The sequence below is a fragment of the Rhodamnia argentea genome, chromosome 11 (genome assembly GCF_020921035.1).
Source record: "Rhodamnia argentea isolate NSW1041297 chromosome 11, ASM2092103v1, whole genome shotgun sequence".
Classification (NCBI taxonomy): Eukaryota; Viridiplantae; Streptophyta; class Magnoliopsida; order Myrtales; family Myrtaceae; genus Rhodamnia; species Rhodamnia argentea.
Window position 1 is genome coordinate 22742498 of NC_063160.1, and position 135620 is coordinate 22878117.

General features: G+C 41.1%; 19 protein-coding genes and 1 long non-coding RNA gene across 42 annotated transcripts; 13 read left to right on the forward strand and 7 right to left on the reverse strand.

The window, feature by feature from the left end:
* Positions 1-313: 313 nt before the first annotated feature.
* On the reverse strand, positions 314-1682 carry LOC115726466 (40S ribosomal protein S27-2-like). Its single transcript, XM_030656343.2, has 4 exons — positions 1529-1682; positions 1006-1107; positions 748-776; positions 314-653 (listed from the first exon to the last, which is right to left on the reverse strand). The coding sequence occupies exons 1-4, from the start codon at positions 1529-1531 to the stop codon at positions 527-529; spliced, it is 261 nt and encodes an 86-aa protein (XP_030512203.1). The 5' UTR covers positions 1532-1682; the 3' UTR covers positions 314-526.
* Positions 1683-6965: 5283 nt separating this feature from the next.
* On the forward strand, positions 6966-11409 carry LOC115726459. Its single transcript, XM_048273079.1, has 5 exons — positions 6966-7640; positions 7887-8033; positions 9871-10297; positions 10431-10551; positions 10809-11409. Exons 1-5 carry the CDS (start codon positions 7026-7028, stop codon positions 11407-11409), a joined length of 1911 nt encoding a protein of 636 aa, XP_048129036.1. The 5' UTR covers positions 6966-7025.
* Positions 11410-23319: 11910 nt separating this feature from the next.
* On the forward strand, positions 23320-25096 carry LOC115726463 (chalcone synthase 2). 2 transcript variants are annotated; one of them, XM_030656335.2, is made up of 3 exons: positions 23320-23455; positions 23488-23686; positions 24024-25096. In XM_030656335.2, the coding sequence occupies exons 2-3, from the start codon at positions 23500-23502 to the stop codon at positions 25025-25027; spliced, it is 1191 nt and encodes a 396-aa protein (XP_030512195.1). In that variant the 5' UTR covers positions 23320-23455; positions 23488-23499; the 3' UTR covers positions 25028-25096. The 2 variants fall into 2 exon arrangements, with proteins under 2 accessions (XP_030512195.1, XP_048127981.1); XM_048272024.1 differs by having other exon boundaries at positions 23390-23686.
* Positions 25097-27915: 2819 nt separating this feature from the next.
* On the forward strand, positions 27916-33061 carry LOC115726464 (UPF0496 protein At3g19330-like). Of its 5 annotated transcripts, none has more exons than XM_048272027.1 (3): positions 27922-28282; positions 28374-28983; positions 32399-33061. In XM_048272027.1, exons 1-3 carry the CDS (start codon positions 28189-28191, stop codon positions 32733-32735), a joined length of 1041 nt encoding a protein of 346 aa, XP_048127984.1. In that variant the 5' UTR covers positions 27922-28188; the 3' UTR covers positions 32736-33061. The 5 variants fall into 5 exon arrangements, with proteins under 5 accessions (XP_030512196.1, XP_048127984.1, XP_030512199.1 ...); XM_048272026.1 differs by lacking the exon at positions 28374-28983 and adding an exon at positions 31666-32275 and having other exon boundaries at positions 27925-28282; XM_030656336.2 differs by lacking the exon at positions 32399-33061 and having other exon boundaries at positions 27916-28282; positions 28374-29757.
* Positions 33062-34718: 1657 nt separating this feature from the next.
* LOC115726465 (rRNA-processing protein UTP23 homolog) lies at positions 34719-38292 on the forward strand. Of its 2 annotated transcripts, none has more exons than XM_048272028.1 (8): positions 34719-34876; positions 35165-35355; positions 35475-35555; positions 35879-35999; positions 36343-36648; positions 36977-37042; positions 37937-38096; positions 38133-38292. In XM_048272028.1, exons 2-7 carry the CDS (start codon positions 35165-35167, stop codon positions 38027-38029), a joined length of 858 nt encoding a protein of 285 aa, XP_048127985.1. In that variant the 5' UTR covers positions 34719-34876; the 3' UTR covers positions 38030-38096; positions 38133-38292. The 2 variants fall into 2 exon arrangements, with proteins under 2 accessions (XP_048127985.1, XP_030512202.1); XM_030656342.2 differs by lacking the exon at positions 34719-34876 and adding an exon at positions 35027-35108.
* On the forward strand, positions 36166-56457 carry LOC115726453 (protein COFACTOR ASSEMBLY OF COMPLEX C SUBUNIT B CCB1, chloroplastic). The gene is made up of 5 exons (XM_030656326.2): positions 36166-36183; positions 55033-55391; positions 55573-55697; positions 55973-56125; positions 56228-56457. The coding sequence occupies exons 2-5, from the start codon at positions 55053-55055 to the stop codon at positions 56412-56414; spliced, it is 804 nt and encodes a 267-aa protein (XP_030512186.1). The 5' UTR covers positions 36166-36183; positions 55033-55052; the 3' UTR covers positions 56415-56457.
* Positions 42330-46832, forward strand: LOC115726444 (LRR receptor-like serine/threonine-protein kinase RPK2). Of its 2 annotated transcripts, none has more exons than XM_048272013.1 (2): positions 42330-46178; positions 46667-46832. In XM_048272013.1, the coding sequence occupies exon 1, from the start codon at positions 42863-42865 to the stop codon at positions 46052-46054; it is 3192 nt and encodes a 1063-aa protein (XP_048127970.1). In that variant the 5' UTR covers positions 42330-42862; the 3' UTR covers positions 46055-46178; positions 46667-46832. The 2 variants fall into 2 exon arrangements, with proteins under 2 accessions (XP_048127970.1, XP_030512166.1); XM_030656306.2 differs by having other exon boundaries at positions 42331-46134.
* Positions 47671-69050, reverse strand: LOC115726450. 3 transcript variants are annotated; one of them, XM_030656320.2, is made up of 16 exons: positions 69027-69050; positions 53671-53787; positions 52984-53078; positions 52733-52846; positions 51849-51953; positions 51558-51629; positions 51195-51307; positions 50913-51047; positions 50162-50230; positions 49816-49903; positions 49624-49695; positions 49448-49548; positions 48961-49078; positions 48516-48575; positions 48294-48404; positions 47671-48105 (listed from the first exon to the last, which is right to left on the reverse strand). In XM_030656320.2, the coding sequence occupies exons 2-16, from the start codon at positions 53783-53785 to the stop codon at positions 47995-47997; spliced, it is 1479 nt and encodes a 492-aa protein (XP_030512180.2). In that variant the 5' UTR covers positions 53786-53787; positions 69027-69050; the 3' UTR covers positions 47671-47994. The 3 variants fall into 3 exon arrangements, with proteins under 3 accessions (XP_030512180.2, XP_048127980.1, XP_030512179.1); XM_048272023.1 differs by lacking the exon at positions 69027-69050 and adding an exon at positions 67759-67777; XM_030656319.2 differs by lacking the exon at positions 69027-69050 and having other exon boundaries at positions 53671-53960.
* LOC115726452 (cytochrome b-c1 complex subunit Rieske-4, mitochondrial-like) lies at positions 56617-59524 on the reverse strand. The gene is made up of 2 exons (XM_030656325.2): positions 59176-59524; positions 56617-57540 (listed from the first exon to the last, which is right to left on the reverse strand). The coding sequence occupies exons 1-2, from the start codon at positions 59366-59368 to the stop codon at positions 56897-56899; spliced, it is 837 nt and encodes a 278-aa protein (XP_030512185.1). The 5' UTR covers positions 59369-59524; the 3' UTR covers positions 56617-56896.
* LOC115726445 (probable alpha-mannosidase At5g13980) lies at positions 62248-72129 on the forward strand. Its single transcript, XM_030656307.2, has 29 exons — positions 62248-62694; positions 62798-62881; positions 63597-63685; positions 64015-64189; positions 64471-64590; positions 64770-64853; positions 64947-65018; positions 65613-65726; positions 65918-66018; positions 66100-66193; positions 66286-66453; positions 66528-66617; positions 67085-67150; positions 67233-67289; positions 67858-68077; positions 68157-68296; positions 68392-68460; positions 68554-68613; positions 68687-68758; positions 69544-69591; positions 69685-69804; positions 69984-70049; positions 70266-70378; positions 70490-70574; positions 70693-70803; positions 70893-70988; positions 71218-71265; positions 71425-71493; positions 71593-72129. Exons 1-29 carry the CDS (start codon positions 62491-62493, stop codon positions 71812-71814), a joined length of 3057 nt encoding a protein of 1018 aa, XP_030512167.1. The 5' UTR covers positions 62248-62490; the 3' UTR covers positions 71815-72129.
* A 328-nt stretch (positions 72130-72457) lies between these two features.
* On the forward strand, positions 72458-77244 carry LOC115726447 (RING finger protein 10). 3 transcript variants are annotated; one of them, XM_048272021.1, is made up of 11 exons: positions 72458-72755; positions 73331-73377; positions 73651-74528; positions 74617-74618; positions 74666-74802; positions 75454-75542; positions 75831-75933; positions 76030-76134; positions 76297-76414; positions 76576-76743; positions 76902-77244. In XM_048272021.1, the coding sequence occupies exons 1-11, from the start codon at positions 72596-72598 to the stop codon at positions 77054-77056; spliced, it is 1962 nt and encodes a 653-aa protein (XP_048127978.1). In that variant the 5' UTR covers positions 72458-72595; the 3' UTR covers positions 77057-77244. The 3 variants fall into 3 exon arrangements, with proteins under 3 accessions (XP_048127978.1, XP_030512174.1, XP_030512175.1); XM_030656314.2 differs by having other exon boundaries at positions 72459-72755; positions 73603-74528; XM_030656315.2 differs by lacking the exon at positions 74617-74618 and having other exon boundaries at positions 72461-72755; positions 73603-74524.
* Positions 77245-77655: 411 nt separating this feature from the next.
* On the forward strand, positions 77656-82262 carry LOC115726446 (putative pentatricopeptide repeat-containing protein At2g01510). Of its 8 annotated transcripts, none has more exons than XM_030656309.2 (4): positions 77656-80449; positions 81236-81295; positions 81419-81510; positions 81865-82262. In XM_030656309.2, the coding sequence occupies exon 1, from the start codon at positions 77865-77867 to the stop codon at positions 80316-80318; it is 2454 nt and encodes an 817-aa protein (XP_030512169.1). In that variant the 5' UTR covers positions 77656-77864; the 3' UTR covers positions 80319-80449; positions 81236-81295; positions 81419-81510; positions 81865-82262. The 8 variants fall into 8 exon arrangements, with proteins under 8 accessions (XP_030512169.1, XP_048127973.1, XP_048127972.1 ...); XM_048272016.1 differs by having other exon boundaries at positions 77656-81295; positions 81865-82010; positions 82188-82258; XM_048272015.1 differs by having other exon boundaries at positions 77656-81295; positions 81865-82019; positions 82188-82236.
* Positions 82263-83650: 1388 nt separating this feature from the next.
* On the forward strand, positions 83651-88118 carry LOC115726451 (sialyltransferase-like protein 1). Of its 2 annotated transcripts, none has more exons than XM_030656324.2 (11): positions 83651-83929; positions 84034-84113; positions 84726-84812; positions 84920-84997; positions 85075-85166; positions 85290-85491; positions 85808-85898; positions 86176-86231; positions 86519-86667; positions 87186-87267; positions 87349-88118. In XM_030656324.2, exons 1-11 carry the CDS (start codon positions 83809-83811, stop codon positions 87739-87741), a joined length of 1431 nt encoding a protein of 476 aa, XP_030512184.1. In that variant the 5' UTR covers positions 83651-83808; the 3' UTR covers positions 87742-88118. The 2 variants fall into 2 exon arrangements, with proteins under 2 accessions (XP_030512184.1, XP_030512183.1); XM_030656323.2 differs by having other exon boundaries at positions 83674-83929; positions 86173-86231.
* A 310-nt stretch (positions 88119-88428) lies between these two features.
* LOC115726449 (aspartokinase 2, chloroplastic) lies at positions 88429-94298 on the reverse strand. Of its 3 annotated transcripts, none has more exons than XM_048272022.1 (14): positions 93886-94298; positions 92980-93542; positions 92733-92815; positions 92607-92647; positions 92069-92223; positions 91639-91788; positions 91463-91558; positions 91150-91266; positions 90708-90827; positions 90545-90637; positions 90350-90466; positions 89933-90115; positions 89140-89202; positions 88429-88779 (listed from the first exon to the last, which is right to left on the reverse strand). In XM_048272022.1, the coding sequence occupies exons 2-14, from the start codon at positions 93385-93387 to the stop codon at positions 88642-88644; spliced, it is 1764 nt and encodes a 587-aa protein (XP_048127979.1). In that variant the 5' UTR covers positions 93388-93542; positions 93886-94298; the 3' UTR covers positions 88429-88641. The 3 variants fall into 3 exon arrangements, with proteins under 3 accessions (XP_048127979.1, XP_030512176.1, XP_030512177.1); XM_030656316.2 differs by having other exon boundaries at positions 89933-90049; positions 90344-90466; positions 93886-94293; XM_030656317.2 differs by having other exon boundaries at positions 89933-90049; positions 93886-94290.
* Positions 94299-101512: 7214 nt separating this feature from the next.
* Positions 101513-104533, forward strand: LOC115726467 (pentatricopeptide repeat-containing protein At3g26782, mitochondrial). The gene is made up of 2 exons (XM_030656344.1): positions 101513-102470; positions 102620-104533. The coding sequence occupies exons 1-2, from the start codon at positions 101535-101537 to the stop codon at positions 103661-103663; spliced, it is 1980 nt and encodes a 659-aa protein (XP_030512204.1). The 5' UTR covers positions 101513-101534; the 3' UTR covers positions 103664-104533.
* Positions 104534-105682: 1149 nt separating this feature from the next.
* Positions 105683-109175, forward strand: LOC115726455 (mitochondrial phosphate carrier protein 3, mitochondrial-like). The gene is made up of 6 exons (XM_030656331.2): positions 105683-105990; positions 106783-107144; positions 107246-107289; positions 108262-108476; positions 108561-108685; positions 108779-109175. Exons 1-6 carry the CDS (start codon positions 105703-105705, stop codon positions 108834-108836), a joined length of 1092 nt encoding a protein of 363 aa, XP_030512191.1. The 5' UTR covers positions 105683-105702; the 3' UTR covers positions 108837-109175.
* Positions 107760-134335, reverse strand: LOC115726458. The gene is made up of 3 exons (XR_004013540.1): positions 134325-134335; positions 126166-126169; positions 107760-107892 (listed from the first exon to the last, which is right to left on the reverse strand). It is a non-coding gene; the product is annotated as an uncharacterized LOC115726458 (long non-coding RNA).
* LOC115726454 (GEM-like protein 5) lies at positions 114905-117047 on the forward strand. 2 transcript variants are annotated; one of them, XM_048272226.1, is made up of 4 exons: positions 114905-115189; positions 115232-115795; positions 116190-116464; positions 116587-117047. In XM_048272226.1, exons 1-4 carry the CDS (start codon positions 115081-115083, stop codon positions 116821-116823), a joined length of 1185 nt encoding a protein of 394 aa, XP_048128183.1. In that variant the 5' UTR covers positions 114905-115080; the 3' UTR covers positions 116824-117047. The 2 variants fall into 2 exon arrangements, with proteins under 2 accessions (XP_048128183.1, XP_030512188.1); XM_030656328.2 differs by having other exon boundaries at positions 114906-115795.
* On the reverse strand, positions 119586-122296 carry LOC115726456 (translocon-associated protein subunit beta-like). Its single transcript, XM_030656332.2, has 6 exons — positions 121965-122296; positions 120639-120737; positions 120392-120500; positions 120224-120295; positions 120081-120086; positions 119586-119937 (listed from the first exon to the last, which is right to left on the reverse strand). The coding sequence occupies exons 1-6, from the start codon at positions 122147-122149 to the stop codon at positions 119818-119820; spliced, it is 591 nt and encodes a 196-aa protein (XP_030512192.1). The 5' UTR covers positions 122150-122296; the 3' UTR covers positions 119586-119817.
* Positions 127601-129252, reverse strand: LOC115726457 (CASP-like protein 1F2). Its single transcript, XM_030656333.2, has 3 exons — positions 128917-129252; positions 128689-128812; positions 127601-127959 (listed from the first exon to the last, which is right to left on the reverse strand). Exons 1-3 carry the CDS (start codon positions 129135-129137, stop codon positions 127735-127737), a joined length of 570 nt encoding a protein of 189 aa, XP_030512193.1. The 5' UTR covers positions 129138-129252; the 3' UTR covers positions 127601-127734.
* Positions 134336-135620: the final 1285 nt, after the last annotated feature.

Genomic DNA, 135620 nt, shown 5'->3' on the forward strand with positions numbered 1-135620 from the left:
AAGGAAGCCCGAGACGTCAAAATGCAAGCCAAACACCACCATCATCTTAGCTCTTGAGTGCATGAAATGCAAGGTAAAATTGTGCTGTGGATGAAGATTTCAAGCCATGAAAACAAAGCCAAGAATTAAAGGGGTCACTAATGACGCATCCAGAAAGAAACTAAAAACTTGGGAGCCAGCATACCATAGCCAAACAGCTGCTTACAAAAAGTAAATGCAACCCTGCAATACCAAAAGATCGTCTTTGCATGGCGGTATAAGATCTGGGCTAAGACAACTCACAACTTAAAATCATGCACAAGAAAACTGCGAATTCACTGCATGAAAAACAGTATAAGAAAGATCCATCATCCACATATATGAAGGAACAAAATATGCAGCACAGGGCAATGTTACTGAGGATTGGCAGATCCCCCCAAAAATGAAACTTAAACAGAAGATATGAAACTTAAAATTTTCCCCTAAAACTAAACTTCGCAGCTCTTCAACACACAGTAGGCCATCGAAAATTGGATCTGATCATTTCTCAATCACCCTTCCTCCTAAAAGAGCAACCCTCAGTGAGTCTAGCGCGCCCTCCAGTCGGTTGGCACAGAACTGTCTGGCAGTTACCGCAAACCACCACGGTTTGTGAATGGCTAAAGACAGTCGTTCTGCATTTCAACACATCGGAGACACAAAATTAACACTCACTCGCCACAAAAGAAACAAACTTCAAATATCAGAATTACAATTGAGAATACTCACATGTTGAAGCATCCTTGGCACTTCACATCCTATAACCCAGGAATAAATCGATTAATTAGACAAACTAGCCACGATTCCAAATATATCGCAAGGTAATACAGAGGGGGACTACAGATAATCAGATTAGAGTATTAAGAACTTCCATATAGCCAGCACAATCATTCTCTGAAATGTCAAATAACAAATCACCACAATCATGGTTAAACTAGTAACTACAAAAAAGTAGTGCGTGTGAAATTCACAACACCAGGGGCATACCATGAAGAAAGAATTAGGCGACTGCACGAGACGCTTGAGCTTATGCTTCCTCTTCTCAAGCTCCGCTGGCGGATTCAGCAAATCAAAATCGTTCTGGAGAACCTATTTCACATGGCCGAAACGAAAGGAACTAAAAGTCAGCGCGAACTCCAACATGAAGATCCAGCTCAACACACGCAAATCAAGCTCCAGCTCCGTCTCAAGGCCACAGCCGAATACCGTAACCACCAAAAGCGATGAAGACAACAGCGCTCAATTTCCATTCACGTCCGCTCATCTCAATCAAACGAACGGAAAACAAAACACAAACACCCTACTTGCTTCAACCCACGACCTAAAGCAAATCCAAAACAAGTACCACGAGCTTTTTTTCGCAGCTTAATGCCTAACATATGCGGTGCAGCTATTACCAAAACACAAGAAGACATCGAAGGCACGAGGGAAAAACAACGAAGGTGAAGAACGCATTCATGAACGAAATGGGGAAACAAACTCAAATAGAAGTGAAGAGTCGGAGCTTTACCATCTTGAAGGATGTTCGTGGGCGGTAGCGGCCGAGGAAGCAACAGAAACGATAGGAAAACCCTAGCAGCGCTGTCGCGGCGGAGCAAAGAGAGAAGACGATCTGGCAAGAGGCGCGTTTATATAGAAAGAGGGGCGTGCGATCTGGGCCGTCAGATTGGCAAAGCGTGTGATCGGGACCCCAATAAGATCTTTCGCGAAACTCCCCTTTCAACTCGCCCGAGTCACTGGAAGGCACTATGGGCCGGATTTTGGACCCGGCCTCACTTAAAATGGGCCTACCTTCAATAGCCCGAAAGGTGAGGCTCGTGGGCCCAATTTTCGCACAAAGCCTCGGGAACTTTCTTGGCCCACAGGATCCGCCAAGGCTTCGCGATATATGCATTACCCGAAATTTTCTCACTTATTCTTTCAATCCTCGATGCTCAAATGTTGTTATTGCGTGTGCGAAGTTAGTGATTAGTATAAGTAAATTAGAAAATTCAACTCGCTCACCACAGTTTTTAATTTCTAATTGCAAGATCATATAGCAACTACTAATTTGAACGTTCATAAAATACATATAATTATACGGACACAACGTGTGATTTGTCATGTATAATGATATATGAACATCTCACAATGTTGTTATTATTTGTGCTGTTGTTTTAGAATATTCCTAATTTTTTTTTCTTTTGATGAAAGAATAAATATGTTTTTGGGTTCTAACTCGAGTTAAAAATAAAAATTTATAAATTCCTCTCTCTCTCTTTTTACTTATATTTTTCAAAGTTTTACGAAAGTGCATTAAACTTTCAGCCCACCATCCGTTCATATGTTGCTAAATGTTTTAATTTGGACAGTGCTTTTATATCTAATTTTCCCTTGACAGAAGAAAATGTTTTTTTCTCAATTTAGGATCTCTGTTTTCAGTTTCTCCGCAAAGCAATGAGGTTGCGCCACTTATAGTAAATAGTTTTCATTTCCTATATGTGCGTGGAAAAGTCAATTACTACTTTTCCATTAAGAGAATCAAACAAAAATGCAATGACATGAGAATTTCTTTAGTCTAATCTATTTCAAGAACCATCATGAAATTCATAACCGTGTTAAGTGTTTCACAAGTTATATTTCTACTTTCGAAGTAAATTTTACGAAAATAATATGAATCGATGCATAAAGATCAATCAAATGCGCGCGTGACGCAAATTAGATTCTAATGTTCCTTTTTTATCCAAAAAATAAAAGGTCAAAGAAACAAAAAAATTTGATAAATCTCTATTTTTCGTGTCATTACTTTATTAGGGGAAAATCGGAACTCTTCGAAATTTGATATGCGCAACACAACAATCTTAAGCATTAAGAACTAGGGATGGGCACAAACGAAAGATTTCTACACTTTATAATTCTTACAAAACAGCACCAAAAGTTTTAAACTATGTCCATTATAATATATTTATCTTTCGTTAGGATTTCGTTAAAGATCATCGTTAAAATTTTTGGCTATGTGGCGCCGCATCACAAAAATGAAAAACTAAAACTAAAGTCCAAGTTATTGTTCATTGCAAGTTACTGTTCATCATCTTCCAAGTTATTGCATATTGTCAACCTCTTACTCGACCAAAGCTGCACTGGTGCTCACCCGTTGCTATCTACCATCGTCTAGCTAAGCAATCGAGAGGTTGAAGATGATGAACAGGAAATTCAAGGACGATGAACAATAACTCGCAATGAACAGTAACTTGAATTTTACCTTTTTTAAATTACTGTCACCCTAACGAAGGAGGGTAAACGTGTTACTTTGATTCAAGTGTGGGGTTTTTAGTGCCACAAAAAATATGAAAAAAAACGTTCTGAAATACTTTCATTTTCTCAAATAATGACAGGAAGTTGATATTGTTTTAAATAAAGACTTGAGGTGTTATTATTTTCTCAAATAAGGGTTTGAATTGGTCATCTCAGTCTAAAAAAAAAAAAAAAAGCATAACCTCACTAACAGGTGAAGAGCGTTTACGTCATTTATTTTGATTTTTTTTTTAATTTTAATTTTTCCTTTTTTTTTCTAAAAGGCTAAAACTTTAAAAGAAAAAAATCACTTAGGCCCATGCTCATGGTTGCCACTCAACGTCGGTGGGGCGACAGCCCTCTCCTGGCTCTTGTGAGGCCAGCAACCCTCGTCTTTGGTCGGCAAGTGTCATTGCCAAGGCGCCGACGGCCCATGTGGTCATCGTCGCCGTTGCCCCATCGGCAATGTGGCAACGACCACAGGCGAGAGGGTTAAGCCTGCGTCACGTCCCGATTCCCGAGCCCGCAACAACCCTACCAAAACGCCTCGGATAAAAAAGAACGACGTCCCCGGCACGTCATTGACCTATTATTTTTATATTATTATTAAAAGCTTGCGGAACGTGTAATTCCCAAATAATTATAAAATATACATGGATAAAAAAGCAAGATGTCAAACAAACAATCACATCAATCAACAATAGCAACGATCATTTGTATTTATTTACCGTTAACCCCGTGAAGTACGTACATACAAGTCCTACCTCGGGGCCACTTTCTCTGATCCCCCACAATATCGGTTCGGGGTTGTGGGTTAACACTATTCCATGCTACAAAAAAAGAAACCACGTCCACTTCTAGTTTTCCACAGCTAAAGGCCCGAAAAATAGTTAACAATAATGGGTGAGATATAAAATATCCGTGAGTCAACGCATAAGTCCGGATAGGACATTAACTCGCTCAAGGCATCCTATACATGAAAAACAACGTCGATGGAAGATCTATAGCGTGCAACTTGCATCACATTATAATTACCACATGATCAAGCATGATATCGCATCTGACGACAAATCACATGCAATTTTACCGCACCTTGGCCCATACTTGAACAGTTTATATATACATGCAATCATTTGCATCAGTCAAGGCAAATAACTATAATATTCATCACAATTCGCATACGCAATGCACCACACGTGTTCCAGTTATTAATGGCCGTTCTCGGTCTAGCAAAACCACGTTCTTCCGGCAAAATCGGGCTTTGTCCCATTCTTTCGACAAGTCATGTAGTTTCAAGTATCATTGGCATAGACTAACAATCGGGCATTCATGTAAGGAACATCGACCCGTCACAAGCTGCGATCGACATTTAATAAATCGTGTGGTTCCAAGTACCCTCGACACAAACTTGCCAGGTTCAAACTCTCATACCCGAGGGTCGGCTTCGTCCTCACGTACCCGAGAAGACAGTATCTATTATGTGATTGCACAAGCACGACGGTCAATCGACCAATTTATATCTTTACATTTAATTCAATAAATCCACAAATAGTCATGCTCAAAACTTGGCTCAAAGCCATTTTTAAGTTCAAAACTCTGATTCACATGCGATCACATATACACGTATATTATCCACTAAACTTTGCATTTATATACGGGATAATAAATCATCAAATGTACATTAGTCATGATTTTTCACAGTCATCAGATAATCACCCAATAAAAATGCAGTAATTACCTAATAACAATTATCTAGTAAATAAGTTAATAATTAATTTATCTATCCAGGCCATATTTAATTAATTCGATTCGATTAATTAATCTAGATTCTAGTTAATATTACTAAAATATTTAGTAAGCTCGATTTCAGACAAATAATTTGATCGCAGATAATTAAATTATCCGACTCAGCTAAATATTCTAATTAACAAGTAACGATAATAAAACTAATCTTTACACGCAGTTAACGCTCTATTCATAATTTAGGGGTTAACTCACAACTCCCGCGTTCAATGTCGGGTTGGGTTCTCGAGTTAACGTGACGTCATGGTTTCAAGCATCGGTTTGAGTCGGTTCAAGTTCGCGGCGACCAATGATAACTGCGGAGGTTACAAATGACGTGTCCGAGTTGGCTTGGCGTTGGGTCGGCTAATGCAGGCGGCGAAATGTGGGGGCAAGGGTCGCGGGTCCGCCAAAGCTCGGGACTAAAGGCTTGCGGCTGGATAACGGCTTCGGACAATGAAATAGCGACGAGTCGACGTCGGGGTAGCAAAACAAGGGCCTCGGGGCTCGGGTAAGTACTGTTCACGGCATGGGGGCGTCCGGGTGTGTGGTGTCGCGGACGGGGGCTTTGGCCCTTGGCCCAAGGTTTCCCGACGATTCTGAGGTGGTGCGACGGGGTTGGGGTGGAAGCTGGCGTGTGGTTGAGCGGCCGAACAAGTGGCTGGGTGGTGATGGGAGGCGGAGGCGAGCTGTGGCCGATGAGGGTGGTGCGTCGTCGGGTGGAGGGGAGCTGTTCGCGCGAGGGAAAACAAAAAAGAAGAGGAAGCAGAAGCGAAAAAGGAAGGGGAAGAAGACGAAGAAAGAGAGGGGAGGAAAGAAAGAGGTGGGGTCGCGTCTGGGGTCTGCAGAAAGAGAAAATGAGATGGGAAAAAGGTAAGGGAAACTTGGGGGCAATGTTTTCTAAAGGCTGATGTCATACTTACACGACATCATGGAGTGTGGGAACCAACCGAAGAAAAGTGGGGATGAAGGGAGAGGATTCGGCAGATTTGGGGGGGAGGGAATAATTTGGTTGAAATAAAACTAAGTGGGGCTCACGAGATTTAAAAAAAAAATCTCCTAACTAAATTCTTCTTATATCCATAATTCCTAGGGGCGAAAATGTAATTTTACAAATGGATATCGGATGATCATTTGGCTCGATAGACTTAGAGCAAAAATGGTATTTTGACATTTAGAGTTCGGACAAAATTAAATTTTACATGCGACGAGTCTCGATACTACGAGTAAAAATTTGACTATTTAATTTGACTTTTTCTAACAAACGTTTCAGAATAACTAATTATCGACTTCTAAGTTTTCCAAAATTAAATTTTATTTTCTACGTTAAAATTTATAATTTCTTTATAGTCATCTAAATTTCGGGACGTCGCAATCTCCATCTTGTATCTTTATATATATATTTTTTTAATTTTTTTTAGCTTTTTTAGTTTTTAATCTAAAATTTAAGTTAAAATTTACTTTTGATGAAAATGCCCTTGATCGGTCGAAATATTTAATCGGCCAATGATGTCATGCCATTATGCAAAATAATCATGGTCATTTTAGGTCGTTATTTGAAAACAAAATGAGGATACTTTATATGTTTCTTTGGAATTTAAAAAAAAAAAGTGAAGTAAATATGTCAAAATAAGTGTAGTTTCAAATTTTTGATGATTTTTCTTATTAAAGAAAAATTGCAATCTCACACGGGCGGCCTTTCGCATGCTTGTCCCTGCCAAAGGGAAACCCCCTTAGAGAAGACTGCTCCGGACAGTGTCGTTTTTAGCGAACGGGCACTTCCCCTCCTTTCTCCTTTTTCTTCGCTGTCCTCAGCATTTCACAAACTGAACACCGTCACTCATCAACACCGTCCCGACAACCGTCACTTTTTTTCTTTGGCCAAACGACCACCATCACTTCACCAGCACCAAGAGCAACACAGCCACACGCAGCGAACGAGAGCGGCAACAATGGAGCACCCGGTCTCCCCAGCGACCCCTCCTTCTCTTGGTCGGCACAACGAAGCTCTGTCTCAGAGGATGAGGAACGACATCTGCTTCTCCTGTAACAAACAGGGCCACTGGATGAAAGACTGCCCCGACAAGTCCCCCGCCAGATCGCAGCCGTCCGCCGCCGCCTCCTCCTCCGCGACCCCTCCTTCTCTTGATCGGCACAACGAAGCTCTGTCTCAGAGGATGAGGAACGACGTCTGCTTCTCCTGTAACAAACAGGGCCACTGGACGAAAGACTGCCCCGACAAGTCCCCCGCCAGATCGCAGCCGTCCGCTGCCTCCTCCTCGGCGACGCCTCCTTCTCTTGATCGGCACAACGCAGCTCTGTCTCAGGGGATGAGGAACGGCGTCTGCTTCTCCTGTAACAAACAGGGCCACTGGACGAAAGACTGCCCCGACAAGTCCCCCGCCAGATCGCAGCCGTCCGCCGCCGCCGCCTCCTCCTCCTCGACCCGCTCCGCCGACGTGCCGGTTTTCCGGTGCCCGTGTGGCGCCGGCGCATGTTACGTCTGCACCTCCCGTACCCTGCGGAACCCGGATAGGAAGTTCTACAGATGCCCCGATAGATCCCCCGTTAGTCCAATCTCACCTTTCAAGACAAAATTTGAGCTCTTTTTCATTTGTCCTGCATTTCTTCAAAAGTCCATTCTTTCCTGTTTCAATGGTTCTTCGACTTTCTGTATCTTTCTTTTCTCTATTTTTTTTTTTTTTTTGTGCAAAGCTAACTCCTTTTCCTTTTGGGTATTTTTTTTTTCCTGCATCTCGTTCTAATTTCCTCTGATTTTGAATTTTTTTTTTCGGTGGTGATTTTGTCTGCAGAACGGTGCTGGTGGGTGTCGTTTCTTTGCGTGGTGCGACAAGTACAGCGCTCCGATGTGTCCCTGTGGTGCCGGGAGATGCAGCATCAACATTTTTGAGGATCCTCCACATAAGGGTAGAGAATATTTTTCTTGCCGTATCAAAAAGGTTCGATTTCTTCCTTTTTTGACAATCTTCATTTTCGTCGAGTGCCGAATGGCTTGGCCTGAACATGGTAGTTAAGTGACCACAAAAAAAAAAAAAAAAAACATGGTAGTTATCTTTATGTTGTCTCTGAAGTAACTGAAGAGGGGTGTGCAGTTAGAGGTTCATTCATTTCTGTCAGAAGATTTTGATGAGTTTGGCTTGAGATTGAAGTTTTCTCTCTTTTGGGCGTAAATGAGGGAGAACGTAAGATTTGTGATCATCTCAGGTTGTTTCGAGAAAAATCAATCATTTGGAAAATATTTTATTTTCTAAATGTGATCTACGTTACTTCAAAAATTTCGGTAAAAAAAAAAAAAGAGACTATACCCTCAGCCATATGAAATAGGAATATTAAGTAATAATAGCAAGGGGCTTTGAATTCTATACTATATATTTGCATTCACGATGAAAATATTTGTTAATTCATATCATGAGTAACACAAGCGATCGTTTTTAGAAAATTGTTTTCCTAATTGTCAATATTTCACGAAAAAACGCACCCTTGATGGAGCAGCTTTGTTTGATATGATCTCTAGCTTGGTTGATTTCAAATTGGTTACTCTGCATGCGTGATCTCATAGTTGGTTATATCTCTCTGTTTCATAGTTCCTTTAATAGGACTTGCCACTGTTGCCTTATTAGTGAGAAGAATGAAATTTTTGCAGTTAGAAAGGGGGAGAAAGGGTCACTCTGTTCCAATATTTGGGCGTAATTAGTGTTCACTGTTGCGAGTTTTCCTGCTGATAGTTGTGGTAGATCCTCCAGAATTGTGGATTGTCTCCCTCAGTCTGAAGAGAATATGGAGTCTATTAGTACAGGTTAAGTGCATATGGAGTCTCCTCATGCCCTTGCATCAATACCAAATTGGAAATCACCTGATGAAAGCAAACTATATGAGCTTATTGCACCATCACCATATTGTGATTTTGATGAAGGATCTCATTGAACATGTGAGCAGTGAGCTTTTGAATTGTTTGCCTTGGTTTCCAGTTAGAAGTTGTTGACAGTCCTGCTGGCTGTGTGGCTTTGCAACTATCATTGCTCACCTATGCCTCCCCCGGCGTTGCTCTCGCAGTAGTAATTTTTAGGACCTGTAGGTTTTTAAATGCTCCCTTTCCCACCAATAAGTGGCCAGATGAATAAGTGGTGAAGTATGCTGAATCCTATTGTATTCAACGAACAGTTATTTTCAGATTGTACCATTTTCTTATTGGCTGGTACCAACAAGTTGCTAACCAACAGTTGGGGATTGCAGCTGGGGCTGATCGCTTGAGCTGGTAGCTTTTATAGCTGAAGTTTTTTCTGCTTTTAGTTTGAGATAGCAATTATGTATATGAAGCCCAATCAAAGCTGCAGTTTTGGTGGTTTTTCGGTCCATTGTGACTTTTTCATAGATTGTGTGTGAAACATCGAAGCTTTGTTGTCCCTAACACTGTTATCGAATTTCTAAGACAATTTGGGCAGCATTATGACATACAAGAATTCATTGTTGCATCTTATTCGTCATGTCTAACTTCCGAGGCATCCTCTAATAGGCCTGGCGAAATGCAGTTAAGGAGAATGGCAATGGGTGATCGTGTAAATTTTTCCTTGTCCGTTAAGATTAATGAATTGTTAGAAGTGTAGCAAATCTTCCAAGTCTCTGCAGGTTGCGTAGAAATTGCCCGCTTTTGATATTATGCAAGTTTGCAAGGTGCCAATCTCATTTCTTCCCTTGTACTCATTGGTTCTAATCATCTGGTACTCACAAGATTGCACTTTTGGTTGTTGTTTTTTTAACTTGTGTTGGCTCACACAGGGACACGGAGCGTGTACATTCTTTCAATGGGCAAATTCTCCTGCAGAAAATATGGCCTCAAGAGATGCTGCGACTTCTATTGTTGCACCAACAGAACTCATGGAAATTGAGTCAGCAATGGTGGATGCTGGTGAAGATTACGAGGAGGATCCATTATCGATGATGGATAGTGGACAGATTCAAGAAGTTATTTGCAGATTCTCTGCACCAGAACGTGATGTGAGGGTTTTGGAGGGTGAAAGTTTCATTCCCGAGGCCGATTTGGATTCTCAAGAGTTAGCTACGGAGGACGTGGATTTGGGGGAGTCTACGACAGAGCAAATGCAGCTTGTTTCCTGTGTAACATCTCCAGCGGCAGTTTGTCTCAGACAGCAAGAACACTCGAGGCAGATATCAGCTGCTGGTGGCATACTTGCTGGAAGTAGAGGTATCCTATGAGTCATCTTCGGGGGGGTTTTCCCTCACTGGAGGCACTTTTTTTTGTCAGTAATGAGTAGTTGATCATCTGGTATTGTAGTATTGTCGGAAATTTTTAAAAGTATTTGCTCTTTGGGTGGCAGATATTGTTGATATGGTATTCGACCGTCTAGGTATAAGCTGGTGCGGGCATCTTGCTCTCCCTCCTTGTCCAAGCTTAGCTGATCCATCTCCAACACCTTCCTTCTGTGGTAATTTCACTCTGTCTAGCCGCCCCTCCTCCCCCCAACACCCCCCCAAATACAAAACCTCTCTCTCTTCCGTATTAACCTCTATTTATGTTGGCCAGTCTCGGATTGTAATATATGGACATCAGCAGCGTCCGGCAAAGTTTTCCACCCGACCATCAAAACTTCCAGTTTTCCACCCGCAACAGCTTCTTGGCAGAGTGTGTCTGAAACAAGAAGCGAAGTTTCCAGATTCGAAAGTCTTCCTGAATTGGCGTCGAACCATTGGAGCAGAGGGAAAGTGTTGGTGTTAAATCAGATAGCAAAGTTTGTTTTTAAAGATGTCATTGATCTCTTCGAGAAAAATTCGCTTGATCATGGGCGTCTGGAACAGGAGGCTAGAGATCACCTCGATTTTCTCCCCGTTGACAGTAGCCAATTCAAAGAGCAGGTGAAGGAGTGCCTCCACTGTGCTTCCCGGCTTGCTGAAGTCGAACGTCCCACCAATGAACCTGCAATCCGGGAGCACTGCGATCGTGCAAAGAGGAGGTTTTATGACATCTCCGAGAAACATTCAGTGACATCAGATGCATGTGCTGCTTGCGATGGACGAATCACCCGTCTCCGGGAAGATTACTGTCGTGCGAAGGAGACACTGCTCAGGATTGAGGCAGAGCTGCACGGGTGTGAGGTGGAGCATGCGGAGCTCCAGGGACGGCTCGCCGAGATAACTCGAGAGATGGAGGAGGCCAAGAGCGGCATGGAGGAAGCTTCTCTGGCGGTGCAACGTAGAGAAATGGAGAGGTGCGCCGCAAGGGCTGCCTTGGAGAAGGCGAGGCTCCAACTCCGCAGTAATCTTCGAAAAAGACCATGCCTGGTAACACACCAACCTTAAACTACTGCAATCTGCATGTCCCGAGTTTAACTGTGCGCTTGTGCCAATTTCGTCCCGTCTTTCGTCCTCTATGTATGTATGTAAAAACTAGTTTTAACATGTGTGAGTGAACCTAGTATGACTCTATGTCAGTTCTGTGAGCATGAAATGTGGACATCAGACTCTGTTTCTTTGTTAAACTGGAACAGCTTGTTAGTTATAACTCATCTCTCTCTTAGTCTCTCTCTCTCTCTCCTTGAAGCATTACACTGAGCCTCTGTGCTATTACTGATTTTGATGTTGCAGGACCTGGTTTCTTCTATCGACTGAAGGCGTGCCTTGGATTAGTTGCAAGGCGAACTGTTCTTTAGCAGGTAAAGTGATTCGTGGTAATCTAAGATCGTGCGTAAATTGAACAAGTATATTACAAAGTTCATGATCGTATTCATATGATAATGAGTGGATATTAGGTTATACTAGAAAGTGTTCAATGGCGTGGCTTTCTTTTTCTGTGAATAGTTAGAGATCTTACTTAGTTATGCAAATGATGGAGGAGATAGCAAAAACAAGGGACAATGACACGTATTATCTCCGAACTTTAGCCCAATGTGTAATGTGGTCTTTGAATTTAGGTTTAATGTTCAATATAGGCCCTGAACAGCACGGCATCAGACATTTTCATAAAGTTTATGGATTAAATTGAATATGTACCAAAGTTCGGGATCATGTCGAACAAATTGAAAGTACTTGGATCAAATTGTATATTGGGTTAAAGTTTAGAGATCACATTGCACATTGGGTCAAAGTTCATGAATTATTTGTGTTATTTTTTCCAAAAAAAATGAAAGCGATCGATTTATATATTTGGATTGGGCTATGCTGTTTAAGCTGATGGTTTTCTTTTTCTCTAATTTACCGGTTTTTTAGGTCGTGTTTGAAGTTTAACCAAGCTTCACTGTCGATTCACATGGACCTGTAAGCCATAATTGCGGCTCGGGTTCTCGATCATCTCGTCGCCATCCACATATCAAACTCCCGTCGACTTCAGTCCCTGCTCAGCAATACAAGTCGAAACGAATATCATATTCAAAACATTCCAGCAGATGAAGCAAAAGCGCAACCCGAGCACAGGAAACAGTCAAATCTCCTTAAACTATTTTGGGTCTCTGTCTTTCCTAAGAAGACCATATGATGATCAAAAACGATAAGTCCACAGCACCGGCGATCGAGAGGGTTGTTGCTTCGTGCAATCACGAGGATCCTAAACTGTTTTCTGGGCAAGAATCCCATCGGTGGCTGGCGAGACTTAAAAGATTCTATGCATGTCAGATGCAGGGAACGGACAAAAGGAAAGAGCTTGTGTTTTGTTCAAACCTTGATCTCATTAATTCTACCAACATGAAATCTACCTCGGCAGAGACCGGTCCGCATTCTTTTAACCGACAGTTTTATAACCATGAAAAGATTAAGGTTTTGCTATTGCAAACAAAATTTCACACGGTTCATGATCATATTCATATTATAATCTGTGGAGTTCAGGTCATGCGACAAAGAGTATAAGGTGCGATTTTGTTGTTGCGTGTACAGTGATTCATAATTAAAGAGACTAAGGGCGCGCATGATAACACTTCAGAAGCTGAATTTCTGCTTCAGAAGTGCTTCCGAAGCTGAAATCCGTTTGGTAAAGACACTTCAAAAGCGCTTCTGAAACCGAAATCCGTTTGGTAAAAATATTGACTTATGGTAGGAATTTCTACTTCTGAAAGAGATTTCTACTTCTGGTTGGATTTTTGGCCAACTTTGAGAAGCTAAAAATTTTAGCTTCTCGCCGTAAATCACTTCTTCGACTCCGCCGACCAATGCCCGCCCGTTGGTCCCCCGCCGGCCGCCGCCGCCGCCGTCGCGCCGGTCGCCCGGCCGCCGCCGCCGGTCGCCGCCCGCCCGCCGGTGGCGCCGCCCGCCGCCCGCCGCCGGTCGCCGCCCGCCGCCCGCCGCCGGTCGCCGCCCGCCGCCGGTCGCCGCCGCCCGCCGCCACCCGCCGCCGGTATTTTATTAAAAGTAAAAATTTTAGAAGTAGAAATTTTATCAAACGTCTTTTTTTATGAGAAATCAACTTTTGATGGAGAAGTTGAAAAATCAACTTCTCCTTTTGATGGAGAAGTTGAAAAATCAACTTCTGCTTCTGATGGTGTTTCAGAAGCAGAAGTGTTACCATGCGCGCCCTAAGTGATGTACCACCTTGACTTGACTATGTTATCACCTGCAGGTCTCATAATTGAAGTTGTGGTTTTCTTACTCTCTTTTTTCCACCTTTTTGTTTGGTTTTTTAGTAAATGACAAAGCTACCTTGTGTCCCTCGTAAACATATTTTTTTTTTCACCCTAACCGCTTCTTCCACATCTGTCATATCTCAATATTTCATTCATGTTTATCTTCTTCTGAACTTATTCTCTATTTTCCACTAGCGTGAGTTTAACAAATAGTCGTAATATGAGCAAACATTAATTATACATCGGACTTTATGATTGTGAACTTTTGGATTTCGATTTCGAGCACAATTTTATAGGAATTTACTCAACGATTGAATGTTGTAATTTTTATAGGCATATACACAATTTACTCACCTTTCATTTTATTATTTTTGTGCAAGGAAAAATTCAAGAGGACCGATTTTTTATTTTTTATTTTGTCCAAAGAGGACAGAAATTGCTTAATGGTATCCGACGCAAATGGAGGAGAGCAATCAATCACGACAATAATTTGAAATTTTACTTCGTAATCTTCTAGCTCAAAGAGCCGCCCTGCCTCCTCCATCAGCTAGGGTTTCTCTTCTCCCAAAAAAAGCGCCGCCACTCCCTCTTCTGAAGGGGCTTTGTTTTCATATCTCTATATCCTCATCTTTTGTAAGTTTTCTTCGTTGATTTCGTGGACGATCTCGTTGACTTTCTTTACCTGGAGATTTTTATTCAGTGAATTTGAAAGTTCAAAGTACGAACATCTCGAAAGAATTTGCTATTCTAGATCTATTCGCTGGCTCGCTTCGATCTCGGTGCTTAACTGCTTTTGCAATCGGCTTATCTAAAAATTATTTTGTGATCATTTCATTTTTATTTTGTAGGTTTTCTATCCCGATTTAGAGCTGGATTTAGATTTGAATGTTTTTCTATTCCGATTTAGAAATATATTTGAGATTTACAAGGCGTTATTTGCGTTTTTTCAACCTGTTGTTGTGATTGTTGTTGTCCCTATACGGTGATGGTGTTGGGGATGTGGAAGCTAGGCATGCACTGCCTTTTGGCAAAGTCGCAATTATTACAGAGAGAAATTTTGACGTATGCTCATCACCGATGTTGATACGAAATTCAGCGATCGGCCGCCGATTGTACTTTGATGCGTCTTTGTGAAATAAGCGAATCTCTACAAGCTGTACGAGGTTAATTTATCTTCCCAAGAAGAAAGAAATTGGTACATCATCCTCTTCAACAACAAGTGGAAAATCAATTCACAATTCCTAAGAAGAGCTTTTAAATCCATCTAACATACTAATACTCGTCTTAAAAAAAGTACATTAATGTAAACGTTTAAAGCCATTTAAACACCTTTGATGTCTTTTCTCAATCTTAATGGGAAAGTTTTCAGAACATTTCATATGGCCGGCCAGAGATCGACACAACTATACTTGTTTATCTAAGTTACATTTGAAATTTAATCGGGTTTCACGCGTCGGCTCACCAAATCTCGAAATTTCACTTCAAATCATAAGGAAAGCCGAGTAACCTCGCTTTGCGGCAGTCGCGTCTCGGGCTCTAGATCATCTGCAGCGTCGTCGCGATTCAGACGTCAAACTCTCACGTCAACTTCAGTCCCCTCAGGACAATTCACATTGAAAACTACTGTCGTCCTCAACTTCTTCATCTGAAGCCCAATCGGAGCACTGGAATGGTCGATCGCCTCAAGCAAAGCTGGGTCTCCGTCTTTCTTAACATCGCAAACGATCTGGTTGCACAGATCCACAACGCTGGCGATCGCGAAAAGCAAGTTCCGGGCAACGACGAGACCGTTTCTTCGGGCAAGAATGCTCGTCAGCAGCCGGCGAGACTTGAGATTCCGTTGCATGTCGGATGCAGGAAACGGACAAAGAGTAGAGAACTCGGACGTTGTTCAGGCGTTGCTCTCGTTCGTTCTGTTCTAGCCGCATGGAAGCTGCCTCGGATTTGAACCAAGCACTTGATTTGGATGGGATGCATATTTGATATTTCGTAGTTAGAGACCGCTCTAGAACAAGCGGTTGTGCCTTTATTTTTCCGAAAAACTTATCATAATAAAAGAAAAATTATAAAAAAAATAATTAGTTTTCATTTGTTTTTTTTTTTGTCGAAATTTGTTTGATTATTAAGGGAGTGATTTCCTCCTTGCCATAAGAAGCAGTTATTTTCCTCCAATCAAATTTTTTTTTTTTTCGGTCCATGAAAAGCGATAAAATTTCCATCATCCAAACACCACAAAGTCGAAAAATCTTGAAAATAGTTTTCCTTTAACAAAACAAACCCTTAAATTTTCGCCAAACTTGCAATATATGCCCTGTTTTTGTGGCCTTTTTTTTTTTTTTCAATTTTTGCCTTCCATCAGCTCTCTCAAAATATTCGACCCAAAAAAAAAAAAAAATCTCTTAAAGTCTTGGCCAAAAAAAAAAAATCTCTTAAAGCGGTATCTGGACAAGCTGCCACTCTACTCGACATTTTTCTTCCCATTCCCCTCACATTCTTTCGACGGACACCTTTAAAACCATGAAAAGACATAGATTTTTCGACACACACAAAATTTCACACTTCCGACCCAAAAAAAGAAAATGTCACACAATGTCATGGCCATCGACCTTACCTTTTGAGTGGAAAAAAAAAATCAATAATGTTTATTCGAGTCGATAAAATGTATGAGTTTATTATTATAAGCATGATGTTTTTGTTTCAAGCTAATTTAATACCGATTGATTAAAAAATTCGTTAAATTTATGTCGAATAATCACATTACTTTATAAACCAATCTAAGTAAATCTGACATTTTCCTGCTTTTGATAGCTCAAACTTAATGGAAGGATGCTTTACGCATGACTTCGACGCAAGACTTTTCGTTTGGAATTTGCTTGTACTATTTATCAAAAGTAAAATGACTTCTCTAAACGTAAAACCTAAAAAAGTTGCAAAACTCATAGAGATAAAGTAATAAATGATTCATAAATTTCGACCCAAGGCCTGTGTGCAACGTAGTCCATGAACTTTTCATTTGTTTAATATGGTTCCTAAACTTTTGGTAAATGTATAAACTAGTCCTTGGATTTCATGAAAATATCCAATGTTCTCTTTCTATCGATTTAAGTTCGGGGCCAACATTAAACATATTTATATAGTCCGAGGAATAGTTTGAATATTTACCAAAAGTTCATGAATCACACTTAACAAATTAAAAGTTTAAGGATCACATTGCATATATATCTCCATTTAATTCATTCTCATATATATATATATATATATATATATATATATATATATGTCAATCGTGAAAAAAAAAAGGGAATATTCCAATGTCGTAACTCGTAAATAGTGATAGTTTTACTTTTGGCCCAATGTCCTAGTCTTGTACAGTGACTTGAAAGTGTCGAGTTTCAAGTCCGTGTCTCGCGATGGTATTTTTAAGAGCAATGCCGATTATCAAGATTAATATGTGAAATTATTTACTAATTGATGTGTTAGACTACTACAGGTATCTCTAAATAATTGATTCATATTCAAAACATAATAGCAACCTAAAACCAATTTCATAAATCGAAAGCCTAGCATTTTCCTACTTTTGTTTTCCTAAACTTTTAATGAAAGGACTTTTAACCCTTGACATCAATGCAAATAAGTTATATTTGGATCGCAAAATGGAGTTTGTGTCGGGATATTTGCTTTTACTACTTGCCAAAACTAATAAGTCTTCCTCAATCAGCATAGCATATATGCATATCAATTGATGCTGGTATGATTTGGAGGGAGATCTTTCTTTCATGTCTTTTGAGATCCACCCCACAATATGGGGTCAAAAAGCCAAAATAAATAATTTTAGCCTTTAATGCTCATGTCATGTCGATGTACTGTAGAAGAAAAAACAGCAAAATCCAATCCATCCTTTAGTCACCTTAACTATACCTACGCATGTTTATACTTAACCATATTGTAAAATTTTCGGGTCATTCATTATAACACCCCCGTAAATAGTTTTAAATAAACAAAAATTGGACAAAACGGATTGGAAAGCTAGCTCATGCAATGAGAGTTAGCGGAATCCCAAAGTAATTATTAGATTAAATCAGTAGGCACGAGAAATGGGCGAAGCACGAGTATGTAATAGTAATAATAAAAAAAAGAGTAGGGCTGTCGAGTGGATCCACTAAAGTTCGGTCCACCTAAGCCAATTTGGCCCATTGAAATGGCCGGCCCAACTTAGCCTGTGATACAAGGCTGCAGGGGAACTTTGGGCCACATAATCGGCTGGTCCATTTGTAGTGGGCTGTTTTTATTTTAGCAAGCTTGAGCCATGAGAGGCAGGCCCAATCACGTACCCAACAGTGAATAGAAGCCCAAGTCAGTATTTTAGGGGGAAGGGCCCAACTAGTACATGTGAAAGACTGAAGAGGAAGTCCAGCAAACATATCTTGTCTTCCTCGTGGATGTCGCAAAAGGAAAACCAGCATGTTCTTCATTTGCGTGTGAGCTCCTGTACTAGCAAGGGAGGTCAGCAACTTCGTTTCGAATTGACGAGAGCAAGGACTCGGTGGTCGTGCAAGCCCGGTCAAGTTACTTTTCTAAAACCATTGCCTAATCTTTACAATGCTTGTGGATGATGGCGAGTTGGGCGGGGATTCACTTCGGCCGGTACAAGCTTCAAATGGCGAATTTTAGAATTTTTAAAGCTGGTTGCGGGTACATGAGTCGGGTTGTTGGGTTGTCGGATTAAGTAATCGTGCCGCCGCAGAGGCGACCTTTTGTGGGTCCGATCTCTCGTCGCCCGAATTGGGGAGGGGTGAGAAGTTAGGCGTGAAACTTTGATGCACGTGTCTGATTTTGTGGGGTGCAATTTTGGAGACGTTGGGTGAGGGGACCGAGTGATAAATTTTCGGACTTAAGTACGAGGTAGCTCAACGTAATGGACAAGGGCAGGTTCGGATCTTGTGGATGCATAACGAAGTGACTTAAGTTGGTCTTAACACTTTTGGGTTGAGAAAGTGAATCAATGGAATAAAGGAGGTTCTAAATTTTGTCCATGACAGAAGTGAGATGTGGTGGAAGCACTAGTGGGATTCCAATGTGGAGGGACCAAGCTGGGTATCCTGAGTGTAGTTCGGAATCCGATTGTAGCAGGCTAAATTCTTCGTCCTCGGAAATTGAGAAGCTTAGCAAATTAATTTTATGCATTGATAGAGACCTGGATGTTCTTTATACTCAACCTGTGGCATTGTAGGAAGTTGTGTTATTTGACGATTAGTTTATCCATGGTAGTCAAGCAAAGTGGTCATCTGGTGTAGTCTTTTAAAATTATTTCAAAGAGCTCTATTAACAAGTTGTATTTTTTTTTCTTTGGCCTATCGCCTTGGATATTAGGAGTGAGGAACGCTTTTGTTGATCTAGTGAGGCATAGCATACCTCGATTATGTGTATGAGTAACATCTTGCTTGTCATGCATGCGATCCAATCAAGTATTCGAGAACGGGCTGAGCATTCAAGTGCACATACCCATGCGGTTTATGGAAGACCCTGCTGTGTGACTTGATGGCTCTGTTGTGTGTCCGAGCCGGTCTACGAGGCGAAACGAGACAATTTCGATTTGCATGAATGAAACGCTCCAACTTTGTTGGTGGTGACCAACAACCATAAGTTACTCGTGCAAGTCAAATCCATGTCATGTTGCATGACATGTTCTTTTTACGTCCACACTTGTGCTGTGATCTCCGTTTTTGTTTTTCCTAAGTCCGACCGATTGGTTAAAGCTTATGGACCTGTCCGCTTGTTATCGTTTGTTCATCCATTGTGTAGATTAGTTGGTATTTTTAGAAGCGTAATTTGCTGAGTTTATCTCGCTCCTTTATCGTTGATATTTTTAGGTAATGGGTAGCCCTCAGATGGTATTCTATGGCTTGCCCACGGAGGTTTTCATTAGCATGGAGCCTTATATAAGTCCAAGACTTCATGGGTTTGACTTGATTCGTGTTACAGTTACCATTCAAGTGGACGGTGGGTTGGACGTGGAGGATTTCCTCCACGTCTATGTGACGGTTTATGGAGTCTTGGAGGATGGGCTAGGTTTCGTGGGCCCATTGCCCTTTGACTACGTGGCCCTGTGGGAGCCATATGAAGGGTATCAGTTGTTAGCACAGTACACGCCGCCCTGTGGATTTATGATCCAACTGACTGTTAGATGGGGAGTTATGGGAAAACAGGTATTTCTACCAGTTTGGTTTTTGTGTGTGTGTGTGTGTGTGTGTGTGTGTGTGTGTGTGTGTGTGTGTGTGTGTGTGTGTGTGTGTGTGTGTGTGTTTTGGGTAGAGGCAGCGGGCAATTTTTTGAAGGCCTCCCTATGTGGTTCTCCCCGGCATGTAGTTAAAACTCGACCTGACGTTTGTCGGCTCTTTAATAAATAAAGTACTGTGTTTTGATTGTTTATATATGTATTTGTCTTTAATTACTCAATTTTATATTACTCGTTAGTCGATGTGGCGAGCCTGGGACGCAACATTCATAGAGCAAGTAAAACCCAAAATTAAGGGATCTTCGCAATTGCATTATAACTTTGGTTAAAGATCGTCACGATGAGATGGTCAAAATCAGCCAAAAAAAAAAAAACCTGTCTTTCAAAATCTTTTCACAGGATCAAGAAAATTTTGCAACGATAAATTATTATTGAGCAGGTTTCTTGATATCACGTAAAAAGGACTTTTGAATGGGACCTCGCACACGTCCGTCGTGTGTAAAATCTTGGAATTGGGAGTGGGTTTTTTTTTTTTGGCATTGATGCTATTTTTCTTTTTTCTTTTCCTTTTGTCAATTGTTTTTTCTTTTCTCCTTTTCTTAGTGACGACGTAACTGCAGGTTTCCGGTGACATCTAAACCCATAAACATGGTAAGTCTCCCACCTACCAAAATCTTGCTCTGTTTTGTGGGTCGGTTGGAAGGTTTGCTGCGGTGATTGTAATTTGCATGCTTTCTTCGTGTTTTTTTCTGCCCTTTAACACATCACTCAACTCAATCTCGCTGCTTACATGGCATTAAAGGTGCGTTTGTTTCGGAAAAAAGAACTTTACGACAAAGAAAAGTATTTTCCGAAAGATCAATTTTCAGGAAAATGTTCTCCCTTTTCAAGTTAGGATATATATTTTCCGAATATTAAACATGCATATTTTCTTTGATCACAAATAATTTTCTGTCGACGGATCATTTTCAGTAAACCAAACGCGTGATGTTCGGAAAACCAATTTCTGAATTTTTTTTTTTTACTCGAGCAATCATAATCTTGGATAAGTGCCGTGTGGAGCTATGATGCATAGCATTTATAAAAGTCAGTCCCCATCATCATCATCATAACATCAGTAATGAGCAGACGTCGAAATTTCCTTTTCCTGTAGCTACGGCTTTGTCAAAAGGTGGTTCATAGTTGATTTAATGTTTCCCATGATTTGAATGGATAAATATTGTCCCTTCACGTGTGTACTAGCACGCTTTGTAGTAGATGGAACATATAAATTGTGGTATAATCTATCTCGAGGATGGAATTGCCACGACAAGGGCATTCTTCTTAGCAAGAATTCTTGTGGTAGGATAATGGCTAGGAGGATTTCAAAGACATTATCGCATTAAGATTTTCAAGATTTAGCCAAGGCTTAGCTCAATACCCCACTACTCATCGTATTTGATTTGGAAGTGCGAGCATGATAACTTATATACTGTTCTAATTTGTTCACAATTTAAATAAAAGTGAAAGACATTTTCTTTCACTTTCCAGTCGATAGTTAAAATACTATCCTAAAACAAAAGATTATGAAGAAATAAGATGGTGCGTGTTGATATTGAGCACCACCAAAGTTTCAGAAGTTTTGCCTTACCAAAAAAAAAAAAAGTTTCAGAAGTTTTGGATTTCAAAACAAATCAGAGTGCGAAAGCCATGAAATTCAGACTGAGTAAAAAAGACGGAAGTAAAATTCAATTCAGACAGAGCGATCTTTTTTACTTTGCTATGAAGGGAGGAGGAAACGAAAACGGAAGCAGCGTAACGAAGTGTTTGAAACGATGCGTATGAAGCGCTCGGACTCTGCTCCTTGCTTGCCCCTCCCTGGCTCCATGACCGCCGGGAAGATGGCTGAATCCGACAATTTACAAAACACGAGCACGGAATACACTTCGGCAACGGCGAGAGGTACAGTTACGATTTGTTTATCGACGCCCGATGAAACTCGTGTCCAATTTGGCGGGCTAATTAAGCATTCCGAAACGGCGGGCATGCTTCTATTGGGTCTACTCTTCATTCAGATTTTAATCTCCTCGTGAAGAAGTGATCAAGGAGTTGCCCATTCTACACTTTGACACTTTCATTGATTTTCAAATTCTTTGGGCGTTGGCCCATTTTTTTATAGATAGAAATTAATAAGCTTCATGTAAAAAATATTGTACAGTTTATAAATTTCCATAAGTAATTCTTGGGCAAATGTTCCTCGTTGAAGCGCTCAAAGCACCGAGTGACGCCTTCGTATGAAATTAATCCTGACCAGCGGCAAGTTTAAGGAAGCGTTGTTACCCCGTTATGTTTTTTTTTTTTTTTTTGGGGGTCAAACCCCACTATGTTTATTGCTCAATCATTATCGGAATCCCATCAAGAACTAGGTTTTGATTTTTATTAGATGAATGCATGATTTAATATTAAAATATTTTAACAGATTTGATGCAGACAATTTTGATTTTTCTTTATCGCGTGACACATTTTTTTCATTTTGCATTGTATTCTTCCAAACGTCTTACTGGATGCTTCCGGCACATATCGGGTCAAATGCTTCCATCTCTCTCCTTAAAATATATATATATATATATATATATATATATATATATTCAGGTCAAGCTCATTTAACTCTAGCCGTCTCTTAATTTTCATTTTGGTCGATCTTATTGTAGCTAGTATCTTATTACTTCATATATAATAGTGGCTCCAAGGCTCCGTTTGATTCATTATAGGGAATGTTTTCGATAGTGTGATCAAATTGTAAAACCACGAGTGTTATATCGCCGATCGATGATCAATTACTTGCAAGTTGACATACAAACCTTGTCGAGTGTTGAGTGCTCGATGCCCTTGTCAGCTAGACCAGTTGAGGACCACAAATTATTGCACCGGCCAGACCAAGCTGTTTTCTATGTCTAATTTTCGGGCTTTGCTAGTATAATAATTTTTGGATGATTGTAAAAATAACAACATGCTATGGGCCACAAATTTTTATAGGCGTGGATCCCACAAAAAAATTATCTGTAATTTATTATTTTCGTGGCCTTAAACAAGCTGTTAACCTTAATAATAAGTACACCGACGAGTGTATATATATATCAACTTGCCGATAATTGATCATCGGCCAGACCAGGCGAGGGTCCAATGGATTAATAATTCATGGCACACATGATAGCAAAGCCCAACTTTTTTTTTTTTTTGGGTAATTCCTCGTTAAGACAGGCTTTTCCAATTAACCTAACCTCAAGTATTTTATTTTTGAAGTAGATTTCACCCTCTTTTTAAAAAAAAAAATGGGATCGAAATGACTTGGTGGTTTGATCATAAAAGACAGAATAAACGTGGGGATCGGGAGAGAGATGCGGCTTAATATCTACCTCTTCTTGGATCAGCCTAACTCGCAGTCCCCACGTGGCCGCCATCTTCCCGTCCCTTCAACCTAACCCTTCCCCCTCCCTTATATACCTCTCCTGCCTTCCACCATCAGCCATCCCACGCACACTGTCTCTTCATCTACTCGCTCTTGCCCACCATTCAATTTGACCGTGTCTTCTACTCCTCGGCGGTGCATTCGATCGGAGCAGGAGCATGGCAGCGACCAAGACGGTGGAGGAGGTCAGGGCGGCGCAGCGGGCGGAGGGCCCAGCCACCGTCCTCGCCATCGGGACTGCCACCCCGGCGCACTGCGTCCTCCAGGCGGACTACCCGGACTACTACTTCCGGATCACCAACAGCGAGCACATGACCGACCTCAAGGAGAAGTTCAAGCGCATGTGTACGTACATATACCCTATTTTCGATCACATTTGTTCTACCAGGCGGTCGATCTCTGCTTAAGATGGAAATTTCTCTTCGCAAGAGAAAGAAAAGAACGAAAGACGACGATGAACGCATGTCCCGGTACATGGGAAGCTGTTCCTCGAATGAAACGGGGAAATTAATGAATTGTAGATTCTTGTGTCCCTTTTTTCAAGGAATAGTGATTGTGGCAGTAGTAGGAAACAAATTTGGCTTCCTTCTTGCTGACGTCATTTTTCCGTTAGCTGATGACATGCATTGACCGCCGATAACGCTGACTATCTCTTCTGTGCAATGATCGGACGGTGGAACAGGCGACAAGTCGATGATCAGGAAGCGGTACATGCACGTGACGGAGGAGTTTCTGAAGGAGAACCCGGGGATGTGCGCGTACATGGCCAACTCCCTCGACGCCCGTCAGGACGTGGTGGTCGTGGAGGTCCCCAAGCTAGGGAAGGAGGCCGCCGCGAAGGCCATCAAGGAGTGGGGCCAGCCCAAGTCCAAGATCACCCACCTCATCTTCTGCACCACCTCCGGCGTCGACATGCCCGGCGCCGACTACCAGCTCACCAAGCTCCTCGGCCTCCGCCCCTCTGTCAAGCGCTACATGATGTACCAGCAGGGATGCTTCGCCGGCGGCACCGTCCTCCGCCTCGCCAAGGACCTCGCCGAGAACAACCGCGGCGCCCGCGTCCTCGTCGTATGCTCCGAGATCACCGCCGTCACCTTCCGCGGCCCCTCCGACACCCACCTCGACTCCCTCGTCGGCCAGGCCCTCTTCGGCGACGGAGCAGCCGCCGTGATAGTCGGCGCCGACCCCGACACCACCATCGAGCGCCCGCTGTACCAGCTCGTCTCCGCCGCCCAGACCATCCTCCCGGACTCCGACGGCGCCATCGACGGCCACCTCCGCGAGGTCGGCCTCACGTTCCATCTCCTCAAGGACGTGCCTGGGCTGATCTCCAAGAACGTCGAGAAGAGCCTCGTGGAGGCCTTCACGCCCATCGGGATCAGCGACTGGAACAGCATCTTCTGGATCGCCCACCCTGGCGGTCCCGCCATCCTGGACCAGGTCGAGGCCAAGCTCGGGCTCAAGGAGGAGAAGATGAGGGCCACCCGCCACGTGCTCAGCGAGTACGGCAACATGTCGAGCGCCTGCGTGCTCTTCATCCTGGACGAGATGCGGAAGAAGTCGGCGGAGGAGGGGCGGCGGACAACTGGCGAGGGCCTGGACTGGGGGGTCCTCTTCGGTTTCGGGCCGGGCCTGACGGTCGAGACCGTGGTGTTGCACAGCGTCCCCATCGAGGGAGCTCACTGATCTGCCTTCGCTCCAGTGGGAGTGAAAGAGGTCAACGGACGCGTCAGCTCATGGTAGAAACAGGCCTTTTAAAAATTTACCTCCATAATAAATCCGCGCTTCGGGGGTAATTTCTTAAGCTGCGTCAGTGTCCGAACGTCGGATTTGTTTTTCCCATTCTTGTACAATTCAGCTGTTTGTGTGGGGTTAGCGGACTTCTGGTCTCCGACCAAAAAAAAAAAAAAGGGACTTCTGGTCTTGCCTTCCTGTTTTGCCCTTTTCATTTACCTCTCCGAATTGACTTTAAGACAGTTTTTTTTTTGTCAAGACTTTAATACAGTTGACTAAGTCAAAATGTGTCGAAATGTGAATAGGAGAACACCGCCCAATGTCCTGCCTTCCTCGCTAGTTTCGCATTTCCACCTTGGGCACAAGTTAATTTTGACGTCACGATAAATTATACAGAAAAAAGAAAGAAATGTTGAAGAAAATCTTATTAAATTTGAGTGCCACATCCGGTTGTGCTGAATTGTCTTTTCAGAACATAGCTGAATTGGATATCCATAACGAGAATAGTAAAAGTAATTTTCGCAATACTTGACAATAATGTCTCTGCCAAATTGTCTCAGACCCAAAATAATAAATAATAATAATGACAATAATAGTAATAATGTTTCAACCAAATTGTTGACGCACAAAATGAGAAATCTCTCCAATCAATGCGGTGGCATATTTACCATGTGAGGAGCCAAGAACAAGTAACTTTTCCCAACAATCATGCGATGAGTCTATCGATTCGCGTCCTGACAAAACTTCACGATACAGATATAGGAACTCCTTAATTGGAAAATAATCCGAAAGATCCTTAATCTTTTATGGGATACGTAATGTCATCCTTAAACTTTTGATTTGTTCAATGTAGGCTTCCAGCTATTAATAAATATTTAATTTAGTCCATAAATTATATGAAAATATTCAATGTTGCGATTCCATAAGTTCAAATTAATGAAATCCACTGGTATAAGTTTGAATTCGTTAAAGTTTGAAAGGTCGACCGGAAAAAAAGAAGATACATATACATTATTTAGGTAAGATTTTGATTTGAAATCAGAATATAATTATCCACGTCGTCATGTAAAGATGGACATGTTAACGCCATAACTTTTTTCCTTTTTCTAAGCTAGATTAAAAAAATATCGGACACATTAGCTCATCACTTTTTAAAATTCCAACTTAGTATATAATAATCTACGCCAACAAATAATGTATGATTTGTCGTTTGGACGAACAAAATGACTATACGGAATATTTATCAATAGTTCATAGATTACATCAAACAAATCAAAAGTCCATAGATAACATTGTACATTGAGTTAAAGTTCAGAAATTATTTGTATTGTCCTCCCTTCTCAATTAATTCTTGAGGGACTTCATATGGCATTGTCTTAACTTGTTATTCCTTCTTTTTTAATCCGCTTTAATAATTAGTTTTGGTTTAATAGTTTTAGGGAGGACTTCTCTCTCGTATTTAATTTTGTAATCTATGGATTACAACCTAAATTCGCGATAATTATTATGCTAATGAATTCACCATGCGCTGGTCAATAGGAATCATCAAATTCGCCAAGGGTGCATTTCTTTTCTTTTGTTTTTTCCCTAATAAAGAAACAACATAGGAGAAAAAAATCAATTGACCGTGGTAAATTGTGAATTTGGTATCAAGTTGGAATTTTGCTTTAACCAAAGAGTGCCAACTGGTCTTTATCGTTACATTCACTATTGCTTTTCGGGTACATGTTGGACGTTACATTTTTTATCCCTTTTGAATTCAAGCATCGCTTATGTGTCGCCATTAAAACACAAAAGGACTCGAGTCTTCGTTCTGTTTACTGCCATTCCTTTTTGTTCTTCTATTTCATCGATGGCGAAAGTTACCCATTGAATCCAATCGACGAGTGTTCGAATTACGATTGGAATCAATATTGATAATTCTGTGTGATGCTTTTATCCTCCGACACACACAATACACACCAAATGCATTGGTCTAAAAGAAAATGTTTGCTTTTCTAACCTAATGAATTTGGCCTTATTTGCAAAGCTGAGAATCTCACTTTTGTCCTAAACACAGATGGAAAGACTTGCTACTTTTACTATTGTCACTATATATTTACAGAGACTACTACTATTGATATCGGTAGAACCGACCTAACCCTTTCCCATTTAACAAAGATGAAAGCTGTTCTCTTAACCTCCTTACATCAAAACTACTATACGAGCATCCCCAATTACCTCCACTTGAAAGACTGCTCTTTGAGGGATTCCTTACCCGTAGGAGTAAAGGTCCATACATATATCTATTAGCCTCAGCCTAACTTCCAGAATATTAGAAGTTAGCCTAGTCATTAACATAATCTTACCTTGTACTCTAGTCCTTGACTAGCCCCTCTAACGACTCCAGCTTTTGACTTTCTTGACTAAGAGCTCTACCAGGACTTTCTACTATTTTTGAATAATAGTAGAAAGGAGAGTGTGTGTGTATATAGACCTTTAAATCTAGGAGTTTATTAGGAGTGTAAAAAAAGCTCGGACGAGATGGCCTCGCCTTGCCCAAAAATTCACTTAATTTTCGGACCGAGTTTGGTACTTGGGTCGGGTCGACCCATTGCTTGACTTTTTTTTAACACAAATATTTTCTTTTTAATTTAATTTATTTTTATATTCTTTTATTTGATGGGTTTGTTAATTGATTTTAATTTCAAAAAAATAGTAATAATAATCAGACCAGAATTCGGCCCAACCCGACCCGCCCGACCCGGGTCGAGCTCGGTACTGTTCTGTTTCGGGCCAGTTCGGGCCGGGCCGAGACCCGGCCCGTTGACACCCCTAGAGCTTATGGCCCGGTCCAATTCCAATTCCGTTGTCCTCTGGGCCATGTCTCCGTCGCAACTCGCCTACCTCCGTCTCCAAGTTTCAAGACTGCAACATGAACCGAGCAAAGCTCGCTAACCGAGTGATTGGTCCAACTCGCAAGTCAAAGCAACGAATTTGTGAAGGCCATAGTGATTGCCGAGACTTTTCTACAGTTCCCATCGTCAGTGATCGAGAGACGACGGTGAAGCACTGGATTAGCGCATTTGGGAAGGCAGTACTTTAGCCCGGCGTAGCTCCTCCGTGCGCGCGGAATGTTGACGTGCCTCTCCGCCAAACCCTCTTCATCTCCACTACCCAATTCGCATCTGGTGCAGGATCTCGATTCCCATCCACCGCCTTCACTGGGTAAGTCTCTTATGCTCCTTAGTTGAAGGGTGAGCTCGCTATTGCGGTCGACGCGTTTGCGGAATTGCCTCAACGGGCTTTGGAGCTGCAGGGACTTCCCCAGGCGGCACTTCAAGATCGAGCCAGGCGGTCTCGCCCACGGTCAACCTCACCCGGGAGTACACTCTCGCTCTTCAGACCAATTCCTATAACGAGATTCGCTCCGCGATTTACGTTCTCGAATGCAGTCAGGGCGAGCAGGAACTGCGTTTTCAAGAGCAGGATTTTGGCGAGTCGACCCAGGAGCAGGTGCTGCTCCGCGTTCTGCAACCGAATAGGGAATGCGTGGGGGAGGCCCTCAGGCACGCCAAGGACAATGCGCTCACCCGATTAGTCTCTTCATACTTCGACCACAGCGAGAACACCTCCAACCTCTGCCTTCTGCTTTACCAAAGCTTGCACCGCGCTCGCGACATGTACTCTCCCCTTGTCGAGCTCCTCGGAGTGCTTCCTCTTGATGCGGATTCATTTACTCGATTGCAGTGCGACAGGGTTTATGAGGTCTTTGTCCAATTCCACCGTTATGACAACCCCTTCCCTTCCCGTGACTCCCAGAACTTCAGTGAAATGCGTAGCTGCTTTTCACAGCTAAAGCAACAGCTGGACCATAGACTAACGAAGTCCAAATCTAGAGTTAAATACGTTCGCCGTGCCATTGCAGGGTCTGCGCTTTGTCTCTTTGGCACTGTAGTTGGAGCTGTTGCGACCGCCATTGGTGTCACGGCCCATGCGCTTGTTGCATTTGTTGGTGCACCATGCTTGATGGTGTATCTTCCACAAGACAAGTTCTCAAAGAAAGAGCTTGCCCATGCTGCTCAACTTGATGCTGCTGCGAGAGTTACTTTTTTTCTCAAGAGTTACTTGGACACTATTGATCCTCTTGTCGATCGTTTACATTTAGCTGTAGAGGATGACAAACAATTGATCCAGATTGGATTGGAGAGATGTGGCATGGATAAAAATCCCATACTAGAGGTGGTGAAACATCTCCGCAAGAACCACACTAAGTTCCTTGATGACCTAAAGGATGTTGAGGATCATACATGCCTATGCTTCAACATGGTCAACAAGGCCAGAAAACTTCTCCTGGAAGAGATTATGTTCCATAGTTCTATTGCTTCCTGACCATTTACTTACATGATATGAGCAAGTACTAATAGGATTTGTACATTCGTGCTGATTTAATCGGGGCAAAGTCCCTGTCTGCTGACAGCTGATAGGTACGAACAATGTCACAGTATTGCTAGTGTATTTGCACCTCTATACGTGCCATGTTTCTATCACTTGGTGATTGGAGGTGTTTCTTAGTCATTGCTGGAGAGAGGGATACTCAGCTTTATCTTGAGTTGTATATAGTGCTGATAACATAGATGTTCCTTATAGCTTGGCAGGACTGCTACCGGCCATTGTTGTTGTATTAGAATCAGGTTTCAGTAGCATCTTATCCGTTTTTATAAATCCTTTTAGTAGCAATGCATTTCGAATCTTATCCGTACTTATGTATCGATCAATGCATGACTATTATGTTTTCTTACTATGCACTCAAGTTTTATGTTTGTCCTTTTTGTGTCTTCTTCAGCCAGCATTCTCCGTGTATGCCTGACTTTGGTGGACACCCAGGATGATGCATATGCTGGTTTTCTTCTTGATTCTCTTGCTCTCAAAATGTTAGCGGCGATACTATACCCACGAAGTGGAGCCATTCAGCTGACTGTCCCTCAGAAATCACATTAACGTCGGTAGCCGCTATTGGATTCCTTGTAAAGAATGGGTCTTTGTTTTCGTTCTACTGGTCCTTTATTCTTATAATGGGATCATGCCATGTTTGAACTGCTCGACGGATTCATTCAGAAGATCCACCCCGGACTCTTTTTTGGCAAAATGTTCTCTTCATGCGTGTGTACATGAAATGGTGTGCACTACTGGACTGATACAGTCATGAAAAGCATCTGCATCTTATGCTTTTGCGACAAGATTGTAGCTGTTCTTGTTTCATTCCATGGCATATCAGATTTTGAAACTTATCAAATTAATAAAATCATATCCTTGAGTTGATCGCACTTTTTGAAAGCTTTAGAACTCGATTGTACTTCCGTGACGAGTTTTGGGAATTGATTGTAACTTTTGAAAGTTTTAAGATTCGATTGTATTTTTTTGACAAATTTTAGCACTTGATTGTATTTTTTGAATATTTTAGGATTCGATTGTACTTTTCTGATAAGTTTTAGGACTTTTACTGCACTTATCTCTAAAAATAACATATAAAAATAATTCCATTTTGTTTTGCTTTTGTGTGGAAAAAAACAATTGACTGGGGTAAATTGTGAATTTGGCGGCACAACTATTAATTTCGCCCCTATCAAGTTGGAATTTTGCTTTAACCGAAGAGCACCAATTGGCCTTTGTGGTTATATCTTGTATATACTATTTCTGATGTGTACCAAACAATTTCTTATTCTTTTTGAACTCGAGCATCGCTTATGTGTTGCGATTAAAACACAACCCGACAGAAGTCTTCCTTTGGTTTACCACCCTTCCTTTTTGTCCCTCTATTTTGTCGATGGTGGAAGTTACCTGTTGAATCTAGGAGGTTCGAATTATGATTACAATCGATGTTGATAATCCGAGTGATGCTTTTATCTACGACACGGACCAAATAACACGTCGCATAAGCCCAGGATCTAAAACCTTAAATTGGTCATTTGACTTTTTATAAGTTTAGTTCAACGAAAAATCAGAAAAATTATTATTTTCTGAATTCTATTTTTATTTTTTCCTATTTTATCCCAAAAAAAAGTATCCTTGGGCGATGGATAAAAACCTTTAAATTTGGGAGCTCTAGGCCCGGTCCAATTTCAATCCGGTTGTCCACCGGGCCATGTCTCCGTCGCGTGTTGCCCACCGCCCTCTCCAAGTTTTCAAGACTGAAACTTGAAAGCAAAGCTCGCTAACCGCCTTTGGTCCGGCTCGCAAGTCAAAGCAGCGAAGGTACCAATACCATCAAGCGTTTCGACGCGTTCCACAGTGAATCCGTCAATACTGATTGCCGGGACTTCTTAGGTTACCTTCGTCAGCGATCGAGAGACGACGATGAAGCGCCGGATTAACGCATTTGGGAAGGTAGCACTTTGAGCCCCGCGTAGCTCCTCCGTGCGCGCGGAATGTTGACGTGCCTCTCCGTCAAACCCTCTTCATCTTCACTAGCCAATTCGCATCTTGAGCAGGACCTCGATTCGCATCCGCCACGTTCGCTGGGTAAGTCTCTTCTGCCCCTTAGTTGAAGGGCGAGTTCGCTTTGCGGTCAATGTGTTTGCGAGATTGCCTCAACGGGCTTGGAGCTGCAGGGGCTTCCCCAGGCGGCACTTCAAGATCGAGCCAGGCGGTCTCGCCCACCGTCAATCTCAGCCGGGAGTACACTCTCGCTCTTCAGACCAATTCATATAGCGAGATTCGCTCCACGATTTGCGTTCTTGAATGCAGTCAGGGCGGGCAGGAACTGCATTTTCAAGAGCAAGATTGGAGCGAGTCGACCCAAGAGCAGGTGCTGCTTCGCGTTCTGCAACCGAATAGGGAATGCGTGGGGGAGGCGCTCAGCCACGCCAAGGACAATGCGCTTACCCAATTAGTCTCTTCATACTTTGACCACAGCGAGAACACGTCCAAGCTCTGCCTTTTGCTTTACCAAAGTGTGCACCGCGTCCGTGGCATGTACTCTTCTCTTGTTGAGCTCCTCAGAGTGCTTCCTCTTGATGCGGATTCATTTACTCAATTACAGTGCAACAGGGTTTATGATATCTTTGTCGAATTTGACTGCCATGACAACCCCTTCTCCTCCCCTGACTCCCACAACTTCAGCGAAATGCGCAGCTGCTTTTCACAGCTAAAGCAACAGCTGGACCATAGACTACAGAAGTCCAAATCAAGAGTTAAATTTGCTCACCATGCCATTGCAGGGTCTGCGCTTTGTCTCTTTGGCACTGTAGTTGCTGCTGTTGCGTCCGCTATTGGTGTCATGGCTCATGCGCTCATTGCATTTGTTAGTGCTCCATGCTTGACGGTGTATCTTCCATGTGACAGGTTCTCAAAGAAAGAGCTTGCCCATGCTGCTCAACTTGATGCTGCTGCCAAGGGTACTTATGTTCTCAACAATGACTTGGACACTATTGATCGACTTGTCGACCGTCTGTATGCCGCTGTAGAAGATGACAAACTATTGATCCGGATTGGATTGGAGAGAGGCACGGATAAAAATCCTATACTAGAGGTGGTGAAACAGCTCCGCAAGAACCACACTAAGGTCTTTGATGAACTAAAGGATCTGGAGGATCATATATGCCTATGCTTCAACATGGTCAACAAGGCCAGAAGACTTCTCCTGGAAGAGATTACCTCTCATAGTTCTATTGCTTCCTGACCATTTACTTACATTATATGAGCAAGCGCCAAATGGATTGTACATTCGTACTGATTTAATTGGGCAAAGTCTCTGCCTGCTGACAGCTGATAGTTCCGAACAATGCAAAAGTAATAGCAGGGTGTCATAGTTAGTGTATTTTCACCTCTATGTGTGCCAAGTTTATATTACTTGGTGATTGGAGGTGTTTCTTAGTCATTGCTCGAGCGAGGGATGCTCAGCTTTTCTTGAGTTGTATATAGTGCTGATAATTTAGATGTTGATTATAGCTTCGCAGGACTACTATTGACCATTGTTGTTGTGTTAGAATCACGTTTTAGCATCTTTTCCATGTTTATAGATCATTTTAGCAGCAATGCGTAAGTATCTTATCAGTACTTATGAATCAATCAACGCACGATTCTTATGTCTTTTACCCTGGTCGTGACCTGGTAGAATTCCCTCTCTGTCTCTCTCTCTCTCTTATTTACACCATTTGCTGTGCAGTGCAGTCAAGTTTCATGTTTATCCATTTTGTGTCTTCTTCAGCCAGCATTTTCCGTGTATGGCTGACCTTGATGGACATCCGGAATAATGCATATGCTGGTTTTCTTCTTGATTCTCTTGCTCTCAAAAATCTTAGAGGCAATACTATACCCATGAAGTGGAGCCATTCAGCTGACTGTCACTCAGAAATCAAGTAAAACATGGGTAGTGGCTATTGGATTCCCTGTAGAGAACGAGTCTCTGTCTTCTTTTGTTCTTTTAGAATGAACTCTGGTCCTTTGTTCTTATAATGGGATCATGCAATGTATGAACTGCTCGACAGGTTCATTCAGAAGGTCCACTCTGTACAACTCTTTTGGCAAAACGTTCTCTTCATGTTTGTGTACGTGAAATGGTGTGCACTGCTGGGCCTATACAGTCCTGAAAAGCACCTGCATCTTCTGCTGTTGCTATAAGATTGTAGCTGTTCTTGTTTCATCCGACGGCATTTCGTTCATTTAAATTATCCACGTTTTCAGGATTAATGCTGTTATTTCTCTTGCAAGCTCTCCAGATAGTCTAGCACGTCGTTGCTTCTTCTCTTCAAAATTGCAGTGTTTATGCTAATGTAGTGTCCGTATGGTTGAGCCCTCAAGCCTACACAGCAATGAACAGGTTATATGCACACTGCTTTCTCTCTGGACCCATTACATTCGCTGGTTTTTGGGTGCATCTCATCTTTGAGGGAGAGATTGGGTTGGTGTGTTGTGGCTTGTGGGCCACCTTACTCTGAAGTTGAGCTTCAAAGTTCTCCTGAGAAAATAATGCATTATACAGGATGCCGGAGAGCTTGCTCGGCAAGCATTCTGCGTGGTCTGTCGGACGCATTCCGCGAGATATCAATTCAGCAGATCTTCTTTTATGTCGCCCCTTGGAGTTTGTAAACATTGGAATTCAAGATCTAAATAATTAAGGCCTCATAAATCAATGTTTTAATAAGTGATATTATTGAGTCTTTTCTTGGGTTTCTGTAATATCAATTTACATAGGTTATTTTATATAAAAAAAAAAAGTGAGGAGTAAGAAACTAGGAAGGGAATTAGTTTTTCATATCTCCTTGGATTTTACTAAACTATATTTTCCGAAATCGATGAATGAACTTTCTATTGCGTAATTTCACTTATCGTGAACACTGGAAATTAGGAAACAATTGTGACATATCTGGAGGACAAATGCAAGAACCCTAGCCATCGTATATTTCGTTATCAAAGCCGTACGATGATAATGACAATATGATATACGGTGAGACAAATTATAGCTCCTTTTTCAAATAAATGAAATGTCGAAGGGGAATATTAATTTTACAACAATAAACTTCAATGTTAAGTATTTAAATTTGCTTTTGAAGTTTATAAATTTAATCTCAGATAATTATTCCGCTTTTTGCATTCTGCAAAATTACTAGTGATATATAATAATTATGATAAGGTAAGCATGTATAACCAAAGCTTTTGGCCTAGTTTTACTTTGGGATATCTATCGTCGACGCGAACGCTTCTTCGGCTCTATTTTTCTCTTGCTCCCTACGTGCATACCGACTGCATAATCGCAGCGCGCCGTCTCTACTCCTCCAGCCCCGAAGCATCTCTCTCTTCTTCTCTCAATCAAGCTCAACGCTCAACGGTACTCTCTCTCTCTCTCTCTCTCTCGCGCGCGCGCTCGCATCCGCGAGTGGCCGCGTTTTTGCACAAGACGTGTTTGTGAAAATGCTGACGCTAGTCCTGATCACCACTTCATTCGCCAATAGCGACGAGGCTTAGACACCCTGGAGGGTGGTCCTTGTTGCCTACCCTCGTTTCTTTGGGTTTTTGGTTTTTCAAGCTGCTCCCTGCTCTCTTCTAAGTCGAGGTGTTATCTCTCGGATTGATTGCTCGCTGGAATTCATGTTGTTACTGTTCGTTTAGATGAGGGTCCGAAAGCAGAGGCGCCATCGCAAGGCGGTGAGATTTTATACTGCCTGTTTCGGCTTTAGACAGCCTTTCCGAGTTCTCTGCGACGGGACTTTTGTGCATAACCTTGTTGTGAACAAAATTGCGCCTGCTGATAAAGCTATCTCCGACATTCTCTCTGCTCCGGTCAAACTCTACACCACCAGGTTCGCAGTGTGTGTGCGTGTGTGATAATTGGGAATTAATGCTTGTGATTGTCTTGAGATATGCTGATTGTAAGATTCTGAATCTCATAATAGTTAGATGTGTATCCAAATTACTACAGATGTGTGCTTAATGAGTTGAGAAGACTGGGAGACTCGCATGCCCATTCACTTGAGGCTACAAAAAATCTCGTGATTACCAGGTTAGTGTTTGCTTTTGTGTTAGTCAATAGAAGTTATTGTAACCGAAGCAAGGCCGGGCGCAGACCAAGCTTGTAAATTACAAAAATGATTATTGTCTTTATTTCTGCCGAGAGTGGGTGTTTCTTAGATTCGCTTGGCTTCCGGGATAAGTCAATGGAGTTATGGTGGTTAAGCAGATTAAGAAACATCTTGCATATTATTTTCCCTATAACCTCCTCGGAGGCTTGGCTTTTTCGTGTAGAATCTTAGTTATTAGTTTAAACTTGTGACATGCTAATGATTTGCAAATCATTCTTATCTTTCAAAAATTTATTTGATTTAGATGTGATCATGAGGGGAGGAAGAAAGCTGACAGTTGTATCTTGGAGATTATTGGGGAAAAGAATCCTCAGCACTTCTTTGTTGCTACTCAGGACACTGATCTGCGGAGGAAGCTTCTGGAGGTTAGTAATTCCTTTTTCTCCCCATTGTTGCTTTTATGTGCAAAGTTGGGCATGCTCTTACTTCCCTTGGGGGGAGCCATATAGACGATGAAGATTTGTCATCATTATAGGCTTCCATTCTAATGCACTACACCTTTTTGAACCTTTAAAATCAATCTGCTCTCTCTCTCTCTCTCTCTCTCTCAGGTCTTGCTACTGCATATTCAATTTGGACAAAATGCTCTCAACGACAATGTTGCTTAGACCTGATATCACTTTTTTAGTTGATTTTGCACTTCCGTCTTCCTTTCATGAGCGTTAGTTGATGGCATTAACTATAAGTTGTTAATTTGTATTCCGGCAGATACCGGGAGTCCCTGCCATATATGGTCTTAGGAATGCTCTTTTTCTCGAGCAACCGTCCGCATCTCAGCGTCAATTTGTGAAAACTTCCGAAGAAGGACGCTTGCATATGACAGAGTTGGAGCATAAGATGTTGAAAAGGAGGACTACTAACATTCTTGGGACCAAGGAGTCAGCAGACTCTTCTGATGAACAGGAAGATTTTGGAGAGCGAAATATGGAATCATCCGTTGTGACAAAGCTACAAGCAGTCAAAAAAGAAATAGGTGTAAAAGACAAAGTTCAGTTTAAGAGAAAGAAAGCAAAGGTGGCAATCTATGTTCTCTTATTATGTTTCCAATATATTATCTTTATCCCTCTTCACTTGTCCAAAGTTATTTGTTGATTGGCAATGTACTGTTTGTTTTCTGTCTTTGCATGTAAGGTCTTGTCTGTTTCTGGTGATACGTCAGATGTCAGGAACTTGTCTTGTTTTTTACTGATGTTCAGATTAAGATATTAATGCGACCTCTTAATACTTGACTGTATTTTCTGACTATATTGTTGATGGATTAGCAGAAGCATGCACTAATAACAAATGATAATGTGTGCGATCTTATTTGTCTTCTTTTGAAGGTGTTCATTTGTTGCTGCAGGGACCAAATCCACTTTCTTGTTTGAAGAAGAAAACCTATGAAAACGCTAAGCCTAGTTCTGAGAAGGTTAGTCTGCACCTTCTTCTTTATACACCCTCCTCGCCTCCCAAACAAAAGTTAACACCTGAACCAAATAAAAGAAAAAGGAGCTACAGAGAAGTGACATTTTGTTATGCATCGTGATGCCGTGGAAGTAGTTTGGTTGTGATTTCTTTGCTCTTGATTTCCATCGTCAATAGCTGTGTGTGTAGATATCAATATTTTCTCCTGCTTTGTGTGTTTTGTTGGTATGCTGTGGATGAAAAGTTTGAGTGCCTCCTTGTCACCGGTGGACCATAGTCCAGATGTCTCCCTTTTAATAGTACTTATTTATTCTGCTGATTTGTTTCCTTCGTGAATGATAATGTATAAGCTGTGTGCGGCCTTTTTGTATTTTGTTTTCCCTATTTCTATGTTACTGTTACAGACCTACAAGGTGTAGAACCTGACTTTGACAAAAATTGTGGATGTTCTTCTTAAATAAGGTGCTGTTGAATGTAATGCCGTCACCTTTATTTCATCCTCCGTGGATGTATCCTTTGACTGTATTTTTCTGAATGTACTGACTAGCTGCTAAAATTCTCGTAATCTCAGTATATGTCGTCTTTCGAGTACTAATGTTGGCAGACAGCAGCTGCCTGAGCATTTCCTTCACTAAAATTTTATTTTCATGAGATAAATTGTTAGGATGATATGTAAGTATGAACTCCTTTTCCCTCAACAATAGTGGGAATGCACCTTTGCCATATGGTGCATCTTCCATGTAGATGGATTGCCAAGAAAAAAATAAGGTTGAGTGCATATAAAATTTCTGCACAAAACAGTAGCATGCTACTTGTTCTGCTTTCTGGAAAGATATAATCACAATCTAAATTCCCTTTATTTATCACCACAATTTGAAGTATTGATGTTTTAATGCAGGAAAGGAAGGATGGTGATGGTACTGTCAGAAGTAGAAGCAGGAAACGAAGGAGGTCACGAAAAGGGAAGACTTCTTCAGATACAGGTAATTAGCGACGTGCTGGTTGAGCTTTGAAGGTTTTTCACTTCCTTGAGAGTGCAGTTTTGACTGCTTGCAAAGGCGTATTGTAATTTTATTTTATTTTTTGGGTTGAAGATGTATTGTATTGTGATGTTGCATTTTCTTTTGCACAATTTTAGACCATAGTCAACTCTCTGGTCTGTTTTTTATTGCCATTCTTCATTGTTAAAATGTGGAGCTTTGTGCATCAGTTGGATTATATCTTGGAAGTGGGATGATCTTCACCTCTCCCCTATCTTTTCATCGTTATTGGCCCTACATCATTAACAGTTTAATAGACTGTATAACTAGTTAGAAATATCGTAGACGAAATCTCCATATTCCCGATAGAGATTTGAGAATAATAGAAATGCATGATGGAGTATCTACTTAGAACTATGAGATGCTACCTGCAGGCTGAAGCATTTTCTGAGGTGCAGCAATCCTGTAAGTCCGGAATTAAGTGTGGTGAATTGTTAATTATCAGTACTAGCATGCTTTTTGAAAACCCCGGTTTCTTTCTCCCGTCATACTTGATTACTTTGAACACGTGCTACTGCTACTGGCTTGATTTGGGTTTTATTTCTTCCCCTTTTGGACTGTTTTGTGCTTGGTCAACGGGCCAAGTGGATTTCCTTTGGTAAAGCCTGAACTCTGTGCTTTCTTCACTGCATTCCTGGACGACATCATGAGCTCTATCAGCTGCCGGTTGACAGTTAGGTATCAGTAGCTCGTTAAGCACTATGTGGTGGAGATTCCCATACCTCCGTTTTGAACACTTACTAATTGTTTCAGATTTCCATATCAGCTCTCTTTGTCGAAATTATCGTGTAGACTTGGTGAGTTACTGACGTGGTAGACTGAACCAGTCGCTGGTATAATTCATATCATGGAGGGTCCAATCTTGGGGTACTGTGATTTCCCATGAGATTCTCCTTTCTGTATGAGGCTTACGACTTACTGAAAAGAAAGAAAGGCCCAAGAACCCCTCGACTCTCTGCAAGGACAAGGAGGGCCATTAATGGTGGCATGGGACAGGGACACGCATAATGCTATTATTGTCCTCAGCCTGATCTACATTTTCTGTTGTGTGGTGGTCCTCATATCGTCTCTTACCTGTGATCACGCGACTAGGCGTATCATTTTAGTCCACTCTGCTGTGAGGGCTCCTAAAGCTCACCGTCCAATTGAGCTCTAGGGTTATTGATCCGGGTGCCGGAATCAGTCGGCGACCAGATTGTTGAGTTGTTAGGGATTGTATTATCCCTTCAATCCTCTGGAAACGTGGCATGACACTTGCTTATCTCTTCACTTCCGTGATGTTGAGGGGGGGTTGTTTTGCTGTTGATGTGATTTCTTTTTCCTCCAGTCCTTCGCAGGCGACCTAAGCCGCGACTACAAACATAAAAGTATGAAGCAAGCCCACTGATTGTTGTGGTTTTAATTGCCCTTTACCCTTTTGTCTGTTCTCCCGAGAGACCTTGTTGTCTGACCCATTCAAAGGGGTGAGGAGTCAACATACGGGGCATTATACACGAGCCGGTTAGGCCCCACAGAAAAAATGAGGAGGATACCTTTCTAGATCAGACATAGTTTGACCATAGCACAGTTGCTAAGACAGTTTAGTAAGTCTAGTATTCTTTTACATTAAGCAGAAGATATGTAGTCTAACATTTCTTTAGTCTCTGTTTATTTCGCGAAAAAAGAAGAAGAAAGCAATTTGACAAATATTTTTCAAAAAACATTGCTTATATATTACTTATAAAAATAAATAAAATAAAATAACATTTTCATTTTTATATAAAGATATAAATATAAATTATCAATGAAATTAAATTTTAAAAAATATTTTTCGAAAGATAAACGAAGCCTTGGTTTCAAAGAAATGAAGAAAGGGAGAGTCCTCGTTCCACACCATGACCTTCACGACGACTTCACGTGGTCGTCCATGGGTCGCAGCGGGGCGTTCCGCGGTCGTCAGCTCCTCCGTCACGGTGACGACGAAATTGAAGCTTTGGCCGGTCGCAGTAGTTAAAGAGAGGAATTCGAAACTGCCATTTTGCCTTCTAAAATTTTGCTATCACGGGTCCCTTTCCTCGTCCCTTAAAAAGTCTGTGCCTCTTGATGGGTCGGGGGACTTTTCAAAAGCCGAGAAGGCCCCCACCCCACCCGGGGTTTTCACACTCCTCAAGTCAAGACCCCTCTCTTTCTCCCAAAATTTCAAATTTCAACTCGTAGTAGAAATAGAATAAAGAAAAACGAGACTCCCACTTGGCCTAATTTGATGAATACTAAACGCCGGGAATCTTTTTGTTTTTTGGCCCGAAATTTGAGTCGTTTTTTTTTTCTTATAAATTGAGGGGGAAGGGAAGGAAAAAAGCTGTAGCTGACAACTGACAGACATTCAGCTCGATTCTCGATGCTGGTCCCCATTCCTAAACTTATGCCCCCACTCGTTCCCTTCTTGTTCTCTCTCTCTCTCTTTATTTTCGATGATTGTGACGTTAATTTTCATTATTTGCTTTCGAGAAAAGGCAAAAAAATTGGTTCGAATGGGGCTCACCATGATCCCCATGAAGGTAGTAATTGGCATCCAGAGAAAGAGAGAGAGAGTGTGTGTGTGTGTCATGGGTGCATGTCCCATGAAGGGTAAAAAAAAAATTCTCTTTTTTTGTGTCATTTTGAATATATATATATATAAAATATGGTTTTCATGAAAAGTGGATCTGCTTTCTGTGACGTGATGTTATCCACGGAGAGAGAAAAAGAGTAAATGGTGATGATGATGACAATTGGAAATGGGATAGGTTATGTGAAGGTTTGCAAGTAAAAAAAAAAAATGGTATATACAACATAAATGATCCATAAATTTTTAAATTGATTGACTGTGATTTTTGAATTTTAATTTAATTTGCACTGCCGTTTCTGGATTTTCAATTTATCCATTGTAATTCTTAAACTTTTAATACGTATTCAATTTAATCTATATATTATATTTAATATTTAATATTTTGAATTAATAGAAAAATAATATTGAATATTTTTATACAGTTTATGAATCAATTGAATATGTAATAAAAGTATATGGATCACAATAAATAAATTAAAAATTAAAAAATAATATTACAAATTAGGTTAAAATTTGAAGATTATTTTTGTCATTATCCTGCAAAGAATCTAAGGGGAGTTGTGGGTCAACGATAGACCCCATTCCCCAACTTGCACAGTCAACTTTGCAAGAACAGCAACATCGCAAGTCGGTCGAATGTACAGTACGTCGTGGAAAAACCTTAGTAGTACGTGTGCCGTCCCATCAATGTGTCTCCTCCTGCCCCTTCTTCTTACTCACGTCACTCATTATAGTGGCCAATGAAAAATGGAAACAAAAAATCGATCAGAGGAGTTCTCCTATTATCATCATCATTATAATTATTATTACGAGGGTCTTTTGCTTTACCGAGTCCTCAAAATTGGCCATCGTGATCGATCTTTCACAGTTGCTCAACCATGAAAATCATAAAATCAATCGCCGTTGGTCGATGCCCGTCGCCAATCTCATTCCATCTCCACTCGACATATGAGATTTGATTAATAAAAAAGGAATTGATTCGCGAATTCCATTATTCTCGTGACCCTTTACTTGTTTCCGTCCAATCCATTAAAATCAAAATAGTTATACACGGTGTGACGCGAACACTATAAAACGAATCAAATTGGAAAAAGGGGGGAAAAAAGAGAGCTTCGTTTGTTGTGATCGGGAACAATCCGTGAAAGAATTAGATCCCAACAGCTCTTAATGCCTCGAATATTAAAGTACTGTCTTGAATTTATCCCAATGACCAAATCTCTTCCCATCCTTAAGGTATGGATTAAGGATGCGTTTGATTATCAAGGTATAAGTTTTATCTTATGATAGTTGTCTACAATAGGATAAAGGGGATATAGTCAAAGATATAAACACCTAACTTGACTAGATTTGTCTAGTCGTCTAACTAAATAATTACAAGAAAAAGTTATTTAAGCGCCGAGGGGTAGCTTTTTCTCATTACAATTTGAAGGGGTGGACCAGTTGACAATGGTATAAGCATAAGCTAATATTACGTCGTGCAAATTTTCTTCTCGAGTTTAGTTTTTGAACAGCCCTTTAATTATTAAATTAACAAAAACTCGGAGTTTAAAAAAAAATTATTGAATAATTAATCGTGGGAATGCAATAATTAAAAAACAGACAAGCATGTGAGGAACAACAAGAACCGCAGAACTGGACATCCCGGTCCTCCCGCCGGCTCTGGTTTGTCGTCTTCCTCGTTCTTCTCCACCTCAGTCCAGACCCAACCCAACCATTTTCATGGCTTCCCCTTTCTTTTTGTACTTATTCCCTGTCCGAGCCGACTCGCCGGTTCCACTCGCTCGCTCGCTCTCTCTGCCCACTGAATCTATGGTAAATGCCGAATTCAAATTTTCAATGAGTTTAATTTATTAGATTTGACTCGAAGACTCTCCTACCGAGAAGGGAGATTGATTTCTGTGTCCCAGACTCCCCCAAAAAAATCAAAACTTGAACCTCTCCCAGTAGAGAGACAAGAGAGTGGGGTGTTGCTGTTTTTCTCTGTAAACGAGCGTTGAGCCTTCTCTCTTTCGCGGTGAGCTTCGTCCTCTCTCGCTCGCACTGTCGTCTTCTTCTCTCGCTTCAAATCTCGTTGTCTCTAGCGTCTTCCATTTCCTTCTCTCGTCGTCGCTGCTTCGCAGATCTGTCGGCGGCTTTTCCCCGCCGGCCACGAGGCTTCCGTTTCGAGACAGGGAGACCGCTTCAGGGTGGCGAGGAAATGGCGATTGTCGTCTGGTTGATGGCGTTTTCGTACTCCCTCGCGATGTCGGAAGCTGTCGCTTTGGCTTCCAGCGACGACGCAATGTCGCTGCTCAGCTTCAAGAGCTCGGTATCCACCGACCCCTCTGGCCTTCTCTCGGGGTGGAACGACTCGACGAGCCATTGCACTTGGTACGGTGTCACGTGCGACCGGTCCTCCGGTAGAGTGGTGGCGTTGAGTGTCGGAGGGAGTTTGACGGCGTCTTGTCCGCTGGAGTCGCAGCTCAATTTCACGAGAGAGGACTCGTATCTCGCTGGGGAGTTGCCTGAGGCTATCGGAGACCTGACGGAGCTCCGGACTCTGTCGATACCTTACAATGCGTTCTCCGGTGAGATCCCGGCGAGCATTGGGAAGCTCCGGTTCCTCGAGGTTTTGGAGCTCCAAGGGAATAACTTCTCTGGCGTGATTCCTGTTCAAATAAGGTACCATGCGTTTCTTCGCTTGGTGAATTTGTCGTGTAATTCATTATCCGGTTCCATACCGAGTGGTCTGATTGGGTATGGAAGACTAGATGCGGTTGATCTATCCAATAATCAGCTTTCTGGTGGGATTGAAGTGGATAAAAGCAGCGACTGCAAGCTTTTGAGACATTTAAAGCTGTCAAATAACTTTCTGGTGAATAGTATTCCACCTGAGATTGGAAAATGCATTAATATGAGGACTCTGTTGCTTGATGGCAACATCCTCGAGGGTAGGATTCCACCCGAGATTGGTAATATCGCAGCTCTTCGGGTTTTAGATGTTTCCCGGAACAGTCTCATTGATAGGATCCCAAAAGAGCTATCTAATTGTCGGAACCTATCTGTTATTGTGTTGACCAATTTGGTCGATTATAGTTCGAGTAGCAATGGCTCGATGGATAGCCTCAGAGGGGAGTTCAATGCATTCGCAGGGGGGATTCCACATGAAATTTTCCTGCTTCCAAGTCTGCAGATTTTGTGGGCACCGAGGGCGAATCTTGGGGGGCGGTTCCCGACTAATTGGGGTGAGTCTTGCTCGCTGAGAGTCCTCAACTTGGGTCAGAATTATTTTGCTGGTGTGCTGCCTGAAGGCATGGCGGTCTGCAGAAAGCTTTCCTTCTTGGATGTGAGTTCGAATAATTTGATGGGTCCTCTCCCTTCCCCATTGCTGATTCCATGTTTGCTTTACTTCAACGTCAGCCAGAACAACTTAACTGGCGTTCTTCCCAAGTTTCTGCAAGGCAGTTGCACCGTTAACACGTTCTTCAGTGAAGAAATAGTTAATGCAGAAGATCTTCGGAATTCCGACTTGGTCATGTGGACTTCTAGAATGGGAATTTCTTCTGGGTCCAATGTAAATGGTACCTCTGCAGTGGTTCATGATTTTAGCTGGAACAAATTTGTTGGCCCGTTGCCTCAGTTTGTGTTGGGAGATGAATTTCTGGGAACTGATAAGAGATCTTCATACAGACTCTTACTGAATAACAACAAGTTCAATGGGTCTTTTCCTGTCAACCTAATCTCGAACTGCAGTCATCTTCTTAGCTTTTCGGTGAACCTGAGTGCTAACCTGATAGAGGGCACAGTTGATGAGGTATCGCATCTAGACTGTGAAGGGCTATCCGAATTTATAGCAGCAGACAATCAGATTAGTGGACCAATCTCTCCTAGTATTGCGAACTTCATGACGCTTCAAATTGTCGACATTCGAAGAAATAGAATACATGGATCTCTGCCTGGTCAATTAGGGAATTTGAAAAACGTCAATTGGATGCTTCTTGGAGGAAACAATCTAACTGGGGAAATTCCATCTCAACTTGGTCAATTAACTTCACTAACATTTTTGGATCTTTCTCAAAATGCTCTGACAGGATCAATACCTGCAAGTTTGACAAATGCCTCGAATCTTGTAAATTTGCTTCTTGATCATAACAGCCTCTCAGGGGAGATTCCTCAATCTTTTTCGGCCCTTCCCAATCTTGTGACTCTGGACCTTTCTTTCAACAATCTTTCTGGCCATATTCCACACCTTCAGCACCAGAGCGATTGCAGTTCTTTCAGAGGAAATATTCATCTGCTTCCTTGCCCAGATGCATATGTTACACCTCCAGCAGGGCTTCCAGTGCCGTTGGAAGTTAAAAGGTCTCATGGCCCCAAAAAACTAAAGCCTCTCATCATTGCGCTGGTAACTTCTGCTGCTATTATACTCAGCGTGCTAATAATTGTGGTCCTTGTCCTTGTCTTTGGAAGGAGAAAGCTTAGTCGACTTACTAGCTTGAGAAGGAAAGTGGTTGTTACCTTTGCAGATGTTCCAGCTGAAGTGAACTATGGTAGTGTGGTTAGAGCGACGGAAAATTTTAGCATCCGGTATCTAATTGGTACTGGTGGATTTGGCTCAACGTACAAAGCAGAGTTGGTCCCAGGTTTCCTAGTAGCTGTGAAGAGACTCTCTGTTGGTAGATTTCAAGGCATTCAGCAATTTGATGCAGAAATAAGAACTTTAGGGAGGATACGGCATAAGAACCTTGTTACTCTTATTGGGTATTACGTGGGAGAGACAGAAATGTTCTTGATTTATAACTATCTATCTGGTGGAAACCTTGAAACCTTCATACATCAGAGGTCTGGAGAAAATGTGAAGTGGCCAGTGATCCACAAAATAGCTCTTGATGTAGCACAGGCTCTGGCTTACCTCCACTACTCTTGTAGTCCCAGAATTGTTCACAGGGACATTAAGCCAAGCAACATTCTGCTGGACAAAGAGCTTAACGCCTACCTTTCAGACTTTGGGCTCGCTAGGCTCTTAGAAGTTTCTGAAACACATGCCACGACGGATGTAGCTGGTACGTTCGGGTATGTGGCACCAGAATACGCAACCACATGCCGGGTTTCTGACAAGGCAGATGTATATAGCTTTGGTGTTGTACTGTTGGAACTGATGTCTGGGAAGAGATCAATTGATCCCTCATTTTCTGAATTTGGGAATGGGTTCAACATTGTGGCATGGGCCAGGTTCCTAATAAAGGAGGGCCGTCCGTCTGAGCTATTCTCTACAGAACTACGGGAGGCTGGGCCCCTGGAAAATCTTACAGGGATGCTAAGGCTTGCATCAGTTTGCACAGCAGAGTCACTCTCTGTTCGCCCCTCGATGAAGCAGGTTGTCGAGAAGTTGAAACAGTTGAAATCTTGAGTTGAACAATGCTCATCGACTTTTTGTATTTAAAGGGGAGAAATTGGAGCCTCCTCTTACCCCAGTAAATTTTAATCAAGGTGAGTAGTTTTTGCAGACTATAAGTTTGATCTTACATTTAAAGGTAGTCCTGTCTATCCTACGATGATATTTCCCTTTTGTTAGTTCATTTAGGTAAAATAACTAACAAAAAGATGGTGATATTTTTTTGTCATATCCTTGATCTAATATGAAAGTTGTCATGCTAATGTTTGCTCGATGAGTCGCTTAAGTCCCGAGCATCGTGTTCTCAGTCGATAGATGTGATGCACAATTTGAAAAGCAGGCTGCCCCGTAGAGTCGTAGCATGTGTAATTATGCGATGCCTGAAACATGTTAATTTTGAAGACAGTACGTGATGACTCCTACATTCCCGCCGCCAGGGGCGGGGATCTACAATTTAAACCATGCTGAATTTTATTTGTCTTGCTGTCTGTTATCTGAGGAATAAAATGTGACTGCAAATCTCAGCAGAGTCTGCTTTCAACTTGTTGCATTGTTGATTTCTTCAGCCGTACTCCTTGTAACCAAAATGCTCCCCAAACTGAAGCGCCTTACGTGTTGTTTCTGCAGGGACAACCAAAATCCCGAGACAGTGGAGAGGGCATGAGATCTTCTTTGGACTGATCTCTTGGCCAAATGTTTTACTTGGAAAAGAGGGACAAGGCTCTCTAGCAAATACTTGCGAAAACTGTGATAAAGGAGAGAGTTTCATGTCACTAGCTTCTATGTTCCTGCCGATTTTATCGTCTGAGTTTGCCCAAAATCAAAATTACTCGAGACACTAGCAGTAACTTGATGGTTCGAGTTGGTGGAGTGATATGGGATTTTGAGATATTGCCTCATGGTGAAGAGCAACATTCTGGTCAAGTCGATTCATGGAGATGCTGAACAGAGGCTAACGGCGAAAGACAGTAGAACAGGATTAGAAGAATTTTCTATCGAATGAGGCCCTTAAAGTTGCTTCATTTGCAAATTAAGCCATCAACAAAGATAATGAATGGTGATGGCATTGTACAGAATCAATTTCCGACCAATTAGCTTGTACATTCTTAAGGATTTGCCGCACAGGCTTGCAGAATATGGTCGCATCAGGTGCAGCGCGGTTACCAAAAAGGTTACCTGCCGTTTTGTTTAAGGAAAGCTGTCTGGTAGGAATATTGGCTAGTCTGGGATATATGTAGGTGCTGCTCATGCAGTTCTTACCTAGTAACCCAGGTAACAAGCTAAGATAACTTACTGTAATGATGAATGCAAAGAAGCTGAATGAAGAGGTGTTACCAAGGGGCGCTAACTGAACCCTGGAATCCTGAAATTGAAGAAAAGAATCTATTGCATTCTTCTGAGAGAAGTGAAATGGGGCATGAATGCTGTGAGCTCTTGGCTTTGGTCCAAAAACTCCTCCAAGCCAAGAACTAGGATTTACACTGTTGACTCTGTAGATTGAGCGACACGAAACTAAAGAAACGTATTTCCACCACTACCACCATCCTTTCTATATCCAGGTCGTGGGCACACAAAAACCTCTCGCGTAACCATGTGTGTGTGCGCGCATGAGAGAGACCGAGAGGGAGGGGTAATAGGGGAATATCGTGCTTTACGAAATTATGACTAATTAGTCCTGCTGGAATGTAAAAAGCAGCCGAACACTCGTAAATCGCGAGTTTCAAATAACAATAACAAAGATAAGAATGATACCGTAGGATAAGAATAATTACACTATTAAACGAACAAATGAACACTCCGGATAGCAAGTGGATATCAAGTATAAGCGGCCGCTGAGGCTTCCTTTTATCCCGAAAGGTTTGAGAACTAACTCGCATACACGTAAACAACTCCAAAGGTTCGACTCTCTTGGTTTAATGTGATTGCATTGCAGCGGAGACCCACCTTCAATACCATCAGGAAGGATTTGCGTTCTGTTTTGCCTTGAGGACAAGTTCCTCTGTCGTAGTTCCAATGATCTCATTAGCACGTTTGAGGCCTACACAATAGTATCTTCCGATAGAATCCTACAATTACAACCCAAGTGGTCAAAGCTCGAGATATCATTAGACTTGGCAGGTGGACAGCTTTCAATAATTCCTGTTTCGAAGTTAAGCTCATAATGTGCCAATGAAGGTTATTCAGGGGAAAAGGTAGGATTAAAGATGCTCATGCTATAAAGAAGGAAAAAAGGAAACTCAACAGGCATATTTACCCGAGCTACGATGCCTAATTTCTCTAGTTTCTCGACTGCATCATCCACATCAAAATTGCAGCTCTCACCAAACTCTTCTTTTATTAGCTCTTCACATCGTATATCCAAATCCTTCATCACGACATAAGAAAGCCATACATTATTAGCAAATATATCCTTCGATCCAGAACTTCACAAAAGGAAATGCATAAAAAAGAGCCGAATATAAAGAGTTTGTCAAACCTGTGTAGTAGCTTTTCCTTGTTCCATCAATATGAAGTATGACACAATCACCTCTTTGACCTGCATTCAATTGTTTAAACATATTTAAGCTGGGTAATTCCCCATATTTCAATTCAACCAAACAAATAGGTGAAATACGATCTCAAAAAAATCTCTTCCAATGGTCCAAATGCACAACCGAAATCATTAACAGTGTAACAATCTATGATATCTTTCAAATGGATAAGCCTTGGTCAATAGGACCACCACAGAAATTTCAGTTCCATCTAGAGGCTAGTCATGCTGTCCAAATCATGTACTGTTTCAATGTCATTTATCAGCTTCTTCCTTTTTTTTTTTAGCATAAACTACATCCAAAAGGTTCTTTTCTAGACATAAATATTTCCATTCTTCAACATTCTTAACTTCTTTGATGTATGAAAAGCTCACAAATATCACAACTTACTTCCTGTTGGATCACATCATCACATAGGTGCAAAAGAGTCCCCTTCCCACTGTCAAGTTGTTTGTCATACATGGATTGGGTAATTAAGTTCTGATATGCAGCCATATTTTGCTGAAATCTACAAGAAAAGAAATAGGCCAAAATGAGCAACAAATTTACAAGATGTATTCTCAAAGTCAAGAAAATGGACTGCATATTATTGTTGTAGCATAAGTCAAACTATGTAAGATACTGTGGCTCTCGATCAACCCGGCAACTTTATATGATGCATAAATTGTCCTCATCATCAGATTCCTAGGTACCTATCATATAAAACACACAAAGCTGGCACCAATTTATGGTCTACCAGTGCACTCCTCGACGAACTTTCCAAGTAGACCACTTGCATCATTAACTTAACATTAAAATAACTATGCCAAATTCAATTGTATATGCAAAACCAACCCATCTGAAATAACTATGCGGAGAGAGAGAGAGAACACTTAACGTGAAGTACGTTTTTGCACAGTAACCTATCACTGTAGAAAGCACGGCAAAAATGACCCATAGATCAGCTTTAGGCATTTCAAGAGAACCAACTACAGCACCCTGTGGGATGTGATTAGTTCATTAGTATAGTATAAACACATATTCCCACACTGAAAAAAGGGAGAAAACACTAACCAGACCAACTACAGCAGAGGCAAGAAACTTCACCCAGTCCATTGGAGTCAGCCCAGGATTTTTTTTTTCAGGCTGTTAATAGGCAAAAAGCACCTACACCATGTCATGAGCTCCATAGAGATCATAAGAAGAAAGAGTCCAAGGAAAAAGCAAAACAAAACACCAAATAAACACGCTCAGAAAAAGATTTACAAGTACTATCTCCATATCTGCCATTGGAATGTTTTTGAAATGCTTTACATATATTCCTCTTCCATCTTTCACGTTGGAACTTGAGCGCCTGAAGAGGTAATAGCGTTGTTAGATCAAAGAGCTTTTTACAATTCTAGAAGACAATTTATCGAAATATCAATCAGAAAATGAATTAGTTTTAAGTCATAGTTCTGTTTCGCTAACTTCTCGCAAAAATTCACTTTTGTTTCTCACAAGCAGGCCAACATCACATTCTGTGAACTTATAAGGATGACCGTTCTTTAAAAGAACAATATCTATTAGCCAAACCTTAAATGACAGCGCTTTCAACAGAACAAGAGAGCACCTGTAAAGAACAATTATCCTATCAAAGGTGGGTTCTTGGATAGTAATCTTGCTTCGAAGATTGCGAAAACTGCAAACAACATAGAAGTATCAGAGATAGAGAAATCTAGAATGAAAGACACAAGGCAAGATTGTTTCAGTATCTGTTTTACCATTCAATATTCGCTCATCTATCAGTAGTTAAGAAATAATTTTTGGACACGTAAAAACCATACAGCTCCAAAATTTAAAATGACACAACACATCATAAATGGCAAAAATGGCAGCGGGAGCACAAATATACAGCCCTTAGAAATTTGAGTCTATCACCATCATAAAAACATTTGATATGGCTCTTAACTGCTGATTATCCTCCAGAATTAATACACACAGTCCTGCAAAGACTATCATTTCTACATTGGCCACGCTCATTATTTAAACATAGAGAAACTTCTGAATTGCGAGGTACCCTATAAGCTCAATATATATAAAATGCTAACATCAAGTCTTTGATATTGGAAAGCCAGGAAAAAATAATTCATGACGGGCCAAAATGGGTCTCATCTACACTATCAAGATGTTCAGCATCTACTGGAGGAACAAGGTAGAGGGAGAAATATGCAATTTCATCTATCTGATTTTTGGGCAGATGCGACCAGTGAATATAAATTATGGGGCATGATGGCCATGGTGGGGTATGATCACCAAGAGTTGCAGAATTTCAGCCTGCAAAGGAAAAGAAAAACATAAAATTGTTGCAAACTTCAAAGCACCTTATAGGCATATTTTCTATGCGAATTCGTTCCACATGTAGGTCATCCTGCTCTCCTTCAGTCACAATTTCATCATTCTTCTTTGGATCTTGCTTACGGCGTGCACTCGAATTTCTAGACAAAAGTTTCTCAATCCTGCAAAAGACAAAAGCTGGATGAAGTCGCAAAAGGAAAAAGGTTGAAAACAAAGTTCGTTATTAACAGCCCAAACAAACAAAGTTAAAAAAAAAAAAAAAAATTACAACATATCTTCTCGATTGACTTCTCAGAAGAACTATTCACCTGGTTAGTTTCAAAATAAATGCCCAAATACGTGAGATGATCATGTCCACTTTCTCCATGAAAAAGTAATCTGTTGTTCGGTCTATCCCGATGCCGCGTCTGAATATAACATACTTTGAAAGAGAAAATGATGAATGAAAATCAGAGAAACAGAAAGAGGCAACTCTTCTCAATAGAAGTAGCAAAGCATTACAAAAGTTTCTAAGCATATAGATCATATGGTCTGACACGATGAATGTACATACTTAAGGAGAAGATTAAGCACCCCTAGACAATACGACCATGCTAGATCTTGATAACTTGCCTTCCAAAAGAGAGGAGATTAAATCAAGAATGCCTATCAGCTAGCATCCTAGTAAGTACCTTATCTGCAAAATCTGGAAGATTTTCTTTAGGATGCTCTGCAAAGTATCTTTTCAGAAGCTTCTTGTCAAGCTACAGTCAGCAAACAAAATGAAATAAGCAGATAATATAGCTACGAGAAAATACGAGATATACTTAGCCTCTCCTTTTTCAGAAATACTAAAGGCGCAACATCAATCTCATTGCAAGCTATTTAACTAAATGCATCTCCTAAGTTTTTTCACAGAAGATGCATAGGCACTGGGTTCCATGTCACAAACATATCTTGGTCCCATGTATGCAATTTCATACCTTAGATTCATCGACTTTAATTGGAAGATTAAGGAGATACTGGCCAGAAAGTGCAACATCAATTTCCTCATCCGTAGTAATTTTGAAGTTGCTCTTATCCATAACCTGCAAAAGGCGATAACTACAGGTGTCATTGTATTTCTCCAAATTTTCTCTTTTTCAAAAGAGAAAAAACCCAAAATCTATACATAGAGTGAGGTACACAAGAAGGATGAAGTTGCAGAAGTTTCTACCCCGTTGGCTTTCTCATAATTTCTTTTGTTCTTTACGTATCAAGTCTACAAAATCTACCGAAGAAGAGGACATTTTCGCTTCTTGTTTATAGCAGGATGCAAACCATCAGTCACACTTGAGAAATTGTCATGGGTGAAGATTGATACCATGTCCTTTATATCTTCTCACTGCAATATAATTGAAGCACAATGTATATGAAGGGCGATATTTTCCTAAAATCCTGGTGGAGGAAGCCTTTTAATCAATGGGTGACAAGCATGGGCATCACCCATGGTTAAATTAAGTTCACATTTGGATGATGATCATAACTTGTTACCCACCACATAGGCATGGATTCCTCCAAACAGGATGGAGGAAAATATAGCCCATAACTAAATTCCCTGCTATCTTGTGGCATAACCATAGTGATTTGTAAAGAGTCAATAGCAATAGACACTTTCTTGCTGCTCAATTTTCATGCTAAGTCATTCTCACAGGTAGTTACTTAACAAAGAGAGGGAAATGAATGCATCTTTCTTGCATGTACAACACCTGAAAGGCTAAAGATCACAGTGAGTCAGTCAACTTTCCGAGTCAAAAATTGCAATAGATCTCGTATTAGTAAAACACCCACAAAACTTCACGGAAAAGTATACAGGAAGCAGTAGTACCTGAAACAAGTAAGAAAGAAAATTTTGCTCAAGTACATCAACTTCTTCAGAAGGTAGGTTTTGCTGTTGCAGCTTCTGAGTCCCGTGCACAGGATCAAAGAGAGAGTAAAGTTGCTGCAGTTATTGGAACAAAATTATAAGTAAGAAAAGGGAAATTAGAGGAAACAACCGAAAAGGCCAAGTTAACCAATTAAAACAACTAAAAGCAGAAGTTCAGACAATAGAATCGATGAGAATACAGCTATACACACCATTAAGTCCTCAAACTGCAGAAGATACCAGGCTCGAATTGTATATTCAACTCTCTTGCACAGCTTTAAAAACTCAGCACGGTCAGAACTATGCTCTGCAAGAAAAAGAAAAGGGAAAAGAAAGGAAAGGAAAATCCAACTGGTGAGACTCTCTATACAAGAGGAACAAGAAGCCAAAACTACGCCAAAAAACAGCACGAACTTAACTGTTCGAGTTACAATATTTGCAGTGTTAGGAGGTGGACATGCATTATGTAATGAAATTCTATTTTGGGAATAATTCCAGAATTTCTGGAATTTCAACGTCTGTTAGTGCCCTAAAGCCGCCCAGTGTGACAATTTGTATCCGGTAGTGTTGGCCAGAACAAAAGAACTCAATTGCAAAGGTTTCTCCTTGTACAAATAAATTATTAGGCCACAATTCCTCAGCAAGTAGAACAACGGCTCTGATACATTTACCATCTCCATAATTTCCACACCATATGATTGACTCGCTCCTGGAAAAATACCATACCGAGTTTTACAGGATAAACAAAAAAAATGCACACGACACAACACCGTTCATTCCCTAACATAAAGCAGCCGACCCAGGGCAAATCTCCGGCGACCTCGGAGGCGCGCGCATCTTCCATGCCCGCGAATCCCACGTCGGAGACCCGAAGGAGTCGACAGCGAGGAAGGACATACCGATGAGATTGGCCAAGGTCATGACGAGCTTCGGCTTCAGGACCGGAATCACCGACTCGCGCTCCAGTCGAATAACCTCCTTCTTCTCCGCCGCCTCTCTCTCTCTCCCCGCCATCTCTCGCTCTCTGATTGTCCAGAGCTGGTGGAAGAAGAAGAAGAAGAAGAAGAAGAAGAAGACAGGGAATGGATTGACAGAGACGCCGAGCGAGATTCGTGAGATCGCCCGAGAAGTATTCTTTGGAAGAGAGACGAACGATTCCGTTCTCCTTCGATTGCCAAGCTTTCTCGTAACCGACACTACTGTCAAGTCACTCTGCTCACCGGTGCGCTCTGATCTCCGTTTAATGACGTTAAGTAACGGCAAGAAAAATCATTAAAGCAAAGAAGCAGCAGAAGATGAAGAAGAAGAAGGAAAAGAAAAAGAACGAGGAGAAGCGTGATCGATTTTTACTTACAATAGAAATTATCAGAACTCGCGGGAAAAATATGTCGACAACGAAATTGACAAAATGCAGTAAAAATGCCGGTAGGCCTCTTTGTGATTTTTCCATGATAAATACTCCCTCAAGGATCCATCATCTTCCGTCCCTTTTCCCATCCCTGTTTTAGTATTTGTACATTTGCATTTGCTAAGGAGTATTCTCGTTTCCATAGTCGTCCACACTTGCGCAAAAATTTGAAGAATTCAGAAGCTGAAATAGTAAATCCTTATTTTCGTGAAAGAAGAAGAGGATTTTCGAGGAATGGATCATTTAATTTATAATATTCGACTTATGGATGGGACCATACTCTAAATTAGAATCATGAGATAATGTTTGATCATTTCTACTAACTCAAAATTCCGATCACTGTTATTTTAGGTTATAATAAAAATATCATTTTGGATAGTTTACATAAAAAATTTCCTTTGTCGATGCTTAAAGGATAGTGAAAATTCTATGCGATTGATCTTTCGAGTTGATAGGATTTACGGTAATTTTCATTTATGATTTTTGGTCTTTTAGAATGTGGTTGTAAAGCGGTTGGGTTTTTCAATTATTTATTGCTTCCATCAGCTTATTCGGATGTTTCAAATGATACCGCAATATTTATAAAATAGCCATAATTTTTCAACCACGATAATAACTTTCATTAAACCGGTCAATAAGATTTTATTTTTCAAACCTCAATCGAAAATTATAAAAGGACATAATAATTATTTTCAATGAATAATTTTAATCAATTCGTTATTGATTATCAAACGATGCATTCGCCAACAGAACCAGGGCAATGTCAGGACACGCCGTCAGATCTAATCTAAACCGTTCATTCGAATGTTACGAACTTGCTTTATCTCGTCAACACGCCGCTCGCTCCCTCTCGTCTCTTTTGCCCAGCGACCAATGGCTACTAGGATATCATCACCTCCGCACCAACGCTCTCTGTCCTCCCTTTCCTTCCCTCCCGCGCTCCCGACCAGAGACCTCCACCGCCCCGGCCGATGGCTCGGGACGCTCCGAACCTCCTCCACCGCCACCCCCCGACCGAGGAGGTTGGTCGTCCGGAGCTCCCTCCAAGAACTCTCGCCTCTGGTGCTTCCTCATCACGCCCCGCATGCTTCGCTGTTCCTGCTCGCGGACGCCGCGGGTTACTCCCTGGCCAGTTACTACACTTCTTTGGGTCTCTTCGTGATCTCTGTTCCTGGACTCTGGTCTCTCATCAAGCGCTCTGTGAAGTCCAAGGTTGTTACCCTGAAACCCGATCGTTTACTGTTTTCTGTTTTACCTTTTGTTGGGGGCTTAAAAGCATATTTTGTCAGTTCTTGGTTGAATTATGAGTCTGTTCAGTGTTCACGCTCGTGTTGGATGGATTTGATTGGCTTGGCTGGTATGTGAAGTGGGGTGGTTTGGTTATGTGATGCAGATTGTGCAGAGGAAATTCATAGGTGAAGGAGAAGAGCGGAAGGCACCGAATCGCGTTGCTGGGGAGATTCTGTCCTTCTTCACACGCAACAACTTCGTGGTCACCGATACAGGAGAGACCATCACGTATGCCCTCGACTCTTCCTCCGAAGTCCTCTCTTTGTTTTCCATTATCTGCATCGATCAATTCACTACCTTACATGCTTTTGATTCATGAACGTTGGTCTTCTGTTTTTCTTTTCTCTTTTGGGGTGGTGGGTTTGGTACAAAATGGGGAGAGAGGGAGGGAGTTCCCTTATGATTTCTTGCCACCATTGTTGCTGCAAATGGAAACAAACCCAAGCATGATGCTCTGTCCTAAAAGGGCTGCTAGTTAATGTGCTTTGTGTTCTTGTTTGAAGGTTTGAAGGGATGATGACTCCGAGCCGAGGGCAAGCGGCATTGCTGACATTCTGCACCTGCATTAGCCTTGCCAGCGTTGGTCTTGTTCTTACAATAACTGTTCCGGATATCGGTAACAACTGGTTCTGGATCACTACATTGAGCCCCTTAGCGTAAGTGAAGATTGTTTTTACTTGAAGAGTCCGTGTTCTAGCATTTCTGAATAACGGAAATCATGTGTGGACATATTAAACCCTTGATATGATCTTTTGCAGCGGAGCATACTATTGGAAGCGAGCATCGAGGAAGGAGCAAATCAAGGTAAAGATGGTAGTGGCGGAGGACGGGACACTATCCGAGATTGTTGTTCAGGGAGATGATCAGCAAGTTGAGCAGATGAGGAAGGAGCTTCAGCTCAGTGAGAAGGGAATGGTTTATGTAAAAGGCATCTTCGAGAGATGACCAGCACCCCAACGATTCGAATATGATCTCAAAAGTTTTGCGAAAAGAGCTTCAGCTCACTTTCAAAGTATTTTTTACCAATCGCCATTTTACCCCAAGACATTTGCATTTGCTCAAAGCTTACACACCATTAGTTAGAGCTCAACAGATCCCTAAAAGCTATTGATCAACTATGATTGGCATCCTGTACATCTTAGCTATCTGCAATAAATAGACAATAAATTTTGACCCATCAACATGGTTCCATACAAGTCGAGGAGGCCCAACCTGAGCTCTGCCCAGCAGAGTGCGAGAAAAATTATTTGGTTTAGCAAAGACCGCAGAAACAAAGTCGCTCAGAAGGAAATATACAAAACATTTCTAATCTTCGCCCGACAGTCCGGGATGCTCAGATGAGACCAATAATCTTCGACATTATCAAAATATTAAGCTGATAAAATATCTTTGCCATCCCAATCAACGAAAGCACGTTTCCAGAGCCCTCAACCAATTAGTAGCTTGTTTTCCTCCAGGAAGCTGTAAGTTGGTACCTCCAAGTTGTATGGTGCTGGACCCTTTCGAATCCGCCCCGAGATGTCATAGTGAGAACCATGGCATGGACAAAACCATCCTCCAAAATCACCAGCGTTAGGCAGGGGAATGCAACCCAGGTGTGTGCATACGCCAACCACAATGAGCCACTCGGGGTCCTTAGTTCTGTCTGAATCTGGCTGCGGGTCACGAAGAGATGCCAAATCAACACTGTTTGCCAGCTTAATATCCTCCTCAGTTCGACGCCTGATGAAAACAGGCTTGCCACGCCACTTAACAGTCACGGTAGAGCCCGGCTCAATACTGGACAGATCGACCTCAAGAGAAGCCAGAGCAAGAACATCCTTACTGGCTGACATGCTCAGGACAAACTTGAGGACAAGCAGACGGATAAGTGAGGCATAGACGAATCTACCACCAGTCAAGCAAAAGTAGGCAAATGCCCGCTTGCTTGGGTCACCAGGAGGGAAGCGCTCATGATTATACTCATCATATGTAATCTTTGAAGTGGGGTTCTTAACAGCAGCCACAGTTGGTGGAACACCATGAACCACACTGTCCTCCTTTCTAGGGGTCAGCGACTCTGAAGCAAAACCTGAAATGACAAATAATACTGAATAAGTATTCCATTACAGTATTAACGCATTTTTCTTCATACAGGAACTGGCCACTGGAAGTCCGGTATTACAGGACAAGGAAAAGAGAGAGAGAGAGAGAGAGAGAGAGAAAGAGAGAGAGAGAGAGAGAGTGGAAGAGTGAATAGTAGTACTGCTACATGAGGATAGCTCATCAGAAATCACAACTTGTCCAAACACACACCAGTTGATAAAGTAAACACATTAAACCGTTATTACAGTATTTAACGTAAGTAGAACTCTCCTAAGAGGAAGATAATTGAAGATCATACTCCAAAAAACTAACTCAGCAAATGAGAAAACCGTTTGATATCAGTAGAATGAGAATATAAAGTACAGTCAGGTATATAAGGGATTCTATCATAAATTCATGTAAAATTCAGCTCTTTGCCAATTTACATACGCTTTCTCATCTTTCTTCTCTTGTTTTTGCCAGCGGCTAAGCAGACAATAAATTCAAATCAGCGAATTAACAGGAAAGTACACGAGACAGAAACAATATTCACATAGTTCATAAAGGCTGACCCATTTGTCCTGAAGTTCACATGATATACCTGTCTCTTTGTCGTGTTCATTCTAGCAACCTTCATCACCAATCCATTTTGTTAAGGACTCTAAACTCCAATCTAATATTTGAACATATTAGCAGTTATCAACAACAAGAGTACTAGGACTTCAACTGGAATAAGAGACTAACTTTCCAAAACAGACCCAGCTCATTCCTTACAAATTCTATTTAAGCCCACCACAGTTACATATATAGAGAAGTGTTACTGTGTTCTAGAAACTTGAAGAAGAGGTTGCCACTGGCCCGCAGATCAGTTTTTTTGCAGAAACTTGTAAAAAGCACATGAGTGCCTAAGGTGATTCTCGAAACTAAAAAAAAAAAACTCGATGCCTTTTTTTTTTCACACTACCAAGATGAGTATTCTACTTGGTCCGTTAGGAACTTAATAATATTAGAATCTAGCTAGAAGAACTAGCTATGAATTGCCAGCAATGTCACTAGTGGGACAGCTAAAAGTTATGCACAATTATTACTTCTGGAAGGAATGAATATTCTCAGTAGCAGCAAATAGCTCATATTTCACCATTGAAGATAAATATATGATATCTGTGAACGATAAAGCAATATAACCTCGGCAACAAGAGGAGTAGGATAGAGTTTCAAGACATGCCAAACCCTGACACACAAAATGATTAACAAAAATAAATATGAAAAACGCAGCCACTGGTATGAAGCGCCCTAGTTTCCTTTAACTGTTACAGCAATCAAACCTACTTAACAACAACAACCACCACCACCACCACCATTTCAGCTGTCGGCTATTATTGCAAAATGACTGGAAAAAGAAAAACACGAAAGCCCTAGTCTGCCGTCCGAATTACATCGTCACGTCGAAACCAGAAAAGCCACAAACAACTCTCTAGCAGAGACACGGCACGTCGTATGGAAACCGAATGGAAATGAACGGGCGATTCTTTTGTAGGAATTGAAAAGTCCTAGAATCTACAAATGCCAAAGTCAATCACTTTATGAAATTTAATGAAAACAATGAACGAAAACAATCGCCAGAGAAGGAGAGAACCCTAACCTCTGTGCGGCAGACTCAGCTCCGGTCTATAGAAGAAAGAGCCGGACAATCCCGAGGATCTGAGCTCGCCAGACGGAGAGGACGAATCGGAGCCGCCGACGGGGCTCCTGGAGGCGACGGCGGAGGCAGCGGCGTGGCTGGGCCTCCACGGCGAGACGAGAGAGGAGAGCCTCCTGGTCGCAACCCTCAACATCTCCTCCTCCTCCTACGACTCTCAAGCCCTTCGATCTTCGTCCTCCCCAGAAGCTCGCAGCTTTCGATTCGATTGGGTCTCGCAGAAGCTGAGAAGGGGTTGATCGTATCGCCTGGTAGCAAGCAAATCTCGCGAAATGCCTCCAGAATCAGCTAGAGGAGTTATCGACCAGTAATTATATGGCGAGAAGAGCGGGACCTGTGGATTCTGGCGTGGAAGTGTTAGGAGGTGGTAAATTCACCCACCTATCGCATTCTGACACGTAAGCTCCCAAGCGGAAAAGAGTGGAGTTGACCCGGCGCACAGGAGGACAGGGATGAGCCGAGCCGGGCCGGCCGGGCCGGGAATATGGGATAAATTCGATTCGGGACAGAAGTTTCTGATCCGGAAAACTGGACCTAGCCTGATTCAACTCAACAAGGAATGGCTCCGACTGACTCTATCTGGATCGGTTCGAGCCGGTTATGCCCAGTCCAGGTTTTACATTTTCTTAGGGCCGCGCGCAATCCATCCCCTAAAAATTCGGGTAACAAGAATACCCTCGTGAGTCATGCTCCCTTTTCTTTGTCGCTCGGCCTGCTCAGACCCACCTCTCGACCTCACGATGCCGCCATAGCCGGCCTTTCACACACAGAAGCCATTATACACTTGCCTCCGCCCTAGCTCACGTCTTAGCCCCCGAATTTGGTTTGTTATTCTCTCTCTCTCTCTCTCTCTCTCTCTCTCTCTTGTGTCCGCCTCTGCCCTCATTCGCCGCCCCTCGCTATTTCAAGCTCCAAACGCATGCCGTCGCGATTACTTAGATCGAGGTTGTTTGAGGTGTGGTTAACCTCAAATTGACATAGGACTAAGGTTGTGAGGTCCTGGCAACAACCTGTGTTAGCGAGAGAGAGAGAGAGAGAGATGGAGAAGAGTGAGAGATCTGTAATATATTGCAATACATTGATAAAGTATCGATGGAAAATCGAGTGGTGACCAACGACTCGTGTCTTGGTCCGAAAGCAATGACGCTAGTCGGTGCGATTTGGCTAGCCAAGCAACAGCTTTACATTTGCACGTGTGACAACGGAGTGCAGCTACCGTGTCTACAAAAATAACAAACTTGATTGAGAATTTGAGCATCCGCGATGGATGATAAAGGAAAATGACTCTTTGGGGAAGTGACAATGATAGCCATGAGGATCTCAATGGCGATGAAAAGAATTTGCTCACGTTGAATGTGAACTTGCAGATAACTTGAGTTTTCGGAATATCATTTTTAAAAGGAGCTGTAAAGTTTCCTTGCGAATCTAAGATAGATGAAAATGATTAAGTATGGATTGACTCTTGCATTTAGATCTCTTTGAAATGGTTTAAGTGCGCTGCAAAATGATCAACGCACTCTGGCCATCATCACTTCAAACTCTACTCAGAGTAAAAGAAATAGCAAAAAGCGAAAAATAGCACATATATTATGATAAAATGTTTACGAATAAAAAGATCGATAAGTAACGAAAAAGTTAGGTATTTTTGTCATCCCATTTCAAAGGATGAAATTAGCGCGGCCTAATCAACATAGCAAATATTCGGGAATCTCCACGGCGGACAAGAAGGATGCCCTGTCCTCACTGGTTATGAGCGACATCGATCTTTCGCAAAGTTGCCGAGGATTCTTCTATGTCAAATAAAAGGTAAAAAGCCATTATCCATAGACAATTCATGTCTATTCCAAGTCCTGATACTTGACTAATAGTAAATTCATTACAATTGAAACGGTGAACAATGCACAAAATAATTCCGGAGCCTTGGGCGCGCATGATAATATTTATGAAGTAAAATTTTTACTTCAAAGATGCTTCTAAAGCGAAAATCCGTTTTGCAACGTAACTTTTAAAGTAGAAATTTATTTGATTTATTTTTTTTTTTGAAAAGTAAACAAATAAAATTTTATTTAGAAGAGGAAAATTAATTTCTAGTCAAAAGTCGAATTTTAAAGGAGTATATTTGCCGTGCGCTAGGGGTGTGCAACCGGATCGGGTTTACCCGGAACCCGGATCGGCCCACCCGAAAAATAGGGTCGGGAATCGGTTCTTGCTCAAACCGGTCCGGGTTTCGGTTCCAATTTTTGGGAATCGGTTGAAATCGGTCCGATTCCCGGTTCTAGGTGGAGACCCACCCGGACCGCTTTTAGAACCGGTTTTTAGTTACTTTAAAAAAAAAAAATCCTAATGTAGTGTCCAAATAACTATGATTTTGGTTTTATGCTCGTGGTGTTTGAGTTTTTCTGGTCTTGATTCATGCGCGCTTAATGTGGTGTCTTTTAGCATGTTATTTGAATCCTACAATTTCAGTTTTTTTTAATGGGCACAACGAAAATTGAAGTGTGATAGAAAGACTTGTACTATGTTAATTCAGCGTTACGGAGAATTATTGTTGCTTTTGATGGATTGTAACTTTTATTTTTTATATTAGGGTTTGTTGCTTTTGGTGGATCATACTATTATTTATTATTATTTTTTGGATTTTTTTTTTTGGTGTATTATAATTTTTGTTGCTCATTTCATCGATGCTCATATTATTTTGATGAAAAAAAAGGAAAACATGTTCTCGAGTAGACCCTAAAATCGGACCGAAAAATAGGGTCTGTTCCAAAACAGGTTCCAATACAAACAAGGTCGGTTATCGGTTCCAAAAATTGGGAACCGGTTATATAAGGGTCGGTTTTAGGGTCTAGGTCTGGACCCGGCCCACCCGACCCATGCTCACCCCTACCATGCGCAGCCTTAAAATTCAGAAAAAAAGAGCGAATTCAGGTTAAAAATCAAAAAAAGAAAATAAAATAAAAAGTGATTAAAATAATGCCAACTGCAAGTAAAAACAATCTTGCGAAGTCAGCAGCAGCACAGCACTGACACTGAAACCGTACTCCATTGCAGTAGAGGGAGGAAGCAACAAGCGAGCGAGCGAGCTCTCCTGCAGAAGCATTTTCTCTCTCCTCCCAAGCTCCAATCGCGTCCGGACAAAAGCTCCCCCATCCGTTATCTCTATCCAAAGCTCTCTTAGCTAAAGGCTGGCCCCTTCACTTAGCGGATGAGCAAAGCAAAGACCTAATCTTTGAATCGAACTTCAAGCTTGACGCTCCGATGGCGACGAGGCCGCCGCTCGCCTTCGTGCTGCTGCTCCTCGCCGGAATCCTGTGCGCGGAGTGCAAGTTCATGGTGTACAACACTTCGGCGGGGATCGATCAGGGGAAGCTGAACGTTCACCTGGTCCCTCACACTCACGATGATGTTGGCTGGTTGAAGACCGTTGACCAGTACTACGTTGGCTCCAATAATTCGATCCAGGTCTCTCTCCTTCTCCCTCTCCCTCCCTCCCTCCCTCTGTCGACATGTTTTTTCATACTTAAAATGGTGGATGAATTTGAATTTGGTGGCATGATCGTCGTAGGGGGCTTGTGTTCAAAATGTCCTGGACTCTTTGGTGCCAGCGCTCTTGGCGGACAAGAATCGGAAGTTCATATACGTTGAACAGGCGAGTTTCTTTCTCTCCCTCTGCAGTGGTCATGTCTGGTTGCAGACGAAACGTAGGAGCCCAACTTCTGAGTCGTTTTAATTTTTTGTTGTAGGTTTTCTTAGCAAAAATGGAAAGTTTGTGATCAGTATAACTCGATCAATTAGCTTGTCAACTTGCTAATCACAAAGTTATGAAATGCTACAGCTTTCTAGATGGTCGGATGTTCTAAAGAAATCAATGTTCCGAGACAGAAATGTGAAAACTGGGATTATGGGAAGCCCTTTAATTGATTTCTTGGACTCCTGAGTATCTGTACTTGAGCATTCCAGTGTCTCTACGTGATTGCTTTTTTTTTTTTTTTTGGTAAGATCTACGTGATTGCTTTCGTTGTTCAGCAGATCAAATGGTTGAACTATCCATTTATTAGGAAGTCCATATTGCTGACTCTTAGAGTATCAGTTTTAGTCGAGGTTTTTCTGATTGGAAGGCTACAAGTAAGGTAGCTTGGAGTAATTTTGATTTGGGTGCCCCTTCAATTTTTTCTTTCAAGTTACTACTGAAGACTCATACGCTTCCCAGTTCATACATGTGTTCTGTCATTTCAAGTCATTACCTTGGGGATGAATTGATTTAAACCATGTTTTCAGGAAGGTTTCTCTTAATTGCATGAAAGGATGAACAGGGAGGGCTTCTTTGACTCTCGTTTCATGTTAGCTGGTGAACTTTCATGCAGGCATTTTTCCAGCGGTGGTGGAGAGGTCAAAGTGAAACAGTCCAGAATGTTGTCAGGCAACTTGTTAATTCTGGCCAACTGGAGCTCATGTAAGATAGTGTGCTGCGAAGTTATTAGATTTGAACTTTTTATGCTTTTTCACCCCTGGACACAATCAAGAATAACAGCTATTTGAACCTGATTTTTGTTTTCACTGCTTAAAAATACCCAACTCAATCTTCTCAGGGCTCAATGCTGCTAATTTCATTACTCTAGTGAGTTTTCTTTACTATGTTACAGAAAAGACACCTGAGGGCGTCTTTTACTTTCAGGGCCGAATGTATAACTGAGGATATTGGAACTTGACAGTGCTTTACTACATCTCTCATTATTAAGATTTGGATACTTTGCTCCGAATCTGACCAACCTCTTGTTGCAGAAATGGTGGTATGTGCATGCATGATGAAGCAGTGCCGCATTACATTGATATGATTGATCAGACAACTCTTGGTCATCGTTTCATCAAGGAGGAGTTTGGTGTGACTCCCAGAATTGGCTGGCAAATCGACCCATTTGGTCATTCTGCGGTGCAAGCTTACTTGTTAGGAGCAGAGGTAAGTTTATCAATGCGACTCCACCTTTTTGCTTAATGGAAAATTTCTATACCACACCTAAGTTATGGCATAATAAACGAGAAATTATACTCTTTACGTGCTTGAAGTTAATGAACGTGCACTGTCATGAGGATGCTTATACGGGAAGTCAAAACTCTACATGCCGCTGTTATCATGATAAACAGTTTCTCATAACAAATATATCCCCCTTTTTAATCCCTATTTATGTAGTAAATTGGCATAGACAATAAACAGTCAATTCTATCTTTCTATTTGCTTAGGTTGGGTTCGACTCGTTTTTCTATGGCCGCATAGATTATCAAGACAGGGCAAAACGTAAAGATGAGAAGAGTCTTGAAGTAATTTGGCGAGGTTCTAAGAGCCTTGGTTCATCTGCTCAGGTGACGAATGTATCTGTTTATCTACTTGTAAAAGATTTGTTTATTTGCATGGTTCACTGGACAGTGGACATGTGGGTTCTTGTATCAGATCGAATCATTTAATGGGATGAGCTCAGGTTCATATCGCTCCTTTTGCTTCCTTCTTCTCAATACTTTTAGCTCCTTTCGAATTGTCCCAGATTTTTGCTGGTGCTTTCCCTCAGAATTATGAACCTCCATCTAGTTTCTATTTTGAAGTTAATGATGATTCGCCCATAGTTCAGGTAACTTTTAACATAAGGAACAAGTTATTATACACTAACACATTAGTGCTTACTTGTCCTAGAAGCTTCACTCATTTTCCTTGTTGCATGCAGGATGATATCACTTTGTTTGACTACAATGTTGAAGAACGTGTGAATGACTTTGTTGCTGCTGCAATAGCCCAAGTAAGTGGATAGGAATGTTTTAAATTTTACTGAAATTCTTCTTCCCAATCTGAATGTCCACTTTGTTGACATCTTTCGTGTTTTGGATTCAGTTCTAGCATTCTGTCTACTGTGAAGCAGAATGCACTGCTTTCTTTTGTTTACACCTTTTCTTTTTTTGAGCAGAAGATTACCTTGTCAGTGGTTCTGCAAGCGAGCGTATAATAGATATGTTCTGTTGAAGATGCCACCAACCAGCTTTTACATTACCTAAACGCACATAATTACGTTGAACTTGGGCTAAATCTCATGCGGAGCTACTCTGTAACTAATTATAGTGGAAAAAAAATTCGGAAAGAAACAACCTCAACAGTTCATCTTATCCAGTCTATACAGCTTGGGGCTATGGTTCCAGTGAGTACAATGATTTAATGTGGATTGAACATGTGAATGCTAGTAGTTTGAAAGGAATCTGTGTTCAAGACATTATTCTGCGTTGATAAACAGTCAAACCTTGACTTTGACCCCTCCAAGCCAGCATTGAAGCCAGATTTCTCTCTCTTCCACAATGATCTCCTATTAGTTGAAAACTGATGATGAATATCAAATTCTCAGGCAAACATCACTCGGACAAATCACGTTATGTGGACTATGGGAACAGATTTCAAGTATCAGTATGCGCTTACATGGTTTAGAAATATGGATAAGCTAATTCATTACGTGAATAAGGTATTTGATTCCCTCACTACTTCATAACTGTTTATTCCTCTGCAAGATCACCTGGGCTTCAATTTTCGCTTTTAATTTTTGCTTCTTCATATCCTCAATCTTCTGTTGTTAATATTATCCTGTCAAGAGTTTTTACGTCTTACTTCGTAGTAACCTCCATTTTGTTGAATAGCATTTTCTACTACCAACAGGATGGGCGTGTAAATGCTCTTTATTCGACCCCCTCCATATACACCGATGCAAAGTATGCAGCAAAGAAAGCATGGCCACTCAAGACTGGAGATTTCTTTCCGTAAGTTCAATGCGTAGTTGGACACTCCTCCTTCATCTTCTTTTTTATGTTGTACTAAAGTCGAAGCATTTATGATTCCAGGTATGCAGATCGTGCAAATTCTTATTGGACGGGATACTTTACAAGCAGAGCAGCTCTTAAACGTTATGTTAGGATAATGAGTGGCTACTATTTGGTATGAGTGTATGACAATACTCTTTGGTGGGATTAAGTGGTCTTATTGATTGGTTTGTTGGGGTTGTGATTGTTGTATTCTGGTTTCTTTAGGCTGCAAGACAGCTGGAGTTTTTCAGGGGAAGAAGTGATTCAGGGCAAAACACAGATTTATTAGCAGATGCATTGGCAATTGCTCAACATCATGATGCAGTTACTGGCACCGAAAAGCAGCATGTGGCTAATGACTATGCCAAACGTCTAGCCATGGGTTACTCTGAGGTGATGACAATTGTAACCTGGTTGTTCCCTCCATTGAGTATCACATATCAACCGTGTGCATATTCTATGTGCAGGCCGAAGCCGTAGTCGCATCTTCGCTGGCCTGCCTAGTGGAGTCAACGTCATATAAAGAATGTGGAAACCCTTCTACAAAATTTGAACAGGCAAATATTTGATCTTAAAGCTTGTGATCCATTCTTAATGTTCTTCGACTCCTGTGGCTGTTGTAGAGTGTGCAAGTTGATCCTTTTAGTTCCTTAACATTTGGTGCTGTTTTTACCATTGAAAGTACAATATTTCATTGAAGACTTTCACCTCAACCAGAGAGATAGCAAATACTGAAGTGCAGATGGGCATAGAGAATGACATACTTCACTATGTGCATATCTCTGCTGCTAGCTAGCATGATTGACATAGGTCAAACCATCACACTCATCTTATTCTTCCCTTATGATTTGGAAAAAAAAAAAAAACATATCTGTAGCAAAAATTTTGTTATTTTGGACAATAAAATCCAAGAAACAATTCATTTTTCCCTTCTTGATGTTTGTTCCAATTTTGAGTTATTTAAGGATCCTTTTTCATATTGGAGTTTATAACCAATCTGACAGCGCAATACTTCTTGGTCCAGTGTCCACTCGTGAACATAAGCTACTGTCCTTCATCAGAAGCTGATCTCTCCAGTGGGAAAACATTGGTAAGCTGATCTCTCCACTCTTGTACAAAATGGATGTCTATTCCTTTTGAAGATATGTTAACTGTGTTTTCATGGATTCTAGATCATAGTTGCTTACAACTCGCTTGGATGGAAGAGAGAAGATATCGTTCGAATTCCTGTGAGTATCCCAATGACCTTATGAGTGAGTTGAACAGTATTGAATAAAGAGTAATCCCTGGTACTCCTTTTGAGTTCTTCACTCTTGATTCAATAATTGACTGGTGTGGCTTTGCATGGTTGTCTAGGTTATTGTCTATTTTCATTCTTTAATCTCCTAAATGATCAGTTCAGCAGCCAATTGAACTTTGTTAGGTGATTAATCTTTTCATAAGTAATTTTTCTCAATGAAGTCAATTGAGGCATCTACATAGTAAGAGAAATAAAAATCTTACCTGGTTCACTACTACTTCGAATAATTTCGGGGGAGGGTTTCTACTTTCAAACTCAATTTTTCTCCTCCCTGATTTTATGTGATCAGATATCCTTGTACAAAATTTTATCTTCCTATGCCTGTATTCTCATCTATGTGCATGTGAATTTTGCAAAACCTGTCACCTGTCTGTAATTAGTTTGGGCAATTCAGCTGCCTCTCTCTCTCTCTCTCTCTTTTGAATCATGGGATGGATGCATCAATTCTTAGGATCAGTGACAGTATTTCTGTATTCATTAAGTCAGGGTTTCTGTAGGTTATGACAGAAGATGTTAGTGTTCGTGATTCTGAAGGAAAGGAGGTTACATCTCAGTTGATTCCAATTACCGATACATTCCTTAGCTTAAGAAGTTACCATGTCATGGCATACTTGGGTAAAACTACGACTGAGGCACCCAAGTATTGGCTTGTTTTTTCGGCTTCTGTACCAGCTCTTGGTTTCAGTACATTCTTCATCTCAAGTGCCAAAGAGACAGGTTCAATGATGTGATTCTCCAATATTCTTGCTGCTCGGGCCTATCATATTTAGACTTAACACAAACTTTTTTATTACAGGTGTTAATTCAGCTAAATCTCAAGTATACACCATTGGGAGAGGCCAAAAATCCTCCATTGATATTCGTCAAGGGAATATTAAGCTTACGTTTTCTGCTGAGGAAGGCAGAATTGCTTATTATTCTGATAGCAAACGTTTTGTGAGTGGCGTACGATTTCCCGATCCTCTTTGTTGTTGGTTGGGGCAGGGGATTTTAAGTCTAGCAGCGACCTTATGCGCATCTTTATATTTTAGGTTGAGGAACATGTTGAGCAGTCTTACAGTTTCTACTCTGCATTTAACGGAACTAAAGAAGATCCTCAGGTCGTGAAACCTTCTCCTCTAGGACTTCTAAATTGGGCTTGTTTCTTTGTTTTTAAGTCTGTCATCTCATACGACATGGAACGTGTTTTTTAGGCCTCGGGAGCATACATCTTCCGTCCAAATACCACAATTTCTTTGAAACCTGAAAAAAAGGTTTGGGATGCTTTGTTACGTACTGAAATAGTTGCTAAGTTATGGTTCTTAAGAAATCATTCTGAATGTGCAGAATCCTCTGACTGTCATACATGGATCGGTGATGGATGAAGTCCACCAGCAGATCAATTCCTGGATATATCAGGTACCTTGATGGTGTTAATTTTTTGTGTGGGATGACTGATTTTTATGACACATTTACATCTCTGTTCTTAATTTTATTTCGGCTTGACATGATGAACTTTTATGATCTAGAATTATAATTCAGCCTGACATGAGCTAAGTTTGAATGTCTGTTCTTTGAAGTGGAATTTGATTCAGAAGGTTCAGTGCTGTGTAACTTCAAAATTCTGATGATGGCAAAAAAAGCGTGACTATGTTGTAGATTCACTCTTTTTTAATTAATATTCAGCCTCTCTCTCTCTCTCTCTCTCTCTCTCTCTCTCTCTCTCTCTAAATGGGAATTGATTTAGTAGAAAGTTGCAGCAATAATAAGAAATCTTCTTTCCAATTATGAGGATTTAGGAGAATGTTGCAGCAGTAATAAGAAAATTTCTTTCCAATACAAGTTTGAAGTGAGTTCATGCTAGTTCCTGATAATCAGGAATGTGCATTTTTATTCTTTCATAGTTTGGTCCACTATAAATATAACCACAGTGGATAGGTGGTGGGACATTAGTTTCATTCAGTCATTCATAGCATCTAATATCTGGGATAATTAGTTTCCTTAGATCCAAGAATTGAGTGAATCTTATATAAAAGACACTTTATATGCTCTCTTACATTTAGGTTGAGTGTTCCCTATTGAACAGAAAATGAGTTTGAGATTTCCTGATTATTGTTCCCAAGAAAGATTAACAGACAATATCTTGTATTTTATGAATTACTCCTATGCTTCTTAGTGCGAATGTGTTTTTCTGTTGCATGCAGATCACCCGTCTGAACAAGGCAAAGGAACATGTCGAAGTTGAATTCATAGTAGGTTTCTGCTGTTTCTTCCCTGTGGTTTTATGAAAAAAAGCTCCTGATAATGAGATTTGTTCATATGCATTGGGTTTATCTTGTTATCAGGTTGGACCAATTCCAACGGATGATGGGATCGGAAAAGAAGTTGTTACCAAGATTTCAACTTCCATGAAGACAAATAAGACATTCTACACAGATTCGAATGCACGCGATTTCATTGAGAGGGTATGATGACAATAATAACCTCGAATTTTTTCGAGGGTAGACGGCACTTGTTTATCTGGATAGCTGAAATTGTTGCTAGTTAGGTCGCCTTGAGCAGTTGTTCTGTTTCTAGAGGCAGATGTTTTATGAAAATTTTCTATTGTCTGTTTATGAAGGAACTGTGATTATCTTTGTTGCAGATTCGTGACTATAGAACGGATTGGGATTTGAAAGTGGACCAACCAGCTGCTGGAAATTATTATCCGGTATGTTTGTTTTCCTTTTCAGATTTTGGAGATCTACAATGATATGAATATTTTGGTATCGACCCCAGAGCGCATTAGTCTATTTGGCATGTTCTTTGACTTTTGGTACTGCATAGGTTTCCATGTGACTCTGCTTTGAGGTTTACCTTTGTATGGCCAGTGAGCCTTAACTATTAATCCTCTTTATTGATATCTAGATTTTTCATTCTTTTTCAGATAAATCTTGGAATTTTCTTTAAAGATGATGAGAAAGAATTCTCTGTTTTGGTTGATCGATCTGTGGGAGGATCAAGCTTAGTTGATGGACAAATTGAGCTAATGCTTCATCGGTAAATCATGAATATGCCTGATTCTGCGAGTTACATAATTATTTTGGAAGTTATCAGATATACAGTATCAGAAGCTTCAAACTGACAGTGTAACCATAAATCTCTATGTAGGAGACTGCTCAAAGACGATTCCAGAGGAGTGGCAGAAGCTCTGAATGAAACAGTCTGTGTCCTTGAGGATTGCAAGGGGCTGATTGTAAGCACATATCATCAGAAATAACTTCTTGAAGAACACTATTACGGTTATTCCATATTCTCCTTCAGTGTGAAGCATCTCTCAATTGGGTTCTTACTGAAGATATACTTTTTTCCAGATTCAAGGAAAGTACTATTTTAGATTTGATCCATTAGGAGAGGGAGCTAAGTGGCGTCGATCATTTGGCCAGGAGATATTTTCTCCACTTCTCTTAGCATTTGCTGAACAGGTATGTTAAAACAAAAACTGAAGCCTGTCTTTTCAATCGCTTGAAACAGAGAGCAATCCTATTGTGAATAGTAATATTTCCCCTTTCAGGATGGAGACAACTGGAGGAATTCTCACACGACCACCTTCTCCGGGATAGATTCCTCCTACACTTTGCCTGAAAATGTTGCTATATTAACTCTCCAGGTGATTGATAAATCTTGTCAAAACTGCAATCCTAGATTCCCTCATCATGTCTGTCATTGTTCCATCAAGGAAGAAATGAATGGTACAGCTTATTAGCTGGAGATTTGGTTCTGCCTGATCAGCATCGTCGCCGTGTGATCATATTGATGTTACTTGACATCTATTTGATCCTTCTTTTGCTAGACTATATGGTCCTTCTAAGTAATATTATGTCGCCTGAACCATGTAGGAACTTAATGACGGGAAACTTCTCCTTCGGTTAGCACATTTGTACGAGGTTTGTCTCTCTGTTGCTTAAATCAATTATTAGAAAAAACCTTTTTGTTGGATTCACTGCTCAATTGACTGCATCCTGTTTTACTTAGCATTTTGTGGTCCATGTTGAAATACTTATGCTGTAATCTTCTCTCTTTTGCCTGGTTGGACATATGTGAAGATTGGGGAGGACAAGGATCTCTCTGTAATGTCCAGTGTAGAACTGAAGAGTCTATTCCCTGGAAGGAAGGTAAAGTCAACTGACTAGTCAATCCATTTTTATAAGGATTAACCTATTACCATCGGCAAACACGTTCAACCAACTCTTTTGCCTCCTCATCGATTCCAGATCAGCAAAGTGACGGAGATGAGCCTCTCTGCCAATCAAGAAAGGACGGAAATGGAGAGAAAGAGACTCGTTTGGGAGGTGGAAGGCTCCAAAGGTAACGAAGGCAGGATTTTGAGGGGAGGGCCCATTGATCCCACCGAATTGGTAGTGGAGATTGCTCCGATGGAAATCCGTACTTTCATCGTTCAGTTCGATCTGCACCAAGAGGTCTTCGATGCCTGAAGGCTTCGGAAATCAACGTCATTCGGTCCAGAGAAGGCGTTCCACGCCAGGCGGGATTATTAACTAGTCTGTCCTCCGAGCTCGTCGCGCAGTATTACGAGTCTTGTTGTAGTTGTAATTCCCTTGTATAATGATGAACTGGAGTGTATGTAAGTGGGCACAGGCGTAGAATTATGCAGTTGGGGTGGTGCAAATCGATGGGAATAACATCCCTGAACATATTCATGCCTTAGTGCCTACCGTCTGAAACTATGGTGGAATAGCATGAATCCAATCCAAAATGGCCTCCGTCCTTCCTGTCTTTTTCCCTTAGAATTCAACTTTGTCTTAATGTATTTTTACATTTTATAGTAATAAAAAAGTCATGTTCACGGTTGTGTCGGCTACTGGTTAAGCATACTAATTAAGAATTAATTCGGTGTTTAAAAAAATTAATGCGTTGGAAATCATTAGAGCTTTCTTAACTAGTTGTTCAATACGTGTTCCCGAGTCATTAGTTAATAAAATCCGACTCATTTTGAACCGCAGCTACTTCCATGTAGGTGAATCGGGTGAAGCAGGGGGCATTTTCCGTAAATAAGCCCACGTAGCAGGGGTGTGAATGTAATTACAATGGGCTATATCCGGTCAAGATGCGGCAGATGCCGGTCTTCCCGGAGCTCGCGTTGCAGCGCCATAAAAGCAGTTCCACTTCGATCCAGAAGCGTAGAACTTGCGGCGTCTCCCAACACGGCCCGACCCGACCCGACGAACTTTCTTCACGGAATTCCTGAAGATTTTCATGTCCATCTTGCCCACACAGACCCAAGGACTCGCATCGCCTCCCTCCTCTCGAGCTCTCTCTCCAGACCCTAGCCGCAATAATGGCGACCGCCCTATTCACCACCCCCTTCCACCACCTGCCTCTCAGGTTTCCCCTCCTGTCTCCGTTGAGGCTACAGGTACGAACCAAAGCTTGTGGGGTTTTGTTCTGCGATCGTGCGGCTTCCCTTAGTTTGAGATTGCGTAATATGTACGATGATCGAGCGCAGTATGTGTCTGGTTGGTGGTTCGGTCGTGGATTTGGGATAATCGGGCTTGTGATGTATTCTGTTAGCTGAACACCATATAGATAGTCGAGCGCGTCTTGTTTCCTAGATAGTCTCCCGTGGGAACTGTTGATGTTAAGTGAGTTGGTACTGATTTGTACTATTTAAGAACCTGAAAATAGAACTGGAGGTAGATACAATGGGCTGGGGTGTAACTTTTTGGTATACCTGCTTGTTGTGTGGGCATGCCGACCGATTTTTATTTGATCAGGTGTATCAAGTGTTGGTGCCACAAATTAACGTAAGCGACTGGAAGTTTGTACAATGTGGCTATTATGGATTCATCTTTTTGTCTTGAATGTTGCTATGTTTCAATCGCGTTGTTTCAAGGTCTTTGCTGGTAGTATCATGATCCTGCATATTTTTACATATACTAGTAACTAGCATGTGCGGCATGACTCATCAGGTTGAAATTTGATGCAATGCAGGAACATTGGCAACTGTTGCAGAGAGCTCTAACGGATCTTCCCAAAAGGTATGCTTGAAATTGGTTATGTCACTAGTAATAAGGAAGTTCCTGCACTCCACTTAATGAGCTTTTGTATAGATAATTAGTGCAAGTTAGAATTATTACTTTGAGTAGGGGCTTTTTCTCCTTATTTTTGGGATTGGATAGGTTAGATTGGCTGAAAATGTTGTAAGAGTTGATATGGCTGAATGCATCAGTTAAAGGTGACATAAATCATTGCTGCCTCCCCAGGTGAGTGGATCAGGAAGTCCAAATGATAAAAAATTTGGATCTTCTCAGGCAAAATGGAAGACATCAGCAACCAATGCTGCTCGAACTCAGCGAGCTACTGGGTCTACGGATTCACTTATGCAATCAGCAGGAAGAAGAGCACCAGTTGTGAGTGGGAATCACCTGTTGAACTTCCATTATGACCCCATTTCTCGTTCTCAATCCAGGCAGCCTCCTCCTCCACCAAGAAGGCAACAAAAGATAAAGCCGTATAATAAAGATTTGTTCCTTCAGGCCAACTACAAGTTTGTTGTTCTTGATTCTGCTGACTATGAACCTGATTTGATGAACCCGGATAAGATGTTACGGTGGGAGGACATTATTTGCGTTAGGTACTCAACCCCTTCTGCGGTGCAGTGTCCAATTTGCTTGGACCATCCTCTATGTCCACAAATAACTTCATGTGGGCACATTTTTTGTTTCCCATGTATTTTACAGTACTTGTTAATGGGCAAGGACAACCATAAAGTTGACTGCTTCAAGAGATGCCCCTTATGTTTTGTAATGATATCCCAAAAGGAACTATATACTGTCCACATCGAGAGTGTGAAGCAGTATGTGGTTGGGGATATCGCCGAGTTTATGCTTTTAACTCGAGAAAAAGATTCCTTTGTTCCCTCGGAGAAAAATAAGCAGGAAAGTGCTTCCATGCTATGCAACATCAATGCTATAAGCAATGCTTTTTCAAAATTTACCGTCACTGCGGATGCTGATTTATCTGTTAGAAGAGCAATATCCGATCTTGATGGTTGGCTAGCTAAGGCACATTCAGGGCTTGTTGATGATTTAGAGAAACTTCCCTATGTATCTGCTGCAATGGAGGAATTGGAGAAGAGAAAGAAGTATTGGAATGAGCACCGAGTTACGGACGATGATAGATCTTGTAAGTCATCTTCCCATATGTTGAATTGTGAACATGAAACCTTTAAAAGGAAAAATGGATCATTGCCCATGGATGGATATGAAGAGAAAGAGTTGTTGGCTAAGTTAAGGCTAGGTATATCTGATATTTCATCTTCTCTAGATCAAAGTGCTGATGCTAGTCAAACTCTAGAAGACAAAGATCAGGATATGTCATCTTATAAGGATGGAAAAAATGCAGAAAAGAACTTGAGCAGCTCCAGCAATATAAAGGACAGGGAACTGTACAACTTCTACCAGGTAAGACAAAGCAGCAAGGATTTTTTTTTCTTTTTGTCTTTGTTCTTTTGGTTTCTGGCATCTGACTATGGTCATTATAGACTGGTTAGATGGTACGAAAGTTAGATACGATGGCCCTTTCTTACCCTTGTTTTAATTGCCCATGATAGGTCAAGTTACGTTACTTTTCTTGACAAAATGTAGTTTGGTTGGGACTTTCTCCAATAGAAATGACCAATAAATGGTTCAAGATGCCATCCATGCGGTGGTTTTACTTTTTTCAGGGTCCTGTAGAGGAAGTACGGGTATGGCCAAAGAGCCTGCTCTGTCTGCTGCTGCATTTAGAAGTTTGTTTTTCTTGTGGGAAGAAAATGCTTCATAAAACACACTGGAATGGCCAATTTTTTATTTAGTATTTTTTGTGTGTTTGTGAATAATGATAGCTGAATGAATAGATATGCAACCAGAAAGTAATGCTGGACAGCAGCCAAGCTTGTAGATGTCCATCTTTGCTTGTACTGCAATTTGTGCGCATCGTTTTTATCCCGCCATTTGACTATGGCCTAATGATAGGTGTGACTTGTGCATTTCTTACTGTCTCTGGACTGAGTATAATTTAATGACTGTTGGATTCCTTATTGCATCTTATATCTTCTTGTATGTCTCTTTCAGGCTGTTGATGGTCAAAACCTTATTCTTCATCCTTTGAATATGAAGTGCCTTTTGCACCATTATGGAAGCTATGACATGCTCCCGAACAGGTTGATTGGATTTTCTTTTCACATAGAGTTTGGTATACAAACAAGCTGTAGATATTTAGTGCTATGCATGAGAAGTAGCAGAGAATGATGTTTTGAGTTTGGTAGTCTCCCCATCCTAGGGATTATGCACAGCCCTATGCAATTGATAGCGGGCAAAGGGATATGTCATGTATCACTGCCTTTCATAATCATTTCTCCTTTGTCCCTAATTCTCTGTTCAAACTCGTGAGGCTAAACAGTTATCGATTTTCTGAGTCTTCTCTTAAAAGTGGAATGCATGAATTGCAGGATAAGTGGGAGAATTCTACAGTTGGAAACAGTTACTCAGTCAGAGTCCACCAGAAGACGGTATCGCTACTTGAGTCATTTTTCATTGACCACGACATTTCAGGTAATAATTGATCATCTAGTCCTCTGTTCTGCAAAATTATCGAGCATCTGGTAGAAAGTGGTCTGCTTATTATTTTGATGTACTTTGTTGACTCAGCTTTGTGAAATTGATCTGACTGGCATACTGCCTAGTGATTCTTTGCTTCCGTTTATGGATGAAATTAAGAAGCGCGAAAAGGAGAGGAAACAGCTAGCCAAAAAGGTGTGATGAACTTTGTTTTTCCCCTACACGTGTGAATCCTTGTTAAGAATATATATGACAGTTTTCAAGCTTTTTTTTCAAATAGTGTTTTTGACATTGCTCTTTGAATTTCAGTCCTCCTTGCTTTGCTCTTAGAATTGTATTATGTTGTTCCATTTTTAGGAAAGAAAGGAAAAATTGAAGGCTGAAGCTGCCTCTGAAGTTCCTATGTCTATACTATATGATATTGGACAGTCCTCGAGTGTTGGCACCCCCACATTTTCGGCAGATGATTTTGAAGGTAATGGTGCAATGACAAGAATTAAGATGCCGTTTGCTGTTATGTCTTTAATAAAAATGTCATAATTACCCTTCTTGAGCCACTTGGATGCACACATCACGAGTTGTACAATTTGCTGAACTGTACTTAAATTGCTTACTCATCTTACCCTGTGTCTCAAGCTCTTGGAAATCCTGTGGTGATGTCATCAAGCCCTCCTGCTGTTGGAGAGAGGAAAACATTCTCAAACGTAACTAGACTTGGATTTGCTGCAGCACATGATTCTCCTGCCTTGAAAAATGAGGGCGACGATGCTCTTCCCAGGACCAGCTTGAAAAATGATTCTTCTGGTATGTTCTGAGCTATTCTGTGTGTGTACGTGTGTTCTTTTTCTTTTTTCGTTTAAGCAGTTTTTGTTGTTTAGTACTTTGTAGGGATCTGTCAATGAACATTTACGTATGTTTCTTTTGACTCATGCATTGGCTGGTTCGGTCTCTTATCATTGTAGGTGGGGGAGAGGCAAAAGCGCCATCTTTTGCCAAAATGATGTCGAGAGCCAAGTCGGTCGAAAGCTTGGAAGCATCTAAGACGAGCGAGATGGGAAAGAAGGGGAAGAAGCAGTCTCAAGTCCTCTTGTCGACAGCTGGTGGACGACGTTACTAAAAATACGATCTTGTCTTACTTTCCTACTTGTGTTTATAGAAAGACATCATCCACTCTGACTATAGCTGTGGAATCTGTAAATTAGTTGACCTACCTCTCCCTCTCACCTGTAGATGGTTCTTGAATAAAGTGGAGGTGTGGCGGTGATACAGAAATAACTTTAGTGGCCAGCGTGTTGCTTGTTTCCATTGGGTTTTCTTCTTCTTTAGTTGGGATTTCCCAGAGATGCAAATTTGCCCGGTTTCTATAGTGAGATGAGCCGGCAAGCGTCTTATCCGGTTATCCCAATCTTGGATTGCGGAACTGAAAATATTGCAAGTTTCTCCCGGTTTTTTCGTCTCCCATCTCGACTGGAGTGTTCCCTCTTTGGATGTCGCCGTGACTTTTGAGTAAAGAGTATTTTTGTGAGGTTAATTTTAATTTATTAAACTCACTGGTAAACGTAAATTCATTATTCTTAATTATTAACAATTAATTAAAAGGTAAAAGCAGCATTTTACAAGGAAGAAAAACACTATTCCTAAGAGTTTCATCCATGAAATAAAACCAGAGAAATTTATCCATAGAACTGATATGGAACGGGATATGTTGCCCATTAAAGTTCCGGAGTTTAGAATCGGAGAGTTCACGAAAATTTTACAAGTTCTCTCACCAATTAAGAATTTTTCTACGTATGGTAACCTTCGATGTGACTCTTTTAAGTTATTATGTGCGAAAAACCGCCGAGAATAAGCTTGCTACTCCCGCGTTTTCGATGATCGCTGCTTCATGAACGCGCGAATGTTTGCCGCCCTTTTGAACGCAAGCGATGACGCTGCGCCGGACGACGACACTCGAAGCCTCGGCGCTGCTGCAAGTCCTTCGCACCGCACCACAACGTCGACATCTCCGAACTTGCACCGATGCCAGAACCGTCAAGACGGGCTTCGACCCCGCAACTTGCCGCTCCAACTTCCGGGTCAAGGACATCCTCGAACGAGGGGACCTGTCGCGCGCACGGTGGATGTTCGATCAAATGCCCAATAGAAATACGGTCTCGACTAACATGATGATATCCGGGTACGTGAATGCCGGCGATCTGGTGAGCGGGAGGAAGCTTCTCGATGGCATGACTGAGCGCACGGCGGTCTCATGGACGATCTTGATGGGCGGGTACTTGCGGGCTGACAAGGTAAGTGAAGCATTCGAGCTTTTCGGGGAGATGCACCGGTGTGGCACGGAGGCAGACTACGTGACTTTCGCCACATTGTTGTCGGGCGTACGTGACTCTGATACATATAATGAAGTGATTCAAGTCCATGCTCAGATAATCAAACTGGGGTTCGATTTGGTTCTCATTGTTAACAATGCGTTGTTAGATGCTTATTGCAAGTCTTGTCGGCTTGGCTTAGGTAGCCAGTTGTTCAAGGAAGTGCCTGAGAAAGATTGTGTCACGTTCAATGCACTGATGACTGGATACTTGAATGAAGGCTTGTTTGAGGAAGCGATTAATCTCTTTGTTGAGATGCAAAAGTTGGGTTTCAGGCCTTCGGAGTTCACCTTCACGGCAATTTTAGCTGCAGGTATTGGGTTAGCTGATGTAGGATTCGGAAAACAGATTCACAGCCTCGTCCTCAAGACTAATTTCCTGTGGAACGTGTTTCTTGGGAATGCGTTGTTGGACTCTTATTCGAAGCATGATCGTGTGGAAGAAGCAAGGAAACTTTTTGACGAGATGCTGGAGGTGGATTGTGTTTCCTACAATGTCATCATCACTGGTTACGCATGGGATGGGCAAGTAGAGGCTTGTCTTGGCATTTTTCGCAGACTTCAGTCTACTAGATTTGATAGGAGGCAATTCCCTTTCTCCACCTTGCTTAGTATGGCAGCAAACACGGCCGACTTTGAAATGGGTCGACAGATTCATTGCCAGACCATAGTGACAAAAGCTGATTCAGAAATCCTTGTTGGAAATGCTTTGGTCGACATGTATGCGAAATGTGCTAGATATAAGGAAGCTAAGATTATATTTGCTGATCTTGCTTACAGAAGCTCGGTCCCCTGGACAGCCTTGATTTCTGCTTATATTCAGAATGGCCTCCATGAAGAAGGCTTGAAACTGTTCGTTGAGATGCAAAGAGCCAATGTTAGTGCTGATCAGGCCACTTTTGCTAGCATTTTGAAAGCCTCTGCAGCTTTGGCATCACGTTCACTTGGAGAACAATTGCATTCGTTTGTGATCAGATTGGGATACATTTCAAACGTGTTTGCAGCGAGTGCACTCGTCGACATGTATGCAAAATGTGGATCCATGAAAGATGCAGTTCAAACTTTTGAAGAAATGCCTGAGAGGAATGTTGTGTCCTGGAATTCTCTCATTTCAGCTTATGCTCAAAATGGGGACGGTCTGGCAACTCTTCACACATTTGAATCCATGGTTGAATCAGGTCTTCGGCCTGATTCCGTTGGATTCCTCAATGTTTTATCAGCTTGCAGTCACTGTGGAAAGGTTGAAGAGGGGCTAAAGTACTTTGATTTGATGAGTAATACATATGCACTCGTTCCTAAGAGAGAACATTTTGCTTGTATGGTTGATGTGCTGTGTCGAAGTGGACAATTTGGTGAAGCAGAGAAGTTCATGTCTCAAATGCCATTTGAGGCCGACGAGATTATGTGGATGTCAGTTCTGAATTCATGTAGGATACACAAGAACCAAGAACTAGCCAAGGAAGCAGCAGACAAACTTTTCGCTATGGAGGAGCTTAGAGATGCTGCTTCTTATGTCAACATGTCTAATATATATGCGGCCGCAGGGCAGTGGGATTGTGTCATACAAGTGAAGAAAGCAATGAGGGAAAGAGGAATGAAAAAGGTCCCTGCATGTAGTTGGGTTGAGATTAAACATAGAACTCATGTCTTTATGGCAAGTGATAATTTGCATCCCCAAATAGAGGAGATCAGGAGAAAAATTGACACATTGGCGGAAGAGATGGAGAAAGAAGGATATAAACCTGACACAAGTTGTGCTCTTCACGATGTTGATGAAGAAGTTAAGATTGAATCTCTTAAATATCATAGCGAAAGATTAGCAATTGCATTTGCACTTATTAGCACACCTAAGGGATTGCCTATCCTTATAATGAAGAACTTGAGAGCCTGTACAGACTGTCATGCTGCAATCAAGGTGATATCAAGGATTGTTCAAAGGGAAATTACAGTTCGAGATTCAAGCAGGTTTCATCACTTTAGAGATGGAATTTGCTCTTGTGGTGATTATTGGTAGGTTCTGCATGGAAAATTGCCTGCAATGGATGACAAGGTCACAAAAACAAGTTCTTGGGTTTATTCAGGGCTAGATAACTGTAATCCAGTGTTGCTTTAGATCGAACAGCTGATTCGAGTTGATAATAAAAGGTACTATTCTGGAGCTTTCATTTCATCATCAGTTTATGATGAATTAGTGCATAGAGGGCACAAAGGCTAAAGGAATAGTAATTCATAAGATTCTGACTTGTAAAATTTACACAGAGTGGCAACTATGTCTAAATGATTTATATTGTTTTTACCTTTTAAAGAGACAATGTTTATTAAGTATGGTCTGATTGTTGGTTAAATAGGTTTGGGCGAAAGGAACAAGCTATTTCAACGTCGTGTCCTTTATATGGAAATCAAATGACAGGGAACCGTCTGTAGTCCCAGATGTCTCATGGGCTTCGATGGCTAATCCTTCTTTAACTGGTTCATGATTCATGAAATGAGACCTACCTTTTCCTTTCTGTGACGTACAAATACTTTTGACTAGGATTCTTTTCCCTGAATTATGAGCAAGAGCATTTCGTGTATCTCATATGATCTACCTGTAAGGCGTGGTTATTTTTCATTTTGGTTACCTAGGCAGAAACCTTTCTGAATTGGTTAAACAATGAACGGGTCTCAAACAAATTTAGGATGGTAGCCACCATATTTACAATTATATTATGTCGGCTCTCCTACTGGTATGGTCAATTGACTTGTAATATGATCATCAGCTTTTTTTTTGGATATGGAGTTAATAGTATTTTTATCAGATTAATTGTTCCTTTGCATGTTCCTTTCCTCTCTCTCATTTGATATTTTCAGTGATGCTTTTTCTAAGTGATTTTTCGGGTAATGCTTGTCAATCTTCTTCACCTCTCTTAATGTGGAGTCTATTTGTTACAGGAGAAGTGGGAAATCATTGTTTTTCACAATTGGATTCAATTAAACCAAGCTCATGAATTGGTGCGTGCTAACAGTACTAGATTCCTTTTCAACTGAACTGTTGCAGGGACCGGATTGACCGGTAGTTTCTTGTTTCGGCAAGGGTGTTTTGGTTACTGAGGTATTACTAATTATTGGTTGCAGACTTGCAGTGAGTTTGATTCTGAAATTGATTAACCGAGAGAAGATGCCTGGAAATAGAGAAGCTATTTATAAAGAAGGCGCAGCATGTGGAGGTACGTTTTTGCATGTATGTACTTGATAATAAAATCTTATACATGCAGTTGCCACGCCTCTTTGTAAGAGGGAGAATCTGGTTCTGTGGTACTTACTTTTTCCTCTACATTAGATGTCCCATCCCATTGGCATTTGTTGTTCTCGTCTTTTAGTATTCTAGTGCTTTCATTTCTTATTGGAGGGTGTTAAATTGTCGAAACTGCACTATCCATGGATGGCTGGAAATTTACTCTCTACTTGCAAGACCGCATAAAATTAGTCAGCAAAAGTTCACGTTTACCAGCGATTTGTTATTAAGCGGGAATGCTGCTTTTCCCTTAATAGTGTCTCTTAAATTTTCTCTGTGTCATAAGCTTTGGGCTTCCTGCGCTGATGTTGAGATTCCTCTTGGAGAGGAAACATCCTCAAAGGATACAAACTCGTAAGACGCTTCTTCGCAACTGGGGCGTGGCTGGAGATGTCGACAGCATGGTGAAAAGTGATTTTCCTGGAATACAAGGTGTCTCGGGTAATTATCTTCCATTTTCACAAAAAAACAAGGAAGTTGTCTATTGAAATTGCTCTGTCTTGCATGTTTAGGATTCGAGTATAACCACCATAGCCAACAATTCTCTGCTGAGCCTGCCAGAAGAATGTGTTTTTATGGTATGGCTATCAATCTCTGGCTCTCTGCTAGGTCATGTGAACGTGCCATTTTCCGCCAAAGATGACAATGGAAGCTGAATCGTCAGAAGCTTCAAAGCAGAAGATCACAAGTGAGATGGGAAGAAAGGAGAGAAATTGATGCAAGTTCTTTTCTGAATAAGGCTCCATGAATACTTCATTCTAAGAGACCTTGAGATAATTTCCTGGGGCCTTATTTTCCATTGGAATGAATTAGTCTTATTTTCTTATCTGGGGAAAGATTTTTAGGGAAACAGGACCTTCGATTTAGAGGTTGCCAAAGTTTTAATAACTTTTCAACATTTATTTGCCGAACTTACTGTGTTGAATTAATTATATTTTTTCATATTACTAATGCTTATTTAATCGTTTGAAATTACCAACCGTTCAAATGCTTTACCCACATTTATTAGTTAAAATCACGGAGATGATAAATTCATTGAGTATTATATGTAATTGTCTTTTTTTTTTTTTGGGTAAGGTACTTGTCTATTTTATTTGCGTCACTTCCGACATTTAGTTGATGGCCTCGAAATTACCAATTTTCTAATGCATTGTATCCACGGTTCTTTGCACAGATTATGAACTTGCCAAGTTACACACTCTTTTAGGAAATTACCAACTGTTATTTGAGTCTATTTACCAACGTTTGTTGGATTGTTCGGAAGTTACCAATTGTTCCTACAATTTACAACCATTTATTTGTTAGAGTTACCACATGTTAAAGTTACCAATTCTTATACGAAATTACCGATTAATACAATAATTTAATCACATTTATTCATCGAGCCTAGTTTACCAACTTGGACATGAAACTACCGGCTGATATTTGAGTTAATTACGGACCTATTTATGATTGCTTCAAAATATACTGTAAAAAATGGTTAATAATTACTATCCAAATATATCTATTCTTAAAATATTTATTTGATAATTTCAAATGTATAAGTTTTTTCAACAATTTACCACCGTTAATTTGGATATGTGAAAGTTATTATTCTTACACGAAATTACCACTTTTGATAAATTTTTATTAGACTTTAATAATTGGTGAATATTTATCTGTGGAACTTAAGTTACCAACTTTACAGGAAATTATCAACTTTTATTTGAGCCAATTATCAATTTTTATTTGATTATTTTAAAAGTATCAACTATTTCAGTAATTTCTTTTGTCCATCCATTCCAATAAATTTTTTTTTTGGTCGAACTATTCCAATAATTTACCCACCTTTGTTTGGGAAGTTTTCAGATAAATCCAATCGGATAAGAATGGATAAAACTAGATAATAACTTAATCTGCGAGTTGGTAAATCATTTCAATCTATATTGATAATTTGATATAAGAACATTTGCGTTTCGATCTATACGACAGCGTCTTTGTCAAAAATCAAAACTGACTTCTTAAGAACATTTGCGTTTCGATCTAGGCCAAATCCTTTTCTTCCTTCCCAAGTCCCACCGTCCCCGTGAAGATGAAGGTGGCGGGGGTTGGGGTCGCCTGCATATGATATTTGCCAAAAACGGCGGCGTTTCGAAAGTTCTGAACTCCGCTCTTTTGCTGCTCCCAACTCCGATCCTCGTCGTCTTCGGTGGTTTAGCTCTCTCGCTCTCGCTCTGTGTATGGCCATGAAATGAGACTTCACAAGCCATCGTTGTCGAGCGGCAACAGGAACCTCACGATCCTGCACCTGGTGTGCGCCGCCGCGCTCTTCTCTCTCCTGGTCTTCGTAATCCAGTCCTCTTACTTCGCAGGTCCGGCTCTGCCCTTCTCCTTCCATCTCCGTCTCCTCCATTTCGAATCTCCAGCCGCTCCACTTCTCAGTGCGTTCGTTCTTGTCTGCGTCTCTCTTTTGCAGGCAATCGACAGGTGCAGATTGATGATGGAGAGGACGTGCAGGTTCTTTCCGATTTCCAGTCGAGCGTTCGACAGTGCGTGGTTAGCTCGAGCTCCACTCTAGGCTTCTCTATTTTAAGTTTTTTGAGTTCGGGAGATTTCGATCCTACGTGCGCTAGTGTCGATTCTGTGTGCTTGAGTTGCGATTTGGTTTGGGCGGTGCTCCGCGGAAACGGCTGGATCCGAAGTTAGCTTGATTTAGCTCTTCGCTGGGTTTGCAGCTTGTTTCTCTTGGAATTTGCGGTGTTTGTTTGTTATTATAGGTTTCAATGGATAGTGAACCTGGTTTGAACAATTCGGAGTTGGAGACTTGTTAAATTGAGTTCAAACGTGGCCTGGTTTCTTTAGGAAATCAGTTTATGGTTAATCCTCGTAAATCTTCTCCTTGTAAGAGTGGTTACCTATGCTATGGTGGTTACATGTTTGTCTGTTTCTTCCATCGGCCAAAATGATACTTGGTTCAGGTAGGTTCTTTGTTTCGTCTATCATCGCATTATTCTCGTCGTTGGACACATTACAAGCATTATCGCGAGGGGAGTAGACTTAGGGAAATGTGTGGGTTCAATATGCAGATTTTGCGAGTTGTACGTTCATCGGAGCAGTTTTACCATCCCTTGTCTTTCTGTTCTTTGCTAAGCTGGATGTTTTATGCAGGCTAACAGGGGCCTTGGACTCACCGCACATTTAATTGACCACTGCAAATTGATTCTTAAATTTCCCCAAGGCACCAACAGTACCTGGGTCTCTCTCTCTCTCTCTCTCTCTCTCTCTCTCTCTCTCTCTCTCTCTCCATCTGTAGTTTGCTGTTTCTAACCTTTAGTAACCTTCTATGTTTGGCCTCTGTGCAGTACAATGAGCAGTTTAAGATTTTTGAGCCCTTGGAATACAGCTATGATATATGCGAGGCAATACTGTTGTGGGAACAGGTATGTGGAATCATTCCTTCCTGCTGTGCAGATATTCTTTGAGAAGATAAATGTGGCCTAATGTTCCAGGGATGCAGTATCGTAACATGACAACAGTGCTCACTAGAGAGTATCTTGATGCTCGACCGGATGGGTGGTTAGAATATGCAGCAAAAAGAATAGCGCAGCTGTAAGATCCATGCTGCTTAGTGATTTTTGGTTATCTTTATTTGCTTTTGTTGTGTCTAATCACCTGGATTCTTTCAGCAATCACAAGCACAAGGTATATTCATCAGTGAGATATTTGATGCAGGGGTGCAAATAAATGCTACAATCGCACACTTTGTGAGGAACATCTCAATATAATTCTTCCTGCAAAGCCCCCATTTCGCCCCCGACAGTTCCGTAGCTGCGCAGTTGTTGGAAACTCTGGGGATCTGCTTAAGACAGAATTCGGGAAAGAGATTGATGGTCATGATGCTGTCATTAGAGACAATGAAGCTCCTGTTAATGAGGTTCTCTAGCCTCTTTCACTGTTAAGGGGAATTCTTCTTGTTAATTTCTGTGTCATCTGTCATTTGATATCCCCCCCAACACCAACCCCACACACACAAAAACAACCACACCAAAAATGCTCGTAGGGTCATGCTCATATCTGGGTCTTTAAGGATCGAAAAAAGCCAGTTCCTGCTTAGCTTTGGTTAGTAGGCAGCAAACTTTATAATTCCACTTGTTACTGTTTGCATACTTAGGATGGTCAGCATGGTTGGAGTAGGATGTAGGCTGGGAATCATTAATTCATCAGCTTACGCCTTGTTAATTGTTGTGTAGAAATACGCGAAGCATGTTGGTCTGAAGAGAGACTTCAGACTTGTAGTTCGTGGTGCTGCTCGTAACATGGTTAAGATACTCAATGGATCTGGTAGGTTCTGATACCTGTTTCATATGGAGGACTACATATGTGTACAACTCTTTCCTCTCATGCTCTGAAAAGATTCATAACTTTGTGTTCGAATAATGAGCTTCATCTGTTGCAACGCTCACTTTCTCCGTCCTAATCTCCTAAATATTCCGTTTTATCTTGGCACGAATCCTCTTTGTTGCCAAAATTTTGGTTGTTGTGTGGGCTTACAAGATGCACGCTCATTTGTCACATCTTGCCATCCATTGAGGACTAACATGGTCTCGCTCTGCAGCAGATGAGGTGCTCATCATCAAAAGTGTGACGCACAGAGACTTGAATGCGATGATAAAGGTGAGGATCTTGTTAAACATTGGCAACCGAAATTAAATTACCAATAATCTGTTTTTTTTTTTATATGTGTGATTAGTTTCAGTATCTCCTCTGTCAGGTATATATATTTGTTTGTTGGTTAACATCTGTCTCCCGGAGACTAATTTCAGTTCATGCCGTGTCCTTTTATTTTCCCTTGGATGATGTCCAGTTGACAATGTACCACAATTTAGTAATTCTTGCAGTTGCAGTGAATGGATTTTTTGAAGTGTGGTTAACAACTTAATGTTCTCTTGGATTTATTGCAGAGCATTCCCAACCCAGTTTATCTTTTCCAAGGAATTGTGCTACGAAGAGGTGCGAAAGGAACGGGAATGAAGTCTATCGAGCTTGCCCTCTCCATGTGCGATGTTGTTGATATATATGGTTTCACTGTTGATCCAGGATACACCGAGTGGTTAGTGCAATACTGACAATTTTAGCATATTGCTTCATAACCTCAGAATTCGAACTATAACATTTTCGTTTTCACAACAATGTGTGCTGGTGTGTAGATTTATTATCCTGAGTTCTTTGATGATTGAGACTTTTAAGTCTGACATAGCCCTTCTCTCGCACACGTCACCTCATGAGCATCTCAAATGAGCTTGCTTGCTCTTTATTCCTCAGCATGCAATTTGTTTCTGTAGCTTATTTGTTTAAATTGATACTTTCATTTTAATTGTACTTAGCATTTCCTATAATATTGTGTCTAAATTGTCATTTTAATTTTCCTGTTCGTGTCTGGATTTTGAGTCTAAAAGTGGGCAGTCATGTGGTGACTGAGTTTATTGATTGTCAAAATTCAGGAGATGCTCAACACATTCATCACCTTGGCTTCACCTTCTAACTGAAATTCGACTTCTCTCTATCTCTTTCTCCCTCCCTCCCCATATGTCCACAATTCGCTAACTAGCATAATCTTCTTTATTGCAGGACCCGTTACTTCTCTACTCCAAGGAAAGGGCACAATCCCCTTCAGGGAAGGGCTTATTATCAGCTCTTGGAATGTCTTGGTGTATGATACGGAATTTTCACATTCATTTTTCTTTAATGAGAGCATTGAATCATATGATAATCTCCTAGTTTCTGCTTGCAGGTGATTAGGATCCATTCTCCCATGAGAGCCGAGAGGAATCAAGATTGGTCAGATGTGCCGAGTCATGAAATGATAAGCAGGGCTCATGCAGCTGCCTTGCGTCTAAAGAGGAACCAAGCTGGTCAGACTGGTGGATTGGGACAGTTTGGAAGTTGCAAGGTCTGGGGTGATGCAGATCCTCACAACCGTGGGCTCATCTCGGGATCTCCAGACATGAGCAATGTCAGGAGAAACTCGGACTATAGTAAGTGGGAAGTCATGCCTTTTAAGAGCCTAAGAAAAGAGGCTCGGGATCACTACTTCCAAATGGAAGGTGTCTCTCTGTACAAAATGGATGGGAACAAGTTGGATGATCTTGTTTGCGTAAGGCATTCGCTGACGTCTGAGGTATGACTGAGTACTGAATTCTTGCTTCAGGGTCGGCTGAGTACTTGGTGAATGAGCTGGACCAACGGTATTGTCCATTTCCGTGTTGGAGTTCGAGTTTGATGGGATCTCGAAAAGAGGCTTTTCACGCAAGTTGACCCTTTGATATCGGGAGTGATTTTCCTGCAATAGCATCTGACTAGAAGGAAATTCCTCGCTTGTTGCATGCAGAGAAGCGTGGCGTACTTTTGGGTGCATGAAGAAATGAGGATAGTGGTTATGTGTATCATCGACAGATTCCATACAGAGTGCAGGATGGCAAATTCATGGTTTACATTCTCTTAAGAGATAAAATTCGGTTGTACTTCTTTTTTGTTCTAATCTGTTAGATTATGTATTTGCGAGTCCTGATGATGGATTAGGTCCAACAGAGCAACCTATGTCGCCTAGACAGTGCCAGAGGAGCCTCTTTCATTTGATTCTGTGGCGTCACGTAATTATTTTTTCCCCCTTCGGGGTGAGAACTAAGAATGCTTTCTCAGACAGCGTTTGATCATGGCGTCCAGCAAGCTATACAATTAGCATATGCTCAAGAATTTGTTTTGTTGTTCACCCTTCTCTGGGTAAAACTTTAACATGATTAACCGTAGTCATAGTAAACCATGGATTTCTTAATCAGAATCTCTAGTCAACGACCCTCTGCTGATCTCCGGATGAGAGGGATTTAGCCTTAACTTCAGCTAAGGCTTCTAAATAAAAAATGTGATCAATTAATAGACTTAATGATCACTTATCGTGGGCTACTACGCTTTAAATTAAGCCCAGGAATGTTACATCTCGACTTTAACCCAGGAATGAGTTCCCGGAATAGATCAGCAAAGATAAACATGGGTCTAGAGAGTCGAAGACTGTTGAACCATTGTGTTGTCATGGTTTGACTGCAGATCCATTCGTACTTCCGTATTCATGATCCAGCTCGGGAAGGTCGCTCTCAAAGAAGCTTGAATGGAGAGCTCTCACACACTGCTCTGCCTCGTCATCGTTCACGATCAAGGAGATGTTGACCTGCATGATGGGGAAATCAATTGGTATGAAGACTAGAAAAGGCAGCAGGGTCGGTCAGCATCAAACCCCTAATAAACTCCACCGGACTAACAAACTAGCACACATAAAAACCTGCAGAGGTCCAGCCTTACAACAAAATCTTGACCAGATCCTTCACATTATTCGCGAATGATGATACATTTGTACATAAAAATGGAAAATGGAGCTGAACAAGTATTTGACCACATTTCAAGGGCAATCAGAGACATACTGTGTATATCACCTCCAACTTGAAAAGCACGGCATTGGTACTGGTAGAAATATTATTCAAGACATCCAGAATAGCACACGAGAAAAGAACGAAGATGTCTTTAACGATACCTTGGACGCTCCTTGAGAGATCATCTGGACATTGACCCCATTGGTTCGTAGAACATTAAAAACCTGGCACAAAATCCATCAAGAATAAGGAGAACAACAATGAGACTGGGTTAAGAGATGTTTGGCTAATTTGCAGCAGATTATGTGGGTGCGAAAATGCACGGATGAGGCAATAATGGACGACATTCAACAGCAAAAGCGACAACTATTTTGTAGCTGACAAAAGCTAAACATATAATAAGCAGTGCCAGCACATGCAAATGCTACAAATATTTTAAAAAAAAAAAGTGGATTTCAAGTTTCAACAATCAAAAACCAACAAAACATAGATTGAGCTTCAATGTAGCACAGCTCTCACTAGACCAGATCCTTATTTTTCCCTTTCAATGCGTCATATCATTTCTGGCATTCTAGTTTCCACATTGGTTGCAAAATTGAAGATGCAACTTCGTCGAGGTCGGAGCACATTGTCAAAAGAAGAGAGAACGAAAGTTTCTAACCAAACATCGTTGGTAGACACAAGCAACCACAATGGTCACTATTTACCTTCCACTATAGGAGAAGGCACTATTATACCACCAGACAGTACACCAAACGGAAAGGGGATGACCACCAAATCGGCAAATTGAGTTCAGGCAGTTTTGAACTTTTTGAATCTTTTAACTAACTAGGGTTGTGGCTTGCACATATCTAACCCATGGCCATTTTAAATTATGCAGCAACCAGCAACATGGACGAGCACAGTTGGAAACATCCAACTCACTCGTGGTGTCAGCCAAAGGTGAGACGCTACCTTCTCTAGTATAAGCGATGACCTCTGTACATTCCCAATGAGTGAGATGATTGATCTGCGTTGAAGTAGATTCACCACAGCTATTTTCTCAAGTTCTTCCACGACATGATCAAGCTCCTGCTCAGAAAGATATGCCAGTAACGTTAGAGTGAAGCATTGGGAAGAGGACAACCTACACGAATGCTGCACATGAAACAAGACACTAGTAGTGAGCATGCAACAGAAGGAAGCCAGATCTCAAAGAAATACAGATGACAGGCCGATCTATCAGCTCATCTCCTAAGAAGATTTTAACTTTAAGCATACAATCAAATAGAATGTACTAGACAGGTTCATGCACCCCATTCTAACTTGAAACAATGGATAAGGAGGAACAGTTGAAGTTATGCTTGAAGGACCCCGGAATCATACACTTGCCTGCTGAATCAGCTCTCTGCTCCAGAGCTTGGATGGATCCAGCGTTAACGAAATACTGACTTCACTAGTAGCAACAACGTCCACGGATATGCCCAAATCTTCAAAGGTAGAAAAGACCTACGTGAATGCAACCTCAGGTTATAGAATGACGAAAATAGATCGCCAGAAGCATAAAACTGTTGCCAGCTCTCTTACCTTTGCAAGGAAGCCAAATTGACCAAGCATGCGAGTGCTGACAATATCCAGCATAGTAACATTCCTTTTCAGAACAATGCTAGTCAAAACTGCCTGTAGGTAAAATGAGTTTTAATTTCCTTCGAAGTTTCTAAAAGAACAGAGGTTTAATGCTGCCACAAACCTTACTCATATCCCTTGTCCTGGTTATCAGGGTACCTGGAGCATTGGGATTGTAGGAATTTTTCACTCTTACAGGAATATCACCCTCTCTGGCAGGTCTCATGGACTGAGGATGTAGGACCTAAAGAAGGTAAGAACAATATTACAATGAGAAATATGCTTGTGTCACCCACATAAACTTGCTATGCTATGCCTTTGTCCTCCATATTTTGGTCCATCCCTTATTCCAATGCCTTTTGCCTTCGCAATTGTCGTGCCCAGAGATACATCCGCTCTTATTATGGGGTATATCTAGCTGTACCAGTTTAAATTTAATCGGCACAAACAGAAAACCAAAAAACAGCCTATGACAAGAAATACAAGAAGTTATATACCTTTTAGATCAATTTTTCTCCAAAGAAAGGCCAGAATTTAACTGAGTGAGAATAAATTGTTGACAGTACCTGTGCACCAAAATATGCAAGTTCAGCTGCCTCATCAAAGGTCAAGTATGGTACAGGCTCTGCTCGCGGATATATATTGGGATCGCATGTCAAGACACCATCAACATCTTTCCACACCTGATATACATTCAATTTGTATACACTTTCAATACCATTAGAACCGAATCAGAAATATACAAAACTTCATCAAATTCTTCACATTAAAATGTTCTCCTGCACAGTATATATGCTTACGACTTGCTTGAATTGAATACGGAACAATGCAAGCAATGTCTTTAACAAGCAACTTCAGCATTTGCTGTTATTCACTAACCTGGATCTCGCGTAAGCCCAATGCTTTACCAATAGTGGTTGCCGTCAAATCACTGCCACCTCTACCCAGTGTGGTCACTGCACAAGTTCTCCAGCCCTACATCAAAATAACTTTGATAAACGGTCCTGTTGCACAACCACGTTGAGAGTCTGCAACTACTATGGCCAATACAGCACCTTTCCGAGGAAGCCAGTAACAATCGGGATTGCAGGATCTGTGACCCAATCATCATGTAACCTCTTTGCAACAGCTGGATAAGTTGCTTCCAGGATGTCCGCATTTGTGAAGTCGTCAGTGGTAATAAAGCCAATCTCAAAGGCATCATACTGGAAAGGAAGCCAGGATAATAGGTAATTTCAATTACCTTGAAAGAAGGCTTTAAAGAAAAGGTCGTAGTTACGTAAAAGAGAAGGCTTTAAAGATCTACACAAAATCTTGGTTGTGAAAATTCCAAAAGAAAGGCACATGGAAAACGAACTTGGACCACTAACATTTAATTATTGATGTTATCATCTATTGCCCTATCCCAAGTGTCTAATCTAGTTATACTTCTCTAGACCAGCTAGGCAACAACAAAAGCATAATCCATAAGAAAACAGAACATACTTGTCGGGCCTTTACTCCTCTCTTATTTAGATAGGCAGCAAAAATCCTCGTGGACATGCATTCCCCGAAAGAAACCAAATAATCTCTAGTCCGTAATGTGAGCTCCTTCATCATAGCAATTCCCTTCAGAAGTTGATCCAATTCTTCCAGATGAGCTGCAAGGAAGATCATCAATGAATATCAACAGGCTAAGGAAATATCCTTAAAGGTGAGTCCATGGACCCTACCATGAAATATCCCCATATTTTACATTTGGATTAATTAAAAGTTCAAGATACACTAGCCATTAGATAGAACACTTCCAAATGATCATGTCATCAGAAATTGACAAGAAAATACTCCAAATTGACCATACATGGATTATATCAAAAATTCTGACTCAAAGGTCTAACGTTGTTCAGGAACCTGAATCACATGTGCTCAATAGACAGTAAGAATTTGTAAAGTCAAACTTCCCATCTATTTTCAATGACACATGATAACTTCATTAGACAAATACTGATCTTAAAAGGCTACTACAGATGATAAGGGAACTTACTTGCTATTATTGATTCGTCAACTCCAAGCTCCTTCACAGTCCTACAAGTGATGCAAGTCGAAGGACAGTAAGGAAAAGTCTTGCATGTACTAAGTTCTTTCAAAAGGAAGGAAAGGATGTCCATACCTAAGATGGAGTTCCTTTATAAAGCTTAGCTCATCAATGCAGGACACGTTAGTAACACCACAACTGACAGCCTTCTCTCCAGCCTGAGATGAAGTACATACATTTTCAGCTTTGGCTAAAACTCGAGCAGTTTCTTGAAATTGTGAAGCGATGGGAACGATGGAACTGATTTACATCCCTCTAAGCAGAAAGGGAGAATCTGAAACATGGTGCAAGAAATTGAAATGAACTGAGAACTGACGTATACCTGTAAAAGCTTGTTTGTCGTCTTTCCCATCGCGGATAGAACAATCACAGGCCTCTCACTGGGAAAGCTGAGGATAAGATCAGCAACCTCTCTCATTCTCTCAGCAGAAGCTACCGAAGAGCCACCAAATTTCATGACACAGGTCAGTTGATTCTCAGAATCACTGAAGCTTTGAGTTAAGGTCGAGCTTTTCTCTAGGACGTCTACATTTGCTCCTGCACAGCTCACTTGGAAAACTCTGCTCCTACAAGAGTTCTTTAAGCTCCTAGGCACTGATGAACTCGAACCAACAGAAATCGCAAAATGAAGCCGCTGAGGCAGTACGGATCTTTGTTGCAAAGAACTCCCCCAAGAGAGAGAGTTGGAACTGGAAACTTTAGCACCAGTAAAATGCAATGCCGTGGCCATGTCGAAATCAGCTAGAGGACCGAAGCTGCTTGACCGAGATTGTGTCGACAAATTTACAAAATAATGGTATGAAACTCTCTAATCCTGATAGATCGCAACACCTAGAGCAAATTATCAAAAGAATCCTCTGGTTAACAGCTCGAACTCAAAACTTCCTGCAAACAACAAGAGTTTACCGCAATAAAGTCCGTAGAAGAAGTAGAGCAATCAGACAAGTTGACAACAAGCTGACAACAGCGGGACAACGAAACCAGAACCAGTGCTTCCCCCCGTAATACCAAAACAGAATTTTGCAGATTGATGTCGCTTGATCAAACAGAAAAAAAACTCATCGAACGGCGTCCGGTCCGCTCAGTTTGCGTCAAAAAACAACGTTACCTTCTAATTTCGTTTTTCCCTTCCCTATCATTCAGCGCCCACAAATCCCGTACAAAACCGTCACGAACTGGAACACAAGCTCGTAAATCGCCACCGTAACCTCAGCAACCGTGAACGTACCTCGAGATCAACCACGAAAAGGAACGAAATGCAGAGCCTCCTCCGAGCGAAAACGAGCACCGAAATGAATGGATCCGCTATGCGCACCGATGCTTCGGAAGCTCGAAGGTCAGCTCGCTGACCTCGAGCTGCGCAGATGAATCCGCGGGAGAATGCGAGAGAGAGAGAGAGAGGAAGAAGGCGAAAGCTAGGCGGCGAGCGAGAAGCCAATCTTCTTCCGTCTGCTTGGAATCGAAAACGTGTTGTTCGTGGAGTTCGGTCGCGCATTTGCCATTTTTACGGGCTCCTTCATCAGAAACCCTCGTGCGGATTCCCGTTGGAACGGACGGCTGAGATTAGACCACTGACGTGACCCACCCGGCTGAGAAATGCTCGCCGCGACCCGCGTCTACAGTAATCGGTGTCCCGCGGGCGCCTGAGATTGCGTAACGCGAGAATCGGACGGCGGGCAGAGAATCTATCTGGCGGGCGCGAATAAAATGGGCGCGACTGATTTTAGTGGGAATTAAATTGTCAACCGAAGCTGACGTGGACGCTGGCGACATGGTAGATGGCGGGACCCACATCAGTCTCCCACTCCCACTTTCCGCGTCCTGTGGGTGGGCATCTTGTGTTTCCATGTTGTTTCGCGAACCAAGACAAAACGCTGTGTACTGGACGATCACGACAAATCTCTTGTCAATTCGTGCTCAAGTTCAAAAATAAATTACTAAACTCGAAAATTAATAATTTAGACAACACTTTTCTAAAAATAATCATAAAGTAACTTGTATTTTTCCCTGTCCGAACATACCAGTACATAACATGGCGCATTAAAAGGTTTGATTTTTTTTAAGTAGTTTCCAGCCAAGAGAATTTGGACACATGTGATTTTGGCCTTTTTTTTTTGTTGTTATGGGGCGGAATTTCAGACTAATCAATATTGGATTTGATAATACTTATCTAATTGAAAAAATCCAGGCGGGCAACCGACTCCTACATATAGTAAAAGTGAGGTTGTATCGGATTTTGGCAATTCTAATCGTCCTTAACTTGGCTGAGTTGGCAGGCTCTGCGAACTCATTTAGTTTGTTGAGTTGGCATTACAAAAAAAAAACACAAGTTTGGTATTTTGAGTGCTTCACGGAATTTCCCCATATAAGAAATTGCAATTTTGGCATAGTTGCCATAATCACAGCAAGTAAAACTGTAATTTTTTTCGACCGAAAAAAAAATGTAATGTTTTTCACTTCCTGTTTTTGCCATTTAGTTTGAGTTTCACATATATTTAATCCCATACATATTAGTTGGCAGTTTGTGAAAATTAAAAATTACCTGTTACGTTAAAAGAGATAGATTGTATTGTTTGCAGATTATGATAAAATGAAATTAACAATCGATACAGTAATAAATAACAGGGGAAAAAAAAGTGAGTGGGACTTCTTCTCTTGCGTTGCCTAGTTTTGTAGATGTTATTTTTGTCATAATAGATGCGAATCTATTTTTTATTTTTTAAATCCTCCGATCGTACCCAGCTGCTTCGACCTCTGCACATCACTTGCTATCATCTGACACTCCCCGTAGTGCCTCGTGTCTGTTGTCTCATATGTCGCCCTGTCGATTGGCTTCTTTGTTGTCGATGTAGTGTACGTAGATTAACCACCCCTCTGAATATTCTTGTTAAGATTCCATCTATTTCGCGAAAAATATTTTTCTTTTTTTGACATTTGTATCACTTAGGAAACTAAGTCAATAAAAAAAATTATGCGTAAATTAAGTAAAATAATTCCATCTTTAAAGAATTAAAAATCAATTTTCCAAATATGACTAAATATCATCAATCGTCGTTTAGACTAGAAACTCTGAGTATTGACTCGAGAACCCCTCTCATTCCCGAACCCTAGGCAACAAACACAGGACTACAAGCTTGGCCTGAGTACACTGTGTACCATCAAGGCCAAACCCAGGTCCATATAGGTCAAGCCCGAAACCCCCGATGCCCAAGTTTAGGTCCTCAAATGTTGGGCTCGTGACTTTAGTGCTCGTGTCGGGACCTTGGCATTGGAGCCCAGTCTATAAAGGTATGGCCCAAGATTGTGGGGCTCGTGCTCGGATCCTTAGCAACCAGGCTTAGATCCATTAATGTGACATCCTGAAATTTTGACGTCTATAAGAAAAATCATAAATTCCAGTTTGGAAAATAAATTTGGATTTTGAGAATTTAAGAAACGATGATTGATTGTTTCGAGAAAAAATCAAGTTTGAATAGTCAAACGTTGACTCGTAGTATCGAGACCCTTTCCGTGAAAATTTAGCCTTAACCGAACCCTAAATGTGAAAATACCATTTTTGCCCTTAGTCGATTTAGCCAAATGATTACTGGTATAATTTTGCCAATTTACCAAAATGCCATCAGATTTTTGCACTATAATACAAAATTTAAAGTTGATGTGAGGTGATGTGGGCCCCTCCCCTTGTCATGTTTTTTTTTTGGGCCGCCCCTCCCTTACGTCTCTTTTTCTCTCTCTCTACTTTTCTTTTCTTCCCCATGTCAGCAGGCTGACATCAACGGCTGACCTCCTCCCCAAGTTTTTCTTTTTGACTTATTCCACACACACTCACTCTCTCACCCACACGCGAGAAACCCCCTACCCCGGGCGCCCCCCTCCCTCACTGTTCATCATCTTCTTTCTTCTGTTTTCTTTCTTTCCTCCTCCGACAGCCCCTCAACGCCGACGCCCGACCACCATCACCACCACGCCTCACCGCCGTCTGTCCTCGCCGCCGCGCCAGCCGTCGTTCGTAGCCGCCAGCCGCAGACTCAGGTGGTCGGGAGTCCTGCGGCTAACCCACACCGTCGCTGCCTTGCCGACCCGTCGTTGCCCACCCCACCGCCGTGAGCCGAGCCCAGCCGATCCGAGACCCGCCGTGCGGAGCCGCGAGTTCCGTCGGCCGCGAACCACCCCCGAACCCAAACCCGAGAGATCCTGCGCGGTCGGCCGCCGTGAACCTGTGAGCTTCAGCCAGTTAAGACCAACGGCCCTCCTCCGCCCAAACCTCAGCCGCGTCGCGCCTCCACCTGCCGTGCTCCAACAGCCTCGATCCAGCCCCGCGAGTCGCCGCTACCCAGCCCTGACGCTAGTCGAGAACCCCAGATCCAAAACCCCCCAACATCCGACGCCGGACCCGCGAGATTCCGAAGCCGAGAGCCCCAGCCATGCCGACCGCCAAGCCACCTGCGAGCAGCTCAGCTCGTGACCCGAGACCCGACCGGAGACTGTGGCTGACCCAATCCGAAGCCCTCTGCCCTTGCACCCGAAAACCGACCCGACCCGATGGCCCTGTGACCTTAGCTCATGAGATCCGGACCCAAACCGTACCGCCACGGGCTTCGCACGTCTCTAGACGCTCGTGAACCCCATGCGTTGTCGTGGGCATCACCGACATTCCCGAGTCGTCACCGAACTATAATTTAGTTTGTGAATTAATCCTTAATATCTTATTATATCGTTAATTGTCATTAGTATTAATTTAATTAATGTTAATCACGGGATAATCAGCTGGAGCCGAGTGGATCGTAAATTGTCAGACCGGTTAATTAAAATGGGCTTAATTAATTGTAATCGAATTAATTTATTATAGTCGGGCTAATTAACCGTGATCGGGATAATTGATAATTAATTATTATTATCGAATGGCTACTGGATGATTATTAATTGATTGTTGTGTGCATTGGGTGTGTATATATGTATATATATGCGAGAATTAATAATCATGTATCAGATACAAAGTCTAGTGGATAAATTATGCATTCGTATAACCACGTGTGAAATTAAATTACGTATTTGAGCATGAAAAATGGCATGAGGCCGAGTTTTTAAGCACAACCGTATGAGCATTGAATTAAATGCAAAGATAAAAATTGGTTGGTTGCCTGGCATGCTTGTGTAATCACATGATGAATGCATGATATGATTGTGCCGGCGAGAGTTCGGAATCACATAGCTTATCGTATGCCAGATATGATCGTGCCGGCGAGAGTTCGAGATCACACGACTTATCGGTCCCACGACGGTCGGTACAGGCGGGAGTTCGGATTCACACAACTGGTCGGATGCCGGTCGTGGCAAGTCGTGGACTGATGCTCTCTATAGGAATGCTTGATATGTCTATGTTGATGGGAGTTCGGAATTACATGGCTTATCGACCACCGTTGTCGAAGGAATGGGATGAAGTCCGGTCATGCTGAAAAAACACTAATTGTCTAGTGTGCTGAGCACCAACCGCTCAGTGTGCCGGGCCGATTGGACTTTAATAATCGGAACACGTGTGGTATACTATGTACGCAAGTCGCAACGAATGTTTCGGTTGTATGTCTTGGTTTGTGTGATTGTTAAGTCGTGTCGAGTATTTCATATGTGTGAACTAATGTGGGGTAAGCTTGCATATGATTGGTGTTATACTGTTGGATTGTGCCTGTTCTCGTGATAGCTAGAGCGTTGCGTAGGTCGCATAATATTGATCCGTTATTGATGTTGTCTTGCAAGTATAGGGTGTCGTAAGTGAATCAACGCCCTAGTCGGACTTAGGCGTTGACTCACTAAGATTTATTTCTCACCCCCTTGTCGTGACACCTTTTCAAGACCGAGTTAATAGAGCGGCGCTCGGTCAAGTTCGAAGTTCCTATTCACCAGTCATTTGGTATTATTCGATATCAAATACCATCCCATTCCAGGTCCGGACCGAGTTTGGGAACGTCACGAGACAACATTGTGGGTTAAGGAGGGGTTGGGGTACCTAGTACCCCACCGCTTTGCAGCCTGGCATGTGAGTCAAGGCGACTTTCTCTACAGCCTGATCCCGGGATTCCAAGGGCCGCCAACTACGACCCCTAGATTCCATGCCCGGAACTTGATGGATGTTGATATGCTTGATGGGGAAGCAGTGGACCCAACTTAGACTCGGATTACGATTTGATGACACCGCCTAGTTACGGCTCCCGAGTAGTGTAGGTGGTGCCCTTTTTTAGAAACGTTTGGATGTGGGTGCCGAGGGTAACGTAGCCCATCTTTTGAAGTAGATATGACTTTAACCTTGCCCCGACCTACCTATCTTTTTGTTAGTCTTAGAGAGCCGCCTCGAAGTAGGGGGTTGTTTATGTATAACTCTGTAGGGTTAAAGATTATCTGCTAATGTAATGAAATCTTTTGCTGTTGAACCGTTGTTGTGTATCCCGCTTTATTATCCATGCTTATTGTGTTGTCTAGGAGTAAATTATTTTTGCATGCATAATTAAAGAGTAAAACAAATGGATCAATAATATATCTTAGACGTTATCCTTTGTGACTTGAGGCGTTTAGGTAGGGTTGTTGCGGGTCAGGGGATCAAGGCATGACAATTAAGGTCGGGCTCCGGTCCATAGAGGATGGGCTTGAGATCCTAGTGCACGTGTGTCAAGTACATCAAGGTCAAGCTTGGGTCCATCGCACTCAGGCCTTGGTCCATGGCAGTTGCACTTGAGTTGACATAGGTCGGGCTCAAGACCCCGCAGCTCGTGCCCAAGTCCAAGTTAATCGGGGCCAATTCCCGAGCCCTAGTGCCCGTGCCTGAGTCCTCGACGCCCAAGCTCAAGACCACAGAGCCCATGCTTGGATCCCCGCAGCTAAGTTTGGGCCACTGAGGCCATGGCTTGGGATTTCGGTGCCCGTGCCTAGGTCGGCCCCGGGATCTTGACACCCATGCTCGGGTCACCAACGCATTGGCCCGTGTCCCCACTCCAAGGGGTCAAGTCCTCGATGCCCGGGACATGGGTTTGCGGTGGTCAATTTGTGACCTTGGGGCCCACATCCAGTTCCATCGAGGCCAAGCCATCAAGTCGAGTCCCGGTTCTTGGCACCCACGCTTGAGTCCATTTAGGCTTGGCTTGGGACTCGGTGTCAATACTTGAGTCTTTGACTGTTCATACGCTAGTCACTAACTCTTGAATCATTTATGTCTAATTAAGAAAATCATATCAAATTTTCGTTACTACACGACAAAAAATATATATCTCCCCCACACATCCATCCTGAAATTTGGGACGAAATCAGTACAAGCATTCAGTAGTAGAGCAAAAATCTATCGAGTGTAGACACGAGGAACAAGTCGAATACTGCATTGACACGCAAAGGAACATTCCACCATCGCTCAGGCACTTGACTCTTGCGTTGCTGGATAAAAGATTCTGAAACTCATCACGTTGCAGTACAGAAGCCACGCCGCCCGCGGTACACCCGGAAAGAACAACCCAGAGTACCAAAAGATTAATCAATAGGAAAACGAAGAGCAAAACCATAAGGTTTCAGAAGATGCGCAAGAAAGAAGGAAAGATGCATCGAGACGCTCGCGGTTGGCGGTGAGGGCGATCTCTTTAGGCTCCATTTCATCCTCCATTGTCGGAATATGATTAGTCGGCTGGCGATAATGATTGGCGATGGTTGGAGGAGACTACGATCACGCGGTGGCCTAGGAAGCAATAATTGAGTGAGTCCCTCATCACTCTATTGTTGGAAGATAGCATGATTTGTAAAATTATATTAATTTTTTTATTATCCAATTCGACTTATCCGACTCATGTCATGGACAGATTTATCCGGTTTGGAGGATGTCGCCAAATACCGGATGTGATATATATATTATCTTATTCGGACTCAAACTCAATCTATCAAACATAATCGAAATGCCTATGGGAAAGTATGACCGAGTTGAAATACCTTTCACCAAATGTTGAGATTTGGTTTTTTGTGAATCTGGTTTGGCAGCATTCAGAGATTCAGATAGGAATTGGATTGTGCAACAAGGTCAAGAACTACTAAATCTAAAATAAAAGAAAATAAACAGTTTGGTTGGCGATCGTGGATTCCTTCTACTATACACGCTGACTTTCATAGTCTTACGACAAAGCACAATCGCTCATAGTCAGTTAATAAAATTATAGATGACTACAAATGCATTTCCATAACTTTAGGCCTCATGATTGTACATCGACCTTATTCGTAGGCAGTAACAACTCCTCAAGTGCTACGTGACTTAACCATCGGTGTCTTCATCTTCAGTCAACATCTTCACTTTATTTTCTTTCTTCATATCTCGCGTCAATACTCACCCAACTTTATCAACTGATTATCGTCGACCAATCTCCATCAAATGTCGATAGCTGTACACCACATTCGTCAATAATTGTCGTTAGCATCACAAGTATTTCCATTATCGGTAGCTCATTGATAATTAAATCGCATTCGACACCGAGTTTTATATTAATCTAGATTGGTCATTTGTTGATTACAAAAACTTAAGTCATTTCATGATGTTAGTACACCGTTACGAAGAACTTATAATCAAAGTAATAATTAAAAGATTAACCAAGCTTTTACGAGTGATTTGCGGGGACAAGATTTTAATACGGGATAAATAAAATAAATTCAAGCTTTGCATATGAGAAAGGAAATTGGAATATCATTGGGAAAACGTCGAAAGTAAGATGGTTCAAGAAATGGGACATATTAAGTAGTAATTAATTTTTTTGGATAAGTTAAATATTGCTTAAATTTAAAATTGACCCACCAAAAACAATACACATGTCGCGGCGCTTGCAATATAACTAGAGGAGGCAATCCAGGGCCGTAAGCCTAATGAATGAAGTCATCACCCCCATCGCTCGTGGGGCACCTTCGTCCATCTTCTTCAGAAACCGCTACTCCACCAATGCCAACGTTGTTAGCTTGTTCAGCAAGTACGTGGACAGAACCAATGTCTGGTCTTGGAATTCGGTCATCGGTGAGTTGGCTCGCGGTGGCGACTCGGTTGAGGCTCTTCAAGCCTTCGCGTCAATGCGAAAGGCCTCGCTCAAACCCAACCGCTCCACGTTCCCTTGCGCCATCAAGTCCTGCTCTGCCTTGCTCGACCTCTTCTCCGGAAAACAGGCCCATCAGCAGGCTTTGAAGTTTGGGTACGAGCCTGACCTTTTTGTTTCGTCGGCTCTGATTGATATGTACTGTAAATGTGGCGATTTAGGGGATGCAAGAAAGGTGTTTGATGTAATTCCTCAGAAAAATGTTGTCTCTTGGACGTCGATGATTGCCGGGTATGTTCAAAATGACGAGGGGCGCGAAGCGTTGTCTCTTTTCAAAAAGTTTTTGGTCGAGGAGAGTGAGTGTGCCCGAGATGCGGAGGTTTTTGTCGATTCAGTGGCCATGACTTCTGTGCTGTCAGCTTGTTCTCATGCTTCCAATGAGGTAACTACCAAAGGGGTTCATGGGTTTGTTGTCAAAAGAGGTTTTTATGGGGTTGTGGGCGTCGGGAACGCTTTGATGGATGCGTATGCAAAGTGTGGCAAGTTGGCTGCATCGAGGAAAGTGTTTGATGAAATGACTGAAAGAGATGACTTTTCCTGGAATTCAATGATTGCGGTGTATGCACAGAATGGAGATGCGGCAGAGGCTTTGCAACTTTTCGCCAATATGATAAAGGATGGCGACAGTGATTACAATGCCGTGACACTTTCTGCTGCCTTGTTAGCCTGTGCATGTTCTGGGGCTCTACGTGCAGGAAAGTGCATACATGATCAGGTACTTGGAATTTGTCTATCTAGATTTAAATACAACTTTGCAAATATTTTTTTATCCCCAGATTAGCCTTGAGGAAATATGTTTCCTGAGACAAATGAGTTATTGTCAATCTGAAGTTCGATTTTGTTGAAACCTTGTGCCTTACATAGGTTATGAAGATGGACTTGGAGGACAATGTGATTGTGGGCACCTCTATCATTGACATGTACTACAAATGTGGGAGAGTTGAGATGGCATGGAGGGCATTTGATCGCATGAGGGACAAAAATGTGCGGACATGGACCGCAATGATTGCTGGTTATGGAATGCATGGCCGTGCCAGAGAAGCTTTAGAAGTTTTCTATGAGATGATTAGAACTGGAGTTAGACCTAATTATGTGACTTTTGTATCAGTTTTAGCTGCTTGCAGCCATGCTGGTCTAGTTGATGAAGCTTGGCGTTGGTTTAGTTCCATGTTTCATGAGTACAACATTGAACCTGGGATTGAGCATTATGGCTGCATTGTTGATCTTCTTGGGCGCGCTGGATATGTCAGTAAAGCCTATGAGCTAATCAACGGAATGAAGGTGAAACCAGATTTTGTTGTTTGGGGTTCTTTGCTTGGTGCCTGTAGAACTCACAACAATGTCGAGCTTGCGGAACTTGCAGCGAGGAAGTTATTTGAATTAGACCCAGATAACTGTGGTTACTATGTATTGCTTTGCAACATTTATGCTGATGCTGAAAGATGGGAAGATGTGGAGAGGATGAGAACAATAATGAATGGCCGCGGGCTAGTCAAAACACCTGGGTATAGTTTGGTTGAACTAAAAGGTAGGGTACACATGTTTTCAGTTGGGGACAAGGGGCACCCTCAGCATGAGAGGATATATGAGTACTTGGAGAAAATATATGTGAAATTGAAACAAGCTGGTTATTTACCCAATATCACATCAGTTGTCCATGATGTCGAGCATGAAGAGAAGGAAATCACCCTTCAAGTTCACAGTGAAAAATTGGCTGTTGCCTTTGGGATCATGAATTCAGCTCCTGGTACAGTCATTCATATCATTAAGAATCTCAGAGTTTGTACTGACTGTCACACAGTAATCAAATTGATCTCCAAGATATTTAATAGAGAAATTGTGGTAAGAGATGCAAAAAGATTTCACCATTTTAGAAATGGGCTGTGTTCATGTGGAGACTACTGGTGATGGGTGGGAAATTGAGAGGCAAATGAAGAATGGGAAACACAAGATTCTGAGGAACTCATTTTTCGATGAGGATGATGAAAGAACATCAGAGAAACTCGAGTCTAGGGGAACAATCACGGGTCATGCACAGTATATAGTATGCAGAATCTAGAAAAGGAGAGAGTTCTCGATGCTTGGTGGGGAAAGTTACTGCAAGGGCTGCTTTGAATGCCACACTTTTTCCAGAATCAAAATGCCATGATCTGTTTTTGTTTTGTCTTTGGTATGTGAGTTATAATCCAAGATGGTTATTGCTTCTGAAGTGGAAACTGTCTTTATCTAAGAGAAGTGATTTCCACATGCACAGCAATATGAGTTTACACAAGCAGTTCAACGAAATCATAGTAACATCCTTCATTCATTGTCAAATTCACACACCCAACAGGCTGTACTTTCCTAGACAGGTGAATAACCAGGATATGTTCTCCAAAAAATTGCTTATGAAGTCAGAAATCTGGAACAATCAGCAACTCTTCCCAGCTATGGAGAGATTTCTGGAAACTGTGAATTCACAAGAGATTTCTTGGGCCTGTCAGTTTCTGTGGCTATTGCTCATGAGCTCTGGTGTGTGTTATCCTCTGGAGCTAAAAATTCATCAGCCTTCTTAAAGCAATGCGCTGATTCCAAGTACCAACACTTCATCTGCAAGTATATATTTGGGACAGACTAAGCCTCGAGGCGCCTCTAATTGGCATCGGACAGCTTGAGACGTAAGCTCTTCTGCGGACTCACTCACTCTGTCAACGGTTCTCAAGGAAATGCGTACTGAGTATTTGCTTTTGCAAGTATATACTGACTTGGTTGTTTTCAGAGGGGGCTAAATTTTTTTTTTAATTTCCTCAGAAACACTCTGGAAAGCTCTCAGATGGAGCATTCCATTCTAAGATTCCATTCTAGAATTTGGACAGCGTCCCTCCGTCCCAGCTGCGTGAAGAATTTCGACGTAGGATGAGTAATTGCGATCTTTGATTAAATCAAGTAATTAAGTGAAATATTAACTTTTTTTTTGTGGTTGTTAATGTTGGTTGGTGTATGTGACATTCCGGCATTGAAAAGACAGTACTGATGCGTTTCCCCAGAAATGAGCACGTGAAAATTATCAACTTACATGCAAACTGGATAAATCTAAAGGAAAATTTCAAAAAAGGTTCTCAAGTGCCCTCATTTTCTCAAATAAAAGCTTGAAGTGAACTTTATTTCAAATAAGGGCCTCAAGTGTCTTAATTGTGTCAAAGGAGGATCAGAAGTGCATATTGTTTCAACTAAGGATATAAAGTGACTATATTAGTCTAGAAAAAAGGACCTGAGTCATTTTAGCTAGGGATATTTTGATCATTTACTATTTTATTTTATTTTATACTTTTTCTGTTTTTTAAGAAATTTTGAAAAACAACAATTTAAAAAAAAAAAAAAAAGAAAGGATGAGCACAGGCAGAAGGTCGTGTTTTTTTTTTTTTAAATTTTCTGTTTTTGTTTTAATTTAATTAAATTTATATTTTTATGAAAATACCCTCTACCCTCCCGAAAATTTGGCCTACCAGAAGGCCAAATCCTTATTTGAAACAATTATAATAACTTCAGGCCTTTTTTTGAAACAATCAAGGCAATTCACGCCTTTATTGGAACAAAGTTTATTTCGAGTCTTTATTTGAAAAAATGAGGGTACTTAAAGCCTTTTTTTTTTTTTTTTAATTTTCCCTACGTGGCATTCTTGAAGACTGAGTCAACGGGAGTGTGCCACGTGGTGGGCGTTGACTTTCAAAACAGCGGAGACTCTACGTGTCAGCGGCCGGAGAGTGTCAAAATCGCAATTCTCGGAAAGGGAGGATCGCGTACGCGATTGGAGTGGAGGGATACTGTCCACTTAGAAAGCAATAACAGAAAACTGAATCGAACATTTGCACAACATCAAATCAAATAAAAAATATAAAAAAACCCCTCAATTCTAAGTCAGCCATTTCTTTCTCTGGCGCTCTGAGCAATGTCCGTCGATTGCAGCCATGGCGCTTGCGGAGAACTTGCGCCAATCGCTGATTCCCGGCTTCCTCTACGCGCCCAGAGCCCTTGCCGAGGAGAGGATGCTCGGGGCGGGCCCCGCCGCCGCATCCTTCCCCGCGTTGGTGGAGAAGCAGAGGAGTTTCGTGATCCCGTCTCCGAGCGAGCCCAGGAAGAAGATCCAGATGTACTCGCCGGCGTTTTATGCCGCTTGCACCGCTGGAGGCAGCCTCTGCTGTGGCCTTACCCACATGGCCGTCACCCCTCTCGACCTCGTCAAGTGCAATATGCAGGTCAACCAGCTCGATGCCTTTGTTCACCTTGAGTGGATAGATGAGATCCCCATAACTGTCGTTTTCTCCTGTTTACCGGTGGCCGCATTCAGATTTTCCGGGAGATTAACGAACGGTGACGCTTCATTAAGTTTTTCATGCTGTGTAGAATGTTGAGATGAGTGGAACATCAACATTTGGGATGTATTAGTTTGGATTTGTGATGTATATTTCCTTTTCAAAGGAACACTTTGTGTCACGCACACAGCTGTAAGGGCACCTTTTGTTTGCGGGTGTTTGATGCTCGACCTTTTTACCAGTAGTTAAATCTTGTGAAATTTCTTACTTAGGGACAATTCTCTAGATGTTGAAGGCATGAATTACTGATTGAATTGGTTCCTTGTGTTCCTAATTGGAAGGGACCATGTCAATCTTTGTTTCACAAATGAGTACTGCTGTTTCTCATGTGACAGCCGTCGTAGAGATTTTGCTGGTACAGATTGTTTTTCAACACAATCGGTGTTTTTTTTTATCGGCTTGCACTATTCGTTTAGAACATCTATTTCTATTCCATCATGGGTTTCTTTCTCCCTTAATGCTGGGCATTTTCATTCCTGTTGGAATGAGTGGGTACTATGGTGGACTTGTAGGCAAGTCGTGAATATTCACTATGTTGTTTATTTTTTGTGTGCTAAACGAATTTGGGAAACTACTGACTGTATTCCATATTCTATTTTCAACTGTTAGCTGCAAAGTTCTTCCTTGTTAAAAAGTATAGATTTTAAACTGAGGTTATTTTCATTGAAATTCCAGATCGACCCTTCGAAGTATAAGAGCATCACATCTGGTTTTGGGGTGTTACTGAAGGAGCAGGGAGTAAGAGGCTTTTTCAGGGGTTGGGTGCCTACTCTACTTGGTTATAGTGTTCAAGGTGCCTGCAAGTATGGATTCTATGAATTTTTCAAGAAATACTACTCTGATATTGCTGGACCAGAGTTTGCATCGAAATACAAGACCTTGGTCTACCTCGCCGGCTCTGCATCTGCTGAGGTGATTGCAGATGTCGCTCTTTGCCCATTTGAGGCTGTAAAGGTCCGGGTGCAAACTCAGCCTGGTTTTGCAAGGGGTTTATCAGATGGATTTCCCAAGTTTGTTAAATCTGAGGGTCCTCTTGGGTATGTTTAGAACTGTTTTGCTAAGTAGTTGATTAAAGAGATGTCATAACATCCAATGCAAACCCTCAGTTGGTAACTTGCCCCTTTTTGCTTGGAAATAGGTTGTACAAGGGCATTGTTCCTCTCTGGGGTCGTCAGATTCCATGTGAGTTTTCTCAACATTTGTACTTCTTCCAATCTTGTTGAAATAGTTCTTACAAACTGTTTTTAAGCTAATCTCTCACATCCACTTGCTCATTTGTATGGTGGTTTTGTCCATGTTTCTCCATTATTTATGGTTATGCTGCATGGATTGATGATCAATCTGCATTTATAGTAAAGTCCACACAGCTAGTCCCATGAAGCGGGAAAAAAAAGGCTTGTTCCTGTCATGTTTATTGCTTGTTTTCAAGAACTAGGCCAGTTTTACTAGAAGTTACATTCTTTACAATGGACAAGATCCCTGCTTTTCTTGTTATGTTGGAATGAATTACATTGACTCTGAGGGATTCATCTATGTCTGTACTTGGTCGAACTAACTAATTGATAGTTTAAAGATGACTTGTGGGCACTTGGACTTGCCTCAAGCTTCACTGCTGCTTGTTTAATCCCCGAAAGGATGGTTAAACATTTTTCCATTTTGTCCTTATGTTGCGTCAGTTGCTTCATACTTGTCTCATGCATTTTGCAATCCCTAGTTTCTTTTACCGGTAAAAGGTTGGTTCCTGTAGCTTTGTCTACTGTTCGTACCAGAATTACATTGAGTTGGCTAGAGCTTAATTTTATTGTGATAGCATCTGCGAGTTGAATATCTTGAATGAGATGGCTTGCAGCATCACCCTGGGTTTCGGCTGTGAATTAGTTCTACTTTCCCGGGGAGACTTGTAGAGGCATGCACGTGCTCCTTAATTCATTTTGGCATTGAGTCTTAGTTGTCACTTGTGAGTTATCAGCATATGCATCAATTATCATGATGACAGAGAAGTTGAGTCTTTCGAAACTTTGTTAGTGTGCTTCCCCCACAATTTACGTGATGTCAAGGTAGTGGAAGATCTAGCAGCGTGTGCTTTATACTTCTCTTGAGTTAGCTTAGTGTTTGTTAGCTGTTAATGTCGTCTAACAATGCTTTCTGCTGCAGATACAATGATGAAATTTGCTTCTTTCGAGACCATTGTGGAGCTAATTTATAAACACGCCATTCCCAGACCTAAAGATCAGTGTAGTAAAAATCTGCAGCTTAGTGTGAGTTTTGCAGGCGGATATGCCGCCGGAGTCTTCTGTGCCATTGTGTCTCATCCGGCTGACAACCTCGTCTCCTTCCTCAACAATGCCAAAGGGGCAACTGTTGGTGATGTGAGTGTTCTGTCGTTACTTTAATAGTTGATTTTCCCCAGTGCCCCTGCTTCCGTGCTGATCCCTTTCCCTCTGGTCACGCAGGCAGTGAAGAAGATTGGTTTATGGGGTCTCTTCACTCGTGGACTTCCTCTGCGCATTGTCATGATTGGAACTCTTACTGCGGCCCAGTGGGTGATCTATGACGCCTTTAAAGTTTTCGTGGGACTGTTAGTTCTTCTTACCTGCAGCTCTGCATATTCCATGTTCTTTGGATTGCATTTCCTTGCGTTTTGTTAAGGGGTCGTTTTGTTTTGTCTTAGGCCAACCACTGGTGGTGTTGCCCCTGCTGCTGCCCCTGCTGGGCTTGCAAAGGCTTAGACTGTGGAAAGATCAAGATCGATACCGATCATTTTTCCACGACTCCTCTTTGAAAGTAATAATGATAGGATTAAGGAAGGTGCTCGAGCTCTTAGGCGATCCGGGTGAATTTTTGACAACTAGAATTCGTGTCTTTCCATTGTTAAAGCATCTTGGTTTCGCCATTGGGTCTGCGGTATCGTCTATTGGTCCATGAAATAGTCTTTGTATGTGAGTCAGATGAGAAAATTTGGACCCAATCGATATTATAGCCTAGGACTCAATAATGGGGTAGATGTGGGTGGATTGTACATTCACCTGTCTGCCAACTTTGGTTATGAATGATATTTGTAATTGACGGATGACTTGAAGGTATGGCAATCAAAATCATGCCTGTTGTTTTTGGTCGATGCTAGTTTATTGTTTTTCTAGTCAGTTTTCTTTAGATTGCTTCTGTGTATTATGTTTGCTATACGTACTTTAAAACTTTGCTCTCTCCCCCCCCCCCCCCCCCCCCTCTCTCTCTCTCTCCCCCTTCGTCCAATAGAAAATGGGTCAGATTTTGGGAGATAAAACCTATGGGACTTAAAAGGAACAATGAAGGCGAATAAAAAAATAAATTAAAAAGAGACAAGGAAAATAATAAAAAAAATAAGTAAATAAAATGAAGTAGAAGAATCCGGATTAAAACCGGAGCACTTGAATGCTTGATAAATAACAACGAGAAATGGCACCGAATCGAAATTCCCAAATATTTTCGATACAAAAACTATGCACATATTTATACAAAACACAACTATACTTCTTAAATTTACTCCTATATTTTAGGTAAGTACAAACAAAAGATTGAATATGACAACCCATCAAATAAAGACGCAGTCGTGATATATTATCACGATCACAATCAGATCACGCTAAGAATCGTGGCATATTATCACGATCACGATCATAATCAAATCACACTAAGACTCCCCCTCAAGTTAGCGTGTGTAGGTTGCGAACACCCAACTTGGAAAGTAACCGCATGTACTAATCTCGACCTAGTGGTTTGTTAAACACGTCGCCTAGTTGTGACTCTGTACCAATCTTCAATGGAGCAATGGGCCCGGCTCATATTTTTTCAAGAACAAGATGATAATCTATTTCAATGTGTTTCGTTTGCTCATGAACAACTGGGTTGGCAGCGATGTGGAGGGCAGCCTGGTTATCACAATGTAAAGAAACCGGGACTTGGAGAGAGGCATGCCAATGTCTTGTAAGAGGTATGATAACCAAGTAATTTCGCATGTAGTTACTGTCGTTGCACAATATTCTGCTTCGACAGAAGAGCCCGAGATCGTGCTTTGTTTCTTGGTTTTCCAAGAAATGGGGCTATCACCCAATAAAATACAATATCCAGTTGTTGAACGACGAGTCATGGGACAACTAGCCCAATCTGAGTCACAATAAGCTGTGAGTTAAAGTTCATTTTTAGTGGGGTAAAAGAGCCCTTGGCCTATAGAAGCCTTAAGATATCGTAGAAGACGGTATGCTGCATCCAAATGTGGTCGGCATGGTGCATGCATAAATTGACTCAGAATGTCGACACCGTGAGCAATGTCCGGCCTAGTAACATTCAAATAAATGAATCAACCAATCAAGCGCCAATAGAGAGACGGATTCTCCAATAGAGTGCCAGTATCAATGCTTAATTTTATATTTTGTTCTATGGGAGTATCACCTGGTCGGGCTCCACTAAAACCACAATCTTCTAGAATATTCAAGATATATTTTCGCTAGCATAAATAAATACTAGAGCGGGATCGAGCCACCTCAACGCCCAAAAAATATTTTAGAGGCTCGAGGTCCTTAATGTGGAACTTATTGTGCAACATAGTTTTCACCGAGTCAATCAAAGAAGCATTGGTACCAGTAATCAATAGATCATCAACATATAGTACCACAAAAATAGAGTCACTCCCATTGTGTAAGACAAAGAGAGAATGATCGGCCCGAGAATGTGTGAAACCGAAATCACATAAGGCAGTAGAAAACTTAGAATACCATTGGCGGGATGCTTATTTCAAGTCATATAGAGACTTGTGAAGTCGGCACACAAGATTCTCCCCCTTACGTCGAAAACCAAATGGAGGTTTCATATAGACTTCTTCATCCAAGTTTCCATGTAAGAAGGGGTTGTTAATGTCCATTTGTTCAAGAGGCCATCCCTTAGCTATAGAAACGGCTAAGAGTACGCAAACCGCAACCAATTTAGCAACAGGTGCAAATGTATCATGATAGTCTTCCCCTTCAACCTAGGTGTAGCCTTTAGCAACTAGACGAGCCTTATGTCGTTCAATACCGCCATCGGATTTTTGTTTAATTTTATAGACGCACTTGCAGCCTATGGCCTTCTTACCAGGTGGAAGTGGTACGAGAGACCACATATAATTCTGAGAAAGAGCTTTGATCTCGGCCTACATGGCGTCTCGCCATTCCCGATGCCGCATTGCCTCGGTGAAAGTGGATGGCTCGGTGGTAGTAGATAAAGAAGTAAGAAATGCCAAATGGGGTTGTTTAAAATGAGTATATTGAAGAAAATCAAACATGGGGTAAGAAATACATGGACCATTATTTTCGGCGGAACTTGGCGTTTGAGTAAGCGAACAACGGTAGTCCGGGAGGTAACGAGGAGGTTGACGTATCTGTTGGGGTCCGATGGATTGATTAGGCAATGGAGGTCGGGGTGTTTGTGGTGATGTTGGGATCGGGTGTTGTGGTAGTGTTGGGTTTATAGGTAAGGGTTGGGTTATTTTCGTCACATTGTGTGATAGGTAATGGTAATACAGGCAACTTTAACAAGGTAGGTTTGGGGAGCATCGAGTAAGGAAAAATTGTTTCTTGAAACACAACATCTCGACTTACATAAACCTCTTTGCTGAGGAGATAAAAAATGCGATACCTTTTTTTACCATTAGAATATCCCACAAAAACTCCCGGAGTAGCACGAGCATCAAATTTATTTTGAATGGATGTATTGCACCCAAAACATAAACAACCGAAGATCCGAAGATGAGTGAGATTCATGAATCGACCATGAGATTCATGAACCGACCATGCAAAACTTCATATGGAGTTTTCCCTTTCAAGACGATAGTAAGAAGTCTATTTATGATACAGGCGGCGGTGAGGACACATTCACCCCAAAACTCAATAGGAATGTTGGATTGGAAGCGTAAGGCACAAGCAATATTTAGAATGTGTCTATGCTTGCGCTTCGGCCACCCCATTTTGTTGAGGGGTGGACACGCAACTTGATTGATGAACAACACCCATGGAGTCTAGAAAAGAAATGGTAAGTTGAATGAAAAATTCTTTTCCATTGTCAGAGCGAATGCAATGAATTTGTTTACCGAACTGGATTTTTACCGTGGAGAAAAAATTAACGATAAAGTGATTTACGTCAACTTTAGAAGACATTAAATAAAGTCACGTATTATGGGAGTAATCATCAACCACAATAAAAAAAAAAAAAACGTGCCCCAATTAAAGAGGTGGTCCAATGTGGGCCCCAAACATCTAGATGAATCAATTCAAAACATGAAGTAGTAGAAATTTTACTGGAAGGAAATGGCAAGAGAGATTGTTTCCTAAGTGGGCACACAGTGCAAGGAAATGTATTAGAAAAAGAAATCTTATTGTCTAAAGCTTGCAGATGATGAAGAGACGATGAACCTGGATGTCCCAACCGCCAATGCCATAGATCAAAATGTCTGACTGGGGTGGTGGTGGATGTCAAAGAAGTAGGTTGGGTTATGAAAAGATAGTATAAACCAACGTACCACTTACCCATTGCTAAAGTTCTTATCGAGATTTGGTCTTGAAACAGGCAAGTATCAGAGGTAAATTTGACATTGAGAAAAGTAGCAGTAGTAAGTTTACTAATTGAAATAAGGTTAAACCGAAATTGGGGAATAAATAAAAAACATGATCAAGAGTAAGATTTGGTAGTAGAGGAATCCACCCAATTCGTTCAATAGGAACCATAGTCCCATCGGGAAGGGACACGGGATTGGAAGTTGTATTGTCATAAAATTCAGTAAATAAGGTTGTGTCACAAGAGATATGATCCGTTGCACCGAAGTCTAGGATCCAAGATGAAGTGGAATTTAAACAAATTGAAGTACTTGCTAAATTCACCAAAGGGTGAGAAGAAGGTGCGTTATTATCAGCCGGAAGTAAATGAAGGAATTGTTATGTTTGTGCAGCAGTAAGGGTCGGTGGGGAGGAGGAATCGGCGGTGGCAGCTGCGGTAACAATCGGAGAACTAGCGAGGCATGAACGTCGTCGGCGGCCGGAATCATTAGTGGGGCGCTTGTTATGGTCATTCCACCATTCCGGATATCTGTGCTTTTTAAAACACTTGCTTTCAATATGTCCATCCTTTTCTCGGTGAGTACAATGTAAAATGGGCTTGGAGGAACCCGTAAATGGATAAGTACAAGCATTATTAACATGAAACGCGGCCATGGTAGCAGGATCATGAATAACAATGCGATTATCCTAAACAACGCGCCGTCATTCCTCTTGTAAGAGTAAGGAATATGCTTTGTTGACGGTAGGGAGTGGATCCATAAGGAGGATTTGACTCCGAACCGCTGCATAAGATTCATTAAAGCCTTGGAGGAAATCAAATAATGAATCTGTTTCAAGAAATTGTAGCGGGTTTGACGTTGCACCACAACTACAAGTCGGTAAGTTTCGGTATGAGGACAGTTCATCTCGATAGAATTTAATCACAGTGTAATATACAAATATTGAAGCCGTACCTTGTTGATGTGTAGATAAAGCTCTTTGGATCTCAAAAATCCGAGGAGCTTTATGAGGAGAGAAACGCTCATGAAGATCATTCCATACATCATTTGCAGAGTCATGTTAGAGAATGTTATGCGAGATCGTTGGTATAGTAGAATGAATCGACCAAGATCTCATCATGCTATTGCAACGTACACATAACGGATAATCAGAAGCGGTTGAAGCGGGACGCAATAAAGACCCATCAACAAAACACATTTTATTTTTTGCTTCGAGGGCCATGAGCATGGCACGATGCCATGTCGGATAATTGTCTCCATCTAAAGGGGGAGAAACTAGAGGAGCATTCGGATGGTCACTCGAGTGAAGAAAATATCGAGAAGTTGCATCGATCGTACGAGGAACGGTGGAAGTATTTTGATCGGCCATGAAGAAGAAACTATACCGCGATCGATATTGGCTCTAATAGCATGAGAAATAACAACGAGACATGGCACGTAATCGAATTCCCAAATATTTTCAATACAAAAACTATGCATATATTTATACCCAATTCACAACTATACTTCCTAAATTTACTCCTATATTTTAAGTAAGTATAAAAAAAAATTGAATATGACAACCCATCAAATAAATAAAAAAAATTGAATATGACAACCCATCAAATAAATACGTAATCGTGATATATTATCACAATCACAATCAGATCACACTAAGAATCGTGGCTATTATCATGATCACGATCACAATCAAATTACGCTAAAAATGCTAATGAATTTTCTGGACATCACTTTACCTCGCACGATTACTTACTACTCTCGATCTTAAATAAGATGTCAACCGAATTTCCGTGGGACCTGTATGATGTGCGAATGTACTTATTACCTTTAGTTCTGACAAAGAAAAAGAGCTTATGACATCCCAAGATGTTTAACCAGTCAGATAATCGGTAAAGAAGTTGACCTTAATGTTGCCCATCATAAAAGATCTCCCTGTATATTGCCGTCTTTTATTTACTGCCTTCAGTCTTACACTAGTTTAAGAGGACAGTCGGCATTGACCTATTGCCAGTCTTAGCAAATACCGAGGATGTCCTTCGCAGGTGCGGTATCTAAACACTCACAAAAAAAAAAAACAAAAAAAAACAAATCGAAAACACCAAACTTTCCAAGTTCAACGCGGTTAAGCAACAGCGCTGTCTTTCTGAGAAGGTGAGTCCGGACACATCGTGGTCAACATTCACCTGCTCCAGTATCCTGCTTCCCCCCATTATTGTAAAACACCCTTCTTCTAGAAACGTAGAAAACCATTCTTATCGTTGCCCGCAGAAACACATCCTCTTTCGGTATTCAAGCACTTGATCAGAGCTATATAGCCTTGTCTCCACCTGAAGCACCATCCCCCACAAACCATCCCTTGGACTTCAGATCTGCACTCGTCCTCGGTCTCTTCTTCTTCCGAACCGAAGAACATGAATCACACCCGCAACCCCCCCAATCCCCTGTCTGAAAAAGAGACAAACCCCTTTTCCCAAGAACCACCATCAAACGAGATGGACACCAACCCATTTCACCAGGAACCACCATCAAACGAGATAGGTACCAACCCATTTCACCAAGAACCGCCATCCAGGGAGATGGACACCAACCCATTTCACCGAGAACCATCCTCGCTGAGAGGATCGCCTCCTCTCTATCCACCCGTACCTGCTTCCGCACCAACAGATGAAAGAAACCCTTTTCACCAAGAGCCGAAAGAACCGCAATCTCACCGCCCTTCCGCATCCCTTCCTCCCCCGGCAGAAGAAACAACACTCGCGGTTCGCCGCGAGCCATCGTCGGAAAGCATCCCAGAGAATGGATCTCCTCCTCCTCCTCCGCCGCCGCCATATGTTGCTTCATGTTCTTCTTCATCGCAACCTCCCTGTGCGGCGGAGAGTGCGGAGAAATGGGGGACTCATGTGATGGGGACACCGGCTGTTCCCACGATTCACCCTGACAACAAGAAGGCTGCCTTCTGGGGAGCCACCGAGGCTCAAGCTCAGTCCCATCATCACCCTTATCTCCAGTACAATCCGATTGAAAGATCATCAGGCTCAAGTGGTAGGCCTATGGAGAACATTCTGCATATGTTCAACTCATGGAGTCATAAGGCCGAGAACGTAGCCACCAACGTTTGGCAAAACCGTAAGCACTTTGAACACAAAGCTTTTTGCCTTAGTTATCTCTTTGCGCATTCTAAAAGTATCATTGCCCTCAGAGTGAAGCTCTTTGGCTGATTTTTGGATGAGCTAGGAAGCAAAGTCAAACAAGATGAGTAGTTCGTGGAGACACGATGGCATTTCGGATGCAAATTTCCATGTATTTATAAAAATTGCGACTAATCCAATATATATATTTCTTGTTAATGAGTATGCATTTTCAATTGAAGAGTTGAAAACTCCATGACCAAACTATAAAGCATATATATTTCAATGAAATTGCCTAGTTTCATTCAGCTCTCGGAATGTTTCCTTAGTCAATGCAATGAATTTTGCTTAGCTATATGATGCTGAAGGGTTTTAATTCTTGATTTGATCAGTGAAAACTGGCTCATCTGTGTCCGGAGCTGCATGGGCGAAGGTCAACTTGAGAGCCAAGGCCATCACAGGAGGGGGGTTTGAGTCTCTTTACAAGCAAACTTTCGCAACCTATCATAATGAGATGCTCAGGAAGACTTTCGCATGTTACTTGTCCACGACGACCGGACCAGTCGCCGGGACTCTCTATCTCTCTAACTTTCACGCTGCGTTCTGTAGCGATCGCCCCTTATCCTTCACGGCCCCGTCCGGTCAGGTCACTTGGAGCTACTACAAGGTAAAAGCATAGGCTGCAACATGCTAGATCCTAATGCTTGATCATACGGACTGATTCTGCTTGAAACATATATCGAAACGTTCTCCACAACCATGAGCTTATGAATCGTTCTGGCTTGCCAGGTGATGGTACCCCTAGGCCAAATTGGCGCAGTAAACCCCGTGGTGATGAGAGAGAATCAATCAGAGAAGTACCTTCAGATTGTTACATTCGACGGGCACGATTTCTGGTTCATGGGCTTTGTCAATTACGAGAAGGCGACTCGCCATCTGACAGAGAGCATCTCCACTTTCGCAGCACCCGGAGTTGCTGTACCACAGCTGCTACCGCCACCACCTCCGCCACCACATGCTGCATAAGATTCTCTCCCGGAATACTTCCTTTATATGATATTATGATTTTCTCCGGGTCTTGTTTATCATATTCCAGAGTGCCATTTTCTTCCCTAGTTTTCGCTTCTGGTCGAATTGTTCGTCAGAGTTTAATTCACTGTATTTTAGCCCTACGAATTCCATATACGGAGGCACTATGGATGCTTCTTCCCAATTCCCGATGCGGGATGGAATTTACAGAGAAATTTCTGGGCTGCATGATTTTTTTCAAAACTCAAGCAAGTAAACCTTCATATATTCAGTCCATCCTTTAGCTCTGAGAATCAAGTCTGCTTGTGGAGACTAGTCCATAAGTCGTTGATAATCCGAAAAGGAATACAAGAGACTTAATCATAAATGTTCGGGGATAGAGAGATGAAGGACTATGTTTTGAACATCGCTCTTACCTGTATGTGCAGGTTTAGTCTAATAGACTGCCACTCACATATCGCAGAACGATGTCCCGGCACGGATTCCACTCAAAATCACAAGTATCCGAGCAATCTTTTCGTATTGTGATTTACTCTTATCTACCACACGGTCGACACCAATATCCATAAAAGTAACCTACCGAAAACTTCTACTTCTAGGAAGAGAAATTTCAAAACCTGCACAAACTCAAGGTGAGCACCGTTTCCAGTGGGTAATGGTTAAGAGTAAAAAGTAATTTAAAAACAGTTTCTACACCTCTAGCCCCACATTGCAACTGCAAGTATCTAGTTACCCTTCAAACTTTAGTGGCAAGTTGGAAGCTTCGACACTGTAATAAACACTAGGTTTCCAAATTTGTAGAAACATTTATCCCATAACAAACGATCAGCACGTAAGGGTCTGTATGGTAACGTTCCAGAAATACGTATGGTAAAAAAGTATTCCCAAAGTGTTCCGGGAACACTTTTGAGAAACAGAAACACTTTTGGAGCGTAAACAAGAAACAAGAAAAATTTGTTTCTGTGTTCCCGCAACACGTTTCAGAAACACATTTGGAATATTTTTTAGAAATAATTGGGAACAATTTTGTTTTTGAACACACTTTTTTCTCTTTTGTTCTTGCATGATGTCGACACTTGATTTTTGATCATTTTATTTTAACAAATTAATTAAAAATATGAAAAAATTCATAAAATTACAAAATCAACCTTGGAAGCTTTGGCCTAGCCTTAGCAACCAATTTTAAAAAAAAAATTGTAATATTTGACATTTTGCAGATTTATTTAAATTATAAAAATAGCCGAAAATAAGGAAAAATAGTATTTGTGGTCAGAAAAATGTGCAAAAATAGTCCATATTCTTATTTTAATTCCCTTTTCATTTTGGTCTCTTAAATTTTAAAAAATTCAGTTTGGGACAACATGCCTCTTCATTGAACATAATCCTAAATTGACTAAAAAATTTCATTTTAATTCATTTTTTTAGAATCATGACATGAGATTTTGATACCTTGCATCTCATTTCAGTCCTCATGTTTGGAAAAATTGCACAATTGGACTAAAAGGATCTAAATGCACAAATATTTTTCATTTTAGTCCCCGATTTCACTCAAAGTGCAATTAATATTTTTCTAAGGTCCCCGTTTAAAGGTAATCATAATTTTAACTACTTGGGAACATTTACGTGTAACTCATAATTGTAATTTTTCCTATCTATAGAAAACATATTTGATTTTCTCCTTGTCTAATTCTAATTCGTCTTCTCTTTCAGTTTTTTTTTTTTTATAGTTGATCTCGTCTATATCATCATTTGATAAATCATGCATAAATTACTTATACATATATTGGTCCAATTTGATTTAGTAAATTGAACAAATGCTATTTAATTTGATTTAGTAAGTTAAAAAGATAAAGACATTTTAATTTTAATATATATAGTCCCCTTAATTAAATGAAAAAAATTAGGAACAATTTTTTTACAGTTACCAAATGCATTTCTTTTCTTCTTCTTTTTTGTTCCATAACGGAAATTTTATGCGATTACCAAACCTATTTCTGTTCCTTTTTTATTCCGGGAACGGATTTCTTTTTGCGATTACCAAACACGTTTTTGTTCCAAAAAATCGTTGTTGGGAGCAGAAACAGAAAAAATTGTCTCTGTTCTAAAAGTTGTTCCGAGAACAGAAACGTTACCATACGCAGGCTAAAGGTCCGTATGGTAACATTCCAGAAAAAGTATTTCTATTCCCAAAATGTTCTGGGAACACTTTAGGAACAGAAAGAACACTTTGGGAACAAAAATGCATATGGTAAAAATTATTGCAAAAGTGTTTCGAGAACACTTTTGAGAAACAAAAACACTTTTGGAGCAAAAATAAGAAACCAAAAAAACTTGTTTATGGGTTTTGGAATACTTTTTAGAAACAACTTGAGGGCGAACTTATGCAAGCCACCATCGCTCACCATCATCGGTGAGGAGTTGAAGCGGCCGCGGCCACCGGTTATAGATCCTTCATTTTGGTGAAAAAAGTGTTTTTTTTTTTTTTGTACTTGCCAAACGTATTTCTATTCCCGAAAATCGTAGCCCGGAACAGAAACACAAAAAAATATTTCTGTTCCAAATATGTTCCCAGGAACAGAAACGTTACCATATAAACCCTAAACGATCAGCACGGGAACAATCACAACAGCTCTTAGCCATAAATTGCAAACGGGGTAATCACGTGGCATGGAATCTATTCATGAAGATGGCAACCTATGATGTAGTGACAGAATCAAATGTCCAAGCCAACTTACACAGAAATGAGATACAGCAGCACGTAAACGCTCAATCCAAAATTGATAAGCCATTAGTACCGTAAAGGTGTAAACAAACACAAAATTAGCAGTGATCGCGCCATGCCTCTCAAAGGATAAATTGGTCCATCTATCACTTGCTAAAACTACCTCAACAGTAGAACTCTTCTTTCTAAAAGGGTAAACACAGACAGCATTCCTTTGAGCTGAAGATCTGGCCTTGCTTCAGACTATGTCACGAACAAAACTTTCAGCTTCACCGCCTCTTCTTGCTACCCTTGGCTGCACCGGATTTTGATGGGGTAGCGACCAAGTACACAAACAGAACCATAATACTGATCACAGAAATCAGAGATCCGTATTTGGCCAGCAGTCTCTGCGATAAGGGAACAAGACCAACAGAGTTCAATAAAAGGTAATGGTAATGTTGATTGCTCAAGACTATCCTAATCAAGTTCAATGTATAAAACAGCTGATATTCTCAACAGAAAGATCAAGAGCAAGGTACACAAGTCTTACCTTAGCCTGCAAAGTTCAGTTGTGGATAAGATAAATCCATGCAAAAGAAAAGGGGCAAAGTTAGAAAGAAGAAACTTCCACAAATCAATAATAACCATACTTAGAACTTAGTAGTAGAACTTAGTAGTCGGTCGTTAACTTACCCACTCAAATTTCTTCTCAGGAGGTCTCTCTGCAAGGATATCAAGAGGCAGTATAGGAGTAGAGTAGGCCACCTAAAAACAAGAAAGGATTTTCTATTAGATGGAGGAAAATAACACATCTGGCCAGAGTGAGAGAGAGGCAGCATCAGCACTATCGTGGCTTCCGACCTGTAGAGGAGCCTTCGTTGGGATCCGGAACTTAATGATTGCTGGTGCCCCAAAAAACATCCCTTTCTCTTTAGCCTCCAACTCAAAAGAATGAGAAATAAGACCACCACTGCACTCATTAATGCCAATTTATTAAGTTGCATAGGAGACAAGTAAACCAAATAGACATTTGCTGTATACGAAATGCGCATTGACTATGTAAGGAGAAAGTAGGCAGAATAGAAAAATAGCTGAAGGCAGAACTCACGCATCCAGTCTTTCCCATGACTGAGATGTGTTGCCATTGACCACATCAAATAGTTCTTGAGACCAGCTATCATCAGAAAGACTTACATCATATGCGATCCTGTGCAGACAAAAATCATAATGAATCTCCATGGATGACGAAAATTGCTAGTCAACTGAATGTACAGACAACGACCAGCGAGAATAAGCACAACGATCAAACATATTCCACAGGAAAAACAGAGCAATTTATATTTCATCTGATCGATAGATCACCTGCAATGCCCTCTCAGCCAACTTAAAATTTAGAAACGTGTACTGATATGATGACCAACTTTATTTATTAGCATGACCGACTTTTATCGATGTTTAGAAAGTTAATATGCCAAGAGAGGTCATGAATTTACTTACAACAAACTGGTATCTTCCGTTCTAGATTTTGGAAAAGTGATGTTCCCAGACTTTGCTGATTCACTGGGAACCCATGTAGACAATGGACATAGCATGCACATGTAAGGTATATACTATACTGAGCCTTATATCTCAGAGTTTTGTTTCCTGACAGTTCCAAATGCTCCTCACTCCATCAGCCACCCATGTAACTAATTAGCAATATAATGAACGGCATTTTCAAATGGCTTCATTTCAATGACATTTCCAACACAATTCTCTTGACTTTGTGAAGACACAAGTCCCATTTACCTAAATTTTCAACAAATGAAAGTAAGAGAAATTAAAATAAGAGAGAAATCTTTAAATCACCTGAACATGAAAAGGATCTTCAAAAATATTTTGCCACATATTTCCACATCGTGCTTCAGCTTTAAGGCACGAATATCAGAATCGCTTTAGATAGATCACATGCACAATTTTATAGAATTTCCTATACCCCTACAACAGTGAGCCTAATCACTGACACACATTTTGGCTATCCTCAACGCAAATCTAATCGACCAAGAGCTCAAGTGTAGAGCAACAAGAAGACACTACAATCCTGATCAACCACGAGAGTTCAATTAATAGAGCAATATCAAATTGGAAACTACCAGTTCGCCAATTGCATGTCCTATTTCTGTCTAGAATTTCACTGACAGCTTGATATATAGTTAAATTAACACATGCAAAAGATTAGGCTCCTAACTCCTCTAGCTTCAAGGACCGAAAGAGGAAAAAAAGAAAAAGGGTAAACCGAAACAATTCATGCCAGAGAAGATAGGTATTTCAAATCAAATGGAAAACAGAATCACAAAAGATCTACCACCATCACGAAGCACAAGCCGAAAAAAGCATCAAATCTAGATCAGTCGAGTGCATCACCAACGGATTTAATTCGAGAGACGGAACATACAAGGATCCTTGATTGTAGATGTCGACGGAGACGAGGACCCGCTCGGCGCCAGACTTGAGCCTCTTGAGAGAGGCCTTCTTGTGAGCGACGATGAACGGGACGTCGGAGGCGGCGAGGCACGGCGACGCCAGCAGGAGGAGAGCCAGGACGGCGAAGACCGCCGAGCGTGGGATCGGATTCGCCATCTCCGTCGCGCGTGTCGGGGGCGAAGGGCCGCGGAGGAACGAGGGGGCCTCTAGGTCTCGAGAGGTTCTTGTGCTGAATTGGTCAACGACGAGCCGGTGAAATGAAGACGCCGAGGCGATACAAAAATGCTGGATCTGCTTTTCTCTCTCTCTCTTCTCCTTCAAAAGATGAAATGGGCTTTACTTGATTTGGGTTTCTTGGCCCTTTTCGGGTCATTCTATTCCACGGTTAGGTATATCCATTTTATAAAAATTAAAATTAAAAATTAAAAAAAAAGCTAGGAAAACAATTTTCAAGGGAGATTTTGGTAATGATGTGGGAAAAAAAAAAAAGGAAAGTCGCGACTACCAAAAGATATATAAATTATCCTAATGCATATATGAAGACATATAAATCCGACCAAGACGACGATTGTGTTTTACCCCATTCGAGACATATCGAGGCGATCTTTCGGGCCAATCACTCTATAAGAAGATGATTATATGTCACGACAACTTAGAGACGTTTGTTTTAAATTTTAACAATTTTATCAATGATGACATGTGGTATATCCATACATAAGACGTCTTCTCGAATGCTGCGTGAACTATGATTGAGATTGCACGAAACAAACAGTTGATTTCTTATTCCCCGTTCATTCACACCGAATAATATGGTGGGAAACTATTTAGTTTTCATCAAAATGTCGTACATTTGCAAGCAGTTCTTTTCATTACAATTAAGATATGTTTGTTTTGTGAAAAATGAATGATTTAAATTTTTTTTTTCCTAAAATCAATAGAGTATATAGCTTACTAAAATGAACAAACGAAAAATATTTTCATCGTTTACAAAAATATAAAAACATAAATTATTACAGACAATAAAAATACTTTTTACTAATTTATTATTTGAAGCTATATAAGCGATTATTGTAGCAAAATATTCTTCATATTAGTCATTTTCCGCGAAAGAAACCGAATTTTAGAAACCTTTCTTTCTTTCTTTTTTTGATACCGAGGATCCGCAGGTTTACGCAACGGCTTACACCCGCATCGGTACCTCAGAGGAAGCTAGCACAGCCGCCCACCAGCCATGGCCCCCCACTTAAGTCACGAAGTCGAGTTGGGAGTTTCAAACCCCCTAACGAGAAGTGGCACGCTCTCAACCAACTTGGCAGTACTACATCGATACCACGGGGGGAGCTAGTACAACAGCCCACCAGCCATGGCCCCCCATTATTTGTAGCAAAATATTCTTCATATTAGTTATTTTCTGCGAAAGAAACCAAATTTTAGAAACCTTTCTATCGCTTAGCAATAAAATAATCGCTTTAAGGAAGAAGAGAAGGCCAAGCATGAACGAGAAGAGCCTGTCAAGTTAGCCAAGATTGACTGCCTGCATAATCATTAATCACACAAGGCTTTCTTATACAGATTATGATTATCTTCAGCGAAAGCTCTGTGCTCGATTTCAGGCAAGTCATTCTTGGCTACTAAACGAAACTCTTCTCATCATGTAAGGCCTCACTTCCTCAGCGACAATGAATGCGCCCGTTCGAGCCTCATTCGATGGAGAGAACAGAGCAACGAGATTAGGATCAATGAGCCATTCTTTGGGAAGTACCGGCCTACGCTTATAGTTACTTGCAATTTGCCAAGTGATGGACGTCGTTATATGCATTAAGCTGAAACCCGATAGTGTATGAATTCCCATCAAAATTCTCATGAGTGTGTGTGTATATACATTACTCGAGTGTGACTGATGAGCACGTACGGATTCCTGAGACGTGTGGGATTTTCTACGTCTGAGCTTTCGCAAGAATACATGAGTTTTACCTTTAGTGCAGACCGCTTTGCACTATCGCATCAATTCTCATTTTGACCTTGTTTTTACGAAAATATTGGTTTCTTTAGACAAGTGTCCATCTCCAAAATCCTAAATTGCCACGCTCGCCCAAAACACTCAAAGCCAATTAAAATCCAAAACCTAAGCAAAATAGTAAAATGTGTTTGTAAGTGGTAATTGGGTCAAATTGAAGCATTATTTGACAACGACTACGTTAGGATTAGGCGCATAAATACAATGAAATAGAGAGTAAAGTCGAGAAAGAGGAATCGACACAATGTTTATTCTAATTCGCCTTTAAACTAGGGCTATATCCAGCAGAGAATACCACTATAATTAGCACCTCACACTTTTCTGTTACATCTCTAAAATACAAGATAACAAGATTATATGTAATAGTAGCTATTCGTAGGCCCAAACTCAAACTACCAATAAAATAGGAGATCAAACTATAAAAGCCCTCCGGCATTCCCATACTTTCCTCTCGACAGAGGAATATAAACCACACCCCAACAGATTCTACGTGACAAGTTAGCTAGTCCACTCTACTACACACAAATTACTCAGGAACTAGGGAGAGTGAAAATATCGAGTTCACATACACTTAGAGTTCCTTCAGATGATTAGAAGGTATAAAACTGTTCATGTACTTATCAACATTTAGATCATGACCAAGTCGAACGTGGTTTTTTTATTATGGAATTGAAGGCATGGACACGATAGGAAGTGAAACCTAGGCCAACGCCGCTAATGTGTAAAAGCAAGATATCAATCTTGCCGAGAACTTCTGGAATTGGTATCATCAATGTTTGTACAGCATGTGCTTGCAGAATCTAAAAAGGTAAGAGTATACAGCACTCGGAGGGTGATCGGACGCTCGGATATGTTAATATAAGCCATTCACATCTTTCACAAACCTTCTTGCGCCGACTTCCATGCACGTTCGGCCCGAGAAAGGTTGGTACTTTCAAAGAAGAAGAGAAGGCCTAACATGAACGTGAAGAGCACATCAGACAAGCCAGGATGACCTGCCTAGCGACCCTGCAACCTTACGCGTCGGTCGACCAGAACAGCGACGGTGATCAGATCCCCGTGCAGGAAGCAGGCAAGTCATCCTTGGCTGACAAACAGTACTCGTCACCTCATGTAAGGCCTCTCTTCCCCGCAAAAACATTCCAGTGCCTCTCAATATGTGATGTGATGAATAAAAAGGACAGACAAAGAGATATGTTCGAGGAGCGGTTGCTTTTACTAGGAAGAAGAAGCCTAACATGAAAGATAAGAGACTTTCTGATTAGCCAAGGAGACTGCCTGATACCGGCATGAACTACTCGAACCCTCAGTTCAGCTGAATAGATCGACTTCGGAGCAGGCAAGTCATCCTTGGCTACCAAATGAGACTCTTGTCTTCATGTTAGCCTCTCTTCCTCTTCTCCTCCTACTCAAGTCCAATACTTGAATTTTTTGCTGGCGCTCATGTCTCTATTTATAGGGAATGGAAGAGAATATGAGATCAGATTCCAAAGCCCACTAATATTTTAGTAGGACCTCCTTGAGTCAATTTGCCTCATGCAAATCTTCTCTTTTTGAATTTTTCTTTTTTTTGATAAGCCTGCAGTAATCCTAATCACTCTCTTAGGGATTACTAAGCTCCCCGTATTAGAATCTATTCTTTCTATGCGAGCAGGTCTTTACAGGTGTGTAATGTTCACTGAACTGAGCAAAAGAGCCCAGTGAAAACTTAAGAGAAGATATCGATGAATGGCTATTACTCGGGTATTCATCAGTATCATCCAGTTACATTTTCCTTGAGGCAACTTGGGTTGAAGTTTGTATTCCTGGGCTTTAGTTACATGTCAAAAAAAAAAAAGACTGTGTGCGCTTTGTGTAGTTCTTGAACGTCAATACATTTCATGGACCAAACCCAGCTTGGCAATGAACTACATCAGATGATTTTTTGGCAGATTATCTTGATTAAGATGATTAAACGAGGTCATTTATGATCGAGAGCTTGAACTTTGTATTTACTTCTATACGAGAACCGCTTGAATGTGCCGACGCTAAATACGACCGACAAAGATAAAAAATAATTGACAAGTCCTGCAGAATAAGGGTTACTATTTTGGTCCAAGGCTAGCCATGCAGCTTTTAGCTTGAATCCAGAGACAATTTGATTCTCTATACCCACAACTCTTATCCTCAAGAACGGGCTTATGGGTGTCTCTGTTCTGACCCTCACAATACCTCCACATGGAATGTTTCTGACCCTTCCCCATCAAAAGCAGCGCAATTTCTAATCCAGAAGGTTCTCGTTTTTGAATTTGGATTATTGACTAGAATTGAATTCTATTATTAAGCCATCTTTTTCCAGTGAGAGAATTCTTGGCAAACAGACTGATCAGATCCTCTTATCCTCCAATTCTTTCTTTTCTTTTTGGGTACGTACATTGATCCCAATGGCATGGAGACATCAACTTGTGAAAGATGCCCTCCAGAGGAAAAGTCAACGACTGCCACTAAAGATAGGGTTCTTCTTTTGGTGCTGGTTGACTTTGTTCGCTTGGCTTACATCTTGCACTTTCCTTTGGAATTGAAATTCCATTTATAGCAATCCCTCCAAAAAAAAAATTCCCAGATGGGGACCAGTTAAATAATGTCGTGGACCGACGATATGGTCATCAATCAGAGTGAGAATATCACCAAAAAAGCAAAGAAGAATGCAATTCTTTCGACAGATGTAACTCTCTCATTCCCTTCTGAAATTTTCAATTTTGGACTGGAAAGCACAGAGACATTTCCATGCGTCGCTCCACAAGTGCAGCTGAATTCTAAAGGAAAAGGTTTCTGAATTCAGGTTCCCAGAGATGGGTCTATTAGCTTCTAAACGGAGAGAGAAATAGAAACGCTTGAAGTAGGATGGTTCAGGGTTATGGTATCTGAGCGTGCATCAAGAGGGAATTAGACCTTCATTTCTCCAATTTGGAGAGCACCAGTGCAGAAATGGTTGTCAAAGCAAAGCAGCCTTTTAGTTCTGGAATGGTGGCTGCGAAAGAGATGCGCATGTTTAGGGAAGCCACAACCGATGAAGGAGGCCGAAACAAGGGCAATCGAGAATCATTTAACAGCAAGCTTTACCCTGTCCTGGCCCAATGAAAAAGTTGGTTTCCGCAACTGTTGCCTGAACAGGACGATGTATATGCCTATGGTCCATTAGATCGACTTATCCCATTAGCAGATGAGTTACAGATGGACAAGGGACGATTTGCGAACACCATTTCTAGATGTAATTTTCGGTGAACTTTGGACAGAATAAACCTTCTTTGCATTACCAGTGCCACAACCGAACCGGCTAATTATCTGTTGCAGGTATAAAGGAGCTAATATTCACCCATTTTAAAGAATTACATATGTGAGACTTGATGTTCCCACAGAAAGCTCTCTTGCAGAAGATCTTCAAAGCATACAGTTCAACAATTATTTCATACAGTTGAACAGTTGAGAATTTGGCAAGTAAGAATAAATTGCAGACAGATTTCATAAACATCACCTAACCTACTACGGACAATTTGTCTATACACATCTAAACAGATGTGAAAAGGACTAGCTCATGATGACTAATTATATAGGTAACACCTCCATCTCCAAGTAACAAAAATATTTATACACGTCTAAAGAAGGCGAACTAAACTGTGATCTCTAGTCGAAGAAGCCTACACAGGGCAGACAAAACCTGCAACGACATCGAAACTCTTTGAAGTCACTCAAGGGGATGAGACGGGAGCTTGCTGGCGGATATGATGGTAATAGCCAGGTAGCAGAAGAAGGCCAAATAGGAGAAAACAACCGAGACCAACACTTGGTTGCAGAACTTGGTCACTCTGTTGCAAAGGGCAACCCAACCCATTTTCTCCTCCCCGTAACGACCCACGTATCCGATAGCGGTCCCCGCCGCACATGCAGATATCATCAGCACCGTCATTGCCTGCATCGTCAGAACGAATTCACCAGTTGTTATCTGAAAGTTAAGTTGAAGAAGCCTTTTACGAGTAACAGTCCATTTATTTAGTCACTTAAGTCCTCTTTCGGATATCTATTTGACAAAGTCAATACCACACAACAAGTTCACTAATAACTGGTTCACCTACATTCTCGGGCAAATGTTGGCTAGGTTTCCAAAAAGATTCATTCGTGGGTAAATGTTCATACAGGCATCTATACTTTTCATATCAAATACGAAGTCCATTCCTTGCCGCTAATATTCCTCTCAGTATCAATTCCTGCTCTATTCCCTGTATCTATACTCCTATCAACACTTAGAGAACCCAATCTTACTATGGCATTTACTGATATCCAGTATCTATGCTAGATCCCCTGATGCCAATGTATGCCAAAATTATTGAAACAATACTTACCATAAGCAAGTGATGCTCTTACGGTACCATGCTGAAATTTTTTGTCCTTAAAAAGTTAATGATCATGTCTTGGCCCTTGCCCCTAGGGGGCCTAATTGGCGATGGATTATGGAAGCAATCACAAATTGCTATAATTAAGCATGAAAAAAGTCTTTCAATAGTTATATCGCCAATTCGAAGACCCCAATCAATCAAAATTGCTATGGTAATTCTGTACTGTGGACATGCCAAGTAACCGTCACACACGTAAGAAAACGAAGATAGAATAGAATGAATACAGTAAGTGAACAAATAGTTACCAAATCGTGCAAGAACAGGAAGAAGCAATTCCTGGGATTCGATCCTGAGCGACTGACGAGGCGAAGCAGAATCAGCGACAGCAATGAGAAGCCACACACTACTGCATCCGCACCCAGCAAAAACCTGAAACACAACCCCCACCCCCCATCAAAGTTAATCCTTCATCATCACTCGTCGCAGCGATTACAATATGTGCAGTCAGCTTCTTTCCCTTTCCGGGTTTCTACCTGAAAGCGGAAGCGTAGCTGTAGTAAGCTCGGAACTTGATGCCGAACAAGACGATGGTCTCGTTGCTCGTGAGCATCACCGAGAGCGCGATCAGCGCCGAGACGAAGGCCGAGACCCTGAGCGAGGCTTGCGCGATCAGGAACCTCTTGCGGGACTTGCTGGAGACGGCCAGGAATTTCTCGGGGAAGGAGTTTTGCTCTTTCGCTGTCTCGGGCACCATCTTCGTGAAGAGGAAAGTGTCGGAGAGCGAAGGAAAGAGCACAGGCCGTAGATTTCACGGCGACTTAAAGAGAGAGAGCGAGCGAGATGGCTTCGTAGATTTGGTTGTGCAAAAGTAGAAACGAAAAATCCGACGGCTTGGATTTATCCGTGAAACGATCGGGTCGCTTGCTCCCACCCGATATGATGGACAAAGAAACGGATAGTCCACAGGAGCGAGTGACCCACAGTTCGAGCAAAATATTTTGGCATTACTGCAAAGAGAAATAGACATAAATGTTTGATCAAAAAAAGAAAAAGGAAATAGAGATAAATGAAAACAAATCACGTAAGAAGTTGAAAACATATTCTTAGTTTGACTTTTCTGCGTGAATTTCGTGCCTTTCCTTAATCAATTTATTTGAAATGGATGCAATATTGTGAAGTTTGCACCCATAAGTTTCTAAAATTCACACGTAGGAGGCCAAAGTGTGTAAAATGTCGCGTGGACAGCCGATAACGAAGCTTATACAGCCCAGATTTCTTTTATTTCGCAAAAAAATGAGTATTTTGAAAAATATTTTTCTAAAAATGATCGTTTGTATCGGTTAAAATAATTGATCGACAAAAAATATTTTTATTACTGAATATAAAACAAGTGTCAATATTTTCATGGATGATAAAATTATTTTTTATTTTTTTATTATTGTATGTAATACAAACGGTCATTTTTAAGAAAATATTCTTCAAAACATCCATTTTTCGCTAAAGAAACAAAAGAATTAATAATTTGGAATATATTTCCCTAAAAACGATTGTTCATATCGCTTGAAATAATTAGCCGATGAAAAGTATTTCATTACCAACGATAATTTATATTTAAACATTTTCGTATACGATCAAAATATTTTCATTCATTTATTTTATAAGCGAGACAAGTGATTATTTTTTAGAAAATATTTTCCAAACTATTTATTTTTCTCAAAACAGATTATTTTTACGAGCACAAAATCACCGACATGGGGTAGTATTTATGAAACTTATATAACTATGCTGACGGCTTACTTTGTCTGGCTTTAAAAAAAAAGTTCTAAATCTATCACAATTGTGTCAATTTAATTTCAAATCTTTTTTTTTTACCAATTGAGTTCTAAATATTTTGCATTTGTGTCAATTCGGTCCATGCGTTCAATTTTAGCTGAAAATCCATAATAAGAATGCCCATCCTCCCACATGGCATAGTCAGCGACATGGATAATTCTGGGTTTTTTCCAATTTATTTTTTTTTAATTTACAAAATTATTTTTTAAAAATAAATATTTACAAGTTTGGGCCTTGCTCGGCGGGTGAGTTGCCGAGTGAGGCCCGCTCGGCAACCCAACTGCTAAGCAGCTTTCTTGGGCCGGCCCATTTCTCTCGGCGGCCAAGCTGCTCGGCAGCCAAGGCGCCAAGTGAGGTTGGGCTTCTTCTTCTTCTTCTTCTTTTAAATTTCATTTTTTTAAGTATTTTAATTATTTATACTTTTAATATTTAGTTTATTTCGTATTTTTTTAACATGTTTATATTTTTTTTATATTTTTTTTCTTGGGAAGCTTATCTTTATAACATAATTAGTAATAATTAATATAAAAATTATAAATAAAATAAATATTCTAAGTATCAATAATTAAAAAAAATACAAAATTTACAATATAGCCGGCCCACATTTTTTTGTGTGTAAATTTCGTATTTTTTTTAATCATTGATACTTAGAATATTTATTTTATTTATAATTTTTTTTCTTGTGAAGCTTATATTTATAACATTATTAGCAATAATTAATGTAAATATTTATTAAGATCTATAATTAATAAATAATGTTGTGATATAATGTAATATAGCCGCAGGAATATGTTGGAAACCGCAGTAATAGATAGATGGGAAACCACGAAAAAAGAGTTAAAAATCACATGGAAAGATTAAAAACTCTAGCAAAAGAGTGGAAACGAGTAAAGAAATGGCAAAACTTTGGAAGAGCATATCTCATTGCTCGGGTCTCCGTTTGAGACAAATTTTTTTTTATTTCACGTAATTTTTCAAGAGGAATCCATTGGCAAAAGTTTGGCCCGCCTTTTTTTTCCCCAAAAACGCCGTTTTCCTTGTCAATTTTGCATTTTCTCCCTTCGGTGCTACTTCTCGATATCGAACAAACCCTCCTTTCCCTCTTTACCCAAACAAATTCGGCCGTTGGCGATGATGAACGATAGATTTTTGCAATTCGGGATCGTCTAGATGAGTTTTCCTATTATTTCTAGTATTTTCAGGATTTATTAATGGCAATTTTTGCTATTCGGGATCGTCTAGATGGGTTTTCAATTGATTATATTATAAAGATATCGAATTAAGAATGGGGTTCATTAATTTCATACATCTTACCAATTTTATTTTATGAATATTTTTAATTAATTACATAATTACAACATTATTTATTAATTATAGATCTTAATAATTTTTACATTAATTATTACTAATTATGTTATAAAGATAAGCTTCCCAAGAAAAAAAATATAAATAAAATAAATATAAACATGTTAAAAAAATATGAAATAAACTAAATATTATAAGTATAAATAATTAAAATTCTTTAAAAAAATGAAATAAAAAAAAGAAGAAGAAGAAGAAGAAGCCCAACCCCGCTTGGCAGCTGGGCTGCAGAGCAGGTGGGTTGCCGAGCGGGCCTCTCTCGGCAACCCAACTACCGAGCGAGGCCCAAACTTGTAAATATTTATTTTTAAAAAATATTTTTGTAAATATTTATTTTTAAAAAATATTTTTGTAAATATTTTTTTTAAAAAAATTAAATTGGAAAAAAAACCCGATAATTCTTTAGAATTTTTTATTTTTTATTTATTTTATATTTTCTTTTCTTTTCTTTTTTTCCCTTCTCCCTTCTTCGGGTGATTGGTTAGAGGAAGAAGGAAGAAAAGAAAAAAAAGGAAAAAATAAAAACAAAACATTGAAAAAAATAAAATATAATTAGAATTGATTCATGTTAGTGCTGGCCATACCACGTAGGACGATTGGCATACTTATCGGTGATTTTCGATCAAAATTGATCAAATAGATCGAATTGATATAAATGCAAAAGGTTTAATGTTCAATTGGTAAAAAAAATTAAGACAAAATTAGTAATAGGTTTAGGACTTTTTTGAAAATTTTCCCCACTTAACCGATATAGCCAATTTTGAATATCCGAGTGGTTAATGAAAAGACAATTCGAATCAAGCATTTAGGCTCCATTTATTTTGTGGGCGGAAATTTTTTTCCTAAAGCAATCATGTTTAAAAAAATATATTGGCTAGGGACAAAGAAGTTTGAATTTTCAATGGGATATGCACCTTTGAACTTTTTTAAACGAGTAAATTTGAATTTTGTGTGCAGTTGATGCACAAATTTAGATAAGCTAACGAGATGAACCGATAATAAATGTATTAATCTAGAAGGGGCATGCATGAAATCTTTTAAACCATATCCGTAAAAATTATGATATCGTCTAGCAGAAGTCTCCTTTGGCCCAAAGGATTACTTATTGGGGCCATAAATTACTGATTTTAATTTTAATTTCCCAAATTGCAAAATCTAATCTTTTCTATAAGTAATTGTAATATAATCACCAGAGATTAAACTATAAATCACAATTAAGTGGAGTAACTCGTTATGCTTATCCACAAAACCTTAGCATGCCGCTGATACTGATGCGATTTCTGAGATTGTGTTGGTGAAGTTAAGCAAAGCAAGATCATAGGTTCGTACAACTCAAATCCCTTTTTGTTCGGGGTCATTGTTTTCACAAGTCATCTCAAACATCTAATTGACTATTCGGTGGTGAATTTAATTAGGCTTGGAGAACAAGTGTTAGTTGCAACGACCACTTCCTGAAAACTAAAGCCCACCAAATAACTTTAATGCTCTAAAAGAATTGGGAATTTTTTTTGTTTTTTTGGTCAAAAGAATTGAGCATTTGAAGGCACGATTTGCTATTGGCCGGGTACTTTGAAGTAACGATTGGTTTCTCCTATCTTCTGTTCTGTTCCATCAAGCAAGCTTTTCGGATCTTGTGGTAAGTTGGGGTCTAAAGTATGATTCAGTGTATGGAAAAATGACCTAAATGATTTCTAAACTTTTAATTTATTCAATGTGATTTCTTTAACTTTTAAATATGTTTTCATATAGTTTAGAGACTATATGACACATTTATCGATAGTTCAGAGACCACGCTGAACAAATTAAAAAAATTAGAAAGACATTATTCATTGGGTCAAAGTTCAAATATCACATTATACGAATTGAAAGTTCGTCAACCATTTGTATTATTATCCTTAAGTGTATTCTCGTGTCTAAACCAAAAAATTCACTTTTCTCTAATTTTATCAAACATCTAGATGATATACTTCGTAACTCGTGTAATATAAATATATTGTTTCTCCCGTTTTTTATTAGTTTGAGTTTTTAAGAAAAACTGTTTGTCTAACATAGTGTCGAAGCACAAGTTAAAAGATTAAATCCTACCAAACTCTCGTTCTCCCTCGGTCGCTATTCCCGGTGTTCTACTTGCTTTTCTTTTCATGTAGTCCAAACTTTCAGTAAAAGACCGGATCGTTTAACGATGTTAATGCTCCAACCACTCCCATCAAGGTGTGACGTGGCTCCAGGTCCTTTGTTTTTTTTTCTTGGTCGAAACTCCAGGTCCATTTAGTTCATAAGAAATATTGGAAAGATTAACGTACCGCTAAAGAAAACGATCGGAATCACTTGAAAAAATCCTATGAAAATAGAAATATTTAGCTTGTGTGAAGAAGCAACATGATCTTATGCAACAGTAATTCACTAATCCATATCTCTATACGTCAATAGGAACTAACCTACTTGTATCAAGTAAGTGCGAGTACACGGTATATAAGGTAGACCTCCAATTTCAAGGTATATCAGCGCAACTCTCGTAGCCCAAAAGTTTCTTTCCATAGAAAAAGTGCTTATACACATATTTGTACGCTGTGTATAGGAACAAAATACAGTCTCGAGGACAACTCATGAAGAATAAATGCTCTTTTAATTTCATTGAAGCTCGGCTCCAATCTAGGCCTCACTTAGTGGGACTCGATACATTCGTGGGCCTAGCTCACATGGAGGCCCATTCTTGGAAATCCTGGGCAATAGAATGACACGTGACAAAGAGTCAAGACATAAGAATTCGAGCGTTCAATCACATTCAAACATTTTTTACCCCAGAAAAGAAAATCATTTTCAACCATTTTCGTCAACCTATCTACGAGCTAAAAGGAATTGTCGCGTGTGATTTTTCTTTTCCCAACGAAATTTCGAGTGTTCGATTAACTATTATAGGCTCGAAAAGGCCCTGAACACCGAAGCTCACAGCTTCTTAGGCGATGCTTTTTGGAATGGCTGAAAATTTCAGTATACAAAATTTTGCAATCAATTGAGTAAGCCGACAACAGTGTTTGCTGCGCTAATATTTTAAGGTAACCATGTCGATGTTGCTGTTTACTTACGCGACTGTTGTGTGTGTCTGCCAAAGATTCGTCGTAGGTCAGTGTTGATACGTGTAGAGCTCCGGTAGCAGAAATTCCTGAAATTACGTCAATTGTCAACTCAGCTATAACCACGCGACGGACCTGTCCAATTAGCTCTTTTTTTTTTAAATGAAAAAAAAAAAAAACAGCCTGAGGAGATTTTGAGTCCTTCCCTCGTTGGTCAAAACTTCAACCTCGCGTGCCCTCGGCCCACCCAAATAGAATAGCAAAGTACAGCCTGACAATCCCCCCACCATCTCTCTCCTCTCTCTACTTTGTCACCGGGCCGCCATCATGGCTATTGAAGCCATCGCGGCCGTCGCCGCCGAGTTGACCAGCCTGCCGGCTCCCTCCCTCTACCGTCGAACCCCCCTCCCCTCTCTCTCTGTGCAAACCTCCCAGCGACCGCAAATCGGCACGAATCGATACGTGACCATTGTAGGTCCACGACCTCAAGTCGACAGATCAAGATTTCGAAGATTACTATATTATCGTCCGAGCTCATCTTATTCATTAATAGAGCTGCATTTTCTTTGTAAAATAATACATCAGCGGCGAAAACATTTCTCTCGTGCAACCCATCTCGCAGTGAAAACGGACGTACTACACATGAGCCATTACTTGGGACGAAAATAGACAAGAACCTCAATTTCAAAGTACTTATGTAAATGACAAAAAAAAAAAACAGTTACGATGCTGGTGGTTTTAGAACTCGAGATGGTAATCATTCCACTTATTATAAAAAAGCAAGATTAATAAGATAATAAATATAGATCGGGACAACATGTTAGATGGCGTACCGCCATTTCATTTCACCGAAAAGTGCAATTGTGAATGTTGAGGTTGATGTCTTGTATTACGTTATCTAAGAGATTATGAGGCGGTTCCAAAACGCTCCCTGCGACTAGACAGCACGAGGGTCCCGCTCCCCGGTG

Coding starts and splice junctions, on each gene's coding strand:
- LOC115726454 (XM_030656328.2), top strand. CDS start 115,081: ATGAATCACACCCGCAACCCCCCCAATCCCCTGTCTGAAAAAGAGACA. Junction 115,796..116,189: donor CACCAACGTTTGGCAAAACC/GTAAGCACTTTG, acceptor TGATTTGATCAG/TGAAAACTGGCTCATCTGTG. Junction 116,465..116,586: donor TCACTTGGAGCTACTACAAG/GTAAAAGCATAG, acceptor CTGGCTTGCCAG/GTGATGGTACCCCTAGGCCA.
- LOC115726459 (XM_048273079.1), top strand. CDS start 7,026: ATGGAGCACCCGGTCTCCCCAGCGACCCCTCCTTCTCTTGGTCGGCAC. Junction 7,641..7,886: donor GATGCCCCGATAGATCCCCC/GTTAGTCCAATC, acceptor TTTTGTCTGCAG/AACGGTGCTGGTGGGTGTCG. Junction 8,034..9,870: donor TTTCTTGCCGTATCAAAAAG/GTTCGATTTCTT, acceptor TGGCTCACACAG/GGACACGGAGCGTGTACATT.
- LOC115726447 (XM_030656314.2), top strand. CDS start 72,596: ATGTCCATCTTGCCCACACAGACCCAAGGACTCGCATCGCCTCCCTCC. Junction 75,543..75,830: donor TATGACATGCTCCCGAACAG/GTTGATTGGATT, acceptor CATGAATTGCAG/GATAAGTGGGAGAATTCTAC. Junction 76,135..76,296: donor GGAAACAGCTAGCCAAAAAG/GTGTGATGAACT, acceptor TTCCATTTTTAG/GAAAGAAAGGAAAAATTGAA.
- LOC115726449 (XM_048272022.1), bottom strand. CDS start 93,387: ATGGCCACGGCATTGCATTTTACTGGTGCTAAAGTTTCCAGTTCCAAC. Junction 89,203..89,932: donor CATCGCTTATACTAGAGAAG/GTAGCGTCTCAC, acceptor ATTTTGTGCCAG/GTTTTTAATGTTCTACGAAC. Junction 88,780..89,139: donor TCTCTCAAGGAGCGTCCAAG/GTATCGTTAAAG, acceptor CCCATCATGCAG/GTCAACATCTCCTTGATCGT.
- LOC115726444 (XM_048272013.1), top strand. CDS start 42,863: ATGGCGATTGTCGTCTGGTTGATGGCGTTTTCGTACTCCCTCGCGATG.
- LOC115726463 (XM_030656335.2), top strand. CDS start 23,500: ATGGCAGCGACCAAGACGGTGGAGGAGGTCAGGGCGGCGCAGCGGGCG. Junction 23,687..24,023: donor GGAGAAGTTCAAGCGCATGT/GTACGTACATAT, acceptor ACGGTGGAACAG/GCGACAAGTCGATGATCAGG.
- LOC115726452 (XM_030656325.2), bottom strand. CDS start 59,368: ATGTTGAGGGTTGCGACCAGGAGGCTCTCCTCTCTCGTCTCGCCGTGG. Junction 57,541..59,175: donor GCTGAGTCTGCCGCACAGAG/GTTAGGGTTCTC, acceptor TTGTCATTTCAG/GTTTTGCTTCAGAGTCGCTG.
- LOC115726451 (XM_030656323.2), top strand. CDS start 83,809: ATGAGACTTCACAAGCCATCGTTGTCGAGCGGCAACAGGAACCTCACG. Junction 84,813..84,919: donor AAGGCACCAACAGTACCTGG/GTCTCTCTCTCT, acceptor GCCTCTGTGCAG/TACAATGAGCAGTTTAAGAT. Junction 84,998..85,074: donor CAATACTGTTGTGGGAACAG/GTATGTGGAATC, acceptor CCAGGGATGCAG/TATCGTAACATGACAACAGT.
- LOC115726456 (XM_030656332.2), bottom strand. CDS start 122,149: ATGGCGAATCCGATCCCACGCTCGGCGGTCTTCGCCGTCCTGGCTCTC. Junction 120,738..121,964: donor ATCTACAATCAAGGATCCTT/GTATGTTCCGTC, acceptor TTGTCTGCACAG/GATCGCATATGATGTAAGTC. Junction 120,501..120,638: donor TCATGGGAAAGACTGGATGC/GTGAGTTCTGCC, acceptor TAATGAGTGCAG/TGGTGGTCTTATTTCTCATT.
- LOC115726466 (XM_030656343.2), bottom strand. Junction 777..1,005: donor CGCCTAATTCTTTCTTCATG/GTATGCCCCTGG, acceptor CCTGGGTTATAG/GATGTGAAGTGCCAAGGATG. Junction 654..747: donor TGCCAAGGATGCTTCAACAT/GTGAGTATTCTC, acceptor GTTGAAATGCAG/AACGACTGTCTTTAGCCATT.
- LOC115726467 (XM_030656344.1), top strand. CDS start 101,535: ATGAATGAAGTCATCACCCCCATCGCTCGTGGGGCACCTTCGTCCATC. Junction 102,471..102,619: donor GAAAGTGCATACATGATCAG/GTACTTGGAATT, acceptor TGCCTTACATAG/GTTATGAAGATGGACTTGGA.
- LOC115726457 (XM_030656333.2), bottom strand. CDS start 129,137: ATGGTGCCCGAGACAGCGAAAGAGCAAAACTCCTTCCCCGAGAAATTC. Junction 128,813..128,916: donor AGCTACGCTTCCGCTTTCAG/GTAGAAACCCGG, acceptor GTTGTGTTTCAG/GTTTTTGCTGGGTGCGGATG. Junction 127,960..128,688: donor TCCTGTTCTTGCACGATTTG/GTAACTATTTGT, acceptor CTGACGATGCAG/GCAATGACGGTGCTGATGAT.
- LOC115726445 (XM_030656307.2), top strand. CDS start 62,491: ATGGCGACGAGGCCGCCGCTCGCCTTCGTGCTGCTGCTCCTCGCCGGA. Junction 69,805..69,983: donor CACGCGATTTCATTGAGAGG/GTATGATGACAA, acceptor TCTTTGTTGCAG/ATTCGTGACTATAGAACGGA. Junction 70,050..70,265: donor CTGCTGGAAATTATTATCCG/GTATGTTTGTTT, acceptor ATTCTTTTTCAG/ATAAATCTTGGAATTTTCTT.
- LOC115726465 (XM_048272028.1), top strand. CDS start 35,165: ATGAGGGTCCGAAAGCAGAGGCGCCATCGCAAGGCGGTGAGATTTTAT. Junction 35,556..35,878: donor AAAAATCTCGTGATTACCAG/GTTAGTGTTTGC, acceptor TATTTGATTTAG/ATGTGATCATGAGGGGAGGA. Junction 36,649..36,976: donor TTAAGAGAAAGAAAGCAAAG/GTGGCAATCTAT, acceptor TTGTTGCTGCAG/GGACCAAATCCACTTTCTTG.
- LOC115726464 (XM_030656336.2), top strand. CDS start 28,189: ATGTTGACGTGCCTCTCCGCCAAACCCTCTTCATCTCCACTACCCAAT. Junction 28,283..28,373: donor CCATCCACCGCCTTCACTGG/GTAAGTCTCTTA, acceptor TTGGAGCTGCAG/GGACTTCCCCAGGCGGCACT.
- LOC115726450 (XM_030656320.2), bottom strand. CDS start 53,785: ATGGCGGGGAGAGAGAGAGAGGCGGCGGAGAAGAAGGAGGTTATTCGA. Junction 51,954..52,732: donor TTCTTTCTTACTTGTTTCAG/GTACTACTGCTT, acceptor CGCCTTTTGCAG/GTTATGGATAAGAGCAACTT. Junction 48,576..48,960: donor ATGATGTGATCCAACAGGAA/GTAAGTTGTGAT, acceptor AATTGAATGCAG/GTCAAAGAGGTGATTGTGTC.
- LOC115726455 (XM_030656331.2), top strand. CDS start 105,703: ATGGCGCTTGCGGAGAACTTGCGCCAATCGCTGATTCCCGGCTTCCTC. Junction 105,991..106,782: donor TCGTCAAGTGCAATATGCAG/GTCAACCAGCTC, acceptor TTGAAATTCCAG/ATCGACCCTTCGAAGTATAA. Junction 107,145..107,245: donor AAATCTGAGGGTCCTCTTGG/GTATGTTTAGAA, acceptor GCTTGGAAATAG/GTTGTACAAGGGCATTGTTC.
- LOC115726453 (XM_030656326.2), top strand. CDS start 55,053: ATGGCTACTAGGATATCATCACCTCCGCACCAACGCTCTCTGTCCTCC. Junction 55,698..55,972: donor GATACAGGAGAGACCATCAC/GTATGCCCTCGA, acceptor TCTTGTTTGAAG/GTTTGAAGGGATGATGACTC. Junction 56,126..56,227: donor ACTACATTGAGCCCCTTAGC/GTAAGTGAAGAT, acceptor GATCTTTTGCAG/CGGAGCATACTATTGGAAGC.
- LOC115726446 (XM_048272014.1), top strand. CDS start 77,865: ATGACGCTGCGCCGGACGACGACACTCGAAGCCTCGGCGCTGCTGCAA.